Source organism: Mya arenaria, chromosome 15 (genome assembly GCF_026914265.1).
Source record: "Mya arenaria isolate MELC-2E11 chromosome 15, ASM2691426v1".
Taxonomy (NCBI): Eukaryota; Metazoa; Mollusca; class Bivalvia; order Myida; family Myidae; genus Mya; species Mya arenaria.
Genome location: NC_069136.1, coordinates 53,359,110 through 53,471,517, shown reverse-complemented (window position 1 = coordinate 53,471,517; position 112,408 = coordinate 53,359,110). Strand labels below are relative to the sequence as shown.

At 34.9% G+C, this 112,408-nt stretch overlaps 2 protein-coding genes and 1 pseudogene across 3 annotated transcripts; 1 reads left to right on the top strand and 2 right to left on the bottom strand.

Moving 5' to 3' along the window:
* Positions 1–7,610: 7,610 nt before the first annotated feature.
* On the bottom strand, positions 7,611–54,567 carry LOC128219482 (uncharacterized; annotated as a pseudogene).
* Positions 54,568–58,486: 3,919 nt separating this feature from the next.
* On the bottom strand, positions 58,487–77,395 carry LOC128218949 (uncharacterized). 2 transcript variants are annotated; one of them, XM_052926724.1, is made up of 19 exons: positions 77,187–77,395; positions 75,912–76,062; positions 75,552–75,620; positions 73,632–73,832; positions 73,185–73,294; positions 72,191–72,331; positions 71,524–71,718; positions 71,042–71,157; positions 69,224–69,350; positions 68,508–68,617; positions 66,782–66,999; positions 65,792–65,972; positions 65,484–65,664; positions 64,667–64,954; positions 63,658–63,722; positions 63,028–63,152; positions 62,276–62,445; positions 61,829–62,040; positions 58,487–60,942 (listed from the first exon to the last, which is right to left on the bottom strand). In XM_052926724.1, the coding sequence occupies exons 2-19, from the start codon at positions 76,033–76,035 to the stop codon at positions 60,723–60,725; spliced, it is 2,853 nt and encodes a 950-aa protein (XP_052782684.1). In that variant the 5' UTR covers positions 76,036–76,062; positions 77,187–77,395; the 3' UTR covers positions 58,487–60,722. The 2 variants fall into 2 exon arrangements, with proteins under 2 accessions (XP_052782684.1, XP_052782683.1); XM_052926723.1 differs by having other exon boundaries at positions 77,219–77,395.
* A 6,792-nt stretch (positions 77,396–84,187) lies between these two features.
* Positions 84,188–91,978, top strand: LOC128220402 (peroxynitrite isomerase THAP4-like). Its single transcript, XM_052928778.1, has 6 exons — positions 84,188–84,273; positions 84,789–84,848; positions 85,636–85,729; positions 87,203–87,312; positions 90,768–90,871; positions 91,408–91,978. The coding sequence occupies exons 1-6, from the start codon at positions 84,264–84,266 to the stop codon at positions 91,516–91,518; spliced, it is 489 nt and encodes a 162-aa protein (XP_052784738.1). The 5' UTR covers positions 84,188–84,263; the 3' UTR covers positions 91,519–91,978.
* The last annotated feature ends 20,430 nt before the right edge of the window (positions 91,979–112,408 follow it).

Below are 112,408 nucleotides of genomic sequence, written 5' to 3'. Positions count from 1 at the left end.
CATATTTCCGTTCGAAAATTAATGTTTTATGGCTTAAACCGTTACTTACGGTTTAAGAAAAATGCATAAAACATCAATTTTTGAACTTAAATATAAAAATCTGCGATTAATTTTTTGTCAGCAGTTGTATATAACTTGTTTCCATAGAGTTTTGCAAAAAATGCCTCGTTCCAAGACAAACAAATAAAAAAGTTGTCAAAACGTTTAATCTGTGAGAGTGCAGCTTTAAACATTCGCATATTTCTTTCTACATTATATTTCTATTCACTCAGTTGATCACGGTGCATGACACCCATCTAAGACGTTTATCATAAATATAATTAGAAAGACTGTAACTTGAGTATATAGAATATCACGTTCGACAGCTGCAACTTACATAAACTATACTTTTATGTTCTTGCGTTATGCTTGAAGAAAGCAGAAAGCGTTCCAGCACAAATTATGGACACTTCCTGGTTTAGCATGAATAAGCACTTTTAAATTAATGGGAATAACCTCGTGAACGAATTCTATCTAAAACGGATCAGTATGATTACAAACTTGTTTTGAATGTTGAATGATCAATATATTTACAAATGAATACAATTAAAATCATTGAATTCAGAGTGTTCATATTACCAATAGTGTTAAGTAATCAGGTAGCTTAACCACGGTAAATTTTAAAGTGAGTTGCTCATGTTTTTTAACTAAAAACTAGTTTTCCCCGTATGCATCTGATAAGACTTAATATGTCATCATTATTTTACTCTATGATATCGAAATTGCAGAAAAAAATACAGTTATAGCATACAAATGTATATTAATTTTGGTGGGGTTCGAACCCACGCCGGTTAAGTAAAAAAGAACAGCCGAAAAGTCCACACGGCCATTTATTGAATGGTATATACACTAATCGAATGCTCACTGTAATGCCAGGGAATTATCGGGGTGAGCAGAAAATTAACATAAAAGAATATACTTAAGTTTAAATTTGCATTGTAAACGAACATAGACAAAGACAGAGACGGTTGTTTTTTTCCAGATTTCTGTAATCCTCTGAAAACCATTGCCATTTAATAAGCGGCTTTTTAATAACCACACCTTCGTTTTGAAGTCCACTGCATTGTTTCAGGACATTTGAAGTCTTGTTAAGCTACTTCTTTGTGATTTGTTCGATAGGTAATATCCATACAAGAGGTGGACAATAGTACAGATAGTAAAATATATGCATCGATTGAGCGATATCGAATATTTTAAGATCTCTTTGTATTTCCAATCAGCTTTGTTTTAAAGTAGGGAAGCGTTTTTTATATGTATCGAAATACAGAACTTGAAGCTCAAAGTAATTATCTGCTTGTGAGTTTGACTTTGGCATGTTACACTATCGTAACCAACACGTCATTCTCATGTATTGATACATATTTTACGTCCCTGCATTGTCCTTGCATGACAAGCCTTAAATAGTCCCTGACGGATTAGTTTCAATTGTTCAATGAGACGTGCCTCATCTGTGTATTTGTTACATTCCAATGTCGACTTTAAATGGGTGTTTTTTTCTTTTTTTCTTTTCACAGTAGAATTGGATAAGCGGTGTATGTTATTGATAACCGGGGAGTCCATCATTATAAACTTGATAGCCGTCAATCATTTCGAAAAATCTCTTTTTCTGTTTCCTAGTGAGTATGTGCTAATAATAGGATTTTAAAAATCTACATATCTATACGGCAACACAGCAATGTCGTATTTAATCATAAAAAACATATTCGTGTTTAATTGGCCATAGCTAGATTCTCAAAATGCCACTTTTTTAACATTACGTTTTGTATGTCATTTATAAAAATAAACATGCAGATTCCATTGCCACAGTTCTTTCCTCTTCTGTAAATGATATCGGCATTTTAAAGTCTCTGTTTAATAGGCCTCACCGTCTCTTTTTATAGCCACGTTTATGACCTCGGCATCTAAAATGAAACAAACAATTATGAAATACGCATTTAATTTAGGAAGACAAATACAATTGCATAGATTGTGTGGTACATTGAATGGGCGTGCACACACCGATTTTTCAGCTATTCTACGATAAAAAAATTGAATAGGTTAGGATTAAAGACAAACCGCTTTAATTCTACATATTGATTCATCCCAGGATTTGATCAGCCTTGTGTTTGCCCTTTCAGATGAGTAATAGTTCACCTCCGCTCATTGCATCTAAGATAATGCCCATATGTCTTTTGCATTCCTTTTCTTGGTGTGGCTTGGAGCAGTTCTTTAATTGTCCCAAAATTCATTTGGCCTTTACTGATGTTTCATAATCGTCCAGATCCAGCACAAAACTATTGCCGCTGTCAAAATGCATTTGATCTTGATGATTGATTATGGGCCTGTTCTTCACCAATTGTGCCGTTATCAACATTGTTAGCTTCTTATATTATGCTTAACTGTTGAATTCATCAAGGTTCAGCTTGAGGTTATTTTTTATTCCTTATTTACATAAACCATATAAATCTCCGTCTTCATCGTATTCTAGCGATTCGACCTTTTATGCAGCAGGTACTAACGATTTTGTGGCAGTCACATGACTGCCATTCAAATCGTTGTCACTGCCATAATATTTCTGTGCACTGCCAACGTTTTGGGTGGCATTGCCGTCATTCGTATTGGTAGTAGCGTATTGCCAACTGTGCGAGTATAAAAGCGCCACGATTTTCGTTGGCAACTTATGTGACTTTGTATGAATTGATCATTTATAAGTATTTTTACTATCGTTCATTATTGATGAAATTGACAAAGTCCTACTAGTACAGTATACATATTGAAGATATAACGCACAGACAACTTTTATAAGCAAGTAGGGTGACTGTTGTGAGTTATCTCGCTTAGATTGCATTACCAGAACAATATTGAAATCGCGTTGAACTACAGAAATAACACCGCTAGATTAATAAATAATATAACAAATAAATTATATTATATAATACGGGTTTTTCGAAACGTGCGCACCAGCGAAAACTAGTGACTTTTAATGAATATTATGATATAAATACATAATATTTCTGTATAAACATTTGTACCCAGTTCGAGTGATGTTTCACCTTTATTAATGCAATAAAACTGTTAAAACTTATAAACTGTTTTCAATACGTGGTTGACAATTGGTACGAACTACAGAATGTCTGCTTAATATCAGAGTTGAGTTGGTTACTTGAGAGCCAAGCTGAGCTTGTTCACACGGCCCATAAGAAGTTGAAGCGAAGTTGTGATATAAATTTGCGTCAAGTACATTCACTAACGTGAAACTAGGGCGAGCCCCCTACAATATCTTTAACATTTCGACATCAATCCCATCTAAACCTTTATGTATATAAATATATTCTATGTCATTCAGAAACATCGAGAAAAGGAAAGGAGACAAACTTTCTCCTTGTCTCACACCAAGAGTACAACTAAATCCATTGCCTAATACATTATTATGTTTAACCTTTGATTTGACCAATTCATACATGGATTTAATTATATTCAACATATTACCCCTAATTTCAAGCTTTATCAATTTATACCACAGATTGTCTCTCACTATATAATCAAAGGCTTTTGTATAATCTATAAAAGCGCAGTATAAACGTTTGCTTTGATTCAACATATGAGTTATAATGCCATGCAGGACGAAAATATTATCAACAGTTCCCATACCTGATCTAAATCCCGCCTGAGCTTCTATATATACATTATATGTTTCTGCCCAATCAGTCAATTTATTATTTAATATTCTCGTAAAAAGTTTACCAACAGTACTCAGCAATGTGATTCCTCGCTAGTTATTCTCATCATTGATATTACCCTTTTTATGCAACGGTATAACGAAACCCTCAGACCATGCCGGTGGAAAATACCCTATTTCAAAAAGCTTATTAAACAAAGCAAGAAGATGTGGCAACAAGACGGATTTCCCATGAATGAAAAATTCATTCATATGCCTATCTGGGCCCCCACTTTTATATATATATATATATATATTTAGTATTTATGCACTGTGATGTTTGTAGAGTTGTGTGCTGTTCTATGTTTCTTGTTTGTGAATTTGTGTTCTATGTCTTTGGCGTTGCCCATTGCCACTAAACCGGGTTTATGTTTAAACTTTTTGCTACTGAGCATGTTTCTGTAGCTTTTTGCATATATTTTCAATTGTGTTAAAGCATTAAGTAAACAATCAGAGCTGATGGGCGTATTCAATTCTGCAAACATAACATCAAACTCATTTTTCTCATATAAATCTATAAAATCAACAACATCCTCGTCTACGCAGAAAAAAGGATCTGTAGGATTATTTACACTCTTAAAATAGCGTTCAAATGTATCTATTGAAATATTAGTACTCTTGATATTAGAACAACCTTTTAACATATTCCAGTATGTTTTTGCATTTTTAAATCTTGACTCATTTAGTCTCTTTGCATGTAATTTATCATAATTTAACTTTTTTTTACGAACACATTTTTTATATTGAGATCTAGCAATTACCATATTTTTTCGATTTCGCTCTGATTTATCTAATCTATACAGACTTAACATGCTATAGAAACTCCTTCTTTTTATATAACAATCCTCATCAAGCCATGGCTTGTCAGAAGTAATAGTGGCATATTCATTATGACTTGTATCTGAATGCACATTACATTTGCGCTTAAAGGGTTTTGCTGAATCATATAAAATTGACGAAAAGTCAGAAATACATAAATTAATTTCATTTGCTGAGTTAGCCTCTTGTATCCTTTGATTACACGATTGTAATTTATCTAGTGTTTCCTGGTTTGATAAATTTTGCAAGAATGCATCTTTTTTATCACAATCCCAAACGAATTTACTATTAACTGAGCTACGAGTTCTATCTTCAATGATGTTAACTGAGATAGGTTTGTTAAATAACAAAGAAAACTTAACATCACAATGATGAGAGAGTAAATTCGGTGATTCAACTACAAAACTCGATACATGCTTAAATAAATTCTGTGTAGTCAATTACTGTCGACCAAATTTCAATATATCTACTGTTATTTGCAGACGATGCTGTTATTGTTTCAGAGACAAAGGATGGTTTGCAGAACTCTTTAAATAGTTTATATTCATATTGTCGCAAATGGAACCTCACGGTTAACATTGATAAAACTAAGGTTATGGTGTTTAGGAAAGGTGGTAGGTTGGGCAATAATGATAAATGGTTGTATAATAATCAGGAAGTTGAAATTGTTGGTTCTTTTAATTATCTAGGTGTTGTTTTTACCAGTGGCGGTTCTTTTATTCAAGCTGCAAAAACACTTGCGATCACTGCACGCACTTATGGGGCTGGTTCGTAATATTAAAGTTCCAATTAATATCATGTTTAATCTCTTCGACTCTTATGTGTTATTTGTTTTAAACTACGGCTCTGAAGTGTGGGGCTATATGAATGCAGAAGTCTCAGAGAGAGTACATAAGAAATTTTGTAAATGGGTGTTAAATGTTAAACAATCCACTAACACTTTGGCCTTGTATGGAGAGTTGGGTAGGTTCCCATTGTACATAGATCGTCATATTAGAATGGTGAAATACTTTTTAAAGCTCCACTCAGTAAAGCAAGAAAACTGTATTTTAAATGCTATATTACTTGATCAAATTTATAATGTAGATAACAACGTGTCAACCAAGAGCTGGGTGTCAAGAGTTCGTGACATCCTTCAATCATCTGGTCTTAATGAAGTATGGCTTTATCCTGGTTCTGTGAAAATGGAAAGTTTTGTGCTTGTGCTTCGGAGTAGACTTCGAGATATTTATATTAGTAATTGGAGATCTGGGTATATCGTGAAATTAAAACTAGTTTTGAACAATCAGCTTATCTCAGTCTGGTAGAAAATACAAAATATAGAAATGTTTTGGCTAAATTACGTCTTTCTTCGCATAAATTAAATATAGAGATAGGTCGACATAATAAAATTCCTAGACATGAAAGAAAATGTACATTGTGTATTTTAAATGATATTGAGGACGTATTCCATTTTGTTCTTAAATGCCCTGTGTATGCAGACCTTAGACGCCAGTATATTCCTAAGTACTTTTATACTCATATTAGTTTGATGAAATATATTTTATTGATGCACAGTAGTAATAAAATACTCATTAGAAAATTAGCAATGTATTGTGATAAGGCGTTCAAACTTCGTGATTCGTTGATATAAAGTATGTGTCATGGATGTTTTCTATCTTATTTTTGATAGGGTAAAAACTCATATTGGGTTGATGTATTGTCCTTATGTTTTGTTATTTCAGTACATGTTTGCATCATTTTCCTGGTCCTTACGATGTAATCAAATATACTTTCATTACCCATTATACGCAGTCATATGCGGCTATATACATAACCAATGCATGATTACTGTTTGATCAATCTTAAATAATGTCCGACAGTATGTAATATTCAATTAAAAATTATATCATATAATATTAATTCATTCTCACATGTATATCCCAGAAACAATCAAATCGAATGTATTTAGCGTATAATATGCTATGTGTTAAAATTGTTGCATATATATATATATATATATATATATATATATATATATATATATATATATATATATATGTATGTATTTTTTGCTATTATGACGATAAGCTTGTTATGCTTAAGTCTAATAAATATTCTGTTCTGTTCTGTTCTGTCAAATCATAGTCTACAAAACTTGAACCCCGACTTCCAACGTGCGTAAAATTACCCTCTTTATCTCTATCAAATCGACCATTTAAAGACGTAATCCGGTTTCTTAACATAAATCTAACAGCATTAATCCATAATTATTTAGCCTCCCTTTATCTTTTGAACATTGTGTTAACGGTACATCAGTTATATGATTATTTGGTAACAAATCATTAAAGTGCATATAATTATCGCCTGTGACAAAATCCGGCCTATTATATCTGAAGTATGAGCATTTAAATCACCACAAAGCATAAAATAAAAAGAGTTGACATTCTTAGCTTCAAGATCCGTTATAAATGAAAGTTACCGATCGAATGTGTGAGCTTCAATCAAACTCTGGCGACTACTATTTTCTGGTACAACATATGATAAACAGAAATATAGATCCTTATCTACACCCAACGACACACTACTGATTTTTATACATAAAATATCGTTAATACTCGTAAATATAAATGTTTAATTTGTAACATATGTGTTTCTCAAATAAACAATTATGCCCCCTGAAGATCGTTTACTATTTTGCTTATGTTCATGTCTATTTAAAACATAACATTCAAAATTGTCAATATGTAAATCAGAAAAGTCATTAGTCCAGGTTTCCGTCAAAAGAATTATAACATTTGATTGAAAAATATTTATCAACTCAGTAGAGTGTAACTTATTCGTTCGTCTGCTAGTGAGACCCAGTACATTTAACCGCATTCATCTCAGCGTGACCTTCTCGTCAGTACACTATGCGGTGATCGGGTGATCACGTTCTGCTGATTGACCACCGCTGTCAACACCGGGTGTAATTTTAGAAGTGGGGTCAAACCTGGCTAATATCATTATCTCGAGTCCTACTGACACTAAGCTTTTTATAAGGTTTCGCAGATTGAGACCGTTTTTTCGGACCTAGCTACAGCACGGGGGTACGGGATCTGCCCCTTGTAGGGGTGTCTTTGCCACTATTTAATAATGGATTTCCTTCGTCACAATGCACAGTTTTTAGTTCAGTTTCACATGTGGATTTCCTTACCGGTGTTGAAATCTGTGGTGTGGCCATGCCATGACTAACAGGCTTTGGTACAACGAACTTAGCTGGTGTGATGACGGTCTCCTTGGGTACCCTGAGCTGCTGTTTGGGGGCTACACTCACCTGTGGGCCCGTGATGATGGTGTCTGTCTGCTAAGAATCGCGCGATTGGGAGCTGTCTTGACACATAATTATCATGGGTTCGACACTAGAAGGTTCGTGCGTAGATACCGGAAGTAGAGACCCAGCATGAGCGGGGGTATCACTATCAACAGGATGGGCCGCCACCGGACAGTCGGAAGTGTCATTTAGTGCCGACCGATTTATGCGCGGGTTACTTATGTGACCAATATCGTTCAATGACACTATCCGGTTTGCCCCAACTAAGCGATTCCAATCAGGAAACTCGTCACGTACGATCTGCTCATCATTAATTAGTTTTGAAGGATATACGATCGGCGCCCTAGATCTTGGATATTCCCTCTTGATCTCTTTAAGATGAGGCCACAGGCCGCTGCGCGCTTCCTGTATCTCGGGGGGGATCTATGTCTATGGAAAAGGGAGTGCCTTTAAGAAGACGAACATTGCCCATCACATGGTCAATATCCCCATAGTCTCGGAAATTTGCTATAACGGGCCTACTCTGGAAACGCCTGTTTTGGTTTGGCCTGCCCAGCCTAAGGACGCGTGCGATGTATATATTCCTCTCGTCTGTAGACAGTCTATTGTGAAGAAAATCTCGGACAATTTGGACACAATTCTCACCAGGATTTTCTACAAAGCCACGGAATATAAGATTATTTCTCCTAGACCTTGCCATTAGGTCGATAGATTTGAAAAAGTTTTCAAAACGTCCGTATGTGAATTTGTCGCACGAATCACTTGATTAAGTTTATCATTTATACCTGTAATGTTTTGTTGGAAGGAATGTAGTGTTATAATAGTGTGTACTTGCTTGTTTTTGATGAACCTCCGCTCATCGAACATATGTAACAACTTGCTGTCCAATGATCCATGAACAAAGTCTTCCCTTGAAGTGCTTGAACTTATTGATGTCTCTTTGTTTGGACATTCCCGCGTATCTAATACGTCAAACCGGTTAGGAGTGACAATGTTCTCCATTTTTAAACATCCCAAAACAATTAAACACTCCAAAATACCAGCTCTAGTTATTAAATAAATTGTAAATCGTGTTATCCACAAATAATAAGCAAACTGTTAAAATTATCACTAAAACTTGATTTTTTTCAGCCCAGGTAGAAAAAAGTCTGACCACCTGCCGCCATTGTTAATCCCTATATGTATGTGCATCTCGAAATGCGTTGTTATAACGGATTTTTGTAGAAATTGACCAAAGAAGTCAATATAGAAATCAAATATACAAAATTCTAGCTAAACTTGGGTGTTTTATTCAAAGTTTATAAATACTAAATGGTTTTTAGAAGCCTTGTTTAAACTTAAGCAGTATTCTGGATTCCGTTTCAAAAATTGGCTGGTATTCCGAATTCCCGGGGGGGAAGGGAAATGTTTCCTTAATGATGGTGTCCTTAAATTAAACGCAGAAAAATAAACTGTTTGCATAGTATTGCTCTTATGTCTGATTTTTAGAAGGGTATTTCTCAATATTAATAGAAGTCCATTACGTAAATAGACATGCACATATTTCCGGTGACATTGGTGCCATGCATTGACTTTTTTGTTACCAGTATAAGCATAATAATTTACATATATATCTTGAAAAAGGAGAAAAAACACAGAAAAGGGAAGAAACTCAGCGTGTAGTTTCCATTTTCGACGGTTGGTTACTTCCCTTTTTATAAATTTTGCCGCAAACCGGCATAAACTAATTTCGCAAATATCCAGGTAAAACTCAACAAAATGTCAACAAGTAAATGGACAATGATATATTACTTAAAACAATGGTATGAAGGTAATGGTCTAAAATGATACATTTGTCCAGGATTCCTAGACTGTTTCCAAACAATAAGGCTCCAGTTGAAAGATGGTATCAAAACAAAGCTGACAGGAAATGAGCACCCGGTGTAGGGCTCGAATTCCTGGCCGCCGAAACACTTGCATGGGGCTCTTATCAATTGAGCTTAACGAGCGTCTCGTCCATACCCCAACACACAACATTCCTCCCCCATAAAGCTTTTTAGGCCGACGGAGGCACTCCTGACGTTTACTTCTGCCACCATTAAAGTAAACCTGTGAGGACGAGTGCACCACGTGCAGGGATCGAACTAACAACCGCTAAAACACTAGCACGACGCTCTAACCCTGTGGCTGGGTCTTAACCTGATGTTTATATCGGTGTCCTATCCACGTACCGATTCTAGAGTGTAATGACCAGCGTGGCTCAATCTGCCCATATTGCTGGCTCACCAAATGGAATTCCTGCTACTATGGTTTTAGTGCAAGGTATGTACTGATGTATTATTTACATTTGCACAATTTATCGAGCTGTTATTATCAATATCTGAAAAGGAGGCAAACGCGACCCAATTTAGGAAAATATGCTAGTTTTCGATAACATGTGAAGGCGGCTTATAGAGCAGCGATTTTAGTTTAGCGTAGACATCCAAGAAACAAAACAAACAAAGCGGAAAAATTATATTTACTTGACAAAAATAGCACTGCATATACATGTTGACATAAAAAATACGACGTGATTTTTTTTATTTTAGAACGGAAAGTAAATTTTCCTGCTACGAGTTATTTTTTTATTAAAATAAAGTGTGAAAATCGAGACATGGACAGAAGAATGCCAGAGATTCGTTCAGAACAAATTTGGAAAGACGTTTTATGGAATTTCCAAGCTGAAAAATGAAAGTGATGGAAAAATGAATTTGAATTTGAAAAACACCCCTATTTTTGTTATGTTGTTCCATTTTCCTGGTTTGTGATTGTTTGTTTTTGTGTTCTATGTCTTTGGTGTTGACCCTTTGCCATTAAACGGGGTTTATGTTTTAACTTTTGACTACTGTACGTGTTTCTGTATTTTATCTTATAAATATTGCAACACACTGTGGTTTGCTTTGTTCCTGAACTTGGCTTACTATCAAAACTTTAATTTATTTTCGAGTAAGTTTACTTATCGTCGTTGAGCCTAAAGGCAAACAGAGTACATCTAGATTGCAGACAAAAAGAATAAACAGGTAGTTAACTTAAAAATGATGAAAAAAAAACAGCATATATCTAAAGAAGTTAATAGACTGTGTAGCCGGACCGATGCGTAAAAAGGCCCGAGTGTTCATTACGTAACTCGATTATGTCTCGGGCCGTAATGAGTAACTCGGGCAATTATCACGAAACGGCCCTGCCACGACGTATAATGACCTCTAAATATATCTAGTCAACTTGCATTCACCTTTGTCACATTTCACAACTTCGTGAAAAAAATAAGTTCGTGCAACTCGATATTGTCCGACTGTAAAATGTCTGTTGTATGCACCAAGTTCTTTTGGTTTACAAATGACGTGTTAACCAGAAGTTAAGTACATCGTATTATTCTTGAAAAAATAATATTGCAATACTTCCTTGATTGTAAATGTTTAAATATACTCAACCCAAAATATTACAACAATTGTCTAAAAGTCACAAGCATACACTCGGTACATCACTGTGGATACAAAAAATAAATGTCACTGAAATATATATCCGGAGTACCCGGGGAAAACCCACTTGTCCGGCTTGGTGGTTAATGGTCACAAAGCCGGACAAGTGGGTTTCCTCCGGGTACTCCGGTTTCCCCAACACCACAAGACCACACTCTCGCGCAACATCGTGCCAACAAGAGTGACATAGTATAAGTAATCATAATTTTCTTCACAATCGTTGTAAAATATAAAATGTTTAAACTAAATATATAAAAAGGTTTCTGTACAGTCAACAACAACTGTATGTAAGGCTAAGTTGTGGCTGTCTTTATTTCAAAACAAAAAGCATAACAAGTTTTCACTTCACCGCAGTACCTTCACGTCAACCTGCAAACCTTATTTCAAACATGAAATACACAATACTACATTCCAAAAGCTTAAATCATAATCCATTACATTAAGTTATCCCGGGATACGATCGGTTGTGCTCGAGCTTAGCTATTTTTGACACCTTTAAAGAAGCGCACACCTCCATAGCAGATGGCCTTGTATGCGGGTCAGTGGACTACATCTTCTGAAGAATCTCAACGATGTCTTCCGGAGGCGTATTAGCTTTACTGAAACTCGGACGCCACCCCCCTTTGGGGTTGCCTTGCCTTTTCTTCAGCACTTCCATTGCGTCACCGTGAAAGTCTATTCCCAAAATGTCCCTGTAAAAAGGAATTAAAAATCTCTGGTCAATTGTTTTATGTTTATTTTTTAGTCAAACCATGTAAATCATGCTTCCAAAGTACGAGTACTTATAAATATAATATAAATCACATCTACGGCAGCGATCAGGCACAAATATTCTCTATCAATGTTCACATCCCCCGGCAGTAATCATGCACCTACACATATTATATATCATTATTACTATTCTTGTTGATCTAAATTATTAAAATATGTTTACGAAACAAAGCCTTTTAAATCATCACATTGCATTGAGTTTAAATCGTATCTATCACCCAGATCATTTGAATCTTTTTTATGCTACATAATAGGTTAAATTCTCAAATCATTACTAGATAACCTGTTACTTCTAGAAGCCAGAAAAGCATTTATAGATAAGTGGTTACACGATTCTTATCTAGTCTTAAACCAGTTATTATGTTACCTTTAAGGGAAATTCACAAACCAAAACTAGATAACCTGTTAGTGTTGTACAGCTTGAAAAGGTAACAGGTGGCACTTCTGTGCACATTCAAGTCTGTTATAGTATTATGTTATTAATTTTACCGAAAAAGTTTCGCGAAAATTCACTAGATAGCTAGATGATTATCGCGAAAATTAAGTGTTTAATACGTAACAATTCGCGAACGTATATAGGTTATCTAACGGCAGTTATATGCCACCATATCATATATCTATAGTAAATTATGTAAGTATGGTGAATACAATCCAATACATTAATTACTAATGAAAAACTCAAATCCAAGTATATAACGATGTATGTTGTGAAACTTCGAAACATTACCAAAACATTTTTAAGCTTCATATTTCCATGCGTGTATCCCTGCTCGTGTATGTATTCTAGGCCATTGGCGATATCCACTGCATGTTTCACCATGCCTAGGACAGCCTCGCTCCGGCTAGGGTGATCTTCCGTGATCATCCCAGGAACCCATCGCTCTCGGTGGATGTTTTCTGTTGTAAAACATGTAGTCACATTTCATGAGACTTCAATTAATTTTTTCCTATACACGAAGAGCCGAACATACATAATAGTATAGATTATTTTACACGATGAAAAATAAAATAGTATTAAATAATAGTACGAATATAGTGTTTCTTAAGATCAGATATAATTATACGTACTATACTTAATTGTGTACAGTTTGTTTTAAAAACAGTCAAACGAATTTTATACACTGAACACATACTGGTTGAGTTTGTAAATCCGAACAGTTTTGACAGTTTTTTAACAATATATTTGTATTGCGAGTTTTGGTTCTAGTAACTTCAAACTTGGCATTAATAATGTTTGGTCCAAACCTCAGCCTCTGCTGAAGTGCACATTCACAAAATAGTTTGATTCGTAAACGCAAAACGTTCATTTTAAGCACAGTAAATCACCACTCAATCGATGAAATGGAGTATGTAAATCCCGATCGCTTTTAAAATTGTATTTTATTTAAAAATAGATTGCTATTCCGTCATAGTTTGTTTTCATTTCTAATCAAACACACAATGGGAATGGGAATCAACACGAACATAATCTAATCTTAGAAAATTTGAGTTCTGTCCCTTGCTTAAAAAATCTAAGAACTTTCCTTACCCATGATATTGATTACAGTGCGATTTAAAATCTGTGACGTCATTCCCCCGCGTGCTGCATATTTACATTTCACCTGATTAGGAGTTTGACAGGGATTTATAAGAAAAATACTCACCTAAACTTGACGAAAATTCGCATTCGTTGCTAAGGCAAGCGTTTGTATCGATCTAGATCATTGAACTATTGATCAAGGTAAACAAACGCGTGATTTAACAGGTGTTCGGTATTTATAAACTGTTCGGATTTACAAACTCAACCAGTATGACTTAAAATATACTCGGCAAAAAAAGTCATGCGACAAAATGTTCGTAATGATTTTTTCAGGCACTCGAAATATTCATCACAAATGGTTATTATTTTGTGAATGTACTTTTTATTTTGAACAACTGCATGTATATTTAAGATAATTTATTGGTCATTCACCTTAAGATAATATGGTTAGAAGGGGTCTACGGTCAAAACTCACAAAATGGAAGTGTCTTTTAGATTTACGGAGAAATTGCATAACTTTTTTTTTCCGCATAATTGGTTCTGTTTAACAAAATGAGGATTTCCTTTTGAATTAGGCACAAGTTGTTTTAATTATGTACATCCAAACAGCATTTTAGGTAGAAATGAATCGTAACCTTCTTTTTGACTACGACCGGTTACGTGCTATCGGATTTAAAGAAGTCAAATGGAATGCAAGGCGCAAGGTGCATTGAACACGTTTGGGATGTTCTTGGACGCCGCGTTTCATTGCGTATAACGCCACATAATACCCTAGTGGACCTTCGAAGATTTCTTGAACAGGAATGGGATGCGATTCCACAACATGAAATGAAAAAAAAACTCGTTTATTCATCAAGAGCCAAAATGATTAAATGCAGGTACAATTACGGGGGATATACTCATTATTAAAGTTTAAAAAGAGAATGTCTTATTAACAATATAAACTTAAATTAAGGCTTTGTAGTCATGTGATATTCTGTTGATATTGTTGACTTTTCATTGTTTTACATTATTTTTGTTGATTTTGTTAGGTATATTTAATTCCAGTGGTTGGTTATACAAAGTGGTTATACGCGGAAACGAGCAGTATTGTGATTTTTACACCCTGATCCCTATACTGATCAAATCGATAAAGTGTATTATTCACAGCAATAAACTTCATTAAAATTTGTAATAAACGATTGTCCTTGAATTATTCTTTCATATTATGTATGACATAAAAATATTGTTTTAATACATTCAAAATTATAAACCATTATATACCTAGTCGCATGAATTTGTTGCCGAGTATAAATGTGTTCTGACCCGTGTAGTATCCTTTCAATGTTTCCTCACACAGCTCCATCACCATATCCAGATGAGACCTGGATCAGGATCTTTGCGAAAGAAAGCAGCGCCGTAGTATCGTACCACGTTCGGATGACGAAGATCCCTAAATAGAAATTCAACTAATACAATGTAAGCTTCATAATTAAATGCGATCTATAGGGAGACAGTGGTCAAACATCTATGAATGTCTGGTTTTAAGGCACACTTTTAATAGAGTTTGAGTTCTTGTCACATTAAAGGTCTTTGAAACGTACTTTCCAAAGATTAATGTTTACTTTGAGCTACTCGACGATCGCCATGTATATTTTAACATTTGTTATTTCTTGTCAATAATCATGACTTATTTTGACCTATATTATTATGTTGGGTTATTGAACTGTAATAGATTTATGTTCTGCTCTACTTTACAAGTTTGTTGTAGTATGAAGTCATCATGTTACAATATTTGATATAGAATGAAACAAATACAATATACGGTGAAGTGGGACAAGAAAGTAGCTAATTCCTAACTTGATAATAATCATGTATATAAAAGGAAATGATATACCTCATTGTTCGATCCTCTGTGATGGTATTTCTTACATTTCAACTCATAACAACTTCGTTTGCAACCTTAAAAAAATGTATTCCGTATGCAATGTTACTTACACATAAATATACATTTCAACATAACCGATGACAGCAGTGTAGTCGAGGAAAGAGTGGTCTTGATTTAAAATAGGTCAACAGAAAACACTATTTCAGAATAGGTTATTTGAACACAGCTTAACCCAATTGAAAAACTTTAAGAGTAATTAGTGAGCTACGAAACATTTATAGTACGGCGTGTTCAAGATAAAAACACAAAACCCTATGAATACATTGCTGCAAATTAAGAGACCCTTGTTTTGATATGAAACAATCAAACTGTTTGAAAAGTCGACGAGCGCCTTTAATTTTTGCAATATGCAGGCTTGTTCAATATTGTGTCTCAAGTGTCAACGGCCATATGTTACGGCCTCATATATCTCGATATTTTGGTATAAACTGTTATTCCGCATTCACCGTAATTTGCTTCCAAAAAAATAAAATAAAAAAATAAACCCGGTTTATACATAATGCGAAGGGCTAATCGATAATGAGTTAGGTACACAAACGTAAAACTTTGCGATAAAGAAACACATACAAGCACCACAAACATACCATAATCGCATCATAATAGCTTTACCGATGCATAATGGGATAACCGCCTTGGATCGGTCAGTGAAACCCGAATTGACTAGAACACGAGTCTGTTGAGAGCCGAAACTATTTTATATGGCCATAATCTCACTAGTCCCAACATTATCTAACAAAGCATTTGTAAAGCGAGTTAATGTGTAAAGGAGATTAATAATATGGTTCTCTTGAAGCAAACAATACAGTTATGTTTAATTTAACATCCAGTAGCGGACGTAGGCAGAGCTACTTATATAAGTCACTTGCATAATGGTTAGGGTAAGGTGAAGGCCCATAGCTGCAGCTTTATTTGCATATTTATATTACTTGTCCATTTGGCCTACTGCCGGATACCATATAAACACCAGCAAACTATACAGAAACATGCCTTTAAAGCTACTGGTCGGCGTTTCCGTACGATCTCAGAACGGAACACATCTGCAAAGCTTCCGCTTCCCAATGGTTGTTTTCCACGCCAGTCGAACTCTGTTATATCGTAGTCAAACTTCATGATGTTGTTGATGTAGAAGATATCCAAGTCGTCATGCCTGTCAGCAAAGTCGTTGCAAAGGGATGGCAGGTTTTTAATGAACTGTTCTATCTCTGTTAATCTTCTCTCTAGTATCCCAATCAGCTGTTGGCTAGCCTTTTAATAATATTGATATTGTTTTTAAATGATTATTTATAATAATATGAAGTCAACATGTAACAATATTTAATATATAATAAAACAAACTGTGACTGGAGAATTTAAAATTTACCAGAAATGATATTAAAACGTTGTTGACCTTATCAAATTTCTGAACAATCAGCCCAAGGTTGACAAAGAGTCACAAATCTCAATACTTAAACTGAAACATACCTTAAGGAATTCTGGTATTCGTTTTGCAGCCACGTTAATCTCTTTAAACAACCGATCGAAATATTTGCGGAGTTTCGAGTTCATATCCTTGTGTTCGATGATGCTATTCAAATACAACAGTGTGGCCTCCGCCATGACCGTTGCCCGTTGTTTCTGCGTCGCTTCATCGGTGTACATATCCCTTATAATTGAAACAGAATACGCTATTAAACCTGATTGGCACATACGACATATGATATAAACAATCATTTTAATGTTAGAACTAATCACGTTGAGTAAACACGACTACTATTCCTTTCTTCCATGAAGCAAAGAAAACTATTCAGAAAATTAAATTTGCGTTTTAATAGGATTCAAACAAATTTCTTTCTGTAAACCGAAGATTCGTAATACTTTCCTCTCCACAAGTTTTAAAGTTAGGATAAGGATAAATACTTTTGTTTTTTCCTCACCGTCTTGAGAACACATTTGGAAACGGATGAATCATTTGGTCTAAACTATGGATTAACAATTATGCCCCAGAATGATCAAAAATGCAATTAAATATTGCCGTTTCAGTTAACCAAATGATATACAGTTTGTTTTTCTAAGAATATGTAAAACTCGTTAATACGACCTTGTTGTGGGGATAAACATAAAATACTAACAAAGAAACGTAAAAAAATGTAAACTAAAGGAGAAGTAAAGATGGATGACCTGAGAAGTAATAACAGTGATGCATACTAATGGTTTAATAAAACTGTTCACATAGTACATATATTATGTATGTTTTAGGCATGCGAAATTCGAAAAAGAGAACAAATATTAACTCCTGAACTTTTATCCAAAACGTCAAACGGTAGCAGGTAACTCACTTGAACAGTCTTCGGACATCCCTGTTGCCAGTGTCAAGCATACCGATACAACTGACAGCACCTCCCATTGTGTTGTATGTGCGCTCTACTTTTCCTTTCTTCTTGGCATTTGTGTCTTTCAGTGGAATCAGTTTTACTGTATTCAGCATCGTTGTTTTCCCTTTGCTGTCGGCCAGGAGTCCTTAAACAGAATTTTAAGTAGAGTTTTCATGTGCCCATTTTATTTGGCAAAGGCCTATATGGTTGTCGTTTTGGTATGTGTAGAATAAACTTTAGACACGTTTTAGATATTTATATTTTCTTTACATGTTTTAATTGTAGTTTTATACTAGCAACGTGTTTAAAAGAACTGTAAACGTGATGCATGTCACAGACACTACAGGTTCAGGACCCATGCTTATCAAATGCTTCATGTCAACGTCCTTACTTAGACCCAGAAAAGCACTTAAAGCAAAATAATCATATAATTATAACTAGTGTAATAACTATGCAAATAAGGTAACCGCATCACGGAAAAATGTATCCATACGCGTTTTCAAAAATTTAAACAAAAATTAGAAACGATGTTTCAAACGAAATCATGTCGGTGTCAACAAACTCAACTCCACGATGAAACGAATGGTGAAGATAGCTGGGCTTAATCCAAACAAACACCTTCCTGATAAGAGCGCCAGATAAAACCTCGACCACAAATTGAATGACAACAATATTTCTGTTAACCAAATTATGCAAACAACGGTACCCAAGCACTTTGAATCTATAAACAACTATAGCCTAATAAACTCCAAATCAACAAAAGAAAATGTCCAGCATCCTGTACTCCAGTGAAAATACACCGTCTACTTCCTCGCAAAATGCACATTCTAGGCAGATCTCCAGCAATGTTCAAGTTCACACACTGTCACAGTCACTGATTCCACATGAAATCCCACTTTTTCTGGTGGATTTTACAATAGCTCAAATTCACGGGGGTAATGTCCTTGTGCAGATGCATTAAATGACAGAAATCCATGCTGTAATCGACCAGCTACAAAGCGAATTTGCACTTTTGAAAGCGACTGTGACGCTGTGTTCTTTTTAAACCTTAACCGCCAAATGACATGTACACATTTGCGTGATTACTTATGTCGTCACGCAGTTATGACATTGCGCTTATTATCGATTTGCTTGATTTAAATGGATTTAAGTATATGCTGTTGTTGTTTTTAAGTGAAACCTTTGCATATCGATTGATATTTGAGACATGATTTGTGTTTTTATTGTTAATAAAATGATTTTATGTCGGCTATTTTCTTTCCTGTGGATAAATCATCCTAATAACACACAATGTAAATGCGCACTATGACAAGAGAAGTGTATTAAAGAAACTTTGACCTTGATTTCGACCGTAAATGCGTTATGTTATAAATAGAATCTCAAATGAGTGTTTATTTGTTATCTTTATTAAACTCGTAATTTGGCAGAGCCTCGTTTTTGTCGTTTTAAAATCAACTCGTTTGATAAATTCGATACAAAATAAACACTCATTTGAGATCCTCTATATATCGACTTGGTAGAGGAGTTGTTGTTACAATTGCATATACTTTAATAAATAATCAATATGTTTTAATGTTTAGTATAATCAAAACTATGGTTACTTGCAGTATGCATGCATTTCTTTCTTTATTTTGTTTTATTCATTATATATATTCGATTAAAAAAATGTATGAATTATTGCATGTTCCGCCATTATGTACAATATTCGGCCACATGAGTCTATGGATATCTGGTAAATTGATTTTCGGCCCTGTTCTTTATTTTGAAATTATAAGATTACGACGTGGAAATATTAATTGAACATACTGTTAAGCGTTAATGCCAGTTCTGTACTAAGCTGTGGTAATCATTGTACAAGCGCCAAAATGCGACGAAACCGGGTTTTTTATAGCACAGAACAGATCTATTTTGTGTTAGAAGATCATAGATCATACAAACTGGCGACAAGTACAACATATGTGTACATGTCAAAACATATATATATGCAATTTCATACATTAGACGCAAACGTACATTGTACGAGTACTATGTATATTTAGTTCTGTTATTACCAATAACGATAGTAAAGCATTGTGATAAATTGTGTCTTCAACGACTTAATCGTACAAAAAAAAATTCACCCGATAATAAGTAGTAGACATAAACACCAACAGCGTATTGGATTGAAAAGGGCTGGTGCATTTTCAGCCCAGTCAGAATTTATGTGAAAATTCCCAAAAAGTTTGGCGTATGTGAAAGTCCTTAGGACAATTTACATATGAATCGTAGCTCTTGAGTGGCAGAATGTAGACGGGGTGGGTAGGTGGACTGAAAAGTGCTGTGTGCTATTTACGTTGGCTTAGAGGTTAATGACGGTAAAGTTGGAAGGTAGTTGGTTGTTGATAGGTGGTAGTTAGAGATTCAATTTCATACTAGTTGCCAGTTGGGGATTTGAATATTCAACTACATTCTAGTTGCATGTTGGGGATTCGAACAATCAGAGTTAGATGTTAATTCGCCTTATTCCAGAAAACCAGAATGCATTGCGACAAAGGTGACTTCCGGTTTATTTCCGCATTCAATTTCCTAGTTATCGAAACGAGTGAAAGGAAGAGCATAATTGGCAAAATAGATTGATAGGTGAGTAAAACCTGTTGGAAACATCAGTTTATAGATTTTTCTATAAATTTCTACCGTTTTTTTGTAAATGTCAATGAAGTTTTCGACGTTTATACCCAACTTCAGTACACATTTAAGAGGGTGGGGTAAAATAACAAAAGACTCATAGTAGTTCTCAAAGACTTCAAATACATATTGATTGTTATGAAATATGCATTAAATTTGGGTTTGTTGAGTTTGTTATTAATTTAAATTAATAATATTTTGCAAATAGTGTGAAATTGTTAAAATATGCAACGTTAAAGCAGTCAAGTAAATGAAGCTTAAAGCATAATGTGATTAAGCAGGGCATTTAAATAATGACTGCAGTGCTGTATATAAACAAATATTCAAGTCATAGAATAGCAGCTTATAAATAATGTACTAGTTTATTGTAACTATTTAAATATCTGAATGATATTAAAGCTGCATTCTCACAGATTAAACATTTGACAACTGTTTTATTTATTGTCTTCGAACGAGCCAATTTATGCAAACCTGCACAAAACCAGTAATATAAGTCTGCTGACAAAACATCGGATCACAGATTTTCATATTTAAAAAAATATTTTAGTGCATTTTTCTTAAACCGTTAGTAACGTTTTTAAAATTAGCCATAAAATTATAATTTTCAAATGGAGATATGAAAATCGGTGATCTGATTGTTTTGTCAGCAGGCTTATATCACTGGTTTGCAGATATTTACACAGAAATTGCCTCATTCCAAGACAACAAATAAAAAAAAGTTGTCAAAACGGTAAATCTGTAGGAGTGCAGCTTTAACAGCCTCTTTGGAGTGTTTTATATTTTTATTTTTTTGGCTATCTTGGATGATGATAAGACTATTTTATTTAATTTCAGAGATGTCCATTCCGGATGTTTGAGTCAGCCAAGTTGATGCTCAACAGGAGTAGGCAGTTGATACCATTAATCTGATAGCACCTGCTATATCAGTGGTTTTACAAGATATTTTTGTTCAAAACACAAGAGACTGGATTCGGTTCAAGAACAGAGATAAAGTAAATGAAATGTGTCAATATGAATGAAAACTTTCCTTGACTGCAAGGACTAAAGAAATGCACACAAGTGACATAGATTTTAATGTTTGATACAAAAAGTAAACGTTTAGAACTTAAAATTATGACACAGGATGTGAAACAACACTTCATAGCCGATAACAGTCGAACAAGAGATTTTTCAAAAAGAAGAAAGATGTTTTTTTTTTAACCATTGGCAAATGAACCTTTAAAGGATTATTGCATACCAAGGACAATTTTTAATGTTATTATTAAATTGTATAAAAAACGTTTTTATTAATATGATTGTCTATGATCTTCTTATTCCAATGACTGTTTAACTCCCATGGTTAATATTAAAAAGACATAAAATCGAGTTAACGCTTGTTGGCAATAACTAGCCACCCGGTTAACTTAGTTTGTAGGAGCCCCGTGCTAGTATACCGGCAGCCCTTGGTTCGAGCTTTTTCCTATCATGTTACTTTAGTATTTTTATAGTCAATAAGCCCAGGTGTCGTTAGCGTACAGTAGGCCGAATATTTTCTTGGCCCCAATTCAAACAGCCTTGAGATTTAAATGAAACTTGGTACACATGCAAATTTTTAGAAACAGTAGGCTCATGTCCAGCAAGATCATACATAATATTTCAACACTTGAATGTATTTTTATTTCAACACTTGAATGATTAAATACATCTGCTGCTATGTATTCAAATTTCCATAACTAAGATTGTGCATCATTGTAAATATAGTGCTCAAGTCTAAAGCTGCATTCTCACAGACTGACCGTTTAAAAAAAAATGTCTGAAAACCAGTGATATAAGATTGCTGATAGAAGATCAGGAAACATTTTTACATATCTTGACTGTTTTGACAAAAAAATGTCTGAAAACCAGTGATATAAGATTGCTGATAGAAGATCAGATAACATTTTTACATATCTTTGTTTGAAAATTGATATTTATGGTTAGAAGCGTTACTAACGCTTTAAGAAAATGGAGTCTTTTGACAGTGTTTCAAACAACTGAGATCTGTTCTATTGTGAATCATTTTATATGATTGACTGAATTGAAAGCAATGATACCAAAATCAGTTAATCTGTGAGATTGCAGTTTTAAAGGTGCAGGTCCCTTAAGATCAGTTGGCAGAAGATCTCATCATATTTAATGAAGAGTCATACATTCAATGATGCAATTCAACTTATTCATTTTGATTAGAATCATCATATTATGAACACCATGAGCTCTGATTTTTTTGATTTTTTATGACAAATTTATCATATCTGTAGAAAATGTCTGATACTATCATACAAATTATAGCAAAACAAACAAAAAATGGTTGTACAGAATTATTTTTTATTTAAATATCTATAAAAAGAGTTGTTCATATAATAACACATTATGATGCACATTTTAAATGTAAGTACAAGGACATAAAAAAATATTTAATTTATATGATTATTGAATAATAATATCTCTTATGATAATAATAATAGTTATAAGTGTTAAATACTAAGCACTTAACATATTATACATGTATGAATATCAATAATAACAGTCAAAAAACAACAGTTCAACCAACAAAAGAGATCCAACAAGTACTAGCAATGGGAATCCAACCAATATGACCTGACAACCTACAGTAGCGGTTCAATCATCACTTCATTGCGTTCAAATAAGGCTCAACTAGATATCACTCCATTAAATACAGTCCAATCAACACTTGTGGTCAAACCAACACTTCTTGTCCATCCATTAAAAGTTGTTCAACCAAAACATGTAAATCAACTGAGTATAGCTATCCGATAAACAATAGCTGTATATCCAACAGTGATTCAAATAACACTAGTTGTCCATCACACATTCTGTCCAACAAGCAGTCCAAACAACACTGATGGTCCAACCAACACTTCCGGTCCAACCATTTATAATTGTTCAACCAACACGTATGGCCCATCCAATATAGTGTCCAGTAAGCAATAGATGCCCAACCAACAATAGTGTTTCAACAGGCACTAGCTGTCCATCACGTTGCTACCAATCTAGCAGCCCAACCAATTGTAGTGATATTCTTCATTGATAGTAATGATCTCAGAAGATAACATCCGCATATTTGAATCATATCTGTAAAGAAAGGAATGGAACATAAAAAGTATATTTTTTATAAAAAGTTACTCTCAGACTTATTTATGGATGGGTTTTAAGACAATCTGGACCCCGATATAATTCCAGGCCTGGGTGTATGCGACTATTTGGGTGGCCATCATAATATTTAAACATAACTAACTAGTAACAAATCATTCAGAAGACTACACATTGTGACAGCATGACATAATTACTCTTTCTTAGTAAAATGTCTATTACCTAGTAATAAAATACACCAAGCAGTATAAATATCATAATCTATATTGATGATGATTTATATATGTTCATTCATAAGACTATTACATACAGTAGTTATACCTGGTAATGTATAGATTCCTCATTATAGATTATGACAGTCAGATAGTAAAACAGACTAATATATTATTTGTGTTAATTTTCAAAACAAATGTTTAAGAATAGATGATAATTATTTGTTGTTAATAATACTCCAATAAGAATAGTAACCGCAGTCTTTTCTGAACCATCTACCCCACCCACCAGAACTAACTGTCCAGGTAAACAGTCAAGCGATTTATAACTCATGACATTCAAATTATATCGCAATAATGTAATATAAACTCATTAAAATGACAAATCTAATAAAAATAAATAAATTAAAACAAAACTGGAATGATAATTAGTCCGTATTAATCGCGGTTATTATACTTCGTTATAACCCGGAAATAAACCGGAAGTCACCCTGCCGCAAAGGATTATGGTCTATTGGAAAGTCGAGAATGTTGAAATTAAGCTTCCCGACTATTTCCAGTCGGTTATCCGCGCGTATCTAACTACCAACCAGATTGTATGTTTTCCTTCTTACAGTTAAAATGTACACAATAAGTCAATGTAAAGAAATAAAACAGTTATCGTGTCCCGCATGTACAAACACTGCTTTAAATCACTACTTTTCGTACACTCACCAGTCGGAAATTCGACTATTTCCTGTCGATTATTCGCGAATATTCAACTGGCAACAAGTCGGAAGTTTGGGATTCAGATGTTGTCTGCTTTTTTGGTTTAAATGAACACATGTACAAACAACCCAAATGTATGTTTATGCATCTACACATATGTATCTTTTTGACAAACACTGGTTTATATACTATTGCTCGTACATTCGCCAGTCGGATATTCGACCATTTCCAGTCGGTTATTCGCGAATATTCAACTACACACAGTTGGAAGTTGGGGCTTCATCTTGTTTTTATATGGTTAAAATTTACACATGTAAGAAAATGAAACGTTCTTGTGTTTTTATTCATGTTCACATATGTATCTTTGTGACAAACACAGCTTTAAATCACTATTTTTGTACGTTCACAAGACTGATATTTGAGTCGGTTATTCGCGAATATATAACTACCAACCAGAAAGGAGTTGGGGATTCATATTATGTTTATTTAATTGATAAAAAAGGTCACAACAGAAAAATTCACACGCCAAATGTTTGTTTATGTATGTACACATATATATCTTCGTAACAAACACTTTTCAAATCACTTTTATTCGTTTGTTTCACAGTCTGATATTCGTCCATTTCCAGTCAGTTATTCGCGAATATCCAGTTGGTAGTTGGGGATTAAGATTTTGTCTTGTTTGTAGTTATAAGGTTCATATCTGAACAATCCAAATGCATTTAATGCATGTACACAGCTGTATCTTGGTAAAACAAAAAAAAATCTTTATTCGTACATTCGCCAGTCGGATATTCGACCATTTCCAGTCGGTTATTCTCGAATGTTGTGAATAATAGTGATTTAAAGTAGTGTTTGTTACGAAGATACATTTGTAAACATGATTAAAAATATAAAGTTTGATTTCCATTAAATGTGAATCTTTTAACCATAAAAAGGAAGAAATTTGAATCCCCAACTTCCAACTGGTAAGAAGTTGAATATTCGCCAATAACCGACTGGATATGGAGGAACACCCGACTGTCGAAATCACGAATAACCGTAATTTAAAACAGTGTTTGTTACGAAGATACATATGTGTACATGCATAAACATACCGTTTGGCGTTTGATTTCCCCATATGTGACCTTTCAAACCATATAACTGGACATACTCTGAATCCCAAACTTCTGACTGGTTGGTAGTTGTAATTCGCGAAAACCCGTCTTGAAATGGTCGGATATCCGACTTGCGATTGTACGGGCAATAGTGAGTTAGAATAGTGTTTGTCAAGAAGATACATATGCGTACATGAAAAACAATAATTGTTTCATTTTTTTTACATGTGTACCTTTAAAACATAAATGTACACACAATCTGAATATTCAACTCTCAACTGGTTGGTATTAGAATATTCGCGAATAACTGACTGGAAATGGTCGAATATCCGACTGGCGAATGTACGATTAAGGGTGATTAAAAACTGTTCTTTTTACGAAGATACATCAGTGTACATGCATAAAAAATACATTTGGAATGTGAATTCTTCACATGTGTACCTTTCAACTAAACACAGGACAAAATCTGAATCCTCAACTATAGTGATTTTAAACAGTGTTTGTTACGCAGATACATATGTGTACATGAATAGAAAAACAATATTAAACTGGTTGATTTCTTTACATGTGTATCTTTGAACCATAATTAAAGAAAAAATGATCTGAATCCCCAACAACCAACTGGTTTGTAGTTGAATATTCCAGAATAACCGACTGGAATTGGTCGAATATCCGACTTGTGAATGTACGAAACATAGCTTATAAAACCAGTGTTTGTCAAGAAGATACACATATGTAGATGCATAAACATACATTTGGCTAGTATTTCTTTACATGAGTACTTTTTAACCATAAAACAAGACAACATCTGAATCCCCAACTCCCGACTGGTTGGTAGTTGAATATTCGCGAATAATCGACTGGAAATGAACGAATATTCGACTTGAGAATATACCAATAAAAGCAATTTAAAACTGTGTTTGTTACAAAGATAAATATGTGCACATGCATTAACATACATTGGGCGTGTGATTACTCCATATGTGACATTTCAAACCATATAGACATACTCTGAATCCCCAACTCCCGACTGGTTGGTAGTTGAATATTCGCGATTAATCGACAGGAAATGGTCGAATATCAGACTGGCGAATGTACACACAATAGAGGTTTAAAATAGTGTTTGTCACAAAGATATATATTTTTATATGAATTAAAACACAATAACTGTTTGTATTCTTTACATTTTTAACTTTTAACCATAAAAAGAAGAAAACCATCTGAATTCCCAACTACCAACCTCAACTGGCAACTAGTTGGTAGTTGAATGTTCGAATTTCCATCCACCAACTACCAACAACCTTTCAACATTACCGTTATTGAAAATTACAGGCCGTAATACGCAGCTTCCGTTACGCTACGGTTATAAGGTAATCTTACACTTATATGAAACGATCATTGAGCAGAAACACAGCATTGCTTTGCCTCAGAATACACAAGTTCACAATATTAACCAATGTATACCTTCGTCTTCAAGTCAACAATAAATACAATACCAATACCTGACTGCAGATTAAGTGGTCGTGATTTATGACCCCTTCAGCCACTTTACACAGCGTGACAGGTTGTTGCATCAGATAATGATAACTATGTGTAAATAAGCATGCTGTTAGATAGTCCAAGCATCAAGAATTGACTTTTTGTGTCAAAAGTTGGGTATGTCATTGTTGACGTCAAATAGTTTTAAAATCGCGTCTTTGATTATTTATATTATAATTTATATAATTAAATTATTGCATACTTATATATTTTAAAAGTGCTTGATAGAAATAACACTTTGTCCTTTTCATAAACCATACAATAAAATAAATCGAAAGCGGCGCGTTGTTGCGCGTGACTTATCTGGCATGGGCGTGCCAGGTGGGGTTTTCGGCTAAATTCACCGGTAATGCTTAGGCCTAAAAAAAAAAATTGTTTGGTTAGGGTTACATCCTTAAAAAAAATAGGTAGGGTAGGTAGGCTTTTTATTTTTTTTTATTTTTTTTTTTATTAGGTTTTATATAAGAAAATAATTTTCATCATTGGAGAATGGTGTTAAAGCTATCTTCTGTATAAGCATTTAAGGTTTAAACTTAATATTAAAAAGCAATTTAAAAAAAAACGAGATTTTTTTTTTTTTTTTTTTTTTTTTTCATATTTTTTTTTCAAACTGACTATAAAAACGGTAGGGTCGGCGCCTATTCCGTAGGTAGGGTCGGGTAACCCGAACCAAATGTATTTTTTTTAGGCCTTATCTGGTATGCAAGAAAAAAACGTTCCGCTGATTTTGCTCGTTGACAGCACCCAATACAAAGTTATACAATATAATTATTTTAAGCTATTATTTATACAAACACATGATCTATTTATACGACACTTAGTGCACTAATATTACATATTCGTATTTTGACAGTGTTAAGACGTGACTTTTTTCTTAAAGATCTCCATTTTCATAAGACGTATTAAGTTTGGTGACTGGTTTGTATTTTAACAAATTAAGTCTCCTGTAAATGTCCACTTATTTAATGGTGACAATATAACATAACATAACATGGCACGCCAACTGCTATAAATACTTGACTTGGGGGGGGGGGGGGGGGGCTAGTGTCACTATCTAAATTTACAATTACTTACCCTAACCTTAGCAGTTATCCTAACCCGAGTGACTTATATCATTAGCACCGCCTATGACAAACCTTCGTCTGCTATTGGATATTATTAAGACTTTACGCATAGTTATACAGGTAAAAACACACCAACGCACCTGTCATGAACGTCCCTATTCTTTAGCAGCTCTCGGATTTCCGCGGTGATCTTGAAAATTTCGAAGTCCACCCTTTTGCGCAGATTCGCCACGCAATCGTCACTTTTTTTCTATGAATAAGAGACAGAGAGAAACGTTTGCACATGTCACTATACTATACACGAGTAACGAGAACTACATACGTCCATGTTTTGAGAACTTGAATTGAACGTACTTTCAGTTGAGATCATACGAGAAAATTCTCAAAATCAAATATACAAAGCACATTCGCAATGCCATTTTGAACCGAAGAGGTGTTAATTTGTACCAACCAAACAACGGTTTTGAGTAGACACCTTCGCATGTCAGATAGTTTTGTTTGCAACTACGCCGTTTAAATGTACGATTAACTGGTCGGTCGAACTTAAATCAGCTCACACTGAACAGCCTCTTCAGTAATCGTAGTGATACATCAAATTATATGCCAAATTGCGAATGCATGCAGTCGGTTTCTTTTTTGTTGTCGATTGACATGCTATATCTGTTACACTTGGTTTAAGACTTCCTTGATAAGTGCGGGCGTAAAGCCACACTCGTTCAATGCTTCAAAACATTGAAATTCTAAGTTCATATGCCATATATTAACTACCTTGAAATATGAATCTTTTACAGCCAGAAAATGTCAATAGTATAATTTCTTATCTTCGTCACATGCTTTTAACGTATCTCGGTTTACCTGCAGGTCTTGTACGTGTTTCTTCATGTCAATGTATCGCTGTTTTGTGTCATCCTCGGTCATCCCGAGCTGGACGCTCGTCACGTCGAGTACGTATTTTGACCGGGTCAGGAACCCGGATAGCCACCTAGAAGGAGAAGAAGCGTCCAATTGAGAACATAAAATAGTTGCCGCAGACAAAAACAACGAGTCGTCAAAAGAGTGAAGGGACAGTCATGTTATCGAAGAACGAGATTTATCCAGGGAAGTGGATTTATTTAAAGATGCACTCTTACTCCCCAAAAAGCGGTACATAAATTATTATAATTGTTTAAGTATCCGAAAAGGATGAAAACATATCGAAAACAGAAGTTCTTATGAAGGATTACGTGTTGATTTAAAGAAAGGTTCAGAAATCACGGTATTTCAACCTTATGAGAGGATAGTTTAACTGTAAATATTTTAAGACCCACCATTTAATAAATATTAGTGCGTTTTCAGCTATTAACTACACTGTTACAATCTTATTATCCATAAAATTAATGTATTATCTAATAAGAAGTTTAAGTCAATCACTCAAAATTTATGTTTGTGCATGTGTATGTATTGATTTTAAATACGATATCACTTTAACAATTGACTTCAATGTGTCTAACTAAATGTAAAATTACAAGCAAAAGCGAAATTGGGTCACAAATATTTCGAGTTCCAACGTTCTATCAGTTTTCCTCCCTGGAACGTAATGGCGCAAGAGCGTCTATGAAGCTTTAAATTTAAACTAATATTATTTAGATGCTGCATTTCAATACATATTTATCCAAACCTTATAATGAGATTTCGCAAGGAGACGAACTTGGCTGATATAGCTTGTTACATAACATTTCTTTATGAATGATGTTTTAGATAATCAGTAAGTTTTATACATTCTTGTCCAAAAACAATACCTGAACATACCTTGACATCGATAAATTACAAATAACCACTGATTTGATCCTGATCCTGATTATAGAACGTGTCTTGTTTTTATATTTACACAGCTAACATTTTCTCTTTAATTTGATCTTTTAACTAAATTAAATTGTTTGTATCTGTACTTTTTTTTAATTATATCATATTTAAGAAATTTAGGGTCAGGTTTAGTTTCCGTCTCTGTTTGCTGTGATAAGATAACTATGCATATCGTTATGATGTTTTATTATCATTTACGCCTTGTTAAGAAGGCTTTTCAAAATGACAACAGTTATGATGCATTTGTCAAATTATTGCTAATTGGATTATTAGGCGACCAGCTTTCAAATGTCTTTCAGCAGGACTTCTGTATTTGTATCAATGAAAATGTGGATGCCATTTAAAACGACAAAATTTCATCTCACATTTCCTAACATACATAGCTCATATCTGTCTCATATTGATAAATAAGTAGGTGCAGTGTCATTGAAATATACTGGTAACACTTTGTTGTCCAATGGCAAAATCATCTTTAGGCCATTAACCAAGACGTCGGGATTACTTTGCCAATTTCAGTTTATGTATTATTGACTTGTATTATTGTATTATTGACTTGACATAACAGTTTCCTAAACGACTTTACCAGTAGTGGTTGGTCAGTCCATGTCGGAGCGAACTTGGTATGAGTCGTCCGATCTTTTGAAGCAAGATCTCGTGGTCCTTTAGTTGATCATTGTGATTTTGGTAGAAATCCCGAGCCTAATATAATAGAAATTGCAAACCAGTTAAAAGGAGGTGACATAAAACACTTCGGGTGATGTGTACACTATTTAAACCATTGGACTGTCCAGCATTGTCTAAAAGGGCAAACTGAATTTAAAAATGCATAACAAACTTTAGTATACCTTGTTCACCGACATGTAGTGTATTTGATGTTCCTTAACACCTGGGTAGACCCGCGACAATTTCTTGAATACCTCAAGTTGAACACCACCCTTGTCTTGATCAGGTACGTTCTCCCACTTGTTCCCAATGAACAGAGAAGCTTCGGGACTGAAGTCCTCGGAGCAATTGACAACCGTCTTAAGTAAATGGCCCAGCTGAAAACCCAATGGTACCGCCTCAAGTAAGTGGCCTAGCTAAACGATGTATCGTAGAGAACTAGATGTTAAGCCAAATGAACATCCTTAGGTGTAAGAGGTCCAATAAAAACAACATAAATGCACCGTAAAAGCCCAGCTGTAAAACAAAATGTACTGCATTGAGAATTATCCCAGCTTAAAACATGATTGACCCATCTGTAAAGCCAAATGTACGCCCTTAACTAAAGGGCCAAGCTAAATGCATGACTGAGCCGTAGATGGCCAAATGTGAAAACCATAATGCACTATTTTTAAACAGGTCAAAACCTTATTTTTTTATCATGTAAAATGATCTATTATCTGTTTCAAAATAGTTCGTACTGATAGCTGTAGGCTTGTTTAAAAAAAATAATGTGTTTACCGCTTTAGGGACCGTCTGGTGTCTGGTCCCTGTTAGCGCAAGACTAAAAATCTTTAATACTATGCAACTGGATCTATATGAGTTTTTGGTTGCGTTTTGGTAGAGTGATGTTATTTATGTAGGTTTTTAAAATAGTGATAATTGGTGTTACTGTTTAAAATTTGAGTATTATTATTGTGAATGATGATAAATGGACAGTAAGGAGTATGGAGCATTAAATATTGTTGTTTTTGTTGTTGTTGTTGTTGTTGTTGTTGTTGTTGTTGTATGGAGCATTCAAAGATTTAAATAATTGTTCAAAAGGTTCCATTTTTTCTGATGGATATGTATTCGATTGTAAACGAGGGCAGTTTCTCGTTCTATGGTTTCTCTTAGTCTGATATAATTCAAAAAGAATGCAAAGGTTGGAATTATACCTCTATTTTTCATGTTACTAATGAAAAATTTCATTACCAATATCAAAAAGTTTACGATGTTTGAATGTTGTGACTTATCATTGTATCCGAGACTTATTATTTTTAAATCTAAAACAAGTGGAGTAATGTTTTGATTTATTAAATTCATCAATTGTGACCATAAGTCTTGTGATATTTTACATTCCCAAAACAGATGTTCTTGTGTTTCAATATTTTCCTGACAAAAATCACATAAATTTGATTGGGTTAATTTGCATTTATATAAGAAAGTATTTGTCGGTATGATTCTGTTTATGTACTTATATTGGAAGCTTCTTAAAGAAATGTCATTCGTCGAAGCTATATATTTTGTATACACTGACTTCCAGGGTATATCATTAATACTATTCAAATGTAAGTGTTTTATCCATTTTTCCTGTAAGTGTTGGTTCATTTCACCTTTTTGTTGGATAGAGTATAAAAGCTTGTTTGGTTTTGTTTTACTGGACATAATTTTATGTTTAAGTGTGTTTGCTGTGGTATTTTCTGGTGTTTCTAAGTTCATTTTATTTTTTATTTCATGTGGAATACAAGATAAGAGTTGAAAATATGTGAGATAATCATTAGTATTGATATCGTATAAATATTTAATATATTCAAATGAATAAAATTGTTTGGTACGATAGTCAAAAATATGTTGAAGATATTTAATTCCCTTTTCGTACCACTCATTGATGCAAAATGTATTGCAATTATTTTTAATTGATTTATTGTTCCATATGATTATTTTACTTGTTGGTGGTTTAGGAGTGTATTGATTTATTTCTGTCCAGGAACTAAGTATATCTAGAAGAAAGGGATTATTGCAGCATATCTTTTTGATGAGTTTTTCATTTAAATTGCATTCGAATACGAGGTCACCCCCGAATTTATTTAATAGAATATTATAGAATTGCTTATATTGACCTTTATAGGTATGATCCAGTATTCTTTTAACCCATGATGATTTTATCGATAAAGTGAGTTTGTATATATAAGGTAAATTCAAACCATCGGTTTCGTATTTTTCTGTAATACAAGTTCTTTTTATTTTTTCAGGCTTATTATTCCATATGAATTTATATATATCTTTGTTAATTTCATCAAGTATATTTTTTGGTGGGGTTTGCAAAACCGTTAAGGGATACATGATTTTTGGTAAAGCAAATGTTTTTATTACAGTAACTTTCCCAAGAAGTGTAAGTTTTCTATGGTTCCAGCTTTTCAAACAGTTTCTAAAGTGTTGTAATTTGGGGAGGAAATTGAGTTCTAATAATTCTTTTTCATTATTAGTGAAGGTTATTCCAAGTGTTTTAGCATTCGTGGAGGTCCAAATAAATTTCTTATCTGGGAAGTATGTTAAACTTGATTTGGCAAGAGTTCCAACTCTAAGTATAATTGATTTGTTCGAATTAAGCTTTAGGCCAGATATTCTACCGAAATTCTCTATTGTGTTTATAAGTGTAGAGAAGGATTTTTCTGTACCATTATTTACATAGGTGGCATCGTCAGCAAAACGTGATTGTTTAATTTCTATATTATTGATGGTGAGGCCGATTATATCATTTTGATTTTGTATTGCGTTTGACAGTATATCAATGCATATAATAAATAAATATGATGAAATGGGACACCCTTGACGGACTCCTCGTTCAATATTTATTTCCTCTGAAAAGTATCCGTTACTTGTTATAATGCTTTTTATATCATTGTAGAAGAGTTTAACCCAATTTATAAGATCTTGACCAAAAATGAAATGCCTTAGACACGATATCATGAAGTTATGGTCTAAGCTATCAAATGCTTTTTCAAAGTCAGCGAAAAATATGAGACCAGGTGTATTTGTCTTTTTGAAATGAGATATACATTCTGCTACGAGCCTGACATTTTCTCCAATATATCTGTTTTTGATAAAACCTGTTTGGTACGGGCTAATAATGCTCGGTAAAATGTTTTTTATTCTATTCGCTATGGCTTTTGTTGCAATTTTATAGTCGACATTTAGCAAACTTATTGGTCTCCAATTAGAAATTAGTTCTGAATCTTTTCCGGGTTTTGGGATGAGAGAGATTATTCCTTGCTTTTGTAGATCCGACAAATGCCCTGTTCTAAATGACTCATTAATAGATTTTAAGTAATAATGTTTTATATTATCCCCAAAGGTTTTATAGAACTCTACTGACAGACCATCAGAACCAGGGCTTTTGTTATTTTTCATTTCGTGTATTGCTTTATGGCATTCGTGTTCGGTTAAAATACCTTCGCAAGATCCAATTTGTTCATTATTCAATTAAGTGTTGGTATAATTCAACATTGACATATCAGTTTCAATATTTTCGTTTTTCTTATATAATTTATTATAATATTTGTGTTGTTCATTGAGTATATCTTTTTGACCAGTAACTAATTTATTATTGACTCTTAGTTTATTCATAGTTTTCATTTCTGCGTTCCTTTTTTCAAGATTAGAAAAATATGCCGTGTTTTTTTCATTATTTTCAATGTGTATGGCTTTTGATCTCAAGATTGAACCGTTAACTCTTTTTAAAATAATTTCATTAAGTTCTGATTTTAAAGCCATTATCTGTTCTGAAATATTGCTATGATCATGTTCTAAGGGTATTTTTTTCTCTAGATTATCAATGTTGGTTATTATTTCTTTTTCTTTTATGTTTGTTTTCTTTTTTAGATTAGATGCATATGCTATAGTTGTGTTTCTTATGTTGCCTTTAATTATAGCCCACAGGGTGACTGGATTAGCTTCATTATTTATGTTTACAGTGTTTTCAATAGTATCTTTAATCAATTGTTTATATTCTTGATTAAATAATAAGCTATTATTTATTTTAAAGTATCCTGGTCCTCTTTTGTTTTCTTGTGTGTTAAACTTCAAAAGTACTAAGGAATGGTCTGTTTTAAAACTTGCATTGATGTTACAGTCAATAATATAATTTTGCAACATGTCTGAAATAAGAAAATAGTCTAATCTGCAATGAATGCTTGGTTTTGTGCTCGAATGCCATGTAAATTGCTTTTTATCTGGATGTTTCAAACGCCATATATCAATTAAATTAAACGTCGACATAACATCGATTATATATTTACGGCAACGATTATGTTTGTTGATATTTCCGTTTTTCTTATCTAGATTTACATCAATTATTTTGTTAAAATCACCGCCTATGATATATCGTGTGTCTGAGTGTATATGCAGAAAATTTTCTAAAATTTTAAATATGTTTACGTCGTCTGTGTTAGGGCCATATATATTTATAATGATAAATGTTTTGGAATTGATCGATGTCCAAATCTTACGATTCACCCCAGCCAAAACTGTAACTTAAAGATGTAATACCATATGGCTTTTTCAGAACAGTTTCATTATAAGTGATGATAGTGTGTTCAGTCATGTTTTATTTCAGAAAGAAAAAATTATTTCTTGGTACTCTGATTCAAAATTATTACCAACATGTTGAAGAGTTTTATTGTCTCTCTTTTTGATATCGCTTTTTATCAATGGTTCTGAAATGAGGGTAGGGAAATTCAAGTTTAAATAAAGTTGTAATTTTACAGTAAAATTATTTTCATTTCTTTTTAATCCAGGAAATAATAGGCATAATGAAATAATCAAGCTGATAATAGTCTGAAAATATTCGCAGTAGGTTCTTACTTAATAAAGTGGCCGAGAAATTTCGCAAACGACTGCTAAACCAAATGCAACTTTAACTAAAACATCGAGCAACCCGTACGCGTTCACGTCGTGTTTCGCAACATCTATTTTTAATCGATTTAGTACGACATGTACTCGGAAAATAAGAGGCATATAGAGCTCATTGAAGAGCTCATTTAAGACTGGTTGCTCGGAGGCTTAAAACAAGGCATGTTGAATAGACAGTGTTTTGTTTTTCTTATATCCTCACATAAGCCGTCGTGTTTTAAACGTAGATCTCCGAAGACGTGTTACCCAGCAAACACATAACTTTAGTATAATGTTGGGTGAAGGATGTGTCATGATAAGGTTATTTAGAAAGTTGTCAACGTTTGAGCCTAAATTTATTCACTTTTTTCCACTAATCATCCTTTATATTATGAATTTCTTAAAGTTTTAAAGTTTATTTACACAACCCTATTCATGATAACATGACAGCATGAGCATATGAGACAAAGAAATACATAATAAGAAACGAGGCTATTTTAAAAGAGAAGAAAATCCAAAAAACATGCAATATACACATACAAAGCAAAATTTAATGGGAGAGATATATGTTTTACAATGCATTAAACAAACATTTGTGATATCAATAAGATTAAAGTAATTCTTCATGCTGTTCGCATGTAAGTATATATGTATTGACAGCCCTTAAAGGTATTTAATCTTTCTTTAACAATTTGGCATAACTTTCTATATTTGCTTAAATGATTGTTACCTAAACACATTAAAGATTTAAATTTGATTACATTGGGATTTGCATAGTATTTCTTATCGATAAATCGCTTTCTTCTATCATTCAGTGCACTGCATTCAAGTAGATAGTGGTACTCGTCTCCAATACAACTGGTAGCTTAGCACAACGGACACTTTCTTGAAAATACATCAAATCCAGTCCAGCTACCGATTTCGATTGGAAGGCGATGGTTTCTAGTTTCGGAACTTAACCATAAACATTAACAATTTGTAAGGAGCAGCTATTTAATAACTCTCAAGTTTAAAGTCGTTTTCAAACAATATATAGTTACTACATTTGTTATAAGTTTCCATAGTGCTATACCACTTATTTAAAAATAATTCTATGAGTTTCTGTTTTACATTACAGGTCAGTCATTTGAGATTGGGAAACATATGTGAATTCCATATATTGTTAAGACCGCATTTTATAAAAAATATGTTTGACATATGAAATCCAAAGAAAGGTATTTCTACGTAAGTTTACATCTGATACATAATTACTGAACATAATAGTGTAAATGGTTGATGCTAACTTTGGGTACAATGGTGACACAAGTTTATGAAATAGTTCGGGACTCTATGTCTATTGATAACGGCTTAACGCCTGTTTCACCGTAAACTATACAAGAAGCAGTGCTTGTGTTTACACATAAAATGTGTTTCAAAAATTTAAGTTGTACTCATTCCAAAATTTCATTATTTCCGTATCCCCAACATTCGCAACCATATAGAAGTAAAGGTTTAATCATTTAATAGAATAGATTTATTTCCATATCAATCGGAATTGCTTAATGCTTGCATTTGCTTAGAAGGCAGTACATAGCCAGTGCTTGTTCTAATATTTTAACCTTAGCTTTATAGAAAGAGCCACTATTACTAAATACTAATCACAGATACTTAAAACTATCAACTATTTCCAATGCAGCGCCTTTATAGGAAAATTGATAATTACATCTTCTGCCTTTTGTATAACCATTTTGTTGTTTAAGTAGTATCGACAGTGAGCTTCCATTGGTCACAATATTGTTCGTAAAAATTAATAGCGTTGTGTAGGTCATCGGCTTTTCAGATAGAATGATAGTGTCATTAGCATACAAAAGTATAAATCTTTTAAGATAAGCGACCAAATTATTATCTAATGACTATTAAAACTAACTCGACGTAAATTAGTGCTATTTTAGTAATAATGGTGCAGATCATTTAAATAGTAAGAAAACAATAATGGCGATAAATTTTCGCCTTGAAGAACACAAATGGAGCACGGAGAGTAGTGTGAACATTAGCAAACACACGATTTTGCCTGATTATACATAGATTTTATAATATCTATAAACCGACCCTTTATATTGTAAGACATCAGCTTAGGCCATAGTAAGGGTCTATTTATAGTATCATATGCACTTTTAAGATCTATAAACGAGCAAAATATTTTTTCTTATGCTTTTGCAACAGTTCAATTATGCAGTTTAACACAAACATGTTATCGACAGTAGAACAACCTTTTCTAAAGCCAGCCTGGTATTGGTTAATTTGATCATACTTGTCACTAAATTTTTGAAGTCTATAATTTAAAATAGAAGTAAAAAATGTTCCTACACACTTAACAATGTAATTGGTTGATAGTTCCACGGCCGTTGTATTGATCCTTTATTTTTGTGTAAAGGGTAAATAACAACTATTGTCCAATTTTGGGGTACAAAACCAGACATAAATACAATATTAAACAATTTAACGCAAATAAGTAAGTGGTAGAGAGTGTATGATATGCTCATTTAGAGTGTTATCAATTCCCCACTAGCTTTATTACTTTTCAAGCTAGTGGAATTGATAACACTCTAAATGAGTGTAGGCAATAAATAAAGGCAAATATCTTGTAATAATTTGCAAATGTTGGAATGATGACAATATTTTAGTGTTGGAACATTGTTAGTTATAACATTGTACTAACGTTGTAATGAAAACTTCAGAGACTTTTTGTTTTTTCGCGATTTCATAAACTAAAAAAAATGTTGTTGTCCAAAACGTTGTGACAACACTGTACTGGTCGTTTTGATGATACTATTGTCACAACGATGTCACAATGTCTTGTTTGCTGGGTGGTTCCTTGTCAAGATTGCCCCCGAAGTATTTTTGCTTATGTATTTAAAATTTGAAATTGCTTAGATTGCACCAGAAGCCAATGTCTTATTAAGATACTGTTTTATACACAAATACATTAACAGCATGAAAGCAACAGCGTCTGTTTGGCTGTATATCAACAGGGAAATATGCGACACTATCAACGGCCAAATTCGAAATACAAACGGGCAAACAATCCCTGGATGACGTAGTGCATATATCGAGAAGCCAACACTTCCGCGTAACCGTACAAGCAGTGTTATTCAGCCTCTCAAATAGTTCTAAAAACGGCATGGTCATAGGCTATATGGAGCTTTACACTTTAAACAGGGCCTGTTACAGAAACATATATCAGGATATCTTACCCTGCCTTGCTGTACCCCCCCGGCTATGTTAGTGTTAATTACGTAAAGGAAACAATAGGATCTTTTCAGGTAAGCCTCCAGACATTGGTCAACATTGTTCCCTCCATCGATACCGGGCGTGTCAACGATCACAACTTCTTTCTGTAATAAGAGATGGTGGTTTTACTCTAAACATCTGACTGCGTATGGATGGGTTTCAAAGAAAGACTAGATTGGCAATTGCTCAACTGTTTCTTATCCAATATATGTTTATATCACGATCGTATTGATGACGGTACAATAAAGTTTTAAATGTATGAACGCTGAAAAACCAGGTATTAATGCTAATCATGCTCATAGTACCATGGAAATTACAGAGACATCTCAGAAGTTATTATTTCAACGATGATTTTGTTAAGAGGCGCTTAGCATAAGGCCTAAGAACAACTCCAAAAGAAAAAGACGTACACACTACAACATAGATTGATTACATATGCATTAGATATCTTTAACAAATAAATACTGGGGTAATTGCCCTGAAACGGCCAGTGAAAAAAGGGTTTACTGGGGTTTTATACTAGTTTATCTGTAATCAAGCTAACACTTGTTCCAAAATCCCAGAGTAGAAGTTCAACTTTTCTTGAAACCAGCACAGGAAATAAAGTTATAATGCAAGTGTGCTAATTGCAGATTTTAACGGTCATACATCAAAGAAGGAAGAAAAAATGTCAAGCATACTATATGCCGCATGTAAGAGCAGTACACTAATTCTTTGGAGCTATATTAATTACACGAAAGCATGTATTCGTTCTTACTTTCACGGGCCGATTGATTGATTATGTAATAATTACTTACGCTGAGGGTTTTGAATGGATAGTAGAGCTCCACTCTTTCAAAGGGGTTATCTTCATTTTCATCACATTCGGCTACACAGTCTTTAAAATCTTGTATACCTTTATGATCGTCTGTATTTTTAAAAATGAAATAACAAGAAATTAATGAAGTTATATAACCTGCATCGGTCTTTAAATGCATTAATTGAAGGTGCATTCATCGTTACATAGTCGTAGGCATATTGTCAAAGGCAAAATGTAGATCTGACAGCGTATTAATTAAATTTTGAAATCGAATGATAAATTGCCATCTTGATAAATACGACAAAGACTCGACTTTTTTACATGTACAGATACTTAGCAGTCAATCTGTTTGTTTTGTTTTTATTTTTTACTTCCTCATGTAATCTTAACAATATTTTCAAACACACACAGTTGATGACACATGCCACGCTATGAGTTGATCATAAACAGGAAATTAAGATGTAAACTCTTTGTTTTAACCATTCAAAATAGATCTTACTTAATTCGATTTCCTTCGGAGGTCTTTCCCTTGTTCTATTTTCGCTCTCAGCCAGTTCAGACTTGTAGATACACCTAGCAAATTTCTTATCGCTGTAACGGATCTCTATGATAGTGTTGGTGCATTTAGGGGCATCCGTTGGCAGCAACTGGCAGTCGAGTATCAGGTTGATGATGCTCGATTTTCCCGCCCCGACTTCACCTGAAAACATGTGATCGCAGGTCGAGACGGATACGTGTTTACGAGAAGTGATGAAGGTCACCTTGTTTAATCATAATTATCATTTTTTTAAAATTATTGTTCAAGGGATGTTTATAAAAATTTATATCAGATTTTGTTACTCATGGGCTGTAAGCATTGGCAAGATGTTCTGCGAAAACAGAGCTGTGGGTTGAACCGGGGTACCCGGAGAACTTGCATACGCCATTGCTTGTAGTTGAACCTTGGACGTATTTAAGGGAAGCGAGTGCGCTAACTTAACAAACCGGTTGACTGAAATTAACTTGTGTGTTTTCTGATAAACTCATTTTTGGTGCTTTTGTACCTGTTGGCCCTAAATAACGCTTTTAATATTGAAATCATTTCTACCTCGATAGCTTGCTAAAACTATACAACAGTTTTGTAAATTTTGCCTGTAACTAGAATCCAACATTCCTAGTTTCTGATCAAATTCTGTTCCTCCTCAAAATCGTCATCTAGTCCTAAAATAGAAAGGACTGACTATGAAAACGTACATGAACATATGTTAATATCAGACTTTATTGTAGATTCCTTCATCAGTTTCAATCTTCGGACAGACTATGCCATTTTAAAGTTTGTACATTTAAATAATTCAGACAGGAATTAACACATATTTTGTAAAGGTTCTTACATGATCATATATATATTCATTTACATTATATATAACGTAACTGAAAGGTCCTAGTGCATTTCATTTCACATTAACTGTATTTCTCTTTCCACTAGGTCGAACCTTTTAAATAACAACTCTTAAATATTCATTGAAACGTTTCTGTAATGAACAACATAATACTAGATTTCTTCTCACTTGGGCACGATTGTGATAGATTTGATTCGAGTAGAGGAAAGGCTTGGTAGAGTATGTGCGTCTGTCGAAATATTTTCTGTAGTTGCCTTCGAACCTTCGCATTTTCCTCACTTGACTTCTTTATCGAGGGACCTTTGTGCTCAGCCGACAATTGCTTAGATCAGATAAGAGTGAGGTTGAGCTAACAAACCGGTTTAAACCCCCAGTAAATTTACATTTCACTGACCGTTCCAAGGCGGTACCTAACAATCCTTGATAAACATACCTTGTTTTTTTAGTTATAGTATGTATGCACTGTGCTGTTTGTGGAGTTTTCTGCTGTTCTTCCATGTTTCTTGTTTGTGATTTTTTGTCTTCTATGTCTTTGGCGTTTACCCAGTGCCATTAAACCGGGTTTATGTTTAAACTGTTTGATACTGAGCATGTTTCTGTAGCTTTCTGTAGCTTTTCACATAAGTATTTAGAAATAAGATACTTTTTCTGATATGAAGTTACATCATGCTTGAACTTGCATAGCATAATATCTTAAAGTGTAAAAAAATAAGTTTTTCTCTTTTCTCCATAGGTCATACTTTAGATTAAAACTCTCTTTTATTATATAAACAGTGCTATGAAACACACAAGCAACAAACAACACGTATACAACTATCCCCATCCCGTACATAACCTTGGTTGTATCATAATATCTATGAATATTAAGAAAGTATTTCTTTGATTTGTACGATAAATGCTCGTCGCCAAAAAGAAGTCAAGCAAATAATGTTAATTATAACAACTTATCAGTTGTTTCTTATGCTACCACAATCAAGGAAGTCAGGTGGAAATATATTTGGGTTGTTTGAAGGTAACAAAATATTTTTCGGTTTTCCGAAAGCCTATATAAGGTTTTCAATGGAGGGCGCACAAGAAAAACACAGTTGTGGCCGCACAAGAAACAAACAATATTGGTCGTACAAGAAACATGAAATGCATGTGGTACAAGAAACATAAAATGTAGGTCGTACAAGAAAAACACAATGTTAGTCGTACAAGAAACATGAAATGTAGGTCAAGAAACATGAAATGTAGGTCGTAAAAGAAACACACAATGTAGGTCGTACAAGAAACACGAAATGTAGGTCATACAATAAACATGAAATGTAGGTCAGGAAACATGATATGTAGGTCAATAAACATGAAATGTAGGTCAAGAAACACACAATGTAGGTCGTACAAGAAACACACGATATAGGTCGTACAAGAAACACACAATATAGTTCGTACAAGTAACACACAATGTAGGTCGTACAAGAAACACATAATATAGTTCGTACAAATAACACACAATGTAGGTCGTACAAGAAACACACAATGTAGGTCGTACAAGTAACAGACAATGTAGGTCGTACAAAAAACACACAATATTGGTCGTACAAGAAACACACGATATAGGTCGTACAAGAAACACACAATATAGGTCGTACAAGAAACATACAATGTAGGTCGTACAAGAAACACACAATGTTGCTTGTACCATAAACACACAATGTAGGTCGTACAAGAAACACATAATATAGTTCGTACAAGTAACACACAATGTAGATCATACAAAAAACACAATTTAGTTCGTACAAGAAACAGACAATGTAGGTCGTACAAGAAACACACAATATAGGTCGTACAAGAAACACACAATATAGGTCGTACAAGAAACACACAATGTTGCTTGTACCATAAACACACAATGTAGGTCGTACAAGAAACACATAATATAGTTCGTACAAGTAACACACAATGTAGGTCGTACAAAAAACACAATTTAGTTCGTACAAGTAACACACAATGTAGGTCGTACAAGAAACACACAATGTTGCTTGTACCATAAACACACAATGTAGGTCGTACAAGAAACACATAATATAGTTCGTACAAGTAACACACAATGTAGATCGTACAAAAAAACACAATTTAGTTCGTACAAGTAACAGACAATGTAGGTCGTACAAGAAACACACAATATAGGTCGTACAAGAAACACACAATATAGGTCGTACAAGAAACACATAATATAGGTCGTACAAGAAACACACAATGTAGGTCGTACAAGAAACACACAATGTTGCTTGTACCATAAACACACAATGTAGGTCGTACAAGAAACACATAATATAGTTCGTACAAGTAACACACAATGTAGGTCGTACAAGAAACACACAATGTTGCTTGTACCATAAACACACAATGTAGGTCGTACAAGAAACACATAATATAGTTCGTACAAGTAACACACAATGTAGGTCGTACAAGAAACACACAATGTAGGTCGTACAAGAAACACACAATGTAGGTCGTACAAGAAACACATAACATAGTTCGTACAAATAACACACAATGTAGGTCGTACAAGAAACACACAATGTAGGTCGTACAAGAAACACACAATGTAGGTCGTACAGAAACACACAATATAGGTCGTACAAGAAACACACAATATAGGTCGTACAAGAAACACACAATGTAGGTCGTACAGAAACACACAATATAGGTCGTACAGAAACACACAATATAGTTCGTACAAGAAACACACAATGTAGGTCGTACAGAAACACACAATGTAGGTCGTACAGAAACACACAATATAGGTCGTACAAGTAACACACAATATAGTTCGTACAAGTAACACACAATTTTGCTTGTACCATAAACACACAATGTAGGTCGTACAAGAAACACACAATATAGGTCGTACAGAAACACACAATGTAGGTCGTACAGAAACACACAATATAGTTCGTACAAGAAACACACAATGTAGGTCGTACAAGAAACACACAATATAGGTCGTACAGAAACACACAATGTAGGTCGTACAGAAATACACAATATAGTTCGTACAAGAAACACACAATGTAGGTCGTACAGAAACACATAATATTGTTCGTACAAGTAACACACAATATAGGTCGTACAAGAAACACACAATATAGGTCGTACAGAAACACACAATGTAGGTCGTACAGAAACACACAATATAGGTCGTACAGAAACACACAATGTAGGTCGTACAGAAATACACAATATAGTTCGTACAAGAAACACACAATGTAGGTCGTACAGAAACACACAATATAGGTCGTACAGAAACACACAATGTAGGTCGTACAGAAATACACAATATAGTTCGTACAAGAAACACACAATGTAGGTCGTACAGAAACACACAATATAGGTCGTACAGAAACACACAATATAGGTCGTACAAGAAACACACAATATAGTTCGTACAAGTAACACACAATGTAGGTCGTACGAGAAATACACAATATAGTTCGTACAAGAAACACACAATGTAGGTCGTACAAGAAATACACAATATAGGTCGTACAAGAAACACACAATGTAGGTCGTACAGAAACACACAATATAGGTCGTACAAGAAACATTCAATGTGAGTATGACGAATTTACAATAGCCATACCATGTAAACGAAATGGTTGTGCATAGTAGCCGAACCTTTTTCAATATTATCTTGTTTAGAATATTGTGATGTTTAGTTATCGTAAACCGATCTAACCCTCAGTATGTCCATTACTTTTCCCAGGCGGAAATTCTTTAACTGATAGCGATATCGTTTATTGTGTATATGTGAGCAGTTTTCGTGAATTATGAAGTTGTGTGTATGTCGTTGCGTGTCTGTTTTATTTCTGAGCCATCATGCAATACCTTTCCTTCCCGAAGTCTGTGTATTATCTTGTTCACAATCTCGTCTTTTGATCTGAGGCCAACAATCTCTATTTGCATATCATTGGCTAATTGTATGACTGACCTCATGTCCATGCAAAGGACATCATCCGAACTAAGGTTCGCGGCCATTTTGCTAAGTACTGCTTACGTTTAATCTGAAAACCAAATATTTGCATGTTTTTCGGTTTACAACAATTTGCAACAATATACAATTTTACAGGTTGATTAAAGTTTTACGTAAATTGGATACTACACGATATTGGTGAATACTACAACGCATCGATTATGCGCATTGTTGACAAAATGAAAAACAATTATATATAAGTTTTGTTTCAAATATTTAATATATTAACTTCAAGAAAATTATTTTATATCAAACATTGAAGAAGTAAACTAGGGTATTGTTCAGTATAATAAAATAAATATTTCCTTCGCCAACCCGACATCAGAATATTGAGAATTTTGGTCAAAGGGATTAACCATGTTTTTTGTTTTTTTTCAATTTGTACAATTCTTTTGTTTGCAATCATGGGGCACATTGCAAATTCGACAATTACAATATCGAGCAAGAAAAAAGTCTTAATGTATACGTAAGTGTCATAATAAAGAACATTTCAGCCCTAACCGCGATATCTCCATACTAAAATTTATCAGTTATAATTATCACGCAAACACGCTAAAGCCAATACAAACCTGGCCTTAAAAACAAATATATCAACGATAGGCACAGGCAATAACCAATCTTTATAAAAAAATGTCTGAACAACTTCCAGATCTATTCAGATACACACAAACAAAATACTTTAAAACAAACGCGGACTCACTTTTATCACGTTTTTCAAATGTTGCAGCATTCATTCTGCGATTAACTATACTAAAATCAAGTTTATGTTGAAGATATCCTTATCTGTCCGAAAGCTTGCTATAAAAAACTACACGGATACACTGCTCATTCATTTAGCCATTTTGTGAATATGTAGCGTCGCCTGTCTTCAACAATGGCATTTATCATTCATGTTCCCTCTAATTTGTAATATCCAAACTTCACATTACCGTATATACTATAATTAAACGAAATGCATCGTTTGTTACATATTAATCATTTATTTATAAATTTCAAATGATTTTTCTAATTTATATTTTTTGTAAGTGAAGTTGATAAATGTTGGTAACCTTGTAAAAGTTTAAGGTTGACTACACAAATAAAACAGATGCAAATAACTACGGTTTTACCTTAAAAGTAACTTGTTATAGTAAAATGGAATATTTCAATGTCTTTATAATCACTGTAAGTATCTATTTGATATTGGTCTTCAAGGGTTTGACCTCTGTACTTTTCCCTGTTGTTATCTTTGTATTTTTAATCGCCTCCTAGTGATTCCTCAGTGTTCTGGCCATCCTAATTAGTCAACTCAAACAAGTGGGATATTATGATGTTATGACCACATACACGCTTAAACCCCAGTAAACTCGTGTTCCAATGATTGTACATTTCATCGACCGTTCCAAGGCGGCAAGCCCATCGTTTTGGGATGAAATAAATGATGCGTGTGTGGTCTGGTTGTGTGTCTCGTTCAGTGTTGTTTGTACGTTTTTGTGTCTCGTTCAGTGTCTTTTGTACGTTTGTGTGTCTCGTACAGTGTCGTTTGTACGCTTGTGTGTCTCGTTCAGTGTTGTTTGTACGCTTGTGTGTCTCGTTCAGTGTTGTTTGTACGTCTGTGTATCTCGTTCAGTGTTGTTTGCACGTCTGTGTGTCTCGTTCAGTGTTGTTTGTACGTCTATGTGTCTCGTTCAGTGTTGTTTGTACGTCTGTGTGTCTCGTTCAGTGTTGTTTGTACGTCTGTGTATCTCGTTCAGTGTTGTTTGTACGTCTGTGTGTCCCGTTCAGTGTCGTTTGTACGTGTGTGTGTCTCGTTCAGTGTCGTTTGTACGTTTGTGTGTCTCGTTCAGTGTATTTTGTACGTTTGTGTGTCTCGTTCAGTGTTGTTTGTACGTTTGTGTGTCTCGTTCAGTGTCGTTTGTACGTTTGTGTGTCTCGTTCAGTGTCTTTTGTACGCTTGTGTGTCTCGTTCAGTGTTGTTTGTACGTGTGTGTGTCTCGTTCAGTGTCGTTTGTACGTTTGTGTGTCTCGTTCAGTGTATTTTGTACGTTTGTGTATCTCGTTCAGTGTTGTTTGTACGTGTGTGTGTCTCGTTCAGTGTCGTTTGTACGTTTGTGTGTCTCGTTCAGTGTATTTTGTACGTTTTTGTGTCTCGTTCAGTGTTGTTTGTACGCTTGTGTTCGTTCAGTGTTGTTTGTACGTTTGTGTGTCTCGTTCAGTGTTGTTTGTACGCTTGTGTGTCTCGTTCAGTGTTGTTTGTACGTTTGTGTATCTCTGTTAGTGTTGTTTGTACGTTTGTGTGTCTCGTTCAGTGTTGTTTGTACGTTTGTGTATCTCGTTCAGTGTTGTCTGTACGTTTGTGTATCTCGTCCAGTGTTGTCTGTACGTTTGTGTATCTCTGTTAGTGTTGTTTGTACGTTTGTGTATCTCGTTTAGTGTTGTCTATACGTTTTGTGTATCTCTTTCAGTGTTGTTTGTACGTTTGTGTATCTCTTTCAGTGTTGTCTGTACGTTTGCGTATCTCGTTCAGTGTTGTCTGTACGTTTGTGTGTCTCGTTCAGTGTTTTCTGTACGTTTGTGTATCTAGTTCATTGTCTTTTGAGCCCTCACCTTGTTACAAGATCATAGCATGATGATGGTAATTTCGATTTTCCCACAACAACGACATGTTTGAAAAATGTTAGTGAACATCACTACTGTTTGTTCCATGGTATATTTGAAACAGATGTTCGCAAGCGTTTAACATCTTGTTTGCAGAAAAATATACATATGCAACCTTGTTGCAGTAGTTCATATACTCTATACTTTTGCAACCGATATTCCTCGAAGACTGGTCCACACGTATGTCAATTTATTTTGGTTAAACACCGTTTTTAATATTTCAAGTTTAACCTCGCGTGACTTTATATCATTATTTTATAAATGGAGATACTTTTGCCGTATATCCCCTAAACGATACGCTTTGCTATTAAGCCTTTGCCGAGAATAGAATTTTGAGTACATTCGAAGCGAGCAGAATATATATAAAAGGATATACTGAAATTTGATTTTTCATTCAATACGAACATGTACAGGTGGTTTAAAGACAAAAACTGCTGATTATGCAGACTTCTGAAATCTTCTCGAAATCATTCTTGTTTAATATATACGGTTGTCAAAATCCAAACTGTGCATTGTCTTAGCGCATTTGAAGTCGTGTGAAATTACGTTTTTTATATATTCGATATGTAATATCTTAACCACAAGAGGAGCTCAATCGTGCTGACAGTTATATTATTCAACGGTTTAGCGATATTCAATATATCAAGCCATCTTCCAGTCAGCTTAGTATTAACGTATGGACGCGTTTTTATTTGTATCATAATACTGAATGTGACGCGCCGCGTAAACTTTGACATGATACACTATCGCGACTACCAATTCATTATTCATATTATATAGATAACATCCTTGTGCGGTCTTTGCATACAAACTTTAAATAGTCTCTGACAGATTATTTTCAATATTAAACGCACCTTATTTGCAAATGCGTTACATACCAATGTCGACCCTAATGATTTTTGTTTTCAAAAGGAAATCAGATTAGTGATGTATGAATGTTAGTATATCGAACGACAAACTTCATAAGATCGCTTAGTTCGGATTTAAAAAAAAATTAATACGATAAGGATGATTGGCAATTAACCAAACCGCATATTATATATAAATGGCACAGTGTTTGTGGGACTGTGGTCTTGTGTTGTGGGGGAAACCAGAGTTCCCAGAGCAAAGGACAAAGGACAGTTTCCAATTAAATATGCGGTAAGAGGGTGTTTCTGGCAGACTTCTAGGACGTTTAACGTGTTCGGAGAGTACCGGGTGGCTGTACACTATTTTATTATTTTAATACACTAATGGCAGAACTCACTTAGAAATAACAAAAATATGAAACTATAAAATTTTCGCTTAAGGCTACTTAACTCTTCGATTGTATACAAATGATTTTGATTGAGCTTCAAACAAATAATCAAAAAAACAATTTTTGGAAAAGTTTTGTATAACTAATATTCAATATGGCCTCTTGCCCATATTTGATTAATTTACAATGTACTACAAACTTTCCAAATATACTGCAAATGATCTTTTGGTAATTAACAGAAAGCTGGTCTTTCTCGGATTGATCACAGAGTCGTAAAGTAACTGTTTTTGTTTAGTTGTGACTCTTTTGCAAATTAGAACGCTTATCAATTATGCAATACCAGTAAGCCGAGATTTCTTGGTATATGCATAAAGAAAGATTCACTTACTTGCTGTACTACTGCAAGCATTCTAGCTTTAAAACGCTCAAACTACGTCAAACAGAAAAGCAGAACTTTCTCGTAAATCGTTTTAGTTGCCACACAGGATAGCTGAGATTTCCATCAAGAGCATAGAAGTGTAGGCTTAAATGAAATATCGTATCTCTTATTTGAACAATAATCCGGACCGCTAGTCAGCTATGAACTAAACAATACGTCAAAGCTGAGCTTTTCAGTCAAGATAGTTAGCATTTTAGATGAGCAGTTACAAAGTTCATGTCGATTAAACCAATTCCCTTATGGACCACACCTCTAACTATAGTCATTATGCATGAACAACAGCTTATCTTAAGCAAACATGACACAACATGTTTAATAAACTTGATATATACATGTTATACAAACATGAATACCAGCTAGTATGTTGAACATATATGAAATATAACTTTGTACAACAAAAAGAAGAGAATGTAGTTTGCCAAATTACATATATTAAAATGCGAATCATATTCTCAAATCTTTCACTCGTCATAAGCAACTACAGGACAACTAATGACAAATATCTACTAAATTTATAAAGGTAACAACATTTTCTTTACTTCAAGATAATCTTCAATATAAGATTTTACATTTATAATGTGAAAATACACAATACAGGTGAAACCACTCGTCTTTTAACTTAGAATTTTAGAAAATAAAAAATTAACGTCTGTATACGGCTGTACCCAAAGGCTGAATGGATATAACACGCTACAAATGCACGAAATCCTCGTGCTTTTCCTGTACAAAACTAGCGACACCTATCAGAGGCATACAAACAAGGGAAATCAATTTTTGTCTAATTCGTAAACTTAAACGACAAAAATTACATCTATTGCTTGATGTTTACCGTTTGGTAACTGCATCTAGAATAACATTCTGGTGTTGGTGATGTTAGTAGTTTATACTCCAGGTCCCGGCGTGAGCTCATTGAAGGGTCCCAGAGTGACAGTTCAACCACCGCACACCTATACTGGGCAGACTATCAGGCGGTTAACCAGTACTAGGTGCCTTCAACTCTGCAAGGAACTGACAACTTTTGTACATGCCATGGGCAGTGGTACAGTGCGAATGGTCGTAGAAAGGATTTCATAACCAATCACAACAGAAGTGACCTGGTCCGCCCGGGAATCGATCCCGGGTTGTCCGATTCACAGTCCAACGCTCTACCGATTGAGCTAACTGGGCGGACTGAATAACATTCTTATCAAAACTCGGCTTTATATATGCCGCGAAAAGCGCTCGAGCAACGCGATGCTTTCATCGGTCATTTAAACTGAGCATCGATAAGTCGAAAACCAAGCACTTCGATAATTTGCAATAAGCATTCTGATTGGTCAAAACTGTTCTTATATGAATAACTATCAAATACGATTCTGGCTTGCTAGATTCACTATGCATTTCAATATGATAAAGTTAGCAATTATGAAAGAGGCTCTTTAAAAGTAAAACAAACGAAAATGCGATTTATGTCAATCACAAAACCTTATTAAAGAAGATCAGTAATTAATATGTTTCTTTTATATAAGATATATCAAATACGATTCTGGCTTGCTAGATTCACTATGCATTTCAATATGATAAAGTTAGCAATTATGAAAGAGGCTCTTTAAAAGTAAAACAAACGAAAATGCGATTTATATCAATCACAAAACCTTATTAAAGAAGATCAGTAATTAATATGTTTCTTTTATATAAGAAAATAACGCTATTTACCATAAACAGTTCGAGTAGGTCTGTAAACAGGTTTGATGATTTGGCACTCAAAACAAAAAGGGAAACAGTTTTTAGAGACGCAAGAAAAAATATATTTAACGTAATAAATACAATAATAACAAGCAACATTTTAAAAATGGTCTATATGACTTTGTTAAACGTCTGTTAGCCTTAAACTGCGCCTCAAACAGGGTTTTTGTTTAAACTGGTGACTGTTGGGGCGATATTAATCATTCAACTTAAGTCAACTGCATGGTCTTGCATTACTGACTTCATTCACTGGAAGTAAGTTATTTATACCACGCAATCAGTTCGATGACACCCCTACCAATGGAATCCCGCTTACTGTTGAACTGAAACTCGCAGTACCATTTCGTATAAATGTTGAGAATCTAACAATCCGAGTGTATGCATCGTTCTTTGATTAAATTAAAACCACCAATGAATACCGCCCTGTCCTGGAATAGTAATTTGTTTTAAACATAAAATCAGATCCCCTCTTAGCATCAATTCCAGTGACTCTCGTTGATAAAAATGTTCATTTTATAGTAGTGTGTAACCTCTAACTTCTATTGTACTTACTTTTTTGTGCAGGAAACAACATGCTGAAAATATTATTGATCAATTTTTCCCATAGACACACACGGCGTAAGTTTATAATTGAAGTATCAAATGTTGAAAGACATATTCTGTAATGTCCTAAAGCTATATGACTGTAAAGAATAGTTTGCTTAAAAGCAATTAATGATTCGTACTCAAATTGTTTTGTATCAAGATGTTAAAAAGTATGTCACTCTTATTGTGATGTTAAATGCTGATAGTGAATTAAGAAATATACCTTTGATCCATACATTCTTACAGCTTTGTTAAAATAAGTAGTAACGCTGAATTCCACTGTGTGTTTTTTACGATTTTACCAACACCGTACATGGAAATAGTGGTTAAACTGAATGCGTCTTTAGGCATTACAGCCTCTGAACTTGTCTCCGAAGTTGCAATGTATATTTATATTTAACATAATTGACGAGCTAGCGTCGAATCCGTGAATGGATTTTTTCCTGTATTCCTTACTTGGCCTAAGTTAATATTTTTTGCAACATTTTCATTTGTCAATTTAAAGAAAAAATAAGCCGTCTCGAACTAATTCTTAGGTCTATTTACATGTTTATATGAGCAAATCTGATACAGTAAAACATTAATAGACCCTTAATTAACTCTGTGTAGTACTATATGTGGCAAAGTAATGAGCCACCCATTACTAGTTTCCTTGATCTAACAAATTTTTAAATAGAGATTAATAAACTATTATTAAAGCAAAACTAGGATTCTATTACCTCTTATCAGAAATGTTCTTGTTTTTAAATAAATAAAAACAATTCTGCAAACCATCGCAGTGTTTGGTATGTTACTTATGTACATATAAGCATTTAAATTTTCACAATAAATGACATATAAAATTCATTATTTTGAACTGCGAACAACATCCTTAGTTTCATTTTCATTCTCAGTCATTGTGTTTACATAGATCTTCTTCATTGAGCAGGAGCTGGAAAATTGTCTGTTTTTGAAATATAACCAAAATAAATGTAAAAAAAAACATGGCATGTTATGTCAAGGAATCGACGTGGAAGTCCTAGGAAGGGACTAGTATTGTTACTGCACGGAATTTTGAACAAACAATCTAAGTTTTAAATCTTTTATTTAACTTCATAACATCAAAAGTATAGCGTGAACATTTCATTAACATACGAAGAACAAGAAAATAAACTATAGACTTAAACAAAACTTGGGTACATGTTTTCCCTATTTTAGCAAATGTATCGTTACATGAAAGAAATAAACTGTTATATCAAACAAATTCTGTACATCATGAATGTTGCATTACAATATGGATCATACAAAATGTTTTTTGTCAAGTAAAAGATGTTACAGTGTACTATCAGATGGCATTGCTACTGTTGAATGCTGCGAAATTTATTCAACAATGAGATAATAACATTTTCCATGATTTTTCATCTAGTTGATACCTGTTTCTCAGTCCAGGAATATCGGAGCATTCAACAATAGCAATAACATCTGTGAGCTGATACCAATTTGTGTCTCTTATTTTTATTGGCCAGCAGAAACTGTTTTTATCTTTTTTACCATTTCGGCGCATACAGTCTACTAATACAGATGGTAAGTTTGTCTCTTTCACAATACCAACATGTGCTTTTCGATTTAAATTCACAAGAACATGTTTCTCTTTATATATACATGTGTCAATATTTGTGTCAATGTCACTGTCACTTATTTTGTCCCCATGTTTCTCTCCCATACTTACACCTTCATGGCCATTTAAATCTGTATTTACATGTTCTGTCTCATGTTGTTCCCGATCATCGCTTGCAGCAGCCTCTTTACTATAACTATCTGTCACACCATTTGAATCATCTACCTTCTCATCAACATCTTTACTATTACTATCTGTCCCTATTTTTGCCCCATCTATCTTTGGATCATCATCTGTTTTATCACTCTCTGTCCCACCATTTGAACCATCTACCTTTTCATCAGCATCTTTACTATCACTACCTGTCCCACCATTTATCTTTGGATAATCATCTGTTTTATCACTATCTGTACCACCATTTGAACCATCTACCTTCGCATCATCATCTGTTTTATCACTAGCTGTCCCACCATTTGCCCTATCTATCTTTGGATCATCATTTGTACTATCACTACCTGTTCCACCATTTATCTTTGGATCATCATCTGTCTTATCACTATCTGTCCCACCATTTAAACCATCTACCTTCTCATCAACATCTTTACTATCACTATCTGTCCCTACTTATGCCACATCTATCTTTCGATCATCATCTGTTTTATCACTATCTGTCCCACCAGCTTTATTTTTCAATGTAAAGGAATTTTTTAGTCTTTGTTCTGGGTGAATCCTTTTGCGTTTTCCACCTTTCGCTTATCCATCTTTTCCTGTACATTTCTGTTTTCCTTTTCCTCTGTCCTTAAATTTCAAATCCCTGTAGCACTTAGAACGTAGTCTATATTGGATTTTCATTTCATGTTTCTTTTGCCTACTACTGCCTTGCTGATGTTCTGGTGTCACAGGTAAAGAAGGGGGTGTTAATATTCTTTCTTGTTCAGCCTTTCTCCTTTCTTTCAGTTTTCCTTTCTGCACTCGCCAAATCTTTCTTTGGTGCCTTTTTTCTCTTTGTGTCATATCTATAACTTGTTTTCTTTTCCCCAATGTTTTGTCCTTGTTGTCCTGCAAATACTTTCTTCTTCTTCTTTCATCCTCATCCTGTCTGGCACGAAACTTCCTTTGACCCTCTGCGTTTGACATCCCCATTCTAAAATAAAATTAAGTGTTACTAGACAATAATGTCGTTACTCGACGCTTATCCCATCATTTAAGTTATTGATCACCATTATTTTGACCAATGACACTTTTGACGAAGGTCATTAAGTGCGACCTTGATCCTATGTATGTCAGCCAGTCCAGCCGCTCGCCCCACTATATACCAAAATCTAATACAAACTTTTGGAAAACCAATCTAATAAAACCTTTGGAAAACCTGGTTATTTGCAATTAGCACATACTCCATCACAAGTGTATTTTTGTACGTTCAAAGGTGTATCACATGTAAAACAGCTGGGTAAACATATATTTTTCAATAGATATTTTAAAAGACACTAAAATGCCATCTCAACTTTTATGAAGACAACAGGTGGGACCTTTTTGCATGTGTGGAAAACTGAAGTACATCTAAGACTTCAACACTTTACTACCTGGCCCTTTTGATTCTTCTTTCTCTATTTATTTCTTTCTGATATGCAGGCAGTTACTTGTATGTTTCTAAGCAACTGAAACGTACAAAAATATCAAATTAATACCAAATACAGCATGATCACATGATTCAGATAATAAAAATGTTTTAGTTCCCTGCTATACCACTTTTATTACTTGCTGTTACAGTTTTATCAACTTTATGCCACAACGTGTTAACAATTTTATATCAATCTTGTCCTAATACAGGTAAGCATTTAACTGTAACAGAATATAGATATGTACTGCAATTAGCTGTATGTAAGAAATGCTTTACTGCATTTACTATATTAAGTTCCTTGACATAGCAATTAACATACCTTGCTGTAACATCAAATTGAAATTAAGATATTTTTACTAAAACTAATTAAATTATTGAGCTCGTTGTTTTTCTCAGCATGTTAAAAAAGCTTGATGAAGTCAATATTTACACATATTGATGTCATAAACCTTTAATTTATTTTTTGAATAGTTGTACACTTGCCATTGTTCTCTGATATAACAAAACTATTCCCTGATATAACGAAATACAGCGTTACATAGAATGTTACAGGATGGATATATTCAACCGTCACTTCGCTTGCACCATCATGATATGTATTTGGACAGTGGGGTCCTAAACAGACGGTGCAATGTTTTCCTTCCAGTTCAAGAAAATACAAGTGCAATGAATTAACTACTTGGTCATTTGCATAAATAAGACTATAGTGATTACATCATAGAGAAAATTCAATTATATTTATTTACCTTACCGCAGTGAAGGCTTAATTTTAATATTTTCATAAATCAGCTTCTTTTAGGCTCCTCCTTGGTCGTCTGTATAAGGCTACTCTTCAAAAAGAGGTAATGGCTTATCCATATACAAGAGAAATGACTAATATATTAGCTGACTTTTTCACAATGTTACATCATTGAACTCTAGATGAGGTACACACTTTTCACATCAAGAAACGTGTAAAATTTAGTCATGTTTAAGGGTTGTACATATTTAATCACTTAAACTAATGTGGTTATACAAAATAATTACACAAATAACATTTGGCCTTATTTTATAATTCCTTTCTTTTGAATAATGTTTTAAATATACACTTTTGGGACAAAGAATTTATGACATTTTTTTGTCAATCACTTATCAGTTTTACTAGTTTCTTTGTACTGCAGATAATTCCTTTTGTTGGACTATATATAAGGCAATGATGTGTAATTCTTAAAACTAAATTTGTACTTTTATGCCAAAGTAGGACAATTCATTTTTGAAAGGACAAGAATGGTTGCAGAAAAAAATATTGACTCGCCTACACATGTAGGCTATGTGTTTGTTATAGCATATTACTGCAGAAAGTAACCAGAGAAGTCAATACAGAGATCAAATATTGAACTATCAAGCAAAACATGTTTTATTCATTAACAATAAATATGTATGCGGTTTTCCAGATAAAGTTTAAAAATAAAGCTTGTATTTTGAATTATCATAGGGGAGGGGGGGATACCCTCAAAACTGGTTCCTTAAAATAAAACGCAAACGAATTATACTGTTTGTATAGTAGCGCAGATAAATTTGTGAAGACAGGCATAGCAATCAATAATAAACACAGGTATAGCTCAGATAAGGTATTACAATACGCAGATAACAGTATCGATCGGAAGTAAGAAAAAAGAGAAAAGGAAGGACACGTGTAGTTTCCATTTTCGACATTATTTTGGTCGGTTAGTTCCCTTTGCTAAAAATTGCCTATGATCGGGACATAAACTAATTTTACAAATATGCAGGTAAAACGCAACAAAATGTGTACAGGTAAAAGGACAAAAATACAATTATTTTTACACTGATACGAGGAAAGTGGTCGTAAGATATACATTTGTCAGGTTAGTCCAAGATTCTCGGACTGTTTCTCCATCCCCAGGCTTCAGTTAAAGAAATGTATAAGATTACCAGCTGGTCTGGTGAAACGCCCCCCCCCCCCCATCCAATTGCATGATTTGGTTTGCGTGATTCAGGGTCTTTTAAGGCCTTGCTAAGAATTGAAGGTGAACGATACGCTATAACGTCTCTCGAATGGTACTCTGTTGGCAGGATTCGTTTCACATAATAGTCTTATGAAACAAATATATACTGGTTTAAACATAAATACTAACGTGAATAAAGTCATGAACGACGAACAAAATTCAAACACCTTTTCTAATGCATCATACTTACAAATGGATGGACGGACCTGTCAGGATATGATATTATAGGTACATCGATAGTTTTAGACTGCACAAATGGCATGTACTAAACTTAAAACAAAATCGAGTGCGGAGGAGGGTGACCCCCCCCCCTCACACACATACCTACAACATTATAAGCACGTATTTTGGCGAGTCCTGTGTTCATGAAAGCAATATACGGATTTTCCTTGAATTCCTTATATGAAAAGAAACTGTTTGCATTTTCTCATTTGAACTCATCATCTTAGTTGTCGCTAGATCGCCCTTTTAGCTAGGTGTTTATCTCGCCCGCTCCGCTTGTTTTTTTTAATAATTGTACTGGTCACCTCGTAATTGATTTTCAAGGTCTAAACATGGCGTTCACCTAAGTGTCCTATTCACTTACCGAATCTAGAGTATAATGACCAGCGTGGCTCAAACAGCCTAACTGCTGACTCAACAAAAGGAATTCCTGCTCCTTTGCTTTTGGTGGAAGGTGCTGGTCTGCTTTACTTCCACTTCGTTCCATTGTGGGCACCTGATCCCCTAAATCAGTGATTTGGCGGAAGTGGTAATTTAACGAAGACGTTAAAAGTACAGTCGAATCTTGTTGGCTCGAACTCCTAGGGACCGGTGAAAATACCTCGAGCCTCGGAATATTCCAGCCGGGTGGGAATTCTAACCTTTAGTATAAAGAAGTCGGCCCTTTACATACAGTTCGAGGAATCGGATCCAAACGTTCGAGACAATTGTTTCTACTGTAGTTGGTTCAGTACATAAGACCATATCTGTAGCAAAACTATGTGTATGACTTGTTTTCAGAGGTCTGGCTCTTTCATACCATCCGTCTTTCATATACTTTCATATTAAAATTCAGCATGCTTATTATACTTTATTTTATATGTATCATAATTATCTATTAGTATTTATCAAAACATATGTTACTGAATATAGTAAAACATGTGCAGGGTTTTTGCGATTATTTGCCTGAGTTATTGGTTATCGTTTTGCTACCCGCCTGTGTAACGTTCACATGTGAATTCAATTTTCGTCTCAGAATCAAATTTGGCGACTGTGAAATCATGAACAAACTGGATTATCACAAATTATTGAGCTTTTTGAACAGATTTGTATTATTAATATCTTAAAGGGAGACAAACGCGAACGGACTACTTATGATGGTGATCGATTGCCAGTGTAAACTATAAGGGCGGCGTTTTTTTCTCCAGAGTTCACGTTCAAAAACAAAACAAACAAAGCAGCAAAATTGTATTTACATGAAAAAACAACAACACTATTCAAACATCTTGACAGCGAAAATACGAGTTATTGGTTTATTTATCTACGGAATGTTGATCTTCTTGATACGAGCTTATGTTAATGAAAATCATGGAAAACATGAAAAGGAATATGCTAGTGATTCGTAGAGAACAAATTCGGATAGAGGTGTTAGGGAATTGCCAAGCTGAAACATTGAAAATATTGGAAATGAATTTTCAACATATTGCGGTTTGCCTTTTTCCCAACTTTGGCTTACTCTCAAAAACTTAATTTAATGTGAGAGTAAGTTTACTCATCGTCGTCAAACCAGGAGGCAATAAGGATACATCTGGAGAGCAGGTAAAAATATACATGAAACTCACAAAAGAATAAAACAACAACATATGTATTAAAGAGGTAAATACACGGCCGTTGCGTGATAATTGGCCCATGTCCTCGACTACGTCTCGGGCTGTTATTAGTCACTCGGGCTAATTACAACGCAACAGCCCGGCTAAGCCGTGTATTAAACTCTAATGAAATATAAAAAAAAATATATTTCATGCGTCAAATCTGTTCAGAAATTGATAACATACATATTTACGTAAAAAACTTCTTCAAGTTTGATATTTATAGTTCGGACATTTCTTTCTGCCCAACATGGCCGTTTTTCAATTCAAATTATTTCCAAAAATGACAAGTATCACGAAACTAAGCACAGGATGACCGCATAAGGAATAAGTATGCGATGCAAAAGTTCATTAAGAACTATTTGGTAGAACAAGGAGCAGCATGAAGGACAAGCAAATCGGAACACATTTGCCATAATTCACGCTTTAAATACTGGATAGTTTTGAGAAAATATGTGCCTGAGTACATATACATGTATCCAGTTATCTTACATTTACTTTTGTCGCATTTCAAGATTTCGGTAGTTAAAAAAGCTGAAATATGTCCGAACCTTGAATCAACTTTTGATTGGTTTACATAGTATTGACGTTTTAACCACTTGGTATGTACATCGTGTTATTCTGAAAATTCATAATATTGAAATACCAGCTTGACCGTAACTGGTTGATTATACACACCCAAATACAGTTAAAACAATGATTGTCATAAGAGTAGTACAACACTGTGGACAGTCACATACTGTACATAAAGATGTTTGTCCACTGAAAAAACATAAATATTTCTTGCTCATCGGAAATTCCGGTGAATTTAGCAATGTCAGATGAGTCACACACACACACATACACACACACACCCACGCGCACGCGCACGCACACACGCACACGCACACGCACACACACACACACACATATCAATGCACCACCTTACAGTTTTTATTTAATGGCTCATGAAAAGTACATTATGTTGTTTCAAATAACACGCATTTTTTAAATATTGAAGTATACATTACTTCTAATTAAAAATTAAAAATACTCGTCAAAAATATGATGTTAGAGAACCTATTTGACATAAAGAGTAATAAAAAAATACTACGCGTCATGGTGTCATGACTGACATATTGATAATTAAAACATGCACGAAAATCATGTTTTTCCGGTCCATATCGAAACATCTGACCCCCGGGGACGTTGCGTGGCCGTTTTTCTCAATCCTCGTTAACGGCTAACGCGCATGTCCTCGTGTTCGATTTTTCTATTAGGACCGGAAACACGTCATAGATATCATTGATCTGTACAGTCAATAGCCACTGGCTTTAAGGTGAAGGTCTGACTGTGTTTGATACAACAGACATACTGTATGCATATAGTACATTGAATATAGTATTTTGGAGTACAAATTTATTGCAACGTCGTTTGTCTGAGTAAATATTATGATAAAAACATGAGACTGTTTCTTTGTCCTAAAAGACAGTACAGACAATTCTTTGTCAGTCCTAAAAGACAGAACAGACTATTTCTTTGTCCTAAAAGACAGTACAGACAATTATTTGTCAGTCCTAAAAGACAGAACAAACTATTTCTTTGCCCTAAAAGACAGCATATGTGACAGAACAGACTATTTCTTTGTCCTAAAAGACAGCATATCACATATTCACTTTAACGCAATATCTTCATGGTCATGTGCACAGCATGATTCTGAGATGATCTTATATCAAATATGAATACATAATACAATTCAAGAAAACACAATTTACAGTTTAAAAGTCTTAATCTTAACCCTTACATCGAGTTATTCTGAGAAAAGATCGGTTGTGCTTGGGCTTAGTTATTTTTTATAAATCCTTCAATGAAGCTGCGCACCTCTATAGCAGACGGCCTTTCATTTGGGTCAACTGACCACATCTTCTTAAGAACCTCAATGATTTCTTCCGGAGGCTTATGAGCTTTGCTGAAACTCGGACGCCATCCCCTTTTTTTGTTGCACTGCCGTTTCTTCAGCGCATCCACTGCGTCACCGTGAAAGTCTGGTCCCAAAATGTCTCTGTAAAAAGGAATGATAAAACTCTGCTCAATTGTTTTATGTTAATGTTTCAGTCAAACCAAGTTATTTATGCATCCAAAATACGTGTATTTAGAAGTATAAATCACATTTACCGGCCGGGGTCAGGCACATATATTTTATATCAATGTTCACATCTACCGTCAGTAGTCAGGCAAATATATTTTCTATCAATGTTCCCATCTACCTGTAGTGATCAGGCACATATATTCTCTAGCAATGTTCACATCTACCGGCAGGGATCAGGCACATATAATTTCTAGCAATGTTCATATCTACGGGCATGGATCAGGCACATCTAATTTCTAGCAATGTTCACATCTTCCGGCAGGGATCATGCACATAAAATTTCTAGCAATGTTCACATTTACCGGCAGGAATCAGGCCAATATAATTTCTAGCAATGTTCACATATACAGGCAGGGGTCAGGCACATATATTTTCTATCAATGTTCAAATCTGCGGGCTGTAATCAGGCAGCTACACATAGTATCTATTATTATTACCATTCGTAGCTACTGCCAGTAATTTTATGTTTTTAAATCAGATTGTCGTTTTATCGATAAGGAAAACAGTCGAGGTATGATCAAACGAATATAAGTACATATGATACCGTAGAAAATATAAACACGTACAGTAAGACCAATAACTTAGGTTTTAATAATTTGATTAACTCCACGGCTGTTATTAAAATATCACAATAGGAGCTTAGTTACCATGCATATTCCTTGCTGATTTCACTGCACACGATTTATTGTTATAGCTATGACTGCTATTATACTTCTATCATTTTAACACTAAATATGTTCTATTTTCATCCTAAAATATTTATGTGACTAATGTTTTGATTTTAAGACAAAACTATTACCTGGTCATATCCGTAGTAACCTCTAATCCAAACCACATCTCCCAGTAGATGAAGGAAAGGCTATAGATGTCAATCTTGTTTGTATGAATTTGGTTGCCAAGTAAGACTTCGGGTGCCATATAGGCTGGAGAACCCAGAACTGTGCCCCCGAGAAGCCTGGTTGATTTGGCAACACCAACGTCGGTGATCTTTGCAACGCCATCCGTTGAAATCTTGATTATTTAATGTTAACAAAATAAAGACATTTCAATTATCATATTGTTTTGAGATGTTTTTATAGAACCATTCCCCAATTAGCCTCATATATATACATAATATAATTTATATATATATTGTAACCTAAAATACTAATATCATTATGGTGAATAAAATCAAATAAATTAAGTAATAATGACAAACTCTGGTCCCAGTAGTAAACTTTGCATGTTGTGATATTTCAAACATTACCAGAACATTTTCAAGCTTCATGTCTCTATGCGTGTATCCTTGCTCGTGTATGTATTCAAGGCCATTGGCGATATATAGTGCATGAGCCATCATACTTCGGAAGGCCTCTCTCCGGCGAGGGTGATCTTTCGGGATCATCCCGGGAACCCATCGCTCTCGGTTGATGTTTTCTGTAGTAGAACAGGAAGTTACATTGCATAAGACATCATCCCTGAAAAATGGTCATGAAGTGAAAGTGTATCGGTCCCTACATACTCCCCAAACAAATACAAACGAATACTCTCTAAATACATACTTTAGATTTATACCTCATGTCGAAGGGAATAGATGTGTGCAAAGCAAATATACGGAGAAGAAAACAATTTAAAACGCTAAATATTTTGAATGTAAGTCTGGAAAAAAACACTGCTAAAACCGCTGATATATTGTGTATACAGTGATGAACAAACATACAGCCTCAATTGAATCTATACGGCTAAGTTATACTTTAAAATATAATGTAAGCATCACAAACATCTCTCATTAAGATTGTATATGCCTTTAACAAACAAGCATAATACGTGAACACAAATCAATCACATATAGCACTGTAAACACCTGGCAACTGCGAGCATATAAAGAAATACACCGAACGTAAATAAAACGTATTAAGGTCAGATATAGTGCGCTTGAATTGATCACGTTTTATTTCGAAATAAGTCAAAGCGACTTAATACCCTGTTCACACATGTCTTATATAGATGTGTACTGACCTATGTAATACCCTTTCATGGAATCCTTACACAGTTCCATCACCATGATCCAGATGAGCCCTTTAGTATGATCCTTGCGAAATGTAGCGCCGTAGTATCGTACCACGTTCGGATGACAAAGATCCCTGAATAAATAATTCGATGTAAACTTAATAATACAATGTTTTATTGCCACGTGGTAGGTTTTTGCAAGAGACTTCCAGAACTGTGTTCTTAACCTACCCATGCCATTCGGCGAGCTCCAGGAATATATGAACATGTTTTATTTCTTGACAATGATGAGTCGTTTTGAACTATTTCATGTCATATGAATATGAGATATGTTTGAACTGAAATACATTTATAGCCTGTTCTACTCAACATGACAGTGAATTGTAATATGAAGTCCATTTGTAACAAAACATTTTACAATATTTTAAAACAAAAGGTGAACTAGAACAAGCCAAGTAGCTAAAGCATAACAAGACAAAGACTGAAGTATTAAAGGCCAGACAACGAAACTCCAAGATAAATGTACCACCGGTCGCATAAACATAAGAACAGTGTAACAGTTGAATGATATTGAAAGAGGGTGTTCGAACAATGTATTGTAAACAAGACTTTAGATAAATATTATAAGTGATGACATACCTCATTGTTCGATCCTCTGTGAGGATTTCTGTTACATTCGTCCTCTTAACAGCTTCTTTCGCAACCTGCAAAATGTATTCCGTGGGAAATTTACTTAAACATGAATGTATTTTTTCCACATAACCCATGACAGAGGTTAAATCGAAATAAGAGTGGTAAAAATTTTGAACCGAAAATTGTTCAGCGAAAGTCACTCTTACAGAATGGTAACTTGAACATCAGCTGAACCGAAATGAAATAAAACCGATAATTTTAATGAACTGCGAAACTTTTGTTGTAACGCCTGTTCAAAATCAAATGTCGATTTTTTTAATACATGGCTGCCAGTCAAGTGACTATTATTTTGATTATAAGAAATAATCATACTGTTTGAAAAACAACGAACGTTGGTAGTTTGATATGCATGTTTGGTTAATTTTGTGTCAAATGTGAAAGCAAATATATTAGGGCCCCATATTTCTCGACATTTTGGTATAATATGTTATTCCACATTTACCACATATTACTTTGTTACTTTCAAATACATTATAATAAATGATACTATGCTAACTACACGGTAACGGCTAATAGGAAAATAAAAGCCACACATATTTAGATACACAAGGAAAGCGATCAAACGACCATGAACTAGAGACACAAACGTATAAGCACCACAAACACAAATATAAGCACCACAATCATACTACATTCACATCAAAATAGCTTTACCGATCAATAATAGGATTACAGCCTTGAAACGGACAGTGGATAACGAGTCCACATGAACACGAGACGGCTTGCGTCTTAAACTATTTTATATGTCAATAACATCACACTGGTCCTAACCTAAATATTTTCAGTACGAGTGCATTTGTTAAAGAGATTATTTATATGATTATTTGCAGGAAACAAGTCGAAATACCATCCAGCGGACGTAAACGTGCCTTCCCTAACGAAATCACTTGAGTAAGGGTTAGGGCTAGGGTAAGATAGTACCACATAAACGCCACTCAAATATACAGATACATGCCTTTAAAGCCACAGGACGGTGTTTCTGTAGTATCTCAGCACGGAACACATCTGCAAAGGTACCGCTTCCTAGTTTTTGCTTTTCACGCCAGCCGCTTTCTAATGGTTGCTTTCCATGCCAGTCGAACTCAGATATATCGTAGTCAAACTTCATGATGTTGTTGATATAGAAGATATTCAACTCGCCATGCTTGTCAGCACAGTCGTTGCAGAGGGATGGCAGCTTTTCCTTCAACTGTTCGATCTCTGTCATGCTTTTCCGCAGTGTCTCAATCAGTTGTTTGTCAGCCTTTTAACAATTGTTGTTGTTTTTTAAATAGTATAATATTGACAAGAAACATTAACACATGTTAAAGAGAGTACTGGTCAAAATAGAAAATGTTCTTTACGGACAATTAAAAGAAAAACAATGGACCGATTGTTCAGAACTTTGTTTAAGTAAAAAAATGTATTGTTTATGACATATTGCAATAAAATGGGCACCTTTGAAATAATGTCTTTATATTTATAAAATTACTGCAGTCACAAGTGTGTCTATAAAATTTCACGAGTAGTATGGTTTTGAAATGCAACAGTGATAATATTGAAAACGTTCTTAACTTTTATACATTTCTGAACAAAAGGTCACAGACCTCAACTCCTAAAGTGAAATATACCTTCAGGAATTCTGGTATTCGTTTTGCAGCCTCGTCAATATCTTTGAAGAAACGATCTTATGGATTTGAAATTTCACCGTGATAATATTAAAAACGTTCTTAACTTTTTCATAAATTTCTGAACAAAAGGTCACAGACCTCAACTCCTTAAGTGAAATATACCTTCAGGAATTCTGGTATTCGTTTTGCAGCCTCGTCAATATCTTTAAAGAACCGATCGAAATATTTGCGGATTTTCGAGTTTACATCCCTGTGTCCAAAGATGCTTTCTATGTACATCGTTGTAGCCTCTGCCATTACCGCCGCCCGTTGGTTCTGCGTCGCTTTATCAGTGTATCTATCCCTAATAATTAAAACGAATGCATTTAACCTAAATGTGTATACATCAGGCGTGAGCAATTCGAAATAAAGGCTAAATATAGTACCTTGAACTTTTATCTAATAACTCAGAAGTGTAGCAGGTAACTTACTTGAACAGTTTTCGGATATTCTTGTTGCCAGTGTCAAGCATACCGATACAGCTGACAGCTCCTCCCATTGTGTTGTATGTGCGTTCTACCTTTCCCTTCTTTATGCCAAATATACCTTTCGGCGTCATCCGTTTAACTGTCTTCATCATCATTGCTTTGCCTTTGTTGTCGGCCAGGAATTCTGAGACAGAATTTTAATTCTTTTGATCCAATTATCTTTAACTGACAATTCTTAAACGGCTGCATGTTAAAAGGAAATGATATTTATTCTCATATTGGCGATCATTCTTTTTTCTATGCATGATTAAAGTATACTGTTAAACTAGAAACATTTGAGAAAAATGATTTTGATGTTCAGTTTGTGCAATCACCCATTGTGTTTAGGCATGCCACATATATCAATGTTGATGGCCTTTGATTACGAACAATGTTAAGTCCAAGTTTAGACTCAGACCCAAACAAGCATTGTTTTTCTTATTTTACAAATAATCATCTTCATTACATTTGTTTTACCAAATATAATGCGAATAAACGTACAACTTCAAATAATTATACAAATTCAACAAATTTCACCATCAATATTTTTCTTGGAAGAAAGTTGAAATGAACATTTGCAGATTTGCCGCTTGACACGGAATTCAAACGTGTGTTATCAAGGCCTCATGTGTATAAGAATTAACATGTTTTTGAATATTGGACATGCTCTGTATCAACCAGCCAGCTACATTCTTCCTGTTACTGACACAAATATCATATGGCACCATGACACAAGCCGGCACAAATGCCATTTGTGGCAAAATACAACACGACGATGTTAGTAATTCAAATCGTCAACAATTGTAGTAGTGCTTATAGAAGTAGTATAAAAACAATTTGATTACAGTAAATGTCAACTATTGATATTCACGTTTTCGTTACGTTTTTGTTTGACTTTACATTTGATTAAATTTACGTTTTAAATCAAGTCAAAGTATTTATTAGCAACCTTACTTTCAATGTCGTCTACTTGGTGCTGAAGGAGACCAAATTCCTTTGAGAAAACATCAATAATCTCTTTATCGATCTTGCTGAGAACCGAGTGTTCCCTCTGCCAGCCATCTATCACCATGGCAATACGCTCCGATATCAACATGGCAGCAGCGTCAACAGTTCGCTTCCATTTCCGGTCAACCTGTGGACAACCACGCGGATCTTCCCAGTTGTACACCCTGTAAATAATATAAAAATCTTTTTTATCGACTTGGTAAAATGGTAGTTGTAATAATGCATATATTCTTTAATGTTTAACACAATTAAAACTAATGGTAACTTGCACCATGTATTTATTTAATGATTTATTTATTTTCCATTTATTATTTATTTATTTATTTCATTATATATTTCGTATGAAATTTCTTTTCAAAACTATGTATAAATTATTGAATGTGTTTTCATTTTGCACATGTGTCTATGAGCATCTGATAATAAATGTCAGATTACGAAGTAGGAATCTAATATCTAAAGTGTTCACAATAACTGCCAGTTTTTATACTAAGCTGCTGACAACATTGTACTTGAAGCGCCATAATAAGGCCTAACAAGGTTTCCATATGGACAACTAGAAAGTATAGCCATTTAAATTATTGAGTTAGAAGAAATCAGCAGCCTTGGTGTATATTGTAATGACAGTTTTAGCAAAAGTGACCTAGTGATTGCCTCCTCCTCCCGAATAAGGCCATCCAAAGCCAGGTTTTACACAAGCTTCACACATACTGACCTTCATCACTATCCATCATTCCTATACATACCCACCCAGTTTTATCACTACCCATCATTTATAAATAAGGTCATTGACGATGAGGCTATCCTCTACAAAAGCATTTTGAAACTAGCTCTTCACAAAGGCTAACTTAACACAAAGTTTAAAAACATTTTATCAACTCAAACAAGTTATTCCGCGGAAGTCATTTTTTTCTATTTTTTGGAACAGTGACATTGACACCAAGTTTAATCACTATCCATTATTCTTCCCTGCAGTTATTCGGCGGAAACTTTTTTTTCTATTTTTTGTAACAATGACTTTGACCTTGACCCTACCATATTCAAAAGCAATCCCAAGGCTAGCTCTTTACTAAAGCTACCTACACAAAACATATCACGATCTCTAATGCCAACTTCCGTCTTAGGGCGGAAACCAATGTTTGTCTCCCGTCAATGGATTTTGTTTTAAAATGAACATACTGATGTTAAATGTTAGATATGCCTACATATACTTCCATCTCTAATTGAAATCTCGATCGTTTTGCCTGCAGACAAAGTAAACAAGTGTTACCAAACAATTTTTATGACATTTTGGTGTTCTTGGTGCTGTTTAAAATCAACCCAGATATGTTGGATATCTATTTAACATTAAATATGAGACCAATGAGATTCTTATGCTTGTTAACACTTTTGGCGGCCGTAAGACATTAACGCTAAAATGTTGAATTTTCTACGTACATAGCCATATAACTTTGTAATAGTGTGTACATGCTTGTTTAATAGTGAATTTATATATCAAACGCCTATACTCGTCTGTGATCGGTCGGTTTGAGGTAGCAGTAAACTAACCAATCCTAACTAACCCGAACCCTAGTGACGTAAATAATTAACCCAGCCTACGCCTCTCCTACATCCGTTACTGGATGTTATTTACACTTAACGCATAATATTACAGACAGAAGTAACACCAACGCACCTGTCCTGAACGTCCCTACGCTGAAGCAGCTCTCGGACACTCTCGGTGATCTTGAAGATTTCGAAGTCAACCTTCTTGTGCAGATTTGCAACGCAATCTTCACTGTTTCTCTATGAAAAAGCGACAGAGAGAGACGTTTGCACATGTCACTTTACTATGAAAGTAATGCAGACCACATCAGACCTTGTTTTGAGTATTATCTTAATCGTACCTTGAGTTGAAATCGAACGACAACATACTAGTAATACATTCTCCAAATCAGTAAAGGCAAAGATAATCGCCATGCCGGTTGAACCGAAGAGACGGTCAATTTAACCGCTTAATCAGCGGTCTCGAGTAAACAATTTCTCGGTTCAGGTAGTTAGTTTGTCACCGCGCCGATAAAACTACGATTAAGTGGTCGGTTGAATAAGTTCAAAATGTACATGGTGGTATTTAGTAATCAGTCCGTAGTGGAACATCAAATCATATGTCAAATTGCTGATGTCTACAGTCGGTTTCTTTGATGTTGTTGATTGAAAGGGCAAAAATATGTTGCACTTGATTTAAAACTCACGCTATTTATTTGGGCTGACTTAACGCCACACTTATTTAATGCTTCAAAGCATTGAAGTTTATTTGCCAAGAAGTGCAGTGATCTTTTAAATTTTTAAATTAACATTGAGATATGTGTCTAAGAAAATGTATATATCAAAATTTGACCTATCTTTGTTTACCTGGAGTTCTTCTACGTGATTCTTCATTTCCTTGTATCGCTGTCTGGTTTCATCCTCAGTCATCTCATGCTGGACGCTCGTTACGCGAAGAACGTAATTCGACCGCGTGAGAAACCCGGATAGCCACCTGGAAGGAGAAGAAGGGTTCAACTTATTAAATTAATTGATCAATTTGACGTTGACAAAAAACGACTCCTCAAGAGACTAGATTTATCAAACATATTAATAATACAACCGACTTTAATGTGTCGAACTGAATGTAACATTACGAGCAAAAGCGAAATTCGGTCACATATATGTCGAGTTCCAACGTTCCAAATGTTCTACATAGACATCTATAGAGTGTGTATGCGAAACAGCGTATCTGAAGCTTTGCATTTCAAGTTAAAACATTAAAACTTTATAAGACATGGTTACATGTGTAGCATATGTTGCAATGCTGAAATATACGCACTTGTGTTTAATAGTAAGCGTGCCTTAATTGAAAAGACACGTACTCGATACCTTTAAAGGGGAAATAATTACGGTGCTGTTTTAAATAACGTATTCAACAGCATTAACCCCAATGTAGCTTGTAACATAACTTGTCTTTTTTGAATGATCTTTTAGAACATAAGTGAGTTATGTTATGTTACAGATCCTAGGTAAACATGGTTATATAATGGTATTATTGTTACATTTTCATAGTATTTATTTCTTTTAATTTGATAATTTTAATTGAGTTGAAAATTTTTGAATCTATTCAATTTTTCAAATATATCACTTTTATGGATTTCTGGTGCATATTTTTGTTTTCGTTTATTGTAATATGTTAACTATGCAAATTGTTTGAGTGGCTTATCATCATCCTCACGTTATCATCTAGGCATATTTCTTTTTCAACGGTCATTTCGTCGTTATATCGTGATAAAATGATTGTAGATCTGAGTTTTGAGGCAACCAATCTTCAACTGTAGTTTTTTAACAGTACATCTTAATTTGTATCAACGAACATTTAAAACGATTGATTTAAAACGACTACGTTTAATGAAAGCATATCCTAACAAATGGTGCTTATATGCACCGCTCGTTGACCAACTGACTAATAGTAATACAATCCTGAGGCCATAAACCGATTCTCAATTTTCAGAGGTTTGCTAATGATAGATCTACCAGGTGATTCCAATGCTGCAAATTTAAGTGCAAAATAGATCATTTTCCTGATATCATCGTTAATCAATCAAACCGCTCAATACATTGAGCATGTTTAACTTTAGAGCATTGACAATCGATATGCGGTTTTTCCAATTATCTATTTATCATTTATTTCTTAAAGATAAGAACATATCATTATTCAACGAATAACCATTAATATACAATGCATTCAGGTACTTAAGTACTCAATGGACAAAGTTCCATTTCGTGCATTACAAAATTATTTCCTAAGAAAATGTAGATTACAGTATAATCGCCATTATTAATGCATATTAAGCATATTAACGTAATACCTAAAACTGGGCCAAAGTATAAATGAAGTTATTACCCTACTTATGTTCCTTTCAATGACATTGAACATTGATATTTAAATTGTTTGTAAGACTTGGCTATAGTCAATCGGCACGGTTTGCAAAACAATAAATAGAAAACGGCGAAAGATCTCTGATTGTCTTAAGTGTCCGCAGATTGCACACATAATCGGGACGATTGAACCAGACCGTTGTGCGCATACCATCAATGTTCTAGTGTACGAGAATGAATATACTAGACGTCGGAAAAGTTTTGCCAATTTTAGTTGATACATTTTTGACATAACAACACATTTCCTAAAAATGATTTTACCAGTAGTGGTTGATCAGTCCCTGTCGGAGTGAACTTGATATGAGTTGTCCTATCTTTTGAAGCAACAGCTCGTGGTCCTTTAGTTGACCTTGGCGATTGAGGTAGAAATCCCGAGCCTTATATAATAGCAAGTGCAAAGGTACAAAAAAGAGTTCCTTATCATATTATCATAAACAATAGATACACATGTAAAGGTGTAAAATAATACTTCGTACGATGTTTTTATATTGCAAAGCTTTTGTCTAGTACTGAAGGAAAACTGACGTTTTAATTCTAAGACAAACTTTAATTATTGCTGCCTTGAAATAGGGCTTTGTTTACTTTAACATTAGCGTCCATTTTACAGCAAGAAGAAAACACAATTAACAAGCTATTGATAACAATAATTGATTTCTTAAATACAATTTTATCCGGGACTATCTTGATTTAAACATTACATGATACGACCCATTTAATAAGATGATAGTCAATTAGAGGTTTACCTTGTTCACCGACATGTAGTGTATTTGATGTTCCCTTACACCTGGGTAGACCCGCGACAATTTCTCGAATACCTCACGTTGGACACCCCCCTTGTCTTTGTCCGGCACGTTCTCCCATTTGTTCCCAATGAACAGAGTGGCTTCGGGGCTGAACTCCTCGGTGCAATTGACAACCGTCTTAAGTAAATGGCCCAGCTGAAAATACAAAACAAATGTAAACCGGCGAGTCTATAGATACATTGTTCGCAAACGACTTTTAAACCCAACTGTATCTTTAACTTATATATATATATAAAGATACAAGTATACGTTGTACATCTACCGTTTCCTTAAAGATCTTGTATTGTTCAGAACAAGGCATGTGGACCATGTGTATGGTTGAGGCTGTGCAATGACAGCAAGGGAAGATACAACACTGTCATCGATCATATTCCAAACGTCCAAACACATAAACCAAAACCTTATGATGTTGTGCACAATGGGGAACCAACGCTTCCACGTACCGGTACAACAATGTTTCGTGGCCTCCCTTATGTTTTTTTTTGTTTTAATTTATGTTCAAAGGCTGTGTAGCTCTTTGCCTACCACACTGTTAATTTGGCCTGTTACAGAAATGTGTATCAGGATATCTTACCCCGCCTTGCTGAACCCCTCCGGCTGATCTTACCCTGCCTTGCTGAAGCCCTCCGGCTGCGTTTGTGCTAATGACGTAGAGGAAGCCAAATGATTTGTTCAAGTACAACTCCAGACGTCGGCCAACATTGTTCCCTCCGTCGATACCGGGCGTGTCCACGATCACGACTTGCTTCTGTAGTTCGATATAGTTATATATATATATATATATATATATATATATATATATATATATATATATATATATATATATATATATATATACAAAATTTTTACATGAACATATGAACTCACAGCCTGCGATTGCGCCGGGTAAGGTTTTAAAACAAACTAGGTAGGCAGTTGCTTAACTAATCCATGTTTATGTCACAATAGTAAAGATGATTGTCAAATCAAATCGACGTATTACCTACCAATTAAAGAAAGTTAAGGGCACAGGTTAAATGGCTTAACCTTATAATGCAATGGAAACGGGGACATACCCAATAACCTTCAATTTCAATTTACTGATCAATTGTATAAAACTGGTTAAGTCTTTGGTGTTTTAAGTTTTGAGGCCCATTTTTCGAGGCCTGATAGCTGCTTAACCAATACCAAACGTCACAACACAACATAGAATGATAACATATACCAACATATCATTCAACAAATATATGTTTTGGGAGCTGCCCCGAAAAGGTCAGAGAAAGAAGCGTCAACTGGTGTTTTATCATAGTGTATGAGTATATAATCTCAAATGTGTCTCAAAGCAGAAGCAATACTTAATACCCAGGAACAAATTTCCCATCTCAGTTTTCAGATTGTCAATTTAAAAAAATAAATAAAAAAAGAACAAATACACGCTTAGCAGCATATGCTTATCGCACATATATTTTTGTCGACCTTAGGTATTTATAAAAAAAATAGAAGAAAACATACATATATATCAAAGTTCACTTTCTTGACGTTATGAAAATGATTTGTGATTACATTTGATATGGGTTTAAGTATACTATAATTATCATCAAATGGATATAGTAATTACTTACGCTGAGTTTTTTGAAAGGATGGTACAGTTCCACTCTTTGAAAGGGGTTATCATCATTCTCATCACATTCGACCACACTGTCTTTAAACTCCTGTATACCCTTGAGATCGTCTGTAATTAAGATATTGAATAACACTAAATTGATATATTAGAAGGTTATATTTAAGTTCGTTTATCGGCGATGCACTAACCGATGGAGATTCGCTTGAATTTTGAAATCGAATATTTTTCATGCACATTGACAAATACGACAAAGATGCCTCTTCTTTAGATTACTTTTGCATATGCATAGACGTTAATCTGTGGTGGCAGTCGTGTTTACTACTTTAGGCTTTCTTTCCTAGTCTTAACGCTATACAAACACAAAAATACATTACAAATGCCTTGGTATGATTTGACCGTACGCAGTTGATATAGCTTTGTTTTCACCAATCAAATTACATCTTACTTAATCTGATTTCCCTCGGAGGTATTTTCCTTGTTCTGTCTCCACTGTCGGACAGTTCGGGCTTGTAGAAACACTTTGCCAATTTCTCATCGCTGCAGCGTATCTCTATGATAGTGTTTGTGCATTTCTGGGCATCCGTGGGCAGCAACTGGCAGTCGAGTATCAGGTTGATGAGGCTCGATTTTCCCGCCCCGATTTCACCTGAAAACAGTCGAACGAATATTGTGAAAATTGGTTTTGTTATGGACCATCACGTAATTTTATATTTGGAACATCTATATTATTATATCATGCCTCCAATAAAAATGACGCAACGCCATTGGTCCAGGAATTGTCATGCAGTGACCCCATATATTTCCATATTGGGTAACCAAACTGGCGTCTATTTTCCGATTCCGATGAATATTTTGATGAATAAATGAAACATGTAATCATGTAAACATGTCGACGTGATATATACGTTACGGGGTTAGTAGGTGACCCGATATGGAATTTTACGCGACACAGGAAACTATATTTGGGTTCGAGCGATATGGTTTCCTTTGCCCCGTATATCCCATATTGGGTCCCTACTTACCTTCGTATATCCCATATTGGGTCCCTACTTACCTTCGTATATCCCATATTGGGTCCCTACTTACCTTCGTATATCCCATATTGGGTCCCTACTTACCTTCGTATATCCCATATTGGGTCCCTACTTACCTTCGTATATCCCATATTGGGTCCCTACTTACCTTTGTATATCCCATACTGGGTCCCTACTTACCTTCGTATATCCCATATTGGGTCCCTACTTACCTTCGTATATCCCATGTTGGGTCACCTACTAACCCCGTTACTTAGAATATCGTGTTTAGTAGCATTGCTTATAAACTACATTAATTTTATGTTGCCTTTGTATAACATTGATTTATTACACGTTATAATTACCTACATGTAATTTTGATCTATGTTTTAACAGAACAGAACAGAACAGAACTTTTATTAGGCATAAACATTAACATGTTCGTAGCCAAATGCATATATATATACATTCACGGCGGTAATATAAAACAGTACTGACATTAATGTTGTATGAAAAGAGCATAAATTCAAGAACAAATATAAATAAAGCTATTCAAATACTAATAAGCAATAATTAAATAAAATTAAAGCACTTTTGCGCTTTTCAGTGGCAATATAAACAAATTTAGCAAGTTTCCTTAATAATGCTGCATTTTCAGAACTTAACAAATTACATAGTTTTTTCTTGGTTGGCCAATGACAATAATATCATGGTAAGCACATTTGTCTACTATCTTTATAAAATGGACATACAAGAATAAAATGATATTCATCTTCAATCGTATTCATATTGCATATATGCATTTTCTATCATGTCTTGGTATATTTCTATATCTGCCTTCTTCTATAGCTAACTTGTGTGCTGAACATCGCACTCTACTTAGAGATACTCTATGGTTAACATTAGTGACACTATCGAGATATTTGTCATAACAAAATCTTGTTTTTATATCTTTACAAGTACAAATAACAATATTATGTCTTTGATATGATTTACACTCAAACAGATCCTAATGTGTTTTGTAAAGGCATATTCACCATTCTTGATTTTGAACATGTACGTGCTTAAATTATATGCATCTCATGGGCTGTAAGCTTTAAAAACTTTACAAATATCCGTCTGCTTTCTACTAAACTTTGATCATTTTACCAGCCACGATTATTATTAATGATAGTTCTTTGTTGATAAAGGTACTGGAGTTTTTTAATTTAATATTTGCACAAAAATGAATGCATAATTGAACAAAGTCAATCAAAATTCTTAGACAAAAATAATTTGACTTACAAAATGGCCTGAAACCATGTACGCGTCAATAGCTTGCAAATAATATTAAACGGTTTTATAAATAGTACCTGCAACTAGAATCCAGCATTCCCCGTTTTTAAGCGATTTCTGGTTTCCTTTAAAATCGTCCTCCATGCCTGAAATAAAAACAAAGGTTCTGACGGTGAAAAAGTGCATGAAATTCTGTTAACATCTTAATGATTTAGAATACTGTTAGCATTTCGATCCTCTGTCAGACTTTAAAAATTGTGATCTGAAAGTATGTTTGCAACCAAATTCATCGTAACTGGTCAGTCTTATTGTATTTCCATTCATATTAACTTTAGTTCGCTCTCAAACGACATCGTACATTATAAGTAGCTACACTATTCAATATATATTGGAACAGTAGTATACTTATACCAGATATATAATAGGTTTCTTCTTACTCGGGTAGGTTTGTATAAGGTTTGATTTGAGCTTTAGAGGAAAGGCTTGGAAGAGTCTGTGCGCCTGTTGAATCTTCTCCTGTAGTTGCCGTCGAACCACCTCATGGTCCTCGCTTGCCTTCATTATCGAAGGACCTTTGGGCTCAGCAGGCTAAATTACAAAAATATAAAGCAATATGATCTAGTTCCAAAGAAAGAAAATCAAACTTTTTGTTATCTTGTTTGGTGACGCAGCCGAACATATTTTTAACAAGAATGACACACGTTAACACACTTAGTTCACATAAATATAACTTGACATAAACACAAATGGCTCAATTTCTCGAAATTCATTCAGCATTACAAGCTTTACTATACATATTTCTTTCAGTCAAATTACTAATTTATACTTAATTGTACAAAAAAGAAACTAGTTGATCGTGTTAAATCATACGAGTGTTATCAGACTATTGGATATGAGAACATGTCACAATTTATACCAAAGCAAATAGTTAGTTTAGCTTGAACTTGCTATAAGGGACATTAGATTGTTCGAAAAAAAATTGGCGGATACGTGGTCTAGTGGTTGCACAATTGACTATTAATCCAGGGGTCGCAGGTTCGATTCCTCGTAGCACCACTAAAAGAAACTAATCGTCTTACTGGAGGGGCCTTATTTGGGGTCCCGTGTGACAGTGCTTTACATTGGTACACGTTAAAGAACCATGGTAGCTCTAACCAGGGTTTCATTCTGTCTGTGCACTATTATCAGCACTCGCCGAATGGGCAAGGCCAGAGTGCGAGTATGAATAAGATTACACACCACCACCTCGATAAATTAGTGCTACCAATTTGGAATAAAGTTATTTAATGTACATTTGGCATCGTATTTGCTTCTGATACAATAATTTGATTTTTCTAATACATTGGAGACAGAAGAACATATTTTCACAGAATCCTTTTGCACAAGTTCTTCAAAATTTCACAAACACATACACAGAACAACGCATATGCTTTAAATTTAGCACCACATACATATCATAGACCGATAACATTCTCAAAAAGTTTAGAAGCATAAAAGTCGTATATCAATGTATTTCTATGGCGAATGATTTGAAGAAGGACTGTGTTTTTTTAACTAATGTGACACAAGTACAAGTAAGATTTTAGTTATTTAAATAAAAGCAGACATGAATGAAAATGTCATGGTTAGTCACCAAGTATTTGCAATCATGGGGTATCGATCGATCCTTATAAAACATTTTTTAAAACTATCAGATACATTCATATACATACCAACAAATTACTTTAAATAGACGCGAACTCACTTGTATTCCGTTTTCAAAAAATATTGCAGCATTAATTTAAGGAAAACAAAAACTTTCCTAATACTAATTTGATGTTAAAGATATTGTAATCTGACCAAGAGCTTGTTTTTTAAATAATAAATGAAACATTTCACAAAAGTAGTCTTCCTTCCTTCGGTCATAGTGTGAATATGTAGCGTCGCTTGTCCTCAATGACATAGATCATTCATGTGCTTCTTAATTTGTAACACATAAACTTCATAATACCGTATACACTATAATTAAACAAAAGGCACCGCTTCCTACATATCAGTCAAGCATTTGTTAACGCCAATTGTTTTATCGAGTACATAGTTCTTGTAAGTAGAGTTTTTCTGAAGTAGATAAATGTTGGTGGCTTGATATAAGTCTACGGTTGAGTACTCAAATCAAAATCGAAAACAAATGATCACCTGTTTTACAATGACTCAAAGCGGTAACCCGTGTTCTGGTCGTTCTAAAGGTTTGGTCTCTGGGCCTGTCAAAGTCGTTTCCGTTGAATTCCTTACCGCCTCCCAGTGATTCATACAATGCAATACTGGTCATTTTAATTGTTTGGCCTTTGGACCTGTCTATGTCGGTTCCATGGTATTTCTAACCGCCTCCCAGTGATTTCCACAGTGTTCTAATTGCCATTCCCATGCGACAGCCGAAAGAAGTGGAATTTTGTGAGGTTATGTGCATGGTCACTTGTTTAATCCCCCAGTAAACTCTTGTTCCAATGAAATCAGTGTTTCATTTGAACTTTCAAGTGCAGTATTCCCAAATTTATTGATATTTTGAAAAATATATTTATGTCCGTTTTTGGTGTATTAACGTTTGTGTTTCTCGTTAAGCGCCTTTTGGGTTACGCAATATTAACAGGCGATGAGACCTTTCCCCTAGTTTCGAATCCCCACGATCTCTTGGGCGTCGGCTTCTCACCCAAGAGGTCGTGGGTCCGATTGCCACTAGGGGTACTTTCTCATGGCCTATCTAAAGGGAAACGGTACTGGATTTTGCACAGGAAACGGACTCTAGAGTGATTCTATAAGTTATACGCTTTCGCCACAATCAAGCTTAAATAAATTAGTATATACTTACTACTGATCTTGTGTCCTATTGATTATAATGCGTACGCTGACTTGTTCGACTCGTATTTGTCAGTCTATCGACGTTTAAATGCGTACGCTGACTTGTTCGACTCGTATTTGTCAGTCTATCGACGTTTAAATGCGTACGCTGACTTGTTCGACTCGTCTTTGTCAGTCTATCGACGTTTAAATGCGTACGCTGACTTGTTCGACTTGTATTTGTCAGTCTATCGACGTTTAAATGCGTACGCTGACTTGTTCGACACGTCTTTGTCAGTCTATCGACGTTTAAATGCGAACGATGACTTGTTCCACTCGTCTTTGTCAGTTTTCGACGTTTAAATGCGCACGCTGACTTGTTCCGCTCGTCTTTGTCAGTCTATCAACGTTTAAATGCGTACACTGACTTGTTCCACTCGTCTTTGTCAGTTTTCGACGTTTAAATGCGCACGCTGACTTGTTCCGCTCGTCTTTGTCGACGTTTAATTGTTGTACAGTTGTTCTACCAGATCTTAGCATGTTTATTGATACTGCAGTTCGCCTGAATTGTTAGGTTGTTATTAGTTATCTTATGGGCGGAACAGATCGATGGGTGAATGCGAAACGGTTCTAAGTGGCATTAAATAATGAAGAAGATAAAACCTTTTCGCTTTAAACCCTCGAGGTGTTTGCAACTTTTTACAAGTTGTTTGCAGAAGGTCATATTTGCCCACCTACTTGCAAAGGATGATCAAGGAATTCATATACCCTTAAGTGTAAACACATTTCTGTCAATATATTGGTATATATTTTTAATATTTCAATACTTCCTCATTCGCAATTAACAATATCATTTCCTTACATAAATTGAAGATTGTTAACAGCATACCTGATTGATAAAATAACAAAAAGATAATTGAATAGCGCGATCAGGCGCTTTTGTTTAGCTATTGGAAATTCCAAAGCCTTATTAATTGTAATGCAATGTAAAGCGGTAAAATGGTCAAAATACCCGTCAGTCAGATGAACCAATCAAACGAACTATTGCGAAATGAATGACGAAGAACTGTAGCAAGACTGTTATCAAATCTTGCGAAGGTATATGCCATTATTACATAAATAATTACGTTTACCGTATATTCCCTAAAAGAAACGTTTTGCTATTTAGTTCTTTGTCAAGAATTGAAACAGAAACTTTATCTTCGGAAAGTTGATCTTACCATGTGCGAAAATTGGAATGTAGGTACACAGAAATTTTGTCTCATTTTATGATGTGGGAATGATTTGTTGAAGGTCTTTTGGGGATCAAATTCCGACAAAACAAACACTTTTGGACAATTCATTTATGTTTGTGTTATTTAAATTATTCTTCAAAATAGAATGCATAAAAGTATTGAGCAACTGCAGTGAGCAAATTTCGTCAACATTTATAGTTGTATCTCATCTTCGCAAAACTGATACTAAGATCTGCAGTCCCGATCTCTGACGGCTGATGTACAGGCCATGTTGATTAATTAAATGTTCGTCCTCATACTTGAGTACAATCAGAGCGAGCAGAAAAGTTATATAAAAGGATATACTAAAATATGATTCGGCATTTAATACGAAGATGAACAAGTGTATTAAAGAAAGAGACTGCTGTAAATGCAGACTTCTGAAATCATCCTTGTTTGATATAAACGGTGTTCAAATGTCCAGACCCTGTATTGTCTTAGGACATTTGAAATCGTATGAAGCTACTTCTTTGTGACATATTCAATATGTAGGATCCACACCACAAGAGGACCTCAGTGGTAAAAACAGTTACTTTATTCAACGATTCAGAGATATTCAATATATCAAGACATCTTTGTTCTTCCAATCAACTTAGTTTTAAAGTATGGACGCGTGTTTCATATGTATCATTATACAGAAAGCGACGCGCCGATACATTTGACACGATACACTCTCGTGACCAACAATTCAGTATTCATAGTAAACATATTACGTCCTTGTGTGGCCCTTGCATGACAAGCTTTCAATAGTATCTGACGTTGTTATTTTCAGTAGTTCATTGTTATGAAAAGTACCCCACTTGCTAATGCGTTACATACCAATGTCAACCTCAAACGATTTTTTTCATAATGAAACCAGATAAGCGGTGTATGTATGAACGAAATTCGAACGACAAATTTCATAACTTGATCTAGTCCGGATTAATTCCAAAATACAATGTACTTTCTATCTAGCTCACAATCTTTGAATTGGCCGATTATCCACACCGCTTTATCAGCTATTATGTTGTGCTCAAGGTGAGCTTTTCGAATCGCCCACCGTCCAGAGTCCGCTGGCTGGTCGTCCGTCCGTCAACCATTTCTTCAAACGGAAATCAATTTAGATTATTCTTCACTGGGATTTTCCATGGATGCCTTTCAAAAATTTCCAAAGGAATGAGTTCCATGTATAACTCTTTACACAATAATACGCTTTTTAAAAAGAGTTAAACATCAGTGGTTTTGAATTAAAATATGTTGTCATGGTGAAAAAATAAGCTTTGGAATAATAATTTACTTTCTTGTGATATTCAGACCTGGTCAACGTTTTATCCACCAATGCCAAGTACCAACTCAACTGAATACATTGTCTAAATAAAGTGTATGCCTTAAAACAAAAAGAATTCGAATTAAATCGTGTCTATCTTAAATTTAATTTTGTTGTGCCTTTATGGTTCTATTTCATTTATGTAGAACATAAGTATTTGAGTGACACTGATAAATCCAGTTCCACTGTCTTGGGTTCTACGCGCGTGGCTTTTGATCCCTGAAATAATTTAGAACACAAGGTTGTCCGGTTCGCGCACCGGTAAGCGCACTCGCTCTCACCAAGGCGACCCGGATCGATTCCCGACCTGTGCGCATGTGTTTTTGTTTGATGGCCACAAAGCCAGACAAGTGGGTTTTCTCCGGGAACTCCGGTTTCCCCCCTTTCACAAAACCATACTCATCGTGCAAACGCTAGTGACTTGGTACAAAGTAACTTCCTTGACAATCGTTGTAAAATAAATAAAGTTTAACACTAACACACATAAATGTATTTGTGAACTACCAAAAGGTAAGACTATTTTTCACTTATTGGTTATAATGGTAAATCCCATCGGACTTAAATGATTTTATTCTGGATCTTACAATTTAAAATCGTATATCGACGATTAAAACTCTTAATATTTAATAAATTTATTTCGGGCGGGTAACAGCTTCATTGTGAACAGTTTCTATGGTTGATTAAAAGAAAATGTGACAAAATTTGCACTTTCTCTTCCCTTGTCTGAAAGTATTACATATACATATCATATGTGACATTCAATTAAATCGTGACATCAGAGAAAAAAAAACACCACGAAATGACGCTTGCTTAAATTTACAAACACTAACAAACATCTACAGTTCAACGTTTTTTCCCCATACAAATCACGATTCATGCATATTATGTTAAGAAAAGTAATGGGTTGAGGGTATTCTCATGATTGATTTTTGCCAAAATTTAAGACACCATTTTAATATGAAGCAAATGTATTCATGACATGAAACATATGTTAATTATTAAATGTTCGTGTCAAAAGTACGATCTTCTTGATCATGATGGAGTCCATAATTCTTGATAATTGTGGACTTGGTTCAATCTGAGACACCATCTACAGGTTTCCGTGACACGAAATCGTCATTAAACCTTTTCTCGTGTTACAGAGTTGGAACCCCGTGGAGACCTCTATCAAAACCTTATTATTTTGGGTTATTTATAAACAATGCCCCGCAATGATCTAACACTCTATCTACAGTCTTGTAAACGTGACACAAAAGCATTAAACCTTTTCTCGTGTTACAGAGTTGGAACCCCGTGAAGTCCTCCATCAAAACATTACTAATTTGGTCTGTTTATAAACAATGCCCCACAGTAATCTAACGCACTATCTACAGTCTTGTAAACGTGACAAAAACTCGTCACTCAACCTTGAACGTGTTACAGAGTTGGAACCCTGTGAGAATTTAATTACTGATTGGGTCGTTATTATTCATATGTCGCAATCATAGTATCTGTATCGTTTTTGGATTCATTTAAAGCTGCACTCTTACAGATTTTATTACCGTTTTGACACTTTTTGATATTTCGTCTTGGAATGAGCTAATTTTTTGCCTAAGTCTCTACAAACCAGTGATGAAAGACTGCTGAAAACAGATCAGATCGCAGATTACTATATATCCGTTCGAAAATTAATGTTTTATGGCTAAAAGCGTTCCTAACGGTTTAAAAAAACACATAAAACATCATTTTTGGAACTAAAATATGAAAATCTGCGATCTGATTTTTTTGTTAGCAGTCTTATATCACTGGTTTCCATAAATTGCCTCATTTCGAGACAAAAACATAAAAAAGTTTTCAAAACGTTCAATCTGTGAGACTGCAGCTTTAAGACCAACATTAGTTTGCATTGTTTTATTGTTTAATTATATATTAATGACTGCGAGAATCCTAAAATATAAATGTTATCTACACATATATGTGTTCGTCGTTATGCGTGTTTTATAAAGAGTACCAGCAATTGTAGAAACTTACCAGAGAAGCCAATTTTGATAGAGATTATTTTCAATAGAAGACATAATATTGAGCCGCATCGCGCGATTTTGGGCCTTCGGACATAATTATTACAAATGAAATAATCATTAATAAAAATGCCAAAAATAATGATTTTTTCTATGTAAATCAATTTCTTCCTGACTTCTTTCTTTTTAAGGTTTGTCATTGGTGCATCATTTTCCCGATAATTTATGATCATTGGTTTACTCATGTTTCCATAGCAACCATGGATTTCGTCCCGACATATTTTGACTGGATTGATAGTTTGTGTTTAAAACGGCCAAATGTATTAAAAATACAAAAATGATTCATTATTTTTTATCTTAATTATGTTCTTTAAAGATTCTGTGATAAGAAAATAATTTAAATTATAAGCTAGTTGTAATATTGATACAATAATTTTGCACGTCATTTGAATAATGCACTTTCATTACGACGTCATTTGAATGACGTCAGATTTAGTATTCAAAATGCGCAATACATGATCTCGCTTGTAAACACGTAACTTACGCAATTTAAGTGATATCAATATGAAAATTTCAAAATATCTTTCTGAAATTACAGTATCAGTGTGTGTATACCACGTGATAAATTACGTCATACATGCTACGTCGGAAGGCAACAATTTGCATAAAATGAAGACTTAAATCAAAGATAACTTTTCTATTACTACACCATTTTAAATAAAACAAAGGGCAGTCTCTGTCGCTTAAAGAGCCCCGTCTTTGTTTCATTACCGAAGTTTGATTTGGCCAATTGTTTCCACAAACACTTCAACAAACCTGTTTCCATAATAATGTTTTGACAGTGCTCCGTCAGACGGCCGTATTTGGAAAAGGTTTGTCGAAGTGTTTGAAGATACAAAACTCCCAATCAAACTCTGGTAAAATACCGAATTCGGGGCTCCGTTAGAGGCGTAGATTGCGCTATGTTTCACCTAAAATGGTAAAGAAATAGTAAAGTTATCTTTGTTTAAAGTCTTTATTTGAATCAAAATATTGCCTTCCGACTTAGCATTTATGACGCAACTTATCACGTGGTATACACACACTGAGTATATAACGCTGCGTATAACTTTCCAGTTTCTACGACCATTCGCACTGTACCACTGCCCCTGGCATGTACAGAAGTTGTCAGTTCCTTGCAGAGGTGAAGGCACCTAGTACTGGTTCTGCCCAGGATAGGTGTGCGGTGGCTGAACTGTCACTCTGGGACCCTTCAATGTGCTCACGCCGGGACCCGGAGTTTAAACTACTAACACCACCACCTCCAGTTTCGAAATAGTTTTTGACGGTTACTTCCCTTATATCAAATTTGGCCATGACCGAAATATAAATAAACAAATATCCAGGTAAAACGGAAACATGTCAACAGGTAAATACATATTTATACACTGCTTAATACAATTGTTCGAGGGTTGTTTTCCCTAAAGTATATTACCTCAATACTTTCTTTCCTGTTGCCGACGTTTTTGTCGCTTGTTTCTTTATTAGAGAATTAAATAATACTGAAGACGTTCAATACGGGATGGTGAATATTAGTTCTGGCTTCCATAATGCACCAATCAGTTGTAACCACGGCCTCTCCAGGTCCGAGGGGGCGTTGCTACAACTGACTGGTGCATAACTTTAATGTAAATATTTATTTTGTTGATGTTTACTACACATTAAACATGTCCCGAAAGTTAAAATATATAACGTGTTCGCTGAAGTTCTTTAGCTAGGTAAATATATGTTTACGGACATTATTCTGTCAAGATTGATATCCGGTTCAAGGTGTTGTCTGTAACAATGGTATTTGCTTGGAGGTTTATAACTCGAGACTCTCTTCACTATGCTTCTCGCCGTATCAATATCCGTTTTTACTCATATCTTTTCTTTTTTCTACAGGTCCGAAGCTTCACGAAATGCTCAATGGGGTTTCTTGGCTAGTGGGAAAATGGCGATCCGGTATTATATTTTGATTTCCTTCTGTTCAGTTAATTGTTTTTTTATAATCCTCAATACAGTCATCTAACGTGTAGGATATATAACAACAACAACAACAGAACAACAACAACAGAATCAACTTTTAATGCATTAAGGCAATTATGCCTAGAGCAAACAATTAGATATGATAATTCATCTGGCACTTCGGGAGATGTGGGTTGTAAGGTTGTATTAATCAAATCAGATTATTAAAGACAGGATACACACCTAAAAAGTAAATGTTTCAATCATGTACGCTGTAATGTTCGTCCGGCTCTAGGCAGATGTTAATGGATAACTTGCAGGAGTAAACCAAAACATGCACCATTCAAGGTTACCATTTTAATTCCCAGAATTCCTCATCCCATGCAAGGGACGTAACTCATATTGCTTGTCTAACTAAATATAGGATAACATAAGTAGTCCCCCTTACCATGTTAATACACTACATACGCGTAGGATATTTATGTTAAAAACAACAACAACAACATAACAACAACAACAGCATCAACTTTTAATGCATTCAGGCAATTATGCCTATAGCAAACAGTTAGTTATGATAATTCATCTGGCACTTCCGAGTATGCGGGTTGTAAGGATTTACTGAAAGTTACATCAATACGTAGAGTGGTTGTCAACTTGTCAAAACTTATGCATATTAAAACAAATGCTATTCTGGGTATGAGAAACACATTTACCTTTGGATGCCCCTTTTAAAAATAGGTAATCGAGTACGTCTCGTTCTAAACTATAAAAGAATGTATTTCAGAATCCGGCGTAGGCTATTACCCAACGATCAAAGACTTCACGTATGGAGAAGAAGTTGAGTTTTCACACGTTGGTCAACCTAATTTGCAATTCAGGTATTACTAATCAAGTTTATTTAATTCTATTTAAACCCCAATAAAGGAAATGCATAGTGGTTTTTAATCATATTCGATAAGGAATGTCAGTGGATTATGTTCCAAGATTAAAACTTAAATGTTCCAGAACCTGCAATGGTCAAGGGAGTTTAGAATTGACTATATCATCCCATTTATCAGATTTGTTATTGGTACCAAGACTTTATTAAGTAATCAAATCAAATTATTAGAGACAGGATACACAGCCTGAGCTTGTTTTTATTCAAGAATCAGATATTCTGAAACACTCCTAAAAAGTAAATGTTTCAATCATGTAGAAATCATGCAAAATGTATTACTAATTCTGACAAGTTACTCGTGGAGTTTCAACTCTTAAATATTCAGTGAATTTGGTGACCCTTGTTTTTTTGCAAATATTCCGAATTCGTATATGGACATTGACAAGCTTCTGACCGGTTACACATCATAAATGCGATCCGAGCTTTATTCTATGACCTGATACCATTTCATATATGTTGTTGTCCGTATCAAGATTTCTATTGGATATCAGTATGCCCGTTTCAAGTCAGTGGTGCGAGCTGTATTAACATCGATCGCAATTACACAGCTTTCAGTAAGAGCCGGGGACACATAAGGTAACATTTTTGAAGGCTCAAGAAGTTTCAACTTTCAACTTTCAACTCAATGTAGCTTGGACTGTATAATCATTCATTGGGAGGTGGTGTCTGGTTTAACTCATTTATTTTTTAAAACTTTCTGATGCTTTTAGTTGAGTCTGGCTCCAATAATGCTTATTCATATAATTGTGTACACTTTGGTGAGTTTCAGGTTGAGCTCTGTTAAACCGGCTATAGCGCTCATAACCCCAACGAGTTATCACTGAGTTATCACTGAGTTATCACTGAGTTATCACTGAGTTATCACTGAGTTTTCACTGACCGTGTAAAGACGGTTACCCCATGATTTTCCACCGATGCATATACAATCTTTTATAGTCCTCTGTTTAAGCATTACATGTAACATGTAACAACACATACTATGTGTAACCCTAAACATACAAATATTTCAAATTGAGAGCTTAATAAGATTTAACACATTTAATACAATTGCTTTAATTTACAAAAAAGGATGAACATATGTTGAAAACAATAGATCTTATGGAGGATACCGAGTTTAGATTGTGAGAAATGTGTAGAAATCACGGTATTGCTACCTTATGAGACCGTAGTAGATCGCAGTTAATCTTTTAGCATTCACAAACATTTAATATGTTTGCGTTTTAGCTATTAAATACAAGGTTAATATATTGTTAACATTAATTAATAGTTTCCATAAATGCATTATTTAGTAAGTATTTGACGGTGTACTACTCAAAATGTATGTTTGTTTTATGTGTATTAATGTTCATTATTAGTATGATATTCGAATGCCTTGTGCTATAAAAATCAGCCACATTATTTTCTCCACTTACAGCTGTTATTCTTGGAAAGTACCTGAACAAAAGCCTCTGCATAGAGAACTGGGCTTTTTGAGGGTCAAACCAAATAGCGATCAAGTTGCCCTAGTCATCGCCGAGAACACAGGTACATTCCAAATTCGTTCACAGTATGCATAAGTATCATTTACTATTGCCATTACATTGATTGCCTCATCATCGATGTTTTGTGCACTATTATCATTGCTCAAGCTCTAAAAGTGTAATAATTCACATATATCATAGTACACATGATCCCAGGAAGGGTACCTATATACACACATTTGTAGTGAGAGCCGTATCTCTTACATAAATAATTGTCGAGTTATACATTAAGTATGTTATTATGCCCCCATTCGCACATGTCGGTCGGTCCGTCGGTAGACAAAAGCTTGTCCGAGTGATAACTCAACAATTCCTGGACGTATGGTCATCAAACTTGACATGAAGGTTAGGCCTGACCAGTAGATGACCCCTATCGATTTTAGCGCTTATCGGGTCAAAAGTCAATGTCACAGTGACCTTTAATGGTAAAATAATTTTAAAGCTTGTCCGAGTGATAACTCAACAATGCCTAGACCTTTGGTCATCAAACTTGATATGGAAGTTGGGCCTGACCAGTACATGACCCCTATTATTTTTGGGGGTCTTCGGGCCAAAGGTCAAGGTCACAGTGACCTTGAATGGTAAAAGAATTGTCCGAGTGATAACTCGACAATGCCTGCACCCATGGCCCTCAAACTTGACTTAGAGGTTGGGCCTGACCAATAGATGACCCCTATTGATGTTAAGGGTCATTGGGCCAAAGGTCAAGGTCACAGTGACCTTGAATGATAAAAGGTTGTCAGAGTAATAACTCAACAATGCCTGCACTCATGGCCCTCAAACTTGACTTGGAGGTTGGACCTGAGCAGTAGATGACCCCTATTGATTTTATGGGTCAAAGGGCAAGGTCACAGTGAAAGCAAATTCAGCACTTCCTGGACCTATGGTCATCATACTTGACATGACGGTTGGACCTGACCAGTTGATTACCCCTGTTGTTTTTAGGGGTCAAAGGTCAAGGTCACAGTTACCTTGAAAGCAAACTCAACCCTTCCTGGACCTATGGTCATCAAACTTGACATGACGGTTGGGCCTGACCAGTAGAAGACCCCTATTGACTTTGGGGGTCATCGGGCCAAAGGTAAAGGTCACAGTAACCTTTAACACTAAAACGTTAACAAATCTTCTTCCAGTGATATCTCAACAATGCCTGAACCTATGATCATCAAACTTGACATGGAAGTTGGGCCTGACCAGAAGATGACCCTTATTGATTTTAGGAGTCATCGGGTCAAAGGTCTAGGTCACAGTGACCTTGAATGCGAAAATGTTGTTTGAGTGATAACTTGACAATGCCTGCACCCATGGCCTTCAAACTTGACTTGAGGTTGCGTCTTACCTGTAGATGACCCCTTATGGTATTAGGGATCATCGGGTCAAAGGTCAAGGTCACAGTGACCTTGAACGAAAAAAGCTTGTCTGTGTGATAACTTGACAATGCCTGCACCCATGGCCCTTGTCATTTAGGTTTTTGGTGACCAGCTGATGACTCTTATGGATTTTGAGGTCATACAGTTAAAGGTCATGGTCATAACACACTCTATCCTTACACTTTGAATGGTCATTATCTTAAAACTGCCTCAGCAGCACCAAATATCAGTGACAAATCAGCTATCATTTCGGTCCCTGCATATTTTATTCAATTGTCCATATAATCCTGACAACATGGTGTTCAAGGTGGGCATAATGTTTGACAAACATATCTTGTTTATAATGCAATGGAAACTGCAGGCACCAGCAGCCAATGTGTGAATAATGCACAAAAATCAATGCCTAAAAGTGCACTGAGAGACACACAACGATTAAATAGTCATTTTATTTCATAAGCAATAAATGCTGCTGTTACTATTTTCGAACGGTCAGTAAAAACCACACCAATCTTAATAAAACAATTGTATTATTGACCAGTGCCTGTATGTACATTTTTCACAAATGAAGTATATCTTTATTAATACATAAAAGTTGGCATATGTTTATTTCAGTTAGGTGAGTGTAAGCTCTGTTCTTAGTGACGTCAATACCAGAAATGTGTTGCAAACGTTGAATTAACATGTTAATATATTATATTCTACTGTCTTTGTCTGACATTTACTTAATGAGCAAAGTTACATTACTTATTGCTTATTGATTTTTAGCTCGACTATTCGAAGACCTACTTACCCAAGCGTCGGCGTCGGCATCGGCTCGGCGTTGGCGTCACACCTTGGTTAAGGTTTTGCATGCAAGCACACATAGGTTAATATCTCAGCAACTACTTGATGTATTGCATTGAGACTTTATACAATGATACTTGACCATCCAACCTACTCAATTAACCAAGTAAGATAACTCTTAGGTGCATTTAATTAAAAAAATAGGCCTTTATTATTCGACTTAGAAATTCTGGTTAAGGTTTTGCGTGCAAGCACACATAGGTTGATATCTCAGCAACTACTTGAGATATTGCACTGAGACTTGATACAATGGTACTCAACCATCCAACCTATTTAATTAACCAAGTTAGAACTCTTGTTTGCATTTAATGCAAATAATTGCCCTTTATTATTCGACTTAGACATTCTGGTTAAGGTTTTGCATGCAAGCACACAAAAGTTAATATCTCAGCAACTACTTGAGGTATTGCATTGAGACTTTATACAATGGTACTTAACCAGCCAACCTACTTAATTTACCAAGTTAGATAACTCTTAGTTGCATTTAATGCAAAAATAGGCCTTTATTATTCGACTTAGAAATTCTAGTTAAGGTTTTGCGTGCAAGCACACATAGGTTAATATCTCAGCAACTACTTCAGGTATTGCATTGAGACTTTACACACAGGCTCCCAATCATTTAAGTTTCTTCTTTAATCAAGTAAGATAACTCTATCATTCAAATTATATAATTTTTCCCCTCTTCATTATGAGACTTATAAATTCTGGTTAAGGTCTTGCATGTTAGCACACATAGGATAATATCTCAGCAACTACTTGATGTATCGCATTGAGACTTTATACAATGGTATTCAACCACCCAGCGTAATTGAATAACCCAGTTAGATAATTGTATTTTGCACAAAAAATGGCCCTTTATTAGAAGACTTAAAAATTCTCGTTAAAATTTTCCATGTAAGCACATTTATGTTAATATCTCAGCACATCATGTATTGCATTGAAATCTAATGTAACAGTGATCCATGCATGTCTCGCCAAAACTTTTTAATCCTTACACTGAAAAGCGGCGGAATAGTCGAGCGCGCTGTCTCTGTGACAGCTCTTGTTTTTATTTTACTACAGTGGAGAATCGGGAACACTAAATCACTGTTTTCGATGCCTCCTTTGTTTTGTTTCCCAAATCGGAATTCATCTCGACAAAATCTTTATACCACAAGAATGTGGACATTAAAACAAATCCGAACAGTAGGATTTCACATGTTTAATTTTGCACAGTTTTACTTATATGTTCTGACGTTTATTCCAGGCGTTTGCGAGGTACAGGAAGGCACCGTTAAAGGTCAAGAGATCCAGGTGGAAACACATACTGTTGGAAGACTTACGTTTGGGAAGCCACCAGCTGTGAAGAAGGTATTTTTGTCATTTATTTTTCAACAAAGAATGATTATGAGAAAAACAAGTCTAATGGGTTATTTAATTTTCATTATTTCAAGCGAATTCCTGAATGTGTTATCATAATGAAAAAAGGTATTGATAAAGTTCGAAGGGTTGATGTTCCAATGGTATCAGTAACATTACAGCTGTTGCAATTAAAGCCAATTTTACACTCCTATTTTTATTGCATAGTCATATCAGTTATTGTTCCAAATTTTGAAGCCTCTAAGTAGAAATGATAGCTGCGTTCCTATAGATCTTATGTATATTAGAGCTACCCTGGTGCAATGTATATAGCACTCTCACAAGGGACCCCCATTTAACGTCCCTCCCGGAAGACGATTAGGATTGTTGAGTGGCGCGGCGATGAAGGTCTTACCACTAGACAAAGAATTCACCAAAAGGTGCATAGTATAAGAAAACCATGTGTTTTTATGTGTTTCGAAAATGAATGCCTGTCGTTTAACTGCTTGCTTCATTGACAACTGTAATGTCATATTTCCGCGTTTCAGGTGAAGCGAACATTTCGAAGGGACGGGGATACCCTACAACAGATACTAGAAATGGAAACTGAAAACACGCCCATGTGTGAACACCTTAAAATCACGTACAACAAGGTCTAGGGCATGACTATGCCAGGGTTGCGACCGTATCAGACAGGTGAACGTTAACGCTGTTATTACAACATGTACGTAATGGATACCGCAATCACGTTATATTTGTGTATATATTGCCTTTTATATTTATGGTGAAAATATATGAGATGTTCTTATATGTGTGTACTGGTTAAAGACACAATAACAGTATCGCATTTGTAATCATATTGTCCGACGCATATCTCGCCGAACAAGCTAGCTCAGTCTGATAGTTAGGTTCAAATGCCTTTTTTATACAAAGAACAATCATTGTTAAATTTGAGTGTTGTGTCGGTAAAAAGTGTGCTATTATGGTTCTTTTTTTTAAAGGGTTGTGTTTTTTATATTCTGTTTACGCTAATTTGGACTTTGCCTTGCTGTACTGTTATATGTTTACGCACTTCATAATATTCATTATGTGAAATGAAATAAATAGGAAAATAGCGTATTTTGTGTTTGAATATTTCCTTAAAACACAAAACAAAGTTTATAGTACTCATAATTAAATGCATATTCAAAATCGGAACCAGCTGTATTCGTTAAGAATCGGATGAAGTCTTAATCACAATCATCACATACATTTGTAGAATTCATATTATGCTATTTCAATAGGTACGAGTTTATTTATTTTCTTAAAGTAACAGGATCAGACCACAATATCACAATAATATTAAAGTCAAATCTCAATCTCAATATCAACTTTTGTTACCACATAAAACCATAGAACGATTCAAAATCTTTAATATTTTTACTCCTCTAAAAAACGTATTTTCTCATAGAATGCGTTAGTAAAAACATTTGTCAGTGTCTGGAAGAAAGTTAGTCTAGTAGCAAAACATGTGCATGAATATTTTATAAAAAAACATTAAGCTGCACTCAAAGAATATTTTGTCTTTGTAATCTTGACCAAATGAACATATTTAAACTTTTAAAAATTGAACAAAACATAGTTGATTTTGAATAACTTATGCTGGCATGTGGTAAAATAAGTTGAGAATGAGATAGAGATTTGACATAAGCATTTCTGTGTTATTTGGGCCAGTCCTATTTTCAAGCCTTCAATTGTCATGTTTAAAAAGGGAGAATGTGGGTATAAATAGACGATAATTAGTTTTTTTTTAAAAGCGAATACGGCCATAAAACAGACGAAACATAGTTTAAAACAAGAATATGGATATGAAACAGACGAAAACTGGTTTAAACGGAGAGAATACGGCCATAAAACAGACGAAACATAGTTTAAACCGAGAGAATATGGCCATGAAACAGACGAAAACTGGTTTAAACCGAGAGAATATGGCCCTGAAACAGACGAAAACTAGTTAAAAAGGAGAGAATATGAGTTAGTACCGTCAATCAGTCAGATTGAATAAATAATGTTGGTTACTTTTTGTATTGTCGCACTCTTAATTTACCATTAAAGCTTCGTGAAACAGAGGAAAACTAGTTCAAAACAGTGCCGTAGCCAGAGACATATTTTGACCGAGCAGTCTAGGGGGTCCGGGCATGCTCTTTGAAATATTACTTTCTATGACTTCTCTTTTTCGTCCTTCACTACAGTTTGGCCATGTTATACCACCACAAATTGCATTATTATTAGAATTGGCATTATAAATACATATTAATTTTTATTTTTAACAAGCGAGCGAGAAATAAAAGTTTCATAGATCTATATATTACGATCCGATGACAAGCTCTCCGAAATGAATTGGTGTTACATGTACATTAATTTTCAACAATTTCTCGTTTTTGCAAGACAAATGAGGTAGGCAAACACTGAGGTAAATACACCAGATATACTTTCAAATAATTTTGTTTCTCAGAATCCAAAGCTTATACTATTCTCTATTTTCGGGAAAATCCCACAATCGCAGAATATCCGTGCGGTCTATGGGAATATTTTTTTTAGGAAGAAACATTAAACCAATCCATTGAGACGAGAGTATATCATAGTTGATCGTGTCCAAGTCTTAAGTATTCTTTAAGCACTGAAACTGCGTTCTTGCGAATAGGTACAGATAGGTAAACTTAAAATTAACTGTAATTTGCATTTTTTGGAGAGGGAGTTTGCGTCACACATTTCAATCCTTCTTTGAGAGAAACATCTGGGTTTTTAGCTCGACTATTCAAAGAATAAGGAGAGCTATACTACTCACCCTGGCGTCGGCGTTGGCGCCACACCTTGGTTAAGGTTTTGCATGTAAGCACCTTTTAGTCATTATCTCAGTAAATACATCAGTTATTGCATTGAAACTTTTGATATGTATTCCCAACTCTCTTACATACTAGATTAATAAGGTAAGATAACAATTATTTGAATCCTTACATTGAAAAGCGGCGGAATAGTCGAGCGCGCTGTCTCTGTGACAGCTCTTGTTTTAATAGAGTGTTACCATCTTATAACTTCGGTTTCTAACTGGCTTATCATATAAGGAGTGCGATTTCAATGCTTCACGTAAAGTGACCATGAGTTCCAGGTTACAGATGCAGGAAAACGAGCAGTAATGTGCTGTATTACATGGTTTTAGAATGGAAAGAAGTGATGAAGCTTATTATGGGCCATGAATGATATATTATCACCGACATTTGCCCCATGATATTGTCTACCAACGATTCGAGGATATCAGCAAGGTTGTTAGATATAATGTGAGCCCGCAACAAGTCACACTTATTTGCTTGTAAGTCCACAGACAGTGGTCTTATAAATGCCAATAGATATTGCGTCAAACATGCCACAACGACTAATTTGAAGCTTTTCATTAACGTCATAATACTTAACACATCAGAAGCTGAATTACAAGTTGATTCGTCAACAATATTACTCAGTGCGTCGTGTATATATTCATAGGGTGCTAATGGAATCTATTTTCGATAACAATCTCGTATCTGATATTATAGAGAGAGAGAGATATTGTCGTTTTGAATCACACTTAAATATGACATATAAGTTTTCCTCCTGACACTGCGCTTTAACCTGACATGTATCTATTTAGAATAACATTCCCTTTAGCTATAGAAAAGATACTTACTTGTTGAAATGTGTTCATTAAAATCTCAATTCGTGAAACCTGAGTGCATGGAATGAAATATTCACGGATTTCCTTACATACAATATACCGTTCACAAAAACTTATATTCTGTAACACTTATCAGCTAGTCGTTTCGTCTGCCATAATGGTCGTGCCGTCAGTACGCGAACAAAGCAGCTCTGCCAACATTATGTACGGAGTCCCGACAGTGCTAATGACAGAGAGGATGGTGCCTCGGTTTGCCCCCGTGTCTTTTGCTACGTTTTTTTAAATAATTAAATGAAGAATTTTAGTCGTTTCTCGAATTCATATGTCGATTTTCTTGTTTTTCATTCCTTTTGATTCAACTTATTTAGTTATGTTTTGCTCTGAAAATTTTAACCGAGGCCTCAGTGTGGCAACGGCGCTGCAAAAACGAGAGAATATGGCCTTGTAATGTTAAAAGGCCAGATGGAATAATGCTGGTTACTTTTTGTATTGTCGCACTCTGAAATGTTTTGAAAGGTTAGTGAAAGAGCCCAGCTTGTAGTGAAACGAGTTTATTGACAGTAATAAAATTATATAAGCACAGCAACAAATAAACAACAAAAAGGAGTTTATGTCCATACTTATTCCGTTTGAGTGTCGGTGTACAAAACAATTGACAATTAAAACACCTTGCAATTCTTAAGTACTGTCACTTTTGTGAACATCATACTATTCATCTGTCATAGAGGTTCACTTATTAAGCCAATGTTTAGATACATCTGCATAATTGAAACACCAGAGAAGGTCCAGAATGCACCAGACATTATCACAGAACAGCAAATATCATATGTATCACCGACTACTTTCCATGTAATTTCTTTTCTTTTGTATCCGTCTGTTGTTTCTAATTCAAAGTCTGATAATGTTTCCCTTGCATTTTCCTCGAGGCCAACCTTCACTAGAGCGCTACCAGGTTTTGTTTCAGCTGTTTGTTTGATGCACTTTTTTCCGGCAAACGTTTTGCAACGACATCTAAGTACACATACAAGTATTTTCAACCCTTTCGGAACTTTGTCAGTGTGGCTGTGTATGCGTGAAGATATGATACAAAGAAACAACACGAGCACACTGTAGATCATCTGAGTTAAGATGTAGTAGAATATATATGGCACGGGAGCGGAGCTCTGTGGAACTTGGTTATGAATCACTTGCATGTAGACAACAAAAGATAAGAACACAGTAATTGCTACCGAGGTTCTTTCACCGCTACTTGCTGGCATGAGGAACACAAAGCCGTTTATACATCCAAGAAATACCAATGGGATTATGATGTAGACCGTTAGAAACCCGCTTTTCCGTTTTATTTTTAGGTCAATATTAAAGATAATGGCATTTGAAATATGCACTGGTCCGTTTGTGAATTCCCATTGACTGTTGATGCTGTAGAATGATATATTGACTTCCTCTGACCTGGCATTCAATGTCATTTCCTTTGCAGAATGCGAAAGGCTTGAAAAACTCAACTCGCAGGTTTGATTATCATATGGAAAGTACGTGGCATCAACTGGACATATGAATCTAATAACTTTTCCGGTACTCCATATCACATCACCATTATGAACTACTTTCAGGTTGTTATTCATTTCTCCAATTTGTTCTACATTGAACGCAGACTGACGTAGATACAACTTGGGTTTCCATAAATCTTCGCTCTCCATCACCAATGAGGACATATTGTCATACTCAGCCGGGACCCAAGTCATTCGCTCTTCTTTCCATGTCATATTCAGCATGAGAGTTATAATCATTTCCCCCGAAATTTCGTCCAAGCTATTTATACTTGATAGGAATGGTTCAATTGACACATGTACGGTATCAATGTGATTCATAACCGGACGAACCTTTTTATTGTATTTCCTTGTTAAATTTGTGTAAAGATCACTTTCAACGGTACATAAGGATGTACAAATGTTACAGTTGAACAGTAAGACGTAAAAGTATAGTGTTAATATCTTCATCATTTTATCGAACTATGTTTTTTATGTGTTGAAATCTATTTGTTGACAATGAATCCGCGATTTGTTTAAAACACTCAAACTTACGTCGTTTCCGAACCCATCAGCAGCTTATTTTAAATGGCATGACAAACACATTTAGAATTCATGGGCAACAGAATCGTAATTGGAAATTGATCATCAGAACTAATGCAGACTTTACAAAACGAATAAACAAATTTGTCATTAATATTGATAGTCAGATGCATCACATACGCGCTCAAAACATTCATGTGTTTAGGCCTTGCGCAATAAATTTCTGAGTTAATTGTCAATTTAACTGCGACATATTCTGTAAACTTCCCCGGTTATGCTTTCAACTGCAATGAATACACTAGAGATGCGGTTGTACGGCAAAACTCGAGACAGTCGCTCGGTGCTCGCAAACCATCACAACCGGCGTTCATATAATTTAGGGTGTAAAAGCCGAATGTGCAAACATCAACATCAAATAATGAAAAAGCTTTTAACTTCCGTTTCAACCTAAAAAGTACTTTAAAATGACACTGTCTGATTTTTATCAATATCACTTCTTGGGTGGAGCTGTGTCGAGACGTTGAAATACTTCACTTTTAACCAGGGGACGTAGTATCGTGGAGTCGTAATATTCTGAAACCCCACGACGAATTACGACAATACCATTAAAAAGGTGAAATATTTACTGTGGGACTATAAGCAGTCCCCAAAACAGACATAGTTACCCTCTCTGTGTCACGCATTACATTTACAAATAAAGCTAGCCAAGAAACGTCGGGTGGTCGTTTTGCCTAATATATAAGTCAATATATGAACTGGATGCAGTTGGTATTGATTTATAAAGTCAATATTATTTTTCATGATTATCGCTAAACCGTTAGCTCTCGTCGGTCATCAGCGGGATGCAGAGCTTTACGGTGTCTAGTACAAGGCATGGTCCTCTACTTCTAAAACTTCCTTGTTCCCAACAGCTAGCTCGTGTGATTATATGAAACACTAAAGTCCCAAAGGTTGTAGTATTACAAGACAGCTCATCAAATAAAGCACGACCTGGTTGTTGTATTGGAAACCTTCCACCGTCCGATTTCAAGCGCCGCATAATGACACAATATCTGGTTGTGGTATCGCATGCCATCTATTGTCCAATTGCAAGCATCAAACCATAAAATGATACCTGGTTGTGATTCACTCCACCCAACTGTCCTATTTTAAGGATCGCATCATGACCGAATACCAAAATGTATTGGCCGCAGTCCACTGACCTCATTTAAGCATCACCATGGGCCAATACCAAAATGTGTCGCACATCATCCGTTGTCCTATTTCGAGCATCATACCATAACCTAATACAAAAATGTATCGCACGCCGCCCACTGTCCTATTTCATGCATCGCATCATGACCCTATACCAAAATGTATCGCACTCCGCCCACTGTCCCATTTCAAGCATCACATCATGTCCCAAAACCAAATGTATCGCACACCGTCCACTGTCCTATTCATGCATCACACCATGGTAGTATATACCTGTGGGGTTTCACCATCAAAATGTCCTATTTCAAGGATATAATTAATATAATTGTGATAGTAATTTATTAAATATGTATATGAAACACAAAAAACTGTATAGTTTACGTGTAATAAAATTCTGTTCTGTTCTGTTCTGGTCCTATTTCAAGTATCACACAATGGAAGAATACTTAGTTGTGGTACTTTCACACCAACTAACTGTCTATTTCACATAGTCATGTTTACGGATATATCACCTTTAAGTTGTTTGATATCCGATTTGTATATAACTCATTACAGGTCACTGATGACATTATTGCAGTTTTATGTCGATTCTCCTCGCGACATTCTAAATAACGTCCTTCCACCGTCCGTCTCTGTCTGTCCTTGGAGCATCGTTCTCTGGTGAATTCAGATGTGGCAGCAAAGATATACTAATTTCATAAACTTTTAGATTGTTATATAAAATACGAATTGAAGAATAAATAAATATTGCATAGGTTGTCCGGTTAGCGCAGTGGTTAGCGCACTCGCTTCTCACCAAGGCGACCCGGGTTCGATTCCCGGTCTGGGCGCATGTGAGTTTGGTTAGTGGTCACCAAGCCGGACAAGTGGGTTTTCTCCGGGTACTCAACACAAGACCACACTCTCGCGCAACATCGTGCCAACGAGAGTGACTTAGTATAAGCTAGCATAGCTTCCTTCGCAATCGTTGTAAAATATATATAATGGTTAAAGTAAATATTGTAAAACCCCGCAAGTATCCGGATTTGTAATAAATTGAATGAAGTTGAAACATTTACTCGGGTGCGTCACAAAAAAAAAATGTAGAACTTGATACCTGTTTGACAAATTGCATCCATAATTGTAATCCAAATTGTATACAAGAACTTGCTCAAATGAACAGCTTTCCGCAGCTATATCGGAGTATCATAGGCTAAGGTGGTTACTCCAAAAATTGAAGACTAGCAATATTATGATATTTGTGAAATGTTTGTTTTTTGTTGTGACGTTGTATGTCTCGTATTTGGCATTGACCCGTTTGTGTGAGGTTTAAATGTAAGAGTAATGTGTCCATTATTGTTTTACATCGTTTATACACAATAAATAAAAGTAGCAGGTCCAGTAGCAAGACATTTATTTTTCAATAAATCTAATGCCAGTTTTACATCGTAACACGGTCAGATAAGAGTATTGTTTCTTTAACTTGTAATCTAACATTAAATGAATGATTAAATCGAAAGTACAGGGCAAGCACATTAGCAAAAACAGAAATATACGATTGTCATGTTTAGAGGAAACGAAGGAAACAGGATGTCACGATAAAACAAAAAAAGATTGAATAAACCTTAAAACATTTTCATCAGTACTAACACATTTTGGGGTAACGGCCTGACAACGGTCAGCAAAACGTAAGTTTACTTAGGGTTAAACCGATTAAAGCGAAATCACCGTCACACACCGCCAATAGTAATATCTTTGGAGTATAATGAATGCAGAAACGAGCAAGTAATGGCAAATATCAACTTACTTGGAAAACATTTGATACTGTCAGCCTCCAATGCCAAGGTCAACATTATATGAGTATTTTGGCAATAACAGAACCGAACAAAACACAACTTTTTTCATATTGCTCTCGATTGAGTGGCAATGTAGATAGCGATTGACAACGAGAAAAACATTTAAAGTTGATTGTCACAAAACTAAATGTTACATGTTTAGAAGGGTTCACTTAGCAATCCAAAATTAAAATACATCTGCATAAATGTCACAAATGAAAACCCTAAGAATGTACAAGACATTATCACCGAACAGAAAATGTCATATGTATCACCGACTGTCTTCCATGTTATTTCTTTTCTTTTGTATTCCTCTTTTGTATTCATTTCACCGTCTGGTATTGTTTCCCCGGCATTTACCTCGAGGTCAAACTCCACTAATGCGCTGCCATGTTTCGTTTCATCTGTTTGCTGGACGCGCCTTTTTCTCGCTAACGATTTGCAACGACATCTAAGTACAGATACAAGTATTTTCAACGCTTTCGGTACTTCATCGGTATGACTGTGTATGCGTAAAGATATGATACAAAGAAACAACACGAGCACACTGTAGATCATCTGAGTTAAGATGTAGTAGAATATATACGGCACGGGAGCGGAGCTCTGTGGCACTTGGTTATGAATCACTTGCATGTAGACAACAAAAGATAAGAACACTGTTATTGCTACCGATGTTCTTTCACCGCTACTTGCTGGCATGAGGAACACAAAGCCGTTTATACATCCAAGAAATACCAACGGGATTATGATGTAGACAAGAAGAAATCCGGTTTTCCGTTTAATATGCAGGTCAATGTTAAAGGTAAATGCATATTCACTATACACATGTCCTTTTGTGAATTCCCATTGACTGTTGATGCTGAAGAATGATTGATTGACTTTCTCAGACTTTGCATACAGTGTCATTTCCTTTGCGGAATACGACAGGCTTGAAAAACTCATCTGGCAGGTTTGGTTATCAAATGGATAATAGGTTGCATCAACTGAACAAATAAATCTAATAACGTCTCCGGCACTCCAAATAACATCGCCATTATGAACTACTTTCAGGTTGTTATTCATTTCTCCAACTTGCTCAACATTGAACGCAGACTGACGAAGATACAACTTAGGTTTCCATAAATCTTCACTTTCCATCACCAATGAGGACATATTCTCATAATCTGCGGGGTCCCAAGTCATTCGCTCTTCTTTCCATGTCATCGTCAGCAATAATGTTACCACCATTTCACCCGAAATTTCGTCCAAGCTGTGTATGCTTGATAGAAAGGGTTCAATTGTCACATGAACTGTGTCACTATGATTCAAAACAGGACGAACCTTTCTGTTGTATCCAGTTGTTAAATTATAGTGTAAATCACTCTCAATTGTACATAAAGAAGAAAAAACATTAACATTTAACCACAATACATAAACATTAAAAGAAAGTATCCTCGTCATATTGTCGAACTGAAATTTCAATGATCTATCATCATAGCAATCACAAATCCGTACTAACACTGCTTCTTTCAAGAATCGTTCTGAACTATTTTTTTATTGAATGTTTTTTCCGGTACTCACTGTTTAACGGGTTATTTAATACTCCATAATCACGACGTTTTTACATGAAAACACATTCAGAATTCCCATTTGACGCTTTACCTAATTGCAATTTATTGCAGACCAAAGCAGATTCAATGAATCAAATTAACAAAATATCTGATAGCACTGATTGACAAATGCCTTTTTCTAATCAGAACATCCATGTATTTGGGAGTTGGTCAATACTTGACTAAGTAGGCTGTTACTTAAATACCAAGGTATACAGGTAACGTGAGTCTGCATATGTTTAAGCTGGAATTTTGAGTCTGCAACCAAATGTGGCGGCAAATCTGTAAAAAATACATTTCACCCAGTCAGTAGTATTAATAAAGTATTTCAGTAAATGATTGCGTCCTCTCTGCTATACTGTTTTATTCATATTCGTAGGTTGTTGAACAAAACAGATATTTTAATAACCACCTGAGAAAAAAATCGTATTTATCAAATTTGGTAGTAAGTGCCGTTTTTCCTCAAAGTAATAGTAATGATAAACGCTATCATTTCTAAAGGGGGGCTTTCATGGCCAAAACCTTTGGTTCATCAGCCTCTTTTGTAATAGTTTTTGCCTTGTATGTCGGAGCATGATTTAACGAAACATTAACATATTTTCCAGTGCCTTCTCTTTCTTACCATTTCCTAGAGCCAACATCCATTTTTCCATCTGTGTATTTGATTGCCAAAAAACCCAAAAGCAAACTTCAATTTATCATGTTTTACGTTTTTCGTTATCTCTACAATTCTTTCATTTCCTTCTCTCATTTCAGTTTCCATATCTATAAATATGTGGTTCTCTAATCTTCTTCTTTGAACCCATGCATGTATTCATTCTTTAAGTATATTTTTTTCAATGTATAGCCGTCTTTCATGTATTATTTTATCTACTTGTTTCAGATCTCTGTTGTCTCAGCTCTGTTCTATGTTCCTAGACGTTTCCATAAGTAATGTGCTCAAGGAACTCGTCCAAAAGTTGCTTGATTTTTAATCTGTTCTGTAATTGTCTGGAATATCTGTGTCAAATACTTTTACTACATGCATTAACATCTTAAACACGTGTCATCAATGATGATTGAAAATGTTGGGGTACATGATGTGACTAGTTAACTGAACAGATCTGCTGGTTGACGTAAAGAGATCGAGTTGAATATCAAACCTACGGTGTATGTCTTCTATTTCCCTCTGATCAAACCTTTGGCAACAAGCGAAGTGTCTAACTTTCATGAAATCTCTGTAATTTTGTGTCAATGTTGTTTTATCAGATCCAATATCTGTACTTTTATAGAGGTTTTTGGAACTTTAACACTGCATTTTAACCATCATCAGCCTTTCCAACCAGCAAGTTAAGGCTACGAATGGTGCTGTTAATGTGATCACGAAGCCGTTTCTGACCATCATATCTATGCTAATTGTAATTGTTAAACACATGTGGTAGGCACGTTTGTCTGTGAACATTTAACATCTTTTTAAAAACTCGTGGTAGTACCATATGATATTGTGTGTTTACATACTTGTCTTCATATCATGTCCTTCTCGCAGTGATTGATTTCCTTGCAGTGAAAATTAATGTCTGATATTTTTTACCTTGTAGTATTTTACCCATTGACTTCTTTGTTTCATGTAACCGATGTTCCAGATCCCATTTACATGTTTTCGCTTCGTTTTTTCCCCAACCGATTTCTCAGTCGACAATGCCACCACAATGAAATGCTTTATCATTATATATATATATATATATATATATATATATATATATATATATATATATATATATATATATATATATATATATATATATATATATATTTACTAATAAATCTCAATTTTCCATATTTAAGAATCATTACTCTGGAGTGAGTTACAAATAATCATTAAAAGTTGCATATTGAGCGCTTCTTAACACATGCGATGAAGGTTGCCTGTTCCCAAAAACAAGTATTGTTACAATATTGTAGCGACCTAGTCTTATCGCTTGTTGATTCACTAATTCAAAGGTTTCTTGTATGTAATACAATATAGCCCCAACTAGTTTGCCACTGTCAACAGCTTTGACTTGCAATAAAATAGGTCTAACCATAACGTCAAACAAAAATATTTTTTGGTAAACACATACAGCAAAAAGGTCCGTACATGCAATACAAATCACTATTTTACACTTGAAGCACTGACACTAAATAGCACGAACTAGGCGCTAATTGAGGAACATAAAAGATGTGAATTCCCAAGTGTGAATCACTCAGTACTCCGCTTGGATGCTTTCTTACCAAAATAAAAACAAAACTCGCTTCGTCGAAATCACCTGGATCTCGGATATACTTTGAGAAAATAACGAACACTCGATATTACCTAATCACAAAAAAAAATGTATAACTTAAAGTGTCTAGACTCAAGGAGATACATACGAAAGAAAAGAAGAAAATAGTACTTAAATAAAATTGATATCGTTGTGTACTGTAACGCATCTTACTAACTGATGCACTTATCACGTGTTTTACACGTGCTAAATAAACACCTTATAAGCTGGGAATAAGATAGTGACCTTTTTAAGAGTTAAGAAATAAATTAAAAAGCTTTCGCATTATTTGAATTTGGCATTTGCCCATTCAGATTTTAAGGTTAAACAATATCAACCCTGGTTCTGTAGGTTTGCGAGCACCGATTTGATGTCTTGAATGTTGCCGGACAACAGCATCACCAGTGTATTATTGACACATGTAAGCATCATAACAGGGAAAGTAAACAGAACAATTTACTCAGAAATCTATAGTGCAAACCCTGAAGTCGTGAATGTTTAAGCAATTATTTAATGAATTTGTCTGGCAATATTAATGGCAACTTTGTGCATTGGTTTTAATGAGTTTGCATTGGTTCTGAAAATATATTTCAATTACCTTTGTGCCTCGCGGGAGTTCTGAATATGCTTGTTATATAAAGTTAATAGTCGCTTAGATCTCGACACAATGTGACTTTAGAGTGCTTTAAATAAATCTTGGACTATTAAACTAAATGAATGAAAGCAAGTTCAACACATTGGTGCAAAACGAGACTTAATTGACCAACGTCATCATCATTGGGGAACATTTGATGCAGAAACAAGCCTTAATTGACCAACGTCATCATCATTGGGGAATATTGGATGCAGAAAAGACTAAATTGACCAACGTCATCAACATAGGGGAACATTTGATGCAGAAACAAACCTTAATGGACCAACGTCACAATCATTGGGGGTACAATTGATGCAGAAACGAGCCTTAATTGACCAACGTCATCAACATTGGGGTACAATTGATGCAAAAACGAGACTTTATTGACCAACGTCATAATCATTGGGGTACAGCTGATGCAGAAACAAGCCTTAATTGATCAACGTCACAATCATTGGGGTACAATTGATACAGAAACGAGCCTTAATGGACCAACGTCATCATCACTGGGGAATATTGGATGCACAAATGAGACATAATTGACCAACGTCAACATCATTGGGAACATTAGATGTAGAAACGAGACTTAATGGACCAGCGTCATCATCATTGGGGACCATTAGTTGCAGAAACGAGACTTAATGGACTAACGTCGCCATCATTGGGGAACATTGGATGCAAAAACGAGTCTGAATTGACATACATCAACATCAATGGGGAACATAGGATGCAGAAACGAAACTAAATTGACTAACGTCACCAGCATTGGGGATCATTGGATGCAGAAACGAGACTTAACTGACCAACGTCATCATCATTGTGAATCATTGGATGCAGAAACGAGCCTTAATTGACCAACATCACCATCATTTGGGATCATTTGATGCAGAAACAAGACTTAACTGACCAACATCACCATCATTGGTGAACATAAGATGCAGAAGCAAGGATGAATTGACCAACATCACCATCATTGGTGAACATAAGATGCAGAAACAAGGATGAATTGACAAACGTCACCATCATTGGTGAACATAAGTTGCAGAAACAAGGATTAATTGACAAACGACACCATCATTGGTGAACATAAGATGCAGAAACAAGGATGAATTGACCAACATCACCATCATTGGTGAACCTAAGATGCAGAAACAAGGATGAATTGACAAACGTCACCATCACTGGTGAACCTAAGATGCAGAAACAAGGATGAATTGACAAACGTCACCATCACTGGTGAACATAAGATGCAGAAACAAGGATGAATTGACCAACATCACCATCATTGGTGAACCTAAGATGCAGAAACAAGGATGAATTGACAAACGTCACCATCATTGGTGAACATAAGATGCAGAAACGAGACTTTAATGACCAGCACCTTCAAAACAGAAACAAGCATAAATTGACCAAGGCCACCATCATTGGATGCAGAAACGAGCCTGAATTGAACAACATCACCATCATTTGGGATCATTTGATGCAGAAACAAGACTTAACTGACTAACATCACCATCATTGGATGCAGAAACGAGCCTTAATTGACCAATATCAACATCATTGGGAAACATTTGATGCAGAAACAAGCCTTAATTGATCAACGTCACCATCATTGGATGCTGAAACGAGCCTTAATTGACAAATATCAACATTATTGGGGAACATTGGATGCAGAAACGAGACTAAATTGACCAACGTCACTATCAGTGGATGCAAAAGGGATCATTTGAATCAGGAATAGGTTTACGGAAATAGCGTCTTTTAGTTTAATTCCCGTTTATTTGAGTTGTTCGAAACTGATCCCTGTACACTGATGGTATTTCGACGGGCGTATATTGATCCACTTCACGGCGCTCTTAATTCCACCCTTAGCTGTATTATACGTCTGGTACACTGTTGACTCAGTCGCTTTGGGCTTCTGTAAATGGTGAATTCATTAACATTGTAGCAGTTATTGAAAGCAATTAATATACATATTGTATGAACTTTTAGAAATCTATAAAATATGTTTTGAATAATAAACAAGTATCTATTAATAACCGCAAATATCTGGATTTTAGATCAAGTGAATGAAGCGTTCAATCAAATCATAGAACACATAGAAATAGTTGTTCCCTTGATACCTGTCTGACAAATTACATCATGACGCAAATTGTGCACTAGGGAATCACACATATTGCTAAACCAACCGTCATGTTGTGATGCAGATGAATATTTAAAATAAACTATTACGCTGGAATTCTTTTACTCCCAGTCATTTCGGATTGGCGCTTACCCCAACATTCATAACTTACATTATAATAATGGTGTTTGCGTATTTTTTTCTTTGTCTTGTGACGTTGTATGTATGTCTCTCTTTAAGTTATCCCATTGCAATTAAATGGTTACGATGGATGGTACTGAGCATGATCATGTAGTTTCCATTTTTATTTATTTAAAGTTACAGTAGTAGTCTTAGTAGCCACACATGCATTTCTCTATAATTCAAATGTCAGATATACACCGTAACGCCTTCAGATGCTTGTTACAAATGGAAACTATAAGACCAGTATAGTAGCCAAAAATAATAGAAAGATCTTGTTTAGACACACGAAGTTCAACACAGACACTCAACGCGAGTCACACGATGTCTGAAACAAAAACAGATTAATAAACGAGCAAACACCAAACTAGCCTATCTGGAATATAAATGCGCCTTATTACACGCTCGGTAATGAGGGAGTTCACTTCGAGTAAAACCGATTGAAAAGTATTCAACATCACACCTTAGTACATATAATGGTCAAAATCATTGGAGTACATTGGATGCAGTTGCCAAACAAACACCTACCGTTGTGGCAACGTTGTTAGAGCGCTGTAAAAGGCAACTAGGTAACTGCCGAGTGTTAAATAACGTAGAATGTTTTTTTTAAATGTTCGTTCTGAATCATGCACTTTATATTGGTCGATTTGACATGTGTGAGACATTAAGTAGAATAATCATAAATCATCCTGGTAGCATAAATGTAACAGAAGCTTGCGCAACGTGCATTAATCAAACAATGTTATACGATATACTGCGTCTACCAAAATGACCAGGACAACGTTGTCACACAACGTTAGGACAACGCTGATTTAGTCTAAGGAAATCGCAAAAATAACCACAACATCTTATAATGCTTGCCTTCAATTACTTATACCATTGTTGAAACTTTGATCAATTATTAGTGGCAAATAGTTACAAATGAGTTTAGGCACTAACGTTGTCACAACGATATGAACACGGTAAACAATAACCTTATTATGACATAACCGCCACATAACGTTAAACTAACATTATGTGTTTGCTAGGAACAACCAATAAATAGCTTCAATCAACACCATTTCAGTACATTGGATGTAATAACGAGCTCTAAATACCATTGTAATACATTGAATGCAGTAGCGAGCCTTAAATGGCCAACGACAGCATTTTTTGAGTACTTTAGCAGTAACAACACGAAAACATCAACAAAACAAACACACAGTTATTCTCATATACTTCCTTTGATTGATTGACAGTGAAGATAACCGTTGACAACAAGGAAAGCGTTGATACGGATTGCTACATAATTGTAAACAACATTATATTACCTAATCATAAAGGTTCACTTATCAAACGGTACTTCGTCAAATTGGCTATGTATGCGAAAAGAAAGGATACAAAGAAACAGCACAAATACACTATAGACTATCTGAAATAGGATGTAGTATAATATACGGCACGGGAGCGGAGCTCTGTGGTACTTGGTTCTGAATTACTTGCATATAGATAACAAACGATAAGTTATTGCTACGGAAGTTCTATCTCCGCTGCTTGCTGGCATAAGAAACACAAAGCCGTTTATACATCCAAGACATACAAATGGGATTATAATGTAGACCAGAAGAAACCCGTGTTATCGTTTAATTTGCAGGTCGATATTAAAGGTAAATACATTTGCAGAATACACTGGTCCACTTATGGCATTATTATTATTATTGACTGTTTCTGCTGAAGAATGATGTATTGATGTCATAAGCCTTTGCTTACAGTGTCATTTCCTTTGCAGCATATGGTAGGCTTGAAAAACTGAACTGGCAGGTTTGGTTATCAAAAGGAAAATAGTTTGCATCAACTAGACAGATAAATCGTCTCCGGTACTCCAAATAACATCGCCATTATGAAGAACTATTGAGGTTGTTATTTATTTGCCCTATTTTTTCAACATTGAACGCAGACTGACGTAGATACAACTTGGGTTTCCATAAATCTTCGCTATCCATCACTAATAAGAACATATTGTCATACTCAGCAAGGTCCCAAATAATTCGCTCTTCTTTCCATGTAATCTTCAGCATGAGAGTTATAACCGTTTTCCACAGAATGTCGTCCAAGCTGTTTATAATTGATAGGAAGGGCTCCATCGTCACATGTACGGTGTCACTATGATTCATAACCGGACGAACCTTTTTATTGCATGTCCTTGTTAATTTCATGTATAGGTCACTTTAACGGAACGGATATTGAAATGTTACAATCGAACATCAGGCAATAAAGGTATAAAGTAAATACCTTCATCCTTTTATCGATCTCTGATTTCCATGTGTTGAACTTGCTTTCATTCATTTAGTTTAATAGTCCAAGATTTATTTAAAGCACTCTAAAGTCACATTGTGTCGAGATCTAAGCGACTATTAACTTTATATAACAAGCATATTCAGAACTCCCGCGAGGCACAAAGGTAATTGAAATATATTTTCAGAACCAATGCAAACTCATTAAAACCAATGCACAAAGTTGCCATTAATATTGCCAGACAAATTCATTAAATAATTGCTTAAACATTCACGACTTCAGGGTTTGCACTATAGATTTCTGAGTAAATTGTTCTGTTTACTTTCCCTGTTATGATGCTTACATGTGTCAATAATACACTGGTGATGCTGTTGTCCGGCAACATTCAAGACATCAAATCGGTGCTCGCAAACCTACAGAACCAGGGTTGATATTGTTTAACCTTAAAATCTGAATGGGCAAATGCCAAATTCAAATAATGCGAAAGCTTTTTAATTTTATTTCTTAACTCTTAAAAAGGTCACTATCTTATTCCCAGCTTATAAGGTGTTTATTTAGCACGTGTAAAACACGTGATAAGTGCATCAGTTAGTAAGATGCGTTACAGTACACAACGATATCAATTTTATTTAAGTACTATTTTCTTCTTTTCTTTCGTATGTATCTCCTTGAGTCTAGACACTTTAAGTTATACATTTTTTTTTGTGATTAGGTAATATCGAGTGTTCGTTATTTTCTCAAAGTATATCCGAGATCCAGGTGATTTCGACGAAGCGAGTTTTGTTTTTATTTTGGTAAGAAAGCATCCAAGCGGAGTACTGAGTGATTCACACTTGGGAATTCACATCTTTTATGTTCCTCAATTAGCGCCTAGTTCGTGCTATTTAGTGTCAGTGCTTCAAGTGTAAAATAGTGATTTGTATTGCATGTACGGACCTTTTTGCTGTATGTGTTTACCAAAAAATATTTTTGTTTGACGTTATGGTTAGACCTATTTTATTGATGATGATGACGCTGGTCCATTAAGTCTCGTTTCTACATCTAATGTTCCCAATGATGTTGACGTTGGTCAATTATGTCTCATTTGTGCATCCAATATTCCCCAGTGATGATGACGTTGGTCCATTAAGGCTCGTTTCTGTATCAATTGTACCCCAATGATTGTGACGTTGATCAATTAAGGCTTGTTTCTGCATCAGCTGTACCCCAATGATTATGACGTTGGTCAATAAAGTCTCGTTTTTGCATCAATTGTACCCCAATGTTGATGACGTTGGTCAATTAAGGCTCGTTTCTGCATCAATTGTACCCCCAATGATTGTGACGTTGGTCCATTAAGGTTTGTTTCTGCATCAAATGTTCCCCTATGTTGATGACGTTGGTCAATTTAGTCTTTTCTGCATCCAATATTCCCCAATGATGATGACGTTGGTCAATTAAGGCTTGTTTCTGCATCAAATGTTCCCCAATGATGATGACGTTGGTCAATTAAGTCTCGTTTTGCACCAGATGTTCTCCAATGGTGTTGACGTCTGCCATTTAAAAATGGCTGCTGTCTCCATTTTGCTCCAATATTGATGGTGTAGGAAATCATATGTACTTAGTGTGATGTTGGACCCTCTTAAACGGTTTAAACCCTGTGTTCCTGAAAAGGGGTTCGTTGCAGTTGCCTTTATATTCGATTAGGAGCTAAAGAATCTAACAGTTAATCTGACTGCGTTACGGTTTAAAAACTGACGTTTGAATTTTAGACAAACAAATATTGTGCTACTGCGCTTGCTATAGTAACTTCAAATCAATGCACATTGGAAACAACGAGGACATGCCCGTTTCCATATGATACCACGTAATTGATCATGGCCAAACACGCACTAAAGGAGATACATAATATGTAACAATACAGCAAACACATTACATAAATATCATAGCATCGTTAGTTCTATGAGTTAAGGTCACCGCTTTGGTAAACTGAAATGTCATTGGGAGTACAAAAATATCCAGCGTATACTAAATTACTGTTCAACATATTTCAAGATGCACTCTTACACCCATATAAGATTTACCACCATTAATAATATGTGATAAATATTCCAAAAAGGATGATTCAAGGTCGAAAACAGTGGTTCTTATGAAGGATACCGAGTTTAATTTGAAAGAAATGAGCATAAAACACAGTATTTCTATCTTATGAGACTATAGTTGAACACAATTAATCTTATAGCACTCACCAATCGTTTAATATTTTTGCGCTTTCTGCTATTGAATACACGGTTACAATCATGTTATCAGTAATTAATATTTTCCAAAAATGTAAGTTATTTAAAGGTTTATCATTCGAAATTAATGTTTGTGTAATGTGCCGGGGCTAACTTTCAAATGGTTATATATAAGATTTTCCTCTTTGGCTACTTTGCCAAATAATTTGCACTAATGATTATTTAAAATGATTGGATAGTGAAAATAATTATCGTTCAATCGATGATAAATCAACAAAGATTGGACTATTTACAGTTTTCATAGACGCACATATTAAATTATCGTACTTTTCCTATATTCCTAGCTTTTCACTTAAAAACTGTACTAATAGTATTATTTCAATGTATGGTAATGTCTTTTCAGTTTACTTTCAAGACTTCTATGTTTAAGGAGGCGCTTTTCTATTTAATACTCTCTGGTTCACAGTTTATACCATACTTATATCTATATTAATTTTAGATACTAGTAGTTCGGTATAAACCCCTAGGGAATTAACATGTATATTTGCCGCTAGGACAAATAGTGTTTAACCCCTATTAGAGATAATAATTATATAAAACATTGTCTTATCAAGTTGTTGCTCTCGCAGAAGCCAGCACAAGAATGAATAAAATCCGCTGGTTTGCTGTATTTATACCCACGATATCACGTGACCACATTGGACGGTCCTAACCAGTTGGAATAGTCCATTTCCAACGTTAAGTCTTTTTCCATAGGGGTTTCGCCTTATATTTTCATATTTTCAGAAAACAACATCTTTGTTATAAATCGCTGTTCGCGTCATGATTATTATTATTCAACCATCTTATTTCAGTTAACAATCATGTTGTATCATTAACTGTTGTTTTTATTGCAAAATTCACTCTCTGCACTAATTTCATACCCCATAATAAAAGTTAAGCATTAAGCGCATATGAAAGATATCCAAATAGTAATCCAAATACTATTTGTTTATGATTACTGTTTCCTTTAGCCTCCTATTCTTTCGAAACGTATTTACCAATGAAATAATAACTTCTAAGATAATTGAAAAATAGCGGGTTTCCAACTATTCAAAACGGAAGTGAAACTGTATAATAGCAAAATCATCATTCAGAGCTCCTCGGCCATTTAATCGAAAACAATCTTGGATGTATTTGGACAGTTTACATACTCAAAAAGTGGCACGTTTAAGTCCGCTGCAAGTCGATCGCGTAGTAATTTTATTAAGCGGTTAAACTTTATGACTTTACTCGTGGGAATCTTAATTTTGTTTACAATAATTCACTTCACTGGCAATCATTTTAAACTTAGATCAATAAATACAACTCTAAAACAATACATTTAATTAATGATATAATTCAAAAATTTACGAACTACTTCAACTGATGTACTGGCATACATCCGAGGTTGTTTTCGATAAAATGGCCGAGGAGTTCCGAATGCAAAATCATATGCCGTACTGTAAAGG

Bases quoted from the DNA above. Each gene is read 5' to 3' on its own strand.
- LOC128218949 (XM_052926724.1), bottom strand. From the start codon at position 76,035: ATGAAGGCAAGCGAGGACCATGAGGTGGTTCGACGGCAACTACAGGAG. The intron at 67,000-68,507 runs GTGCGTTGGTGT...TATTATTTACAG, and splicing joins CGTAGGGACGTTCAGGACAG to GGTGTACAACTGGGAAGATC. The intron at 62,041-62,275 runs GTAATGTTTGAA...TAAATAATCAAG, and splicing joins TGAAGCTTGAAAATGTTCTG to ATTTCAACGGATGGCGTTGC.
- LOC128220402 (XM_052928778.1), top strand. The intron at 84,849-85,635 runs GTATTATATTTT...AATGTATTTCAG, and splicing joins AGTGGGAAAATGGCGATCCG to AATCCGGCGTAGGCTATTAC. The intron at 87,313-90,767 runs GTACATTCCAAA...CGTTTATTCCAG, and splicing joins AGTCATCGCCGAGAACACAG to GCGTTTGCGAGGTACAGGAA.